The 144,179-nt window shown below is 44.1% G+C and overlaps 5 protein-coding genes across 5 annotated transcripts; 3 read left to right on the top strand and 2 right to left on the bottom strand.

Moving 5' to 3' along the window:
- Window positions 1–41,874: 41,874 nt before the first annotated feature.
- Window positions 41,875–55,786, top strand: slc6a15 (solute carrier family 6 member 15; the record flags this gene model as incomplete). The annotated part of the gene is made up of 11 exons (XM_080841960.1): window positions 41,875–42,175; window positions 44,744–44,901; window positions 45,213–45,339; window positions 45,775–45,956; window positions 50,203–50,313; window positions 51,278–51,519; window positions 51,970–52,162; window positions 53,951–54,143; window positions 54,362–54,521; window positions 55,006–55,168; window positions 55,403–55,786. The coding sequence occupies 11 exons, from the start codon at window positions 41,875–41,877 to the stop codon at window positions 55,784–55,786; spliced, it is 2,214 nt and encodes a 737-aa protein (XP_080698086.1).
- A 2,115-nt stretch (window positions 55,787–57,901) lies between these two features.
- ctsd (cathepsin D) lies at window positions 57,902–64,671 on the bottom strand. Its single transcript, XM_080842215.1, has 9 exons — window positions 64,538–64,671; window positions 63,200–63,356; window positions 61,687–61,810; window positions 61,025–61,143; window positions 60,706–60,905; window positions 60,415–60,537; window positions 59,332–59,476; window positions 58,942–59,040; window positions 57,902–58,471 (listed from the first exon to the last, which is right to left on the bottom strand). The coding sequence occupies exons 1-9, from the start codon at window positions 64,597–64,599 to the stop codon at window positions 58,310–58,312; spliced, it is 1,191 nt and encodes a 396-aa protein (XP_080698341.1). The 5' UTR covers window positions 64,600–64,671; the 3' UTR covers window positions 57,902–58,309.
- Window positions 64,672–67,020: 2,349 nt separating this feature from the next.
- Window positions 67,021–83,099, top strand: rfwd3 (ring finger and WD repeat domain 3). The gene is made up of 13 exons (XM_080841595.1): window positions 67,021–67,105; window positions 67,794–68,118; window positions 69,549–70,024; window positions 70,176–70,240; window positions 74,685–74,897; window positions 76,215–76,306; window positions 76,443–76,557; window positions 76,701–76,899; window positions 80,623–80,773; window positions 81,058–81,234; window positions 81,583–81,797; window positions 82,257–82,453; window positions 82,848–83,099. Exons 2-13 carry the CDS (start codon window positions 67,829–67,831, stop codon window positions 82,989–82,991), a joined length of 2,334 nt encoding a protein of 777 aa, XP_080697721.1. The 5' UTR covers window positions 67,021–67,105; window positions 67,794–67,828; the 3' UTR covers window positions 82,992–83,099.
- A 1,278-nt stretch (window positions 83,100–84,377) lies between these two features.
- On the top strand, window positions 84,378–111,526 carry LOC308368318 (Golgi apparatus protein 1-like; the record flags this gene model as incomplete). The annotated part of the gene is made up of 26 exons (XM_080842468.1): window positions 84,378–84,695; window positions 91,395–91,424; window positions 92,045–92,131; window positions 92,278–92,493; window positions 92,778–92,981; window positions 93,428–93,499; window positions 94,416–94,602; window positions 94,805–95,016; window positions 95,676–95,797; window positions 96,263–96,364; window positions 96,805–96,958; window positions 97,608–97,745; window positions 98,298–98,384; window positions 98,677–98,739; window positions 100,736–100,849; window positions 101,042–101,130; window positions 101,344–101,461; window positions 102,346–102,438; window positions 102,567–102,704; window positions 103,749–103,872; window positions 104,606–104,748; window positions 106,129–106,230; window positions 106,348–106,455; window positions 107,228–107,348; window positions 107,530–107,636; window positions 107,818–111,526. 26 exons carry the CDS (start codon window positions 84,378–84,380, stop codon window positions 107,983–107,985), a joined length of 3,417 nt encoding a protein of 1,138 aa, XP_080698594.1. The 3' UTR covers window positions 107,986–111,526.
- A 2,983-nt stretch (window positions 111,527–114,509) lies between these two features.
- Window positions 114,510–119,929, bottom strand: LOC308367803 (fibulin-7-like; the record flags this gene model as incomplete). Its single annotated transcript, XM_080841792.1, has 6 exons — window positions 114,510–114,870; window positions 115,460–115,595; window positions 116,827–116,964; window positions 117,225–117,401; window positions 119,268–119,438; window positions 119,755–119,929. The coding sequence occupies 6 exons, from the start codon at window positions 119,927–119,929 to the stop codon at window positions 114,510–114,512; spliced, it is 1,158 nt and encodes a 385-aa protein (XP_080697918.1).
- Window positions 119,930–144,179: the final 24,250 nt, after the last annotated feature.

Genomic DNA, 144,179 nt, shown 5'->3' with positions numbered 1-144,179 from the left:
TACGTTAATGACATAAACTCTTAACCATGTTAACTCTCCTTGCACAAAGATGCTCTCACTAGTCTGTATTTCATCATTAGAGGCCAGCTCTCCTCCCATGAGCTCCTGACAGATAGGACCCTCGTCCAACAACACCAGTTCCAGCCCGAGCACCAGGCCAAGGTTATTAAGTGCTTCATGTGACACCTCACACTCTTCAAAAACAGGTTCTGAGTTACTAAATCATTTCCAAGAATGTAATTCCTTTTTTCCCCTCCCGTGCTTCTACAGATGAACTGTTTTACTTCACTGTTCTAACACCCCTTCTCGTCCTCGTCCTCCACCTCCTTCTCCTCCTCCACCTCCTCCTCCACCAGCCCATCCTGGCTCTGTTCACCCCAGCACGCCTGTATCTCTGGTCTGGCCCCGGGGCGGGCTCCCTCCGAGGTCTCCCTCCCAGTGCGTCTGTTAAGAGGGGGAGATTTCTCAAATCTCCCCCATCTCTCTCGCCAGCAGCTGGAGCCCATCAGGACGGGACTACCGGAGATGTGGAGCTAAGCGCTCTCCAAAGAAAAGAGCCGCGGCCGAGGTAACGGAGCCAGGGCCCCGTGTCTGAGCTATCCCATCTGCCCCTGGTGAGGAGCCTACACCTCCCCTACACCTCTCCAAAACTACCCACGCAACCCCCGAAAAAACACACATACACACGCACAAACAGGCTCGCATGGACACCAAAAGGTGATAAATCCGGGTGGTAAAGAGTGGACTGTCCACCGCACCAGCGTGTCCTGCAGACAGAAGGACGGAGCCAGAGCTGTTACCTTTGGCAGAGGGTGCCGCTCACAGAACGCTGACACCGGCACTGCTGCCTCTGTTGGCTCTCGGGGAGGTGAGACGCCATCAAAATGCAGCGCCGTCCAGTCCCTCTCCACAGCTTCCTGTTCGCCATGAAAAAAGGGGATGAGAACAAATCAAGAGACCAACAAATGCAAGCCATGGCACCCGTGAGCAGTGAGTGATTCATCAAAGTCATACGAGTACTCGTGAGGAAAATGAGTTCAGCCCATGCCCGAAACGGAGCCATTGTGTTAGTGATGAAGCGGCTCTCCCCGGGGGAATAGTCCCTTCAAAGAGAGAGAGGCCTGGTGAGGTTACACCCGTGCATCAATGCCTTCTTTTCATCAAAAAAAAAGAAAAAGATGAATATTGAATGTTTGAACCCTAGGCAGATAAACTGGAGCCTTCGTCATTGCATGACTGCTGCGGGGAGTAACGAGCTTACCTGTAAGCGAGTGAGGGAATGAGCAGCACTGTGTCATGTCATTGCATGGCAGATCTGGGTACACATATGTGTGTGTGTGTGTGTGTGTGTGTGTGTGTGTGTGTGTGTGAAGTGTGTGTGTGCAGCAAAAAAAAACAGCAAGTCTAACTGAATACCTATTCTGAATACCTAAATACCTCAATTACATCCAACTATGCTTGCGTGAGGGTTTCAGTCTATCCACACATGGAGATGTGTATGTGTGTCCATGTGTGTTGCTTTGAGAGTGCATACCTGTGCCTGTAACTGAGTGTGTGTCTGGGTCACCTGTGTATCTTTACCCACCTCATCAAAAACAAATTCGTCCATGTCAACCTCCTCGAGGCCCTCGTCTCCCAGGCCGGTGCCCGCCGCAGCAGCCAGGGCCAGAGCCAGTCGAGAGCGCAGCGCGTGGCCCCTCCACACCGCCTGCAGGGGCCCAGCACAAAGGCCCATAAATCAGGCACCAACGTAAATATTGTGTGTTATCCCATTAGGAAGATAAAACATGCTAACCCCCGTTTAATAGCCCAGCGGTCTGCTGTTTGAACTCTCTATGACTCGGGCGCTACAAGACAAATGGAACACCAGGACGTCTCTAAATCTCCCCAAAATTCCCAACGGTACCCCGAAATGCCTGCGCGAGCCGAGCGCACTGGAATCCCAGCGCTCCCACTTTGGCAAAGTTTTGGAATCTGATTAATCTATTTTTATTTTCACCCATGGCCCAACCCTGCAGGGACCCATTAAACATAGAGAAAGTGAGAGAGAGAGAGAGAGAGAGAGAGAGAGTGAGATGAAGAAGAAAAGAAACTTCAGGAGAAGTTAAGCATCCAGGACAGCATGTTTTCCCAAACAGTATCTACCAATTTAACACATCTTAATGCCAGTAAGCTCTGCTGTGGCGACCTCAGCCCTACTCAGACCCAAAAAGGCTGAGGTTTGTATTCTGTTATGGCTCAAAGGAAAAGAAAAACATAGAACAGTTCAAAGACAAACATTGAAACACTTGGATTGCGGGTGATTTAAGGGATACTCACCATTAATATGAAGTATGACTTTGTACAGAGACTACAGAAAAAAGTTTTTTTCCCTCTCACTCACTGGACTGAGATCTAACCATTACAGGATACAAAAGTAGAGAACTTGGAGGATGATTTGAAGACTGTCATACTTAATACTCCCAACCAAATACAGGTCCAGAAATTCAACAAATTCTTTCAACATTACAAACAAGCGCAAAGGTGAGACAGCCATACCTGAATTACAGTGGCAGCATGGTCCCTGTCTGAAGGCTTTGGCAAGGCCATCCCAAACTTGCTCACTCCTGAAGGACTACATCTCCCACGAGCCTCTGGGTTTTCAGATAGGCACTTCCTCATGGGGCGCCGGTGTTCTCGCCAGTGTTTCTGGATGACCAAAGCTGCCATGCTGCACAGACAGGATTAAATCACAGATGACATCATACCTCCTGTGAACCTCTGTAAAAACATCTGGATGACACATTCAGCATGATCTGTCGAGACATGCTTCGACTACAATAAGTTACCAAGATAAATTCCCCACAATAAATACAACCCTGATAAAACACATGTGAACATCCCATCCTCGAACAAGAACGCACCTCAATAATTCTTCATAGAAGCTCTGTAATGATGACAAATATGAGCTGACAGAAAACCAATACAGTGCACGCTGACAACAGAATATGTTCCAGGGGCTCATACCTCCTGAGGTCCAGCTTAGGGTGACGTGAGCCTGGGCTGCGTTGAGGGAGGCTGTGGCTGGGCAACTGCTTAGTCTGGCCCAGGGCTGGATCACCAGAGGCAGCTGGCCGGACAGGTCGGCAGGCTGAGCCGGTACCATGAGGGTCAGTGGGCCGTGGTGCTGGTGGGGAAGGGGTCTGAATGTTGTGCTTCACAACTGGCATCACCTCCCCAGCACCAACTGGCATCACCTCCCCAGCACCAACTGGCATTACCTCCCCAGCACCAACTGGCATCACCTCCCCAGCACCAACGGGCATCACCTCCCCAGCACCAACGGGCGAACATGCCACCGGGGAACAAGCCTCCAGAGGGTATGTCTCGACAGGGTGCGTGTGTGTGATGCTGGTGTCTCCATATTCGTGGGCGTATCTCTGTTCTTCTGCGAGCCGGAAAAGTGCCTCGCTATGGCAACCAGATAGGAGCTGGGCCTCCAAAGGGGAAGGAGCTGAACTGTTTAAGGGAAGAGAGAAGGAGAGAAAGGGAAAACAAAAGACAGAAAGAAAAGGATATTGTTAACGTATTTTTTGCAACTATTAAATACCGCTGTGGAAATGAAACATCACAACTTCTGTAATGGTTTATGCTAAGGCAATCATGGCAATAACCAAGTAATAACTGAAAATGTACAAAAGATCTGGGCTGTGTTTCCCGATAACAGTGTCACTGAGCATTTTCTAAAGATGTGGTATACAACTGACTGAAGCTTAGTGCCCCTAAAAGAAACCTTCATAAAAATACTTTAAGAGGCATTTATGGCATAGATTTTTGTCATTCACGTAGGTATGAGCATGTGTGAGATGAAAATTATTATAATCTCAAATGACAGCCATAGGTGGATGTTGTATTAGAATAATAATGAATTTATACCAATGTATCTTTCTTTTTATATAATGAAGCATAAAATGTAATGCAACACGTATCTTGGTCTTACATCGCAGTCAATGCATGCCTCCATACACTAACTGAAAACTTGTCTGAAAATGATGTTTAGGTATAGCTAAGTGTGGTCCAGACCAACCTTATGAAAGTGTCTCTTACAGTAGGAATACGTAGCTAAGGACGTTTTGGTAAACATCTTGAAATGTGAAGGTACAGCTTAAGGTATAACTTACAAATGACGTAGCATTTAAAAGACTAATGAAAGTGCAGCCCTGTTTATTTTTTCGTGTCAATCAAGAAAACATCACAGAATCAATCATCTCTCTAAGTGAAACTAGTGAGCTGTGTATTTGACATATGTGCTGGTCTCTGACACGCTATGCAGGTTTCTGTCGCACAATGACTCTTTCAACTGGGCAGATAAGGCCCACTACAAAGCCACCTCAATAGCACGCTTATCATGCTATTAGCACCAGCTACTTCTGACCCCCCCTGGAGGCTGACCTCTTGGGCCAATCCTCTTCTAGCCTCAGGTACCCTGGCTGATCCACACAGAGACCTCGCTATTCAGCCACCCCCCAGGAAGGAGCAGAGGGGACCGGATGGGTCCAGACAGACAACAGACCCCCCAGTATCTCTTTACTCTCATACCTTCTGGTTCACCATGGGGTCGTAGTGAAAGTGCTGTCTGAGTGGAGAAAGTAAGGAAAGTAACCATGTTTCTGTCTGTCCATGGCATTACATTTTACAAAAGAAGAGCTACCATTGAGATAACTGTATTGCAGAAGTGAATGAATGAATGATTAGTGCTAATCCAATTTCTTCAAAAAATAAATTAATGTGAAATTGTCTTGGCGAGCTTATATGATCTCTTTAGAAAGCACAACATTATTGCAAGTGAGGGAGAAAGTACTCCAAGACAAACACCAAAAACGTAAACCTTACACAGACTCTCTAGTTAATGACTCAGATTACAAATTACCCTCGGACACCCTTGCTTTGCATTTATGAGTACATGACACACTTACTAGCTCAACTACTAGCATGTCAAAGCGAGTGGTTTATTCTGTAAGTAAAGGCTCGAGAAGTCCATGGTTTTCAAGCAGCTGAGGAAAACTGGAATGAGGCCTGGGCTTGCCATGATGTGATGTGGTGTGATGTAACCAGAGCCCCAGGCCCAGTCTCATGGGGCCCGCGGAGGCGGTTTGATGCCGGGCAATCTGGCCGCCGATCAGACCTGGCCCGCATCACACATTCAGGCAGCAGACTCCTCACCTTACTGAACCCTGGGGTTGACACCGGGTCGGGTCAGAAGTTAAATGGTGATGGTAAGGCGCAGTGCAGCCCCAAAAGACCCATTGTCCACACGGCCAAAGGGTTAGCGGTTGGGAGGGGCACATGTGTGTGAGTGTGAAAGTGAGTGTGTGTGTGTGTGTGTGTGTGTGTGTGTGTGTGTGTGTGTGTGTGTGTGTGTGTGTGTGTGTGTGTGTGTGCGTGCGATCTGTGTTGGGGTGTGACTGGGCTTAGCCTAGCCCTCAGAGCCATGCGAGACCTCCGACTGAACCAGTTGGGGGTTACACTCCCCCGCTGCTTTCATCCAAGACGCAATATCATTTCGCAAGGTCACGCCAACCAATGTCATAACAGGCAGCCATGATGGCTGTTTCATGTGTAGGTGGTCTGCTGGGCGGGGGGGCGCTGTGGAATCTCCATTGTATTGGCTAGAGGTGCAAACGGCCCCGTGGTGCACAGTGTCTCCTCTCAGCAGCAGAGTGTAAACATCTTCGCCTACACACACTCTTGGGTGCACTGGCTCTGTGGCTGACTCGGACTGAACGGAAACACGGGCGGACTGCACACCAATGCAGCAGTAGGTCGTATTACCAAATTACGAAGCTTGCTTTCATTTTTATTTATTCAGACTAAATACTGCTTGCGATGTCCAACAAAACCTTTTTCATTCATGGAGTTCTGCAAATGCAAATACTTGTGACCAATGAGATCTATTACTCTTCAACACATCTTAGCTGAATTTCCCAACAAAAAAACTCACTAGCTCGAAGAACCTTTCCAAACAGGCTCTCAGCTTGAGTGTGCAAGCACTGTGTTGAAGTGGTACTTCAGAGCCACTGTTCATTACGGGGGTGCTGAAATATCAACTGACTTGACTTGATAAAGACAAATGAATGGTTGCTTCATCGTGGGTGTACATTGTGAATGATCCCTTAGTACATTCAACAGACCATATACAATGTAAACACAAAGACAAAAAGACAAATATTATTTTGGCATACAGAAAAGCATAATTTCAAACGATGAAACTTATTTTCATAATTTAAATGTAGGCTACTGTCGTTTAGTAATCGAAAGGTTACTGGTTCGATCCCCCACTCCAACAGTGTAAGTGTCCTTGAGCAAGACGCTGAACCTCTAAAAAAAGAACTGCTCCTGATGTATAAATGCAATTTCCTTGTAAGTCGCTTCGGATAAAAGCGTCTGCTAAATGACTAGATGTAAATGTAAATGTAACATGTGTTAGCTACGACTACTCAGGAGTACTCATTATGTAGAACTGTTTTAAAAAACTACTGAGATATGATGCTTCGGGTAAATCTGTAAATCTGTAAAACTATAAATCTATTTTTTACCACTTAAGGTAAACATGCTTTAGGAAACCATAAACCAGGACAGTAAGTCAATTGTATGTCAATTCATACCATCGAGGTGAAATAATCTCAGTATACTCTGAGTTGTATTACTTGTTCACCTGTGTTTATTTTCCTGTGTTTATTTTCCTTTTGTTTAATTTTACACTCAGACAAATCTGCTCAGACAAGACACCCTGGCATGAATAATACATTAATACATTGATTTTAGGTAATGACATTTTGAGTCATAAAGCCCTGCAAAGCAAAACTATATTTCACCCCTACAGAAGAAATACCAAGAGCACACAAGCAAGAAACTCAGAAACTATACAAAGGGACTCTGTTAAAAGACAACATGGCACAGTGATGAGTGTAGGCCTACTGTGTTGTACTGTGGTATACAGCGCTGTTTAGATCACCTGTCCTGGGTGTGCAGTGTTGTGTTGTGTCACCTGATCACTGTATGCGGTGACTACTGTGTTGTATTGTGATGTGTTGTGTTGTGTTGTGTTGTGTTGCTGCACTGTGCTGTGCTATGAGACTAAACCTGATTTCTGTGTGCTGTGATTACTGTGTTGTGAGCACTGAGTTGTGTTGTGTTGCGTTCTGAGACTCACCTGATCACTGTTTGCTGTGTGTGCTGCAGAGAGAGGAGCTGCTGCTGCTGGGCCTGGCACAGGGCCTGGAAGCTTCCCTCTGGGGGCCGGCTGGCCCGGGCTGACAGCGAGGCTCCAGTCTGCTCTCCATCCACCAGCAGCAGGCCTGGCACAGCTGTCAGGAGAGAGGACCTGAAGGAGAGCACCCACACACAACACATCCCACTGTCATTGTTTTTCAGGTGAGTTTTAACATTTTAAATTAAATTAATTAATGAGTTCAACTTTCCACCTTTCATGGGCGGCAAAACTCTATTCTATTCTATTATTATACATCATACAGGTTATTCATAGCATTTTTGCAGACTGTCTCTGAATTAAGATAATTAAATTATATTGACAGTGAATCGTTCTGTCATAAAATAAATATGGTTAAAATAACAATGTATTTTCTGAGACGTGTGGCCCAGCCATTCCACACATTTGCATCTAGAGCTAAGTGGTTAAACAGTCTGCTCAGGATGGTGGCTAGACAGCGCATGACATGAGTCACACTCTGTCATTCCACATTACTTCAGACGAACAGAAAACAGAAATACAAATAGAAAGTTCTGCTGCCATTTCTATGCATACTTTGTTATGATTAAAAAAAAAATCTTCAACTAAAAACACATAATGGCATTTTTAGCATCATTTTTTAAATAGCAGTAAGGGACATTTTTCAATTACCTTAGTTTAAATTGTTATGAATGCACAACCATTCAATGCTTGAGCCAGAATCACACCAAATCCACATGTGTGAAATATTCCAGCATTCAACAGGGAGCTAAATACACAATTCTTCTCTGTGCTGCTCCAATCACGCAATGCCCTCCTCCAACTATCTATTTCCAGCCCTGGTTCCTTCCTAATGCAGGCTTTCATGGGAGAGGACTGTATTTACATTCAACACATGACATTGGTTAGGAAATGGGAATGAGAAACTATAATGAGTTTGACATTTCGGGCCCAGGAGAGTCAACAAAAAGTGGCTCTGGTCAGGGAGAGAGGGGGTCTGGTCACAGCGCGCTGTTCTCAGGACAGAAGTATGTGATGACACGCCGTTTAGATTGGGAGAGCAAACGGCCCTTTGGGCGCCGCGCCAGAGATGAGGCTGCCAGTCAAGCAGGGGGCCTTTTGATTCTTTATTTAAAATGTTACGACTTCTGACTCAAAGGTCTGGAGCTGGCTGCTGTGTGTGTGTGTGTGTGTGTGTGTGTGTGTGTGTGTGTGTGTGTGTGTGTGTGTTTGTGTGTAAACCATGTAAGTGGGCACTGAGTATGAGTAAGTTTAAATATTTGTGCATTTCTGTGTATATTTTATGTTTTAATGTGTTTGCATGTGGTATTTGCGACTCCACACTCTGAGTGTGTGTGTGTGTGTGTGTTACTGGTCGGCGGTAGGGCATGGAGAGAGGTTACTTGCCTCAGGCTGCGTTAGGGAGGACTAAGGAATGTGAAAAATCTGGCCGGGGAGCTGCTCCCTTACTAAACACTATAAGAGCTGATTCACGGAGATGAGCAAAGTATAAGCATTTCATCACATCGTGTCTAATAATAACAGCCAGCCCAGGATATTATCAACACGTATTCATCCCTATTCATTATACAATTACAAAAGCATTTAATGATGGGCCTAAGAATATAGTAACTTTCACAATAAAATATAAAATCTATATTTTTCTTTAACCACTGCTGGACTGTCAATACAATAGCTGATATAATGTTATATTTCTCAGTGTTTTATTAATTTAAGTAGTTATTGAAAAGTATCATAATAAGCCTAAATATTTTCTTTTTCTAGCTCTGCGAATACAAGTATAAACCACATGACTTTACTAAATGAAAAAAAACTCATGCAGCATACTTATGACGAAAACTGATAGATTTAAAAACTACTATTACTGTAATTACACTAATTTAAAAAAATCCAACAACATCGTTGTAACAAAGAAGGGCATCCACACTGAACCCCTGCACATCAGTTAGACATGTTTGGTTTTATGGCAGTCTTCATTTCCCTTCCTTTTGTATAATACTATCCAGGTACACACACACTGCTTTAGATTTAGCATCAGTAAGTACATGTGCGTGCGGCTAACAGCAGTCCCCGTGCTCTCCACACACAGGGAGGACTGTGCGCTGTGTCCTGTCACACTAATGATGTTTTGATGCGGCCAAACTCCAGGCTGCTCCGTGAGCTGGCATTATATTCCGAGTCAATGGTCGTGTTTTCTGCCCGTCCATCCCCAAAACAAAAGCAAACCCAAATAAAGCCCAGATCAAAGTGGGCGCTTGTTCCATGAGTCCGTTAAACGCAAAGAGATATTTACCATTAAGTTCCAATTAGGAGCATGAGCACAGACCTTGGCAGTGGCGTGGTGAGGAAGTCAAGCCCTTTTTCTTTAGGAAAAATAAATCACAATCCACAGGTTATTTGTGAAATATAATACTTTCCGGTAATTCACAAGACAACCGGGAACTGAACTGTTACTAAAATAAAATAATCTGAGTTTGACTGTGAATGTGGTTGTGTGTGTGTGTGTGTGTGTGTGTGTGTGTGTGTGTGTGTGTGTGTGTGTGTGTGTGTGTCACCTTGTCTATGTGTGTGAGCGTTTGTGTGAGAGTGTGTATGCGTGTGACCTTGTCTGCGTGTGAGTATATGTGTGTGTGTTTGTGTGTGTGTGACCTTGTCTACTTGTGTGAGTGTTTGGTGTGTGTGTGTATATGTGCTGACATTCAGTAGGGTGATTACAGTTTGTCTGCCTGTGCAGAGAGGATGTTCCTCTTGGCCGCAGTGTAGTGGGTCCAGCTGTGTCCCTCCTCCCACCAGTGTAAGACCTGGTTCCATATTTCACTTAGTGAAAACTTCCTTGAAAACACAACTTTTTGGAGGGCTCCGATTAATCAGGCCAAAGCCCTGGCTCTTTCCCCCGAGCTTAGCTGCTCAAACGCAGTGTAATTCTTTCACATACCCTTTGGTGTTTTAATTTAGCTGGTGTTATGTCTGGCCCACGATGAAAGGGCCAGGGGAGAGGGGGAAAAACACTGGGACTAATTCCATTGGTGGCATTAGGGGTTAGACAAAGTTCAGCGGAATATTAAGACTGGGTCTGAGAGCACAGACGCTGCTCTCCTCCCTCCCAAACACCAGACGATGACTTGAGAAAGTCAAAAGAATATCACACAAACACACACACACACACACACACACACACACACACACACACACACACATAAAAGTGAATAAAGACTCACGTGAACCCTCTATAACACGATTATCAGATTCATCAGCAACCTAACAGACGCTGAGCATCTCATGTAAAGGCCACATTTGAAGGCGTTATGTGGGAGTGTAGCAGAGCGTCTTAAATCACGGGTAAGACTGGGAAGTTACTGAGGGGAAACAAAACGAGAGAGAGTCGGCAGAGAGAGAGAGAGAGAGAGAGATAGCCTGGAGCCGTGCCTCAATAGCAGACCTCAGGCCTGTGCTCTTCTCCCTGTTTTCATTCTTCTACGCATTTCTTAGTCTCATCTTTTTCATTCCTCCCTCCTCTCTCCATCTCCTTGGACTCACACACCGCACACCTATACACTGACAGCACTCCACATTGGCTCATTTCAGACAACTGCACATTTTTGGCACTTCTCTGAGAGAGAAAAAATTCACTCCGAAAATATTCCCGACCTACCCACCCCTTCCCATCACATCAATATTTTCGGAATTACGGTCACTTAAGTCCACGTGTGCAAGGATGTCGGCAGCTCATTGGGTAATCCGATCAGGCAGATGGAGGTCTGAACGTTGCGGGGCGATGGGCCCCGGGACTATGCAGCGTAGAGCGGAGCAAAACAGACCGACAAGAGGCAACAGGAAGCCATGCGTTAGAGAGGAATGTTTATTCTGCCTTCCCCGTCTTATCCAACTCCAGCCGCAACGGTCGTCTCCACATCAGTCTCACATTCTGTGACAAGTATGAAATCGTGGTGGCTTTGGCTGGAACGCCCCGGGGCCCGATTCTACCTGGTGAGGCTCCAAAACAAACTGCTCTGGCAGAGTGTCTACGTCAAAATCTCTGTGGAAGTTCGAGATTTCAATTTTTTTATAGAGGGGGCCCTCCGCTTGGCTCACTTCAAATCAGCATTGATTGAATTGAATTTTCTTCCCTGCTGTCTAGTTTCCCACGCATTGAATAAAACACAACATGTGCCAGGAATGAGGTAGAAAGTTACACAGTTCACTGTTGGCTGATTCTAGTAGGATGCTGATGGAGGGAAAGAAGAAGGAAATGTAGCTCAAGACACGTAAATGAATGCCCACTCAGCGGTGGTGACCTGGGCTTTACCTCCAGCTGCTTTCTAGCTGAAGAGGATTTCCAGCCAGGTTGAGTTGCTGGAGATGGGAGCATCGCTGAACACTCTCACAAACACTGTGCAGCTCTGTAACACACACACACAGACCACTGCATTAGGAGCTGACAGCACACACAACAAGACAAACTTATCTGTAAAACATTCTTCTGCATTTCAGATATTGTTAGTGCAGTATTTGGCAGAAATGTAGTCAGCACTAACTGTTAACCCTAGCTGATATGGTCCCTCATCACAAAACATTGTGCATGAAAAAATGACAATGCTGTGATATTAATTATAAAACAACGAATCAGTAGAAGACAAACAAATATATTCACTATAATGAAAAGATATAAAGAAATTATAATTATAATTTATTATAATTATAAATTATAAATATATTATTTAAAACGTAATATAAAATGTTTTTGGGACTAGCTGGGGCTGAAACACAGGGTATCTATTTTATATTGATTTGTTTTACTAAAAACAAGAAGGGAGAAAGAAAGTCCTTTGCTCCACTAGTAAGAATTCCCTCTTCATTTTGATTTATTTGTGATCAGTGAGCCATCAAAAACCCTAAACACACACAGCATTATAACACAGCTTGTCATATGTAGTGTTAATGTGCTGAGCGCAGTCAGTGGAAAGCAAATAAGCTTCTTGAGCGAGGGAGGAAATGAGCCTGGGAGAAGCATGAGGTAAGTACAGCATCACTCCCCACCACTCCATATGAAAATCAGCACACTGGTGGAGGGATGTCTCCTTAAGACAGTCAGGGCATAACTCAGCGCACAGACCACCGCTGTGACAGGCAGGCCAAGGGAGGGAGAGGCTGAGTAAGAGAGGTGGGGGAACCTACCGGTGAGGCAGTTGTGGCCGACGTCCAGAGCCATCAGAGAGATGAAGTCAGAGAGTGGAGGGAGCTGGGTGAGACTAGAACACAGGGAGAGACCATGTGAACACCAATCAGAGCCAGACAGTTCCTGCCCCTTCAGAACACACACCAATAGATACACCCAAGAATCTGGTGTCACCCAAAAAAAACACGGTCCTCCACAAATTTCTAAGCTACAGATTTGAATGGTGACAAATTCACAGGCTTTATGCTTGTTTTCTAAGAAATGATACAGTGCCAAAATGATTGCCTGCACTGAAAGAAAATGCCTTCATGATGCAGCAGAAGGAGCTCAGGTGGAACATGTGAAGGATTCCTTTAATACAGACTGATTAATCCCTCTTAGAAACAACACAGGCTTATACATGCATGCATGACACAGTACGATTCCTCCTGCTCTTTCTACCCAAATCCACCAGGCACTGCTTCCATAAATAAACATCTGGTCACCAAAATAACATAATTGACAAAAGGGTAGTGTACTGGACAATAATACAGTATCAATCCCAAGTATTTTAGGCCGCACTATTTCTCACTCGCGTATTGCCCAAGTCTTTTAAAGAGTGTAGGAAAGGTAAGAATGGGGTTTTGCAGGCCCACCTGTTCTGGGCCACGTTAAGGCTGCGGAGCAGAGGCAGCCAGCAGCTGGTCAGGCCCTCCAGGCAGTAGATGCTGTTGTCCTCCAGGCTCAGCTCTCCCAGCAGCACGTGGTTCCCCAGACAGGGAGCCTACAGGCAGTACCGTAAAGGAAACGTGTGAGGCCCCCCTGCAGAATAACCCTGAGAGCCACCCCCCCCCCTCCCGAACGCAAAAAAAAATTGGTTGGGGGTTATCGATATAAATAGTGTTTAATTAATCAACCTTAAGTATATCAGAAGTGATGGGTATGTACACAATTAACTAAGTGTTGTTTGACTCTTAATGGGAACATTTCTTATAATAATAATAGTGACCCTTTTGTACCCAACTTGTAACCTAGTAATCCTGCCCTACCATAATGATTGTAGGCTATCTTGAAATGTATATCTACCACAATAGCCGTAGGTTTCCTGTTGATTACCGGTTGCTGACACACCACTGAGAGCAGCGATGCTGATTCCAGCTAAACTGCTGCACTGCTGCATTGCTGCTAGTAGTGGGCTGGCGACTAGTTGACAGGCTAGTTAAAAAGCCAAAATAATCTGGCAGCTTTGCCGCCTTCTCATCCTGTTCTTTTTTCTCTTGCCTTTTTCTACTTCCACTCTTATGCTTAAAAGGCATTGTTATGAGTAAAGTTGTGTTTAATGAACTAGGTTGTAGTGACCTTCGAATTGGTTAAACTAGCGTATTGTATTGTCACATGATCAAATAGAGACTTTACAATTGGACAACAACATACATATTACCCAGCAATCATCATTTCTTATCACTAAAATACCAAAGAAAATAAGAACTTATTAACTTCATTGAATAGTTTTTTGATAGTTTCTATAGTGTATGTCGGATAATTATTTTGTTATAAATTGCTACCTTTCCCCAACAGGTTATAAAAACCATGATGGAGATAAGTTTGCCTTTTAAGAGAATAGATAGACACTGCCAATATAATATAAACAGTTTGCTTTCAACACAAGCATATCTGTGAGTCAATAATTTGATGCAATACTGGAGGGGGGCCCGACAAGAGACGTATGTATGTCTTTGGGCACCCCACCGGCCCAGGTGCAGCACCTCCTATAGTTACGCCCCTGCTTCTGACCTATGTTGTCACTCACCTGGCTAAAAAAGAAAGCTCAATTATATATATTTTTCTTTATTTCTATATCAACTCTGGAAACACCGACAAGGCCATAAGACCATAGTGTGCATCCCATGTAATGTAAATTAAAAAAAATAAAAACTTTTTTTTTTTTTTGGTGGGGGCCACGCAAGGCCCCCCAACCCTGCGAGGCCCCCCCCGCGGTGCGGGGGCTGCGGGGGTATTCTCTACGGGCCTGCCTACAGGAGAGACAGGGCCAACACCAGTCAAGAGCAGGTGGGCAAACTAAGAGGGCAATGTTGTGATACTATCACATCATACTATTTCTGTGGTGGCCTGGTAAGACTAGCAATATGCCATGTTTATATATTTGTGATAGACATATTAATCATGACAAGCAGTGTCTGGGCTTCTGATACACTTTGTCAATTACTGCCAACCCCTAGCCACACAGGGCTGCCTGGTCTGTCTCTGAGCAGAGCTGCACCTGTATCTCCAGTCAGAGGTGGTAATTACCATGGTTCTAAGCCCAGGAACAATGAGGAACACTCATAAGAGACTTGTTTGGTTTAATAGGCGTCTGGTGCCTGCACACACATGACTTGACAACTGACAGGACACCCATAATTCAATTAAAATGGCGACAGCCTGCTTATGATGTGGCAGATCATTAGTGTGAGGACAACTCTGTTCAGTGTTGACAAGGAATGTCATCATCGTATTGCAGCCCTCTCCCAGTGCTTGTTACTACAATTACAGTGACAAGGTCTGCCCAGGAAATCTACAGTATCTCTGTCTCTGTAGTGGGCCTAAGCAAAAAAAGAGGGATTTTTCCAGTGGTAACAGGCGCTATTATTACAATGCATTCGCTTTCTTTACAGGACTTGCAGCTCTTGCTAAGTGTCTACACCCCGAAAGTCAATAGTCAGTCAAAACAATAAACGGCTTGAACTGGATTTTTCATGGATAAGTACATTTAATATTGAATCAAAAGGGACGCAGCTAGCTATTAGTACACCACCTATGCAATCTAGCTGAGCACAACACAGTGGGGTGCTTGGTTGGTCTTGCTACCTACGTGATGTTATTCCTACAATGCTGGAACACTGTCCTACCTCGGTCAGATTGTTTCCTGCCAGGCGCAGTGTGCGGAGCAGGGCACAGTTGTCCAGCCCTTCTGCCCTAGTCACGTGGTTGTACGACAGGTCCAGGTGCTGCAGCGTGAACGCCTCCATCAGGCCTCGCGTGCTGGTGAGCTGGTTGTGATCCATCCACAAGCTCTGCAGCTTCTTCAAAGCCTCCAAGCCACCTTCAGGCACAACGACATTTAACAGCATAAGAGGATGGATGTCAAGAAAATGCCAAAGAGGGCCAGTGTGAAAATGACATTCAGCCACGATTTGAATAGGAACTCAAGCTGTAATCGAGTTAGGGCTTGAAGGGTAGGAGACATTTCATTGGGTACAAAGGAGAGTTAATGGCATTTAGACTCATTTAACCTCTTCCTTATGAAATATTTATTCATGACTTAAGATAGATGCCCACTCGCCTTTACTCTAACCCAGTCACATTTCAATAAATATGGAGCATTTTGTTAAACAGCTAAGGGATTGTAGGCTTCAGGAAAAAGGCAAAGGCCTCCCCCAACTGGACACTCTGAGGCTCACACTCCCTCTCCCTGAGTGTCTGAGTGTCTGACACAGTGCTGATAGGCCACTCAGGCCAGAGCTGAGAATCACACACACATGCAAAAATAATCATTTAGTTATTATAAACATATATAATTTAGTTTGAGTATATGATTAAAATTAATAATTTGCGAGCAAATATAAGAAATTCTTTTCATCTCTAAGATAGCATCACTGAGAACTATTGCTAGCAGCTCTGAACCAACAATTATTCCAAAACACATCAACATTGTCATTCTTGTGATCAAATCTCAAGGCTGATACACATTTTGAATGCCAAATTACTCTAAATAGATAATGGAATTACATTATCATGCCATTACCTCAGTCTGAGCCAAAAATCCTCCACACTACAGAAAAGTGCACTGAGGAGCTGCACTGTGCTATAAGTCTCACTGGAATAAAGTGTCGTGTGAGTGTGTTTCAAGGGAAGGTGGCTGGGCTCTCACCGAGTCGGGAGATGCGATTGTGGGAGAGCTGGAGCTCCACCAATGCCACAGCTGCGTCCAGGCCATGGATGGAGGTCAGATGGTTCCTGCCCAGCCTCAACACCTGGAGCCGGGCCAGGTCCCCACAGTCCACGTGCGAGACAGAATTTTCCTGGAAGACAAGTCAAGTCAGCCATCATTTCTATTATTCACAATAAATCACACACACTCAGACAGCCTAGACAAACACAGACACACGTGTTGAAAGGATGTCCATCTATTAGAGGCATTTAGGGGGTAAAGGAGACGACAGCTCAGAGGATCATGCAGATCTGCTGCTGACCTGCACATCGATGTGCCGTAGCTGTGTGCAGGAGTTGAGTCCCTGGAGAGTGGTGAGGCCACAGCGCCGGAGGGTGAGGGACTGCAGTTGAGTGCATGCAGACAGTGTGGACAGGCTGAAGCCGGGCAGGTCCTCCAGTGTTACTGTGGTCACCTGTTATTAGTACAGTACATCCAATGTATAGAATCATTAATAACAGACGACGGTGGTTTATTTTGCCTCACAATGCACTTCTATATCTAAATATTTGGATATACTGTGTAAATCTGAAAGGTTCTTATCTAAAGCAACACCCAGCTGTTCTAAGTGGTTGAATGTCCCCTCTTCCTGCTTACCTGTGTGAGGGAACTCCAGGCCCCTGACTGGAGCACGGTGTCCACAGGCAGAGGCTCCAGGGTGAGTTGTGGAGGCCTCCTGGGCCCCCTCCTCTTGGCCTGTGGGCCTGCTGGTTGCTTTCTCCTGTTCTGCATGGAGAGTTTGGACCAGGGAATGCAGTTAAGCATCCAGGACAGGCGTTTCTGATCTGTAGTGTCAGGAAGACAAACAGACCCCGCCAGATCAACAGCCTCTACGGTGTGGCCATTTTGGGGACCAATAGTCTGATTGCTTTCCTTTGGGTTGGCTTGATCTGGGTGAGCTGAGGTTCCTCTGTAATCCACATCTGAGGCTTCTGGGGGAGTGCTGTGGGACTGCTGGATGCCACTGGTCTGGGTCTGATCAGGCTTCATATCTTTAGAGCCTACTGCTCCTCCCGGGCCAACAGGCTTCACATCTTCAGAGCGTACTGCTCTCGCCTGGCCAACAGGCTTCACATATTCTGTTGCCTTTACATTCCTCTCCTCCTCCCATTTCCTTTCTTCTTCTTTACTTTTCATCTCCTCCTCTAGTTTACTCTTTTTCTTCCAATTAACTCTCTTTCTCTCTACCTCCTCCTCTTCTTTTCTCCTCTGCTCTTCTGCCACTCTTTCTCTTTCTTCCTCCTCCTTTCTTTTCCGCTCCTCTTCTTGTCTCCGTCTCACCTCGTCCTCCTTTTTCTTCTCCTCTTCAACTTTCCACTGTCTCTCTTTTTCCTCATTTCTCTTCCTCTCCTCCTTCTCTTTCTCTCGTTTCTTCTTCTCCTCTGCTTCTTTCCTCTTTCTATCTTCCTCCTCTCTTCTCCTCCTTTCCTCCTCTAGCCTCCTCTCATGTTCCAATCGCAGACGTTCCTCCTTCTTGGCCTTTTCATAAGACACTCTCCTCCTTTCCTGCTCCTCTCTCTGGCATGTCTCCTCCTCCTCTCTCCTCTTTTCCTCCTCTTCTCGCTCCTGCCGAAGTCTCTCTTTCCTTTCTCTCCTCTCCTCATCCATCCTCCTCTCCTCCTCTTTTCTCCTCTCCACCTCTCTCCTCTGGTTCAAAGCAGGCCTGGTCCAGCATCGGGTTAGGAATGCACGGATAGCCGCCTGTATCTTCGTCGCAGCCCCTTGTTCCTTCTCCAATTGCCTCCTTTTCTGCTCCTCCTGTGCCTCCTCAAACAGTCGCCTCTCCTCTTCCAATTGTTCCACCAGCCTACTGATCAGCCCCTTGGGAGATAATTTTAATAATCAGTCAGACCACTGTGGTCATTGAATGGCCTGGATATTCAAATACACTTGTGTGACTGTGAGAGCAACTCACTTGCTGACTGGCTAACTCCAGCTCCATTGTCTCTGCTCTGAGTCCCTCTGTCTCTTCCACTTCTGTGTTCTGATGCTGTTGAAAACCAAACGTGTCACTAATATGTAGTCCCATTATATTTAAATACTATAGCGTATAACTACACTGTCAACAGTGCAATTTATTTACGTATCTTATAAAACATCTTACTTGTAAGACCCACATTTAGAAAATATGTGAGAACAATGTCCAATATGAACTCAACCAAAAACCATCATTCTGAAATGATCTACATATTCTATAGAGATACCTATCATAATTCCTTTGAGACAAATCTATGTGACAGCTAAGCAGTACAACCTGTTGCCATTGTGCTCCCTCTATGGTTGTTTAGGCCTTGGGCTCTGTAAAGCACTTTGAGAAAATGTTATTGTTTTGGCACTATATAAATAAAATTGAATTGAATTGAATTGAACTCTCTCACCCGAGTTTCCTCATCTATCTTCTTCAGTTCCTCCTCAAACTCCTTTTGCCTGAGCCTCCTCCTCTCCTCCTCCTCCTTCTCCGTGAGTAGGTGCTGCTTGCGCTCAGTTTTATGTGCCTCCCTCTTCTTCTCCTCTTCTTCCTTCAGCCTCCTCTCCAGCTCCTGCAGTTCCATCTGGAGGTGCTGCTCAGACTCCAGGTACCCATTGGGCTCAGACGCTAACAATGACGAGAGAATACAGATTGCATTACAAACATAACATGGTTTTGGCTTCAGGTTAGGCTGTTGTCATCGGTAAAGAGTGACTGGACTAATAGTCTAGGGCAATGGTAATGTTTCAGTATTTAGAATAGATTAGGCTCATAGACTAAGGTAATAGGTTCAGAATAGGCTAATAGCATAAGGTAATGGTTATGTTTACAGCTCAGTATTATGGAAAGCTGTCTGCAAGACAAGATGAGGAAAAGGCAAAAGCTAAAATAATCTGACTTTCAGGGGAATTACTAACATCTAAAAAGCTAAATGTATTTCTTCAGCAACAGAGATTAAGAACTACTGTTCATTATGAGCTTCTGCCTTCTCAGTGTGTTTCCTGTTTAAGTAATAACGAATAACCCTTTACTTCAGGAAAAAAGAACAGCTATTGCTTTGTTTTGCAACAGAGATTGTGATTCTGCATACATGTTTAAGTGATATGCCTCACCTGCATGCTCACTGTGTGTCATGTCACTGTCTTTTACTGCCATCTGGTGGTCCAATGCAGCGGGTTCAGCAAATTGTTCCTCCAGATCAGAAATAATCTGAGGTATTTACATTTTACTTATCAGTACCTCCAATATTCCAATGTTTCCATCGATAAAATTCTCAAATTACAAACCCTTTTGTTCTGAATTAAGTCTTTTTCACGATGAGAAACATATATTTATTCTTCTTTTAAATATCTGCATCCAGAGCGGTAACTGAGGTAATTAAGCATCAAAGTAACAAAATAAATCAACAGCATAGCCCTTCAACTTACTCTTTCTTTTAAAGCTATAGGGTCATCATCAGCACTGACTGTCAGATCCTTCACAGGGTCTTTACTTTGACAGGTGCCACTCCAAGATGCATCATCTGAGAAAGCAAACATTCTGGATTCAGGAGGCTGGTCATCTGAACTGCCTGTGTTTCCCGTGTTTGGAAACACTGAATCCCAAGTCTTAATGTTCTCTTCTTGGTCTTCCTGGGTGTGTTTTTCAAGAACACTCATGCGGTCTCTAGCAGCTTCAAAATAAGTCAGCACTGACTCAGGCATGCTATCGGTCTGAAGACAAAAAAAAAAAGCAAGATACAGATACACCCTTTATCATTATTATAATGTCAAAGAAGAATAAGTCATATAGATAAATGACAATACATTGGCAATATATTTTTCATTTTAGTTATAAATGTATATATCTCTTATTCCTCTTAAGCCTCTATAAACCTTAACACCTCACTCATTATTCGTATGTTACGTCCTTTCAAAGGCAATAGTTGACTGCTTTTTTTAACTGTTAACAGTTCAGCTAATGCATAGTATGAAAGTAATTAGCAGGGATTTGCACAGCTAAATAACGAGGATATCATAGCCAGCAGAGGTAATTACTGTTAGCTACACAGAAGTGTACAGCTCTGAATATTTTTAAATCCTAATAAAAAACAGATTAGCTGGAGTAGCCAAACTCACTTCATATTCATGGTCATCCTCTGATAGGTCTAAGGTTAAGTCTTCCTCCTCATAATTGTCCAAATCTTCCTCTGAAATAACCATCTTGTTCAACTGTTCATTAATTATTCTCTCGATTTCATCAGCATCCATTATTGGAATAGTAACGTTGATTTATCTAGCTATCTAGAGGAATTATAATAATCAAATTGTTGTTATCCCAATTGTTACGACCGTTGAATTTACAGCCAGATAGCTGTTTCCATACTTTTTACATGGTATCTAGCATAATGTTTTAGCTAACATTAGCTGTTGCTAAACTCTTTCTTCGTGGACTAACATTACCTGCAACTTAGTAAATTCTAACGTCGAACCAAAGGGGAAAAAAGTGATGGACAGCTACCTTTCGGCAAGGTCAAAGCTTTACCGTCACTTTATTCACCGCAACAAATTAAACATGAGACTGTATGCGAAATTAGCAGGCTGACAGCTTTTCTTGTTTCATTTCTCTGCGTCTGTATGGAGCCATGGTTTCTATAGAAACACAAGCGGACCAGGTGGAACGGCAAGAGGGACAAACTTGGCAAGACTTTAAAACTATCTTTGTCCCAAATGAAAATACTGCTTCGTTTGATGCGGCCTTTCACGTAGACCGGTCTTACTTTTCATATTTAGCAGCCCCTTCACCATAGGTTTACAATACGATTGTTTTAACGTAAAAGCGGACTGATGTATAACGCGAATCTGACCACTAATTGAGACAGTGCGGTCTCTATCGGAAGTAAAGGAAAATGCAGACAGAAATAAACGGGTTGTGCAGCTGCAATGGAGTTCACTGCTGATGCGTACTGCGTGCATGCGTATGCCGTTGCATTTTGGTTTAGTCTAGGCGGGAATATGCATTATTGTTTAAGAAGTCAGCACTCCAAAGTATTTTGCCCACTGTAAAATTGTCTGACTATTTCTATTGGCCAGCTTACCTGTGGGTTCATTAATAGTATTAACAGGACGTGGTTTGGTTATTTCAAGGCGATGCACATATTTTATCATGGCTATGATGACTATGTGTGGCTAGGATATATTTAGCTGCTCTCAGGTACATATCATGTGGTGTCAACGTTCTAGACTGTCTACCAGTGACGGTTTTACATCGAATTACGCCCTGGCGAGACCCCCTCCGAGCGTTGCCTTTTTTTTTTGTTGCCTTGTCATAAGCTGATGACCAACAGGGACATAGGGGTAACGTCTCCTGCACAGCTGCTATCATTCAAGCTGCAGTGGCCCTATTTAACAGGTTGTTATATTTTATTAACAGGTTGCACATAATGTTATATTGTGCAAAATTGTTGGGGCCATGCGCACTAAGGAGAGGGGCCTTTTACATTTCCATGCCCAGGCCAGGGGCCCATGTTTTCATAATCCGTCCATGATTATGGTTAGTTGAGTTAGCTAATCGTGGCTAACGGGTTTTCGCTAACACTTGCTGGTCTAATAATAATAATGAATTTGATTTGTATAGCACACTTTCACATACAAGATGTCTCAAGGTGCTTTTAACAGGGTCACAATAGCAATTTAAAACAAAAACAATACAGAAAAGAAAAAAAAAAAAAAAAACAGAAACCAGGACTTTAGGTGAAGGCAGATATAAAAAGATGGGTTTTGAGGTGGGATTTAAAAGTAGTGATGGAGTCCAAAGCCCTAATGTTTTCCGGGAGCTTGTTCCAGAGTCGTGGCCCCAGCGAGGAGAAGGCACGATCTCCCATTCTGGACATGTGTCCGGGGAACTGCAAGAAGGCTTTGCTTGTCCGGACCTAAGAGTCCTTGGTGTGAGTTGAGGGGTGAGGAGATCCTGGAGATAGGCCGGACCGGTGGTGTTTATGGCCTTGTGAACTAGAAGTAGGACTTTGAAGTTTATTCTCTGGTTGATTGGAAGCCAGTGGAGGGAGTGGAGGACTGGGGTGATGTGTTTGGATCTCCTTATCTTGGTGAGAGCCCGGGCAGCACTGTTTTGAACATACTGCAGCCTCTGGATGGTTTTTGCTGAAAGTCCTGCCAGCAGAGAGTTGCAGTAGTCCAGACGGGAGTTGATGAATGCGTGCACCAGTGTAACAGTGGCCAAGTAACGGGGAGACGGAGGCAAAACTGTTGTGGTTTCTTTCATTTATTTTCCCTTTAGAAAATAACAAACAGATATTGCCTTCAGGCTACGGTCTAAATCTGCATCCGATCAGAATCCTAGACTCTTCTGTGATCGTTATTTCAGTAACGGAACATATAACTTTAGTGCACAGAGTTACAGCACTTCATTAAACATATTCACAATATGGGGCCACATACCTTTAGAAAATAACAAACAGATATTGCCTTCAGGCTACGGTCTAAATCTGCATCTGTACAAGCAAAATAAAAGAATGCATAGCGCAACATATAAACATCTCCGTCAATAGTCCACTGTACACTATCAGCTTGCTAGTCAGCTAGACATCAGATAGAATGTCTGAGCACGTGGAGTGACGTCGAACTCGCCTACATCGTATGAATCTGAATGAATGTTGGAATGAATGTTGGTGGTGGTCGGAGAGGCCGTAGGCGCTGATTGGCTGCCACGCTTCCGTCAGTCTGCCCCAGGGCAGCTGTGGCTACTGTCGTAGCTTACCACCACTGGTATGACTGTCTGAATGAATGGACTTGACCGGACTGATCTGTAAAGCGTCTTTGAGTATACAGAAAAGCGCTATATAAAATTGAAGTTGATTGATTGATACATTCACTGTCGTAACATTAATAATAATAATAATAATATTAATAATACTTGTCACGTAACTATACTTCCAATGCATTTTAAACCAAACAGCCAAATCCATGCATGCTCTATATAACAGTAAATTAAAATGCAACAGCACAACGGTGGCTAGCAGAGTCTATGGCTAGGCGGGGAACATATTAGGTACAGTGCTTTTTACAGTCAACCTACCCGATCAGAATCCTAGACTTTTCTGATCGGGAAGGGAAGCAGCACTGGACTATACACAACAGATGCAGTACACCACATGTCCAAAGATGGCTCCCATTCACAGTTTAATTTTGTAATTTGGCGAACATCATATATACGTACAGTACATTTTTAACTCTGTTACACCAGCTTTTCTGCAGCATTAGTGGGAAGAGAGGGTCTCAGCCTTGAGATGTTTCTCAGGTGGTAGAATGAAGTTTGGCAGATGGATTTGATGTGTGCATCAAAGGACAATGAAGAGTCCAGCTTGACACCAAGGTTTGTGACTAGTGAGGAGAGAGGGGTGGGGTGGCCATTTATGGTGATTTGGGTGATACCGGCCTTTTTTATTTGGTGGGGCGTGTCAATAAGAAAGGCTTCAGACTTGCCACCATTTAGCTGTAGTGAGTTGTTGCTCATCCAGTGCTGGGTGTCATCCAGGCATTTGGTAGTCTGTGATAGTGCCTGTTGTTTGTCGGGTGAAGTTCGGATGTAGATTTGTGTGTCATCTGCATAGGAGTGAAATGGGATGTTATGACCTCTGGTCTAGTGGTGTCAAAAGGAAATCTATTCGCCTTATTCCCCTCGCGGCCATATTGAAAACGAAAACGAGGCTTAGCTGGGTAAACCCGACCAGATGCCATTCTCTATACGAAAAGTAATGATAGATGGAGAATGGACCACAATTCTTCTGTCCTTGCCCCCTATAACCGCGGTATTTATAGATTCTTTTTTGCAACTCACCGTCAGCATCATGTTTATTTACTTGACTATTATGAAATGCACCAAACATGGAATGTGTGTGCCAAAATACTGTAGAAGCTCAGAACGTGAGCAGCCTTTGAACAGCCTCTGAACGTAAGGAACTCTTATACCTTAAAGTAACAGTATTTAGCAATTGTACTTAAGGGTAAGGAATGGCAATCTTACTTTAAAATAACAGCTTAAATGCGCTCCAATGACGTTTAATATGGAGAATGGGCTCTGTGCTATGGCCATACCAGGGTCCGTAGGCATATTACTGCGTTATGTATGTTTGCCTTAAGACTCCCGGTTACTACTGTCTGCTGAAGTAGGTTATTTGCCGTTTTGTGTTACACGTGCTTGATGTTTGACTGTGTTCGGAAAGTCACTAGTTTGTCATAGTGTCAGAGTAAGGGAATTTCAACTGGTTTCGCTAGGCTAGTTTAAGACGCTTATATCTCGTTAGCTATGTAGCAATTCCTCCCATCTGTTGCATCTAACTAAGCTACCTTGACCATGTAGGGGATCTCATTCTTTCTCATGGAGGGAAATGCCCTCGCTCGCACACTTGCCCTGTCACTCTCTGACTGTGTTCCGAATCGACCCCTTGAGCCCTTCGAGCCCCGACTTTCAGGGGTTAGGGGGCCACACTGACAAAATCAGCAGAATGCAGAGCACTGAAAATGCCCGTATCATCCCCTGAAAACGGTCGAAATATGTAGTGTGATGTGATGGTCACTACTCGCCCCAAGGGGCCATCATCTTGGCTACGTACGGAAGAGGAGGAGCCAAAGCTAGCTTTTCATTTTATAACGAAAACAATGGCGGACATGATGGTTAACGGTGGCTAAGGTGGCAGAGGCTGTAGATCACCAGGCTACAGACCGTAAATGTATATATCAGCAGTAATTAAACAAATGTACTGATATTAAATGTATTACTAACATGCAGTTATCAAATTAAAGCCAGCGACATCAGTATTTTGGTTGATTTCACGATGTATAGGCTACCGACAGTTAGCATACCAAGCTAGGTAGCATTACCATTAGAATTGCATGGCAGATATGCTAAGCTATCGGGCTATTCCCCCACCCAGTGCCTGTGGCTAGTCCGAAAAAGGTCCATCTAAGTAAACGACAGATGGCTATGTCAGTCATTGGACAGTGTTTAACAATGGTACTGATATTAAATGTACTACTAACATTAAAGCCAGTGACATCAGTGTTTTGGTTGATTTCACGATGTATAGGCTACCGACAGTTAGCATACCAAGCTAGGTAGCATTACCATTAGAATTGCATGGCAGTTATGCTAGATAGCTGGCTATTTAGTTTTCCCGGGAATCGCGAGCAGATTTGCGTCCGTCACTTCCACCAGGTGTTCTATTTGATAAAGCACCCCCTGAGCGATGGGGAGTGCACTGTAGATGTCAGGACCCTGTACTACAGGACCCTGTATTACAGGGGTTAGGGCATAGGGGTCGGAACGGAACACAGTCTCTCTCTTTCTGACTGCAAAAGCATAGTTATTCACAAGATCATCCGGGTTAGAGAAATGTCAACAGGCTTAGCCGCGAACATCTCGTTAGCGATGTAGCAATTCCTCCCATCTGTTGCATCTAACTTCGCTACCTTGACCATGTAGGGGATCTCATTCTTTCTCATGGAGGGAGATGCCCTCTCTCTCTCTTTCTGACTGCAAAAGCATTGTTATTATGACCGCCGCGCGACAGCGTAGGTGTAGTCCGAGTTTTTTTTTTTCAGTTTGCCGATTTTCTGTCTACGATTCCCGGGACACTGAAACACCGGGGTGAATGAAATTTGGTGGGCATGTAGCTAGATTAGCGTGGAACCACTGATTTTCGTTTTGATCCGTTGCACCCCCGTCGGACTGGACCCCTTTTAAAGAGGGTGGGGCGATTCAGTTTTCTGTGAATAAGTCGAGGGCCTAGGACAGTGTCCCTCATTTGGGGTTGAGGAAGCAAACGTGGAGGGGGGGGGGGGGGGGGGTGGTGGTTATGTTTGGGGCACCAAAATATAAAAGAATGAAAGAGTCAGTGCGTGCACATGATGGCAGTACTCCGATTTCGGCCAAACCCCGATTTCTCTCTCCATGGGGGGTTAACTGCGTTATCTCACGGCACATGGCAGTGACAAATCCAGATCTTGGCCGCGTCAGTTCAAATCAAATGTGGAATGTTTACAAGCGGGCATCTGCTACCGTTGATTATTCAGTAAATAAGTTGTGAAATGAAACAAAAACACACCACAGTTAAAGTTGTATTAGTATTGATTGATTCACATTGATATGAATGGATTACATGACTAACAAGTGGTGGAAAAGTAATATGAAAATATTTGTTCACTGAATTAGCGCGTTCTGTCCAAAACAGTTGCGTTTCAGTTTCAAAGTTTCAGTATTTCAACGTGAATGAGAGGGAGCACAAGAACTGAGCGTCTAGCAGCGATTATCATTTAATAGACATATATGATGCATGTATACTGTATGTCTATGGGCAGGATCTCAAGCACGTGCAAAAGTTGTTGTTGTCCAGTTGAAATCTAGATTCGAGAGACACATGCGCACGTTGTCCGATTTCCAGCGTAATCCGATCACTTATCCGGGGGTGTACATCAGAGTCCAGTCGGACTCCAGTTGGACACAGGAAATCTAGATTTGGGGTGCCACATGAATCGGATCTTCGATTTGAATCGGACTACGTTCGGAGGCTGGACACATGTGTCCGCACTGAATGACATCTCACAGGCTGACCACGAATGACAGTTTGGGGGGCATTCACTCAGCACTCACAGACCCCCACACATCAATGGGGTCTTGGTTTAACTGCGGTTTACGACATCATTCTCCACCAGGGGTCTGTTATCAAACATTCCTCACACCTAGGCCAGCCAGAACCAGGCTATCCAACACTGTTATCACCCCTCAACTGGGCCATTGGGGAGAGGGTAGAGAGCTGTGCTTAACTTAGGACTTGTCAGAACAGGACACCCATTGAAATTGACATGACCACAATTATCAACCAAATAACAAAGTGATTCTCACTGTTATCACATGTCAACTGACTCTGAGGAGGGGTAGAAATCTTGGGTTAGATTTATGGCTTGTCAGAGGACACCCTACATATATCAGAACATGACAACCGATCAGATAGCCACCACACAACAATATGTACATTCATCATATATCACACATTTATCACACATTTATTACTGTAATCGATCAATTTTGACATTAGCCGTAGGTTATTAACTACTCCTATGCACTCTCCTTAATGATAAATAACCAATCAACTAAATCATAAACAGGCGTGTAGATTTAAATATATATATATATTTGGTTTTGAAGGCACAGAGGGCTCAGAACAGGAGGTTGAGGTGCACTTGAGTATTTCTTCGTTGGTCCTACAAAGGTCTCACAAAGGTTTTTTATTGTATTTTATTTGAGTGGTCTTTTCATTTAGTCCCAAACATTGGTTGAGCAAAGTATATTTTCAGGAGAAATAATGACTTTGGTTGTTGCGACATCTCTATCCAGATATGCTCACAGAAAACAGTGTGGGGAACAGTAGGGGCACTTGCCCTCAGGACTGGACTCCTTATGGTACCCGCTGTTTCAAGAACAGCAAGAACTTGGGCCAAAACTGAGGTGTGTCCTATTTCTATCACATGAACACATTCTTGTTTGTCATGAACTTGTATTCACTCTTATTTTATCACAATCATTTATTATAAATCAGAAGGCTGGTGTGACTTGTATATCTTCAGGGGTGTTTCTGATATTTTGTCCATCCATTGCTTATCATGTGCCATAATGTCATCAACAACACTTCATCAGAAACTTGTTCTTTCAGCGTAACTGTGTGCTGATGGGAGGGAACCTGGCCTCGATGCACAGAGCAGATGAGAACAGCGTGTTCTCACCGATACCCCCATTTGGTCTCAAGCCAGCCACCCTAAAGTCCAGAACCTCCACAACCCTGGGTCATTGGGCCCTTCTGCAGAAGTGGGTGTTTTGTGATAAATATGCCCTTTAAAAGTTAGTGTGCTGGGTTTTTGACAGAGCTGCTCCATGGACCACCACTCTTGATTTGAATGAAATGTCTGCAAGATTGAATAAAACTTTTTGCTGCAACACCTGTTTTGACCCTGTTTTCCTGTACACTGGCTGTTCATCGGTTTCTGAATACCCTGGAATAAAAGCAAATGGACTATAAACTTTGTTTCCCTTTTCTTATCGTTTAAATATTTAATTTGGGGAAGTTTGTATGCCTTTATTTGGACAGGACAGTGACGTGTTATTACAGTGAGGCAGAGAGAGGACTGGGAAATGACATCAGGCGTGACTTGAACCCGTGTCCAGTAAATGGGGGGACTTATCGGCCCCTTGATTTTCTTAACTTATTAGGTGAAATATTAGCTCATCATTAGCCTGTATAAAAAAGGAAGAACATCTTTCAGGAGCTTCAGAACGGAACTGTCGCCTTGAGTTCCACAACTCTAGAACCTTTTGGACGTACAGTACACCGACAGGTAAGCGTAGCTCCTGGGTAACAATATTGTCTCTAATTGTGTCTATGCTCAGCACTGCATGAGCACTAAGTGGAGGAGGAGGAGGAGGGAGAGGCGTGGCTGGGGCTTTTGACCCCTGTGGAGCATATCTGGGGAAAATTCTCACAAGAACTCAAATAAATTCCCCGTCAGTAGCAAAACACATTTGGGGGAAATTGATGACAGAGAGTAATTTTTATTCTAAAATATAAATATTGATAAATGAAGAAAAAAGTGGGCTCCAGCAGGAGGGGACGTGCACGTGCCTGTATAGCCTATAATTCGAATGAATATTAGGCAGACCTTAATTCATAAACAATTCATAAATGTGTTTGCTGGAACATTCTATTCAGATTCCGAGGCTTCTTCACGCCTGGTGAAGTTGTGAATCGCGAGCTCATTAGGCATACTACCATGGATGCATTAATCATTGCATCTGGGTTTCAAAGATGGTAAAAAACAAATGAGCATCCTGTCCTTCACCCAAAAAGGCCAGATTAGGCCCAGAGAAGGTCGTAAACACAGGGAGATGGTGGAAGAGGAAGAGACAGTGCAGGTGGAAGAGGGAGAGAGAGTACAGGTGGAAGAGGGAGAGAGAGTACAGGTGGAAGAGGGAGAGACAGTACAGGTGGAAGAGGGAGAGACAGTACAGGTGGAAGATAGCCTGACAATGTCATACTCATAATTCTAGTCAGAATATGAGTCTGATACTGACCCATTGATGCTGACCCTCTTCGCTCAATTGGATACCTACTACAACCAATCAGAGCAACATAGTATGACCATCTGATACATTCAAACTTTTACCGGATCCCGTAGGAAGGACGGCAAAAACATATTTTCGATCGACAAATGCCTTGATCGCGTTTCTCTGTTCCTCTTTCAAAATTAATGCGCTGTCAATATCTGTGAGATATGCCTGCTCACGTACTTATTAGCAGCAAGGCTAGCTAGCTACTGTGTGTTGCAATGGATTTTTTTGCCTAAGCGTTAGCAATAACCTATCAATAATGGTCTAGAGCGCTTCAGTTAAGACCTACAATCCTCGGCAACATTCGTGTTGCACATACACAACTAACCGAGTCAATGTAGACATAAAAAAGTCGTGTAGATAGCTTAAATCACATCAAATATGTCCCACTTAGCTCCCGAGACGCCGTCATCTTGGTATGATTTCTAATCTATCTAATCAACTCAAGCGTTGGTTGGTCATCTGTCCATCATCCTATAAAGCCCGCCCTGACAATTTGATTCTTACGACAGAATCCTGACTTCTGATACCCTCTCCCCAACTGCACAAAGCCAGACCGAACTTCCCTGACCAAAAATGTTGTGGGCGGGGTTCGGGCTGGTATCCAGGCTAGGTGGAAGAGGGAGAGACAGTGCAGGTGGAGGAGGAGGAGACGGTGGAAGAGATGGTGGAAGAAACAGTGGAGGAGATGGCTAGAACAAAAGGGAGAAAAGTCCCAGAAGCAGCCACCTACAAGACCTATTTTAATAGTGAATGGACCTCTAAATGGCCATCTATTACTGTAGGAAGCACCAGCTCATATTACTGGTGCTCAATCGGCAGCCAAGAGAACTCCTGTGCCCATCAAGGTGTGCGGGATGTGACAAGGCACATAGGCAGTAAGGGGCATCAGGCCAAACAGCAGGCACTGAAGTCAACCAGCAGAGTCAAAAACTTGTACTTGCCAGTGACTACAGAGATGAGTGTGCAAGAGGTCAAGGTTTAAATGCATAAGGTTGACTACAATGTTCATGAATACCATTTTTCCTAATGGGGGGGTGGCTGGTCGTTGGCATACGGCAGGGGCGGGGCAGGCGGAATGGGGGCGTGGCCAGGAGGATATGTCACTCTTGCCTGTCTTCAAAACTTGAGAGCCCTGCTTGAAGGATTGAGGTCATGCATCCAGAATAACTTTCGAGAAACATAACTCACAACAGTGCTAACCACAATGCGCTTTAAGCCAAGGTCATTCTGGGTGGTTGCCCCACTTCACTCGCTGAGCTGTGGCCTACTGGATATAGGGTGGGGAGGGTCTGGCTTTTCAGCGGAGCCTGTTGTTGAAGTCAAACAGACTGACCATGTTTCATTAGACCCCTAAGAAGCATTCACCAAGTTCAATTGCTCAAAAAGGCCCCATCAGCAAGCCTTGTCCACTCCAATTAGGGGAGAGCAGTGTGCTACCCTTTGTCAGTGGGCAAGGAGTCCAGTGTTTTTTTGTCTGTGCCCACAGAAGCCAGACAGGGACCAGACGAGCCGAGGCTGCAGATTTACACAGCAGATTATAGCCGTCAAAGGCGGCTGGGCTCCCAACGGAGCTCCGGTTTGGATAGTGTTCCCGTGTTTGTACAGTCTACGGTTTTTCTGTTACTCGACTGTAGCCGTTATCGGGCCCGCGTCCTAGGTCTTCTCCTCTCTTACTGGGTTTGCCTGAGGATGCTTGGTGGAAGCAGAAATGGTGTCACCTGGACTCTGAGGTTATTTGACACTTCCAAGGTGTCTGACATTAACTGTGCTGTCTGACGTTACAAGAAATACAAAATATTGAAGGGGTTAATACAGGTTCATTCCAATTCCTATTTCCATTAATTTCTAATAGAAACCTGAATATGTGAGTTAGTCAGGTGTTTCTTAAAGTGCTAAAAGTTAGTGACTGTCAACGCTGCTTAGATTCTGGCCAGTCTTCCCGCCATACAAGACATTTATTTCTAAAATGTTGCACCACATGGGAAAAAAATTATTGGGGTCCCTGCTACACCACTGTTCTTCTTCTTCTTGCAACCTATAGCTTGCATACAGCCACAAAGCAGTAGGCTATCATCACAGAGCTCTTTTGAATGACCTTTCGTGGGACTCTGAAAACTCATGATGGGATTTTAAGTAATGGGTAATAGGCTCATCCAGGTTGCAATGCAGTAATAGAAGTTAAAGTTGCAAACTCACGTGAGGAGCAAATACCCAGTTAATCCTTGGCATAAGACCTCAGCGTTAGTTATATATTTGAAATATAATCTGCTCTAAACTGCATTCTTGAGATTAAAGGCTGCCATATTATAATGGTTAACTCACTCACACCAAATTCTTAACTAAACAGTTTAAGCAAATATGTGAGTAAAACTCAGGAAGCAAAAACTACTGTATTCATCATTTTTGAAGTCCAAAGTACTGACATATAGTCTCCTGCAAAATAATTGGATCACGTACAAGTTCAAGTACGACTGCATCAAATCATGACCTTTTAAAAACCTGCAACCCATTATTTCAGGATTACCAGAGATTCTCCACTACCCGCCATAGGCATGAAGTTGAGTGGAGCGGTTCATCGAGGAGCTACATTTTATTGACTGGTGGGCATTGACAATTCTCCATTTAAAACACAGTAGGCCTAATAAAGTAAAGACTGCATGCTCTGCATCAATAATGAACAATTAACTAAAGACATGATATGTGTACATCATTCTATTTAGTTTCTACAGTAAACATCAGTGACATCAGTGCTTAAGGTTCAGGAACCCAGGGGGGCTGATGACTCGAAGGGCATGACTGGTGCTGATGAGAAATATTAAAACATGTATCCCACCTCTCACAAGGCTTCCTGGAAACCAACATGGTCTCCCAGAGGAAATTCCAGTAAATACTCGTCAGACCCATCTCCACTCTGCCTGTGGTGCCCACTGTTTATGTGTTTTCACTACCAGCACTGAACCCTAAAAAACCCATCTGTGATCTACACTATGTAATATTGTCAATAACCATAATATTAAATGTAATATGAATGATGACATTAATGCTTATAAATTATAAACATAAAATGAAATCAAATGTGTTGACAGTGGAATTTATCTAATAAAAGAGAGAGAGAGAGAGTATTATATTTTTTACATCATATTGAATATGTTGGAATTCACAACTGTTCTAAAAGTGGTCCGTTGTGCTGAGTCATGCTGTAGCTTGCTTGTAGCTTTTTTGTAGAGTTCACAGGACCTGACTCATCAGTGCACCTGGAGGCATGACCTTCATCCGCTATTTGTTGATGAGAGAGAACAGATATCCCCCTTCTGGCCCTCCATTAGATGCTGGAATCCCCTCACCAAACTGTCTGAAGAACTGGAGGAATCCCTGTGGCCTGTATTCTCATGATCCCATGACTGAGAGGAGCCCCGTGACACTGGACCAGCCACAGAGAAAAGCAGGCTTTAGGCCCACACTGTACTTAATCCTCTCTTTGTCAAGCATCTCCAGCCAGAGCTTGAGAGGGTACCGACGTCCCTTTTCTAAATCCTCACATTAGTTCCATTATCTCTTTAGAGATCAGAGATTTCAAAAGGGGATGGACACCGAGCTGGCTGGAAATAACATTTTCAAAGACAGAGAGAGCGAGAGCGAGAGAGAGCGAGAGAAAGAAGTGTAAGGTTTGGGACTCCGTTACTTGCATGGCTCTTTTATGCCAATGTTCACAAGCGAAGGGCCGGGTGAAGCCATGGGTGTCGCTGACCAAGCAGGTCATTGCTGGAGACTGGGGATGTCAAGTCAAATTAAACACTGAGTCATTCCCATCTCTGGGTGCGTGAGGGCATATCCGGACTACTGCTGCGTCTATCCTAGATCAGGCTGGGTCAATAAACTCAGATATTAATGCAGAGCATGGTGTGACCACAGGCTGATCATTTAGTGCTGTCAAGATATTGTTAGTGAGGATGCTATGTATGGAATGAATGGATAAAAGTCACAATGATAGTGATTAGAAGAACAGATTGTATAATGTGAAGGAGAGGGACAAATCGGGGTTGCATTGGTAAACATGAACTCTTATTGTGTCAGACAGAATCCAGATAGCATATCTTTTCCTGGAGGAACAAACTGTTTTTAAATTACATTTTAACAAAATAATGTGATTGCTGTAAGGTTTTACGTGGGCACACAGTTTCAGGAACAGTTTCTTTTATCTTTGTCTCACAACAATCATCTTCATAAGTAAGCTTATCAGCCACCCTTAGTGCAAATGTTTAGTCTATTCTGGGGGGAAAATTCTGGAAAATGCAACACTACTGTCTGGGTAAAGTTGACATGGAGGCTAAACGAGGCCAAGGAACTATAATCTACAATGGCGACCTAGCAGTATTACTGCAATTTTTCCATGTAAACTTTGATTAAAAAAGATTGCAACTTCACTTTTTTGCACTACTGCCATGACCTATATAAATAGTATTATTATCCAGGAAAATCAAGCAACAACCACAATCTTAATTCTCAAGTTGTTTTCTGACACTCTAGATGTAAACTCGTGACAGACTCATAGCTTCATGTTACCAGTGTCAAGATCATGTTAGCACATTAAGTATTCAACATGTAGGCAACGCAGTCTTCCAACTGTGACCAGATCCATTTGTCATCAAACTCTCACAACACAACTCAATGGAGACTACTGTTCTCAGTGAGTGAGAATTAAGCAGCCAAACAAATACAAATAAATTTGACATGATACCCTCACCATTGAGGATACATCATTAACCCTTGTCCCTTCTCACTCCACTGGCCCACCCTCTTATTACACACAGAGACAAGCCACTATCACTATCCTTAGTCCCCTGAAGCTATATTGGCCCTTATGTTCATGAGATCATCATGTGTCTAAACTGACGTCCTCAGTGGAGCAACCATCCCATTTGTGCAATGGTTAAGTCAATCTCTGAGAGATAATGCTTCAAGGTCCTGAGATTTGTACCCATCTCACTTAACTTCCAGGAATCTGGGGCGTATCTGACGTCATGAGCACTGCCTCTTGCCTTCCAGCCATCAGTTCAGACTGATGTCACATGTTTCCTTCACGTCACAGAGGGGGGCACGTCCTGGCCTTTCTCCTCTGTAGATACGCATGTCGAGTCATAATAACACACCCGTGTCCTCTAGGAATATTTTAGTCTTTTTCAGAGCAATTTCAATTCCTCTTCCTCCATCCTCTCACCTCTGTAAAACATGAGAGCAATATGGAAACTTAGCTGTCAATAAAATTAGGGACATCTTGTTCAGACATACTGTATGTATGTGTTGCCATATTATGTAGTGCAAGTTAATAATTACGATAATAATAATAAATATTATTATCATTATAAAAAACTAATAATTCTGTAAATGAATAACAGTTAACAGTGATGTGTCTATTATAAGTCTGGTGTTTTCTGAATGAGCTATCAGGTAATGTTATTCTGATTTTCTTACTGTAAAAGGATTTGTACACAACACGTACCTTTCCAAAAGGATTGTAAACCACAAACATCGCTTTACCTTCTGTTTAGTTATGTCATTCCCCTGTAGCTTTCTATCAAGTATTTTTTACCTTGGGGTCGGGGAGACAGAGATGAGTGGACCGACAGGCTGACAGCAGGAATGTGGCTGGCGACGGCGCTGTGGTGGCCCCTCAGGCAGAGCATACTGTAGCTGGCTGTGGTGACGTGGAGGACCCTCCGGCGGGTGGAGGTGATGCAGAAGACCCTCTCCTTGTGGGGACATAGCATACCCTCTTGCTAGCAGCCAGCTCTGCCACCAATAATAATAATAACTAGAAAATGCATTTCCTGAAGGAAATACCAGTGCATGAAATGCAAAAGTAAAGAAAGGAAGAATAAAAGAAAGAAGAGTGAAAGAAGGAAAGAAGAGTAGAAGAAGGAAAGAAGAAAGGATAGAAGAGTGAAGAAAGGAGAGAAGAGAGGATGAAGGAAAGAAGAGTGAAAGAAGGAAAGAAGAAAAGAAAGAAGAGTGAAGAAAGGAAAGAAGAGTGGAAGAAGAAAAGAAAGAAGAGTGAAAGAAGGAAATAATAGTTGAAGAAGGAAAGAAGAAAAGGAAAGAAGAGTGAAAGAAGGAAAGAAGAAAGGAGATGAAGAAAGGAAAGAAAAGTGAAAGAAGGAAAAAAGAGTGGAAGAAGGAAAGATGAGTCAAAGAAGGAAAGAAGAGTGAAAGAGAAAAAGAGAGTGAAAATATTGAAAAAAGGAGATAAAAATGGAGTGAAGAAGAGAGATTGAGTATGAGAGAAAGTAGACTGAGAGAGAAAGATGGAGAGAGAAAAAAATTGAGAATGGATGGTGTCTTAATGTTCCTAGTTACAGTTAAATTGAGAGGGACAGAGAGAGAAGTGGTTCCTTTGATTTGGCGCAGCTGTCAGTAAAGCACAGGTGCAAGCCAGTTTAAAGACCCTATTATGATGTCATAATGGCCCAATGTAAGTCAATGGGAGAAATGTATATTCGTTTTTGTTTAATATCTTAAAAAGTATAAAGTTTAGAAAAGTGAAAAATACATAGCATAAGTGTCGTTTACAAGACCTACGCGACAAAGTTTGAATGAAGTTTCTACGTTAAGCGGTTCGGGCTGAATTAATCGCAGAAAAAGGTAACAAGAATAAGAAGAAGAAGAAGAAGAAGAAGAAGAAGAAGAAGAAGAAGCCTAGGAATAACAATACAGGGCATTTCATGCACTGTAATAATAATAATTAATCTAATTTGTAGTGCACTCTACATTCAAACAGAATCTCAGAGTGCTACATAGTTAAAAACAGCCCATAACAAAAGCATAGTTTAAAGAATAATACGTTTTTTTAAAGTAGGAAATAAAAAGGTTTTTAGGCCAGTCTTAAAACAGTCTAGTGTCTGTGTTGCCCTTAAGTGTTCCGGGAGGCTGTTCCACAGGCGCGGCGCTGCAGAGGAGAAGGCCCGGTCGCCCATGGTGCGTAGCCTGGTGTTTGGGACCTGCAGGAGCGAACTGTTTTTGGATCTGAGGGTGCGGTTTGATGTTTGGGGAGTGATGAGTTCTTGCAGGTAGGGGGTGCATGACCGTTTATGCATTGATGTGTGAGTAGGAGGACTTTGTAGTCAATGCGGGATGAGACAGGGAGCCAGTGTAGTGAGTGTAAAATAGGTGTTATGTGGTTGTATTTCCTGACTCTCATCAGGATCCTGGCAGCGCTTTTCTGGATGTACTGCAGCTTTTGGATGTTCCTGCCAGTGATTCCAGTGAACAGTGAATTGCAGTAGTCCAGTCTTGAGGAGATGAAGGCGTAGTCGAGCTTCTCAGCATCTGGCAGGGTTAAAGTGGGGCGGAGCTTGGAGATGTTTTTGAGATGATAGAAGGAGATTTTGCACAGATGCTTTATATGATCATTGAAGGTCAGGTGAGGGTCAAACCTGTCTCCTAGATTAGTGACTGTGGAGGAGAGGGGTATGACCTGACTGTCGAAGGTGAGATGAGTTATGGAGGATGACTGAACCTGGTGTGGAGTGCCAACAAGAAGGGCTTCGGTTTTGCTGCTGTTTAACTGGAGAAAGTTGTTTCTCATCCATACCTTTATCTGCCCAAGAGCAGCAAGCAGCAGAGGGGCTTGGGGCAGTTTTGATGTACAGCTGTGTGTCATCGGCATAACAGTGGAAGGACATCCCATGTCTGCTGAAGACACGGGCGAGGGGGGGCATGTAGATAATGAAGAGGATGGGGCCGAGGACCGACCCTTGTGGAACACCACAGGACACAGGGAGCAGTCTGGACTTGCATCTTCCCAGTGAGACATATTCAGTCCTGCCAGACAGGTAGGACTGGAACCACTTGAGTGCAGAGCCTGACAGTCCAATGGTGGTGTGGAGGCGCTCTAGGAGGATGAGGAGTGAGGGTGATCGTGCATCGGCTGTCATCAGCAGGTAATTCGTCACCCTGAGCAAGGCGGTTTCAGTGCTGTGGGCTGAATGAAATCCTGACTGAAATATTTCAAACAGGTTGTTGTGTTTGAGGTGGTCCTGAAGTTGAGAAGCAACTACCTTCTCTAGCACTTTGGACAGGAAGGCAAGGTTGGGGATAGGCCTGTAGTTGGCTAGGAGCTCCGGGTCCAGGGTGGGCTTCTTGAGAAGAGGACGGATGACAGCGACCTTGAGAGCCGGTGAGACACAGCCTGACTGAAGGGAAAGGTTGACAATTTTGGTGATGAGAGGACTGAGAGTGGGGATGTGTGACTTGAGCGGAGAAGTGGAAATGGGGTCCAGGGTACAGGTACAGGATTTCATTATTCTGATGATTTCCTCAACATGGCTCTCCTGAACCTCAGCAAGATGAATGGGAGACAGCACACTTGCAGATAAGGTGTTGGTGTCAAGGCTTCAGCACTCTGATAGAGCATGGCTCTGTGCATATCCACCGTATTATGTTTGCCAACCAGAATGGATGGTGAACAATGTGGCCGGCAACAGTTACAGGTGTAAAAGGCCATAGTATACCCCCAGTCCGAACTTTACCTGGGGTTAAAGGGGCCTAGGCTAGATTATACCCCGGGTTTGTCAGGTAAGTTGTGAGAAAGCTAACTGACTTAAATCTTAAAACTCTAAAACATAGACTTTTATTACTTTAACCAGAAAAACTGAAAAAATATTAGAACTCCATAAAGATCAAAGATTACTATGTCCTGAAACTTCAACCTCTAAGACTATCAAGTCTTCGCTACAATATAAATGTTCAAAGTTAAACACTGATAACAACATCAAAACATCCACAAAGATCGAAGATTTCTACCTCACTTCTAAGTAGTGTTCCACATTAAAATACAAGCACATACCCAAAACATAATGTGATTGTAACATAATATAAAAAAACTTCAACTTCTAAGACTAGCAAGTCCTCACTACAATATAAATGTTCAAATTTAAGCACTAATAACAACATCAAAAGCATCATGCTTGTTTTCAAGATAAAGTGCATGTTCTGTTGATAACTGCAGATTGAAGCTTGCGGGATAGGTCAACCAATCCATGGAGTCACGACTTTTGTGTGGATGATGATGTCGCAACTCAACAGTTTCGCTGTGGCCATGATCTCTGTACAGTTGCCCAGACTCCATCACCAACCTGGGGGTCCCTCATATGGTTCACATACTGGGGACACCTCTAATGGCCTCACGGCAAGTCATCCCACTTCTGACACCATTCGTGGCAAAGAGAGAGCGCAGTCACTCACCCGTCCTTGAACCCTACGGGGTCTTTTGGGGAACCAACTTGCACCTTGACCGCGATGCCAAAGGGCCACGCTCGTTGGTATCGCAGTCAGAGCACATCCTCAACCATAGTGATGCCACTCACAGAAGAGTTGCATCATTTCAGTTCTCACATGTGACTGTATAGTCTACTAACTGCCACCTAATGCAGACTGCACCGGTTCAGATGCCGTAATATCCATGTTACAAATGGACATCCATTCAATCTGATGCCAGGTCCATCTGTCAGGATTATCCAAACCTATGAGCCCACTGAAGGCATGCTGTCCTAGATAGAGCGTATGACACAGCTCTTTGGGCCTATTAGGGGCGATCAATAAAGTATGTCTGCTCATGCCTATTCAGCTCCAGCAGCAAGGGCGGTAGTCTACTGCAGTACCACATTACTGCAGAGAGATTTTGTTTTACGTTGATGAGGAGACTTGAATAACATAAGAACACTCAAAGACATGTCTTGGGTCACGAACTGTGTATTAGAAACCCCACCTTCACATCCTTCATATCACATGTCCCAAACACAAACATTACACACACACATAACTCACACACATTATAACACACAAGAACATGTGCTAGTTGACAGGTCTCGTGCATGATCTCTGGACCATTGGAGGTGTAGAAAACAATGCAGCCGTTGCACAGAAACATAACTTATCCCCGTTTTACTCACAGCCATCACGAGTTCCCTTTTCTGGCCGACACAGACAACAGGCTACGCTGTTAACAGCTTTATTCACGTCCTGTTAAACTAGAATGGAAAGCAGACATCCTCTTTCAAGAGAAATCGTGAACTACCGAGTATCTCGGCAAACGATGCTGGTTTCAGGTGGTTAGATATCAGTATATTCGGTTTTTGTCATGTGAAATAGGCTTATAAAAATGAAGGAAATGTACAATGTTAAGGAAGCCACATCAGCCAACCCAGACCTTATGACCCATGCACACAGTAAAACCGCTGTAAAGATAATTGCTTTGTCGAATTTTAGTTACAAAAAATTGTAAGGTGGATTCATATCAGTTCATCTTATACATTTCAGTACTGCAAGGAGCGCAAGCGGACCCCCTCCGGAGTAGGGTAGTACCAACTACAGTAGTAAGGACAAAACCACTTTTTTTTAAATAGAGGGGGATTGGAAGCCTCTAAAATATAATTGGCAAAGCTTCAATGAGTATCTCGTACTTTTATGCGCCACATTTTAAGCGCTATTGTCAAATTAAATTAATTTTAGATCAACTAATGTTTCTGGAGGCTTTTGATACGCTCTATGCGTATTTGTAATACTGAGGCATCGGAAAATACCCCCGCACCAAGCAAAGACGGAGAGGAGCAGGCGTCTCCGCATAGCACCGGCTCTTCTGAATCATATGAAGTGATGATGTTTAGTGTATAGGGTTTGGCACATGTGCTCTTGACGCTGTAATAACCAGGAAATTAAATCCTAGCAAAGAAATAGAAATTAAAATTAGTATTGGGAAACAAAATCGACCCAATTATTTTGGCAAAGCAGGTAATGTACCATTCTTTTTAATTGATGGGTAATCCTTTCTCTTATTGTACTCTGAGTCTTGAGGGCTGCGGTGTCTGATGAAATAGTGCACATGGATGGCATAGACGCGGGGCGAGGGAAATGGTTGAATCTTAATTCAGGTGACAAGCCGTTTTGGAGGAATAGATTTGTATGTACCCCACATAACACAATTTCGCCTGATAAATATAAATAAATATAAAGCATTTTGATGAATCTCAAAAATTACGTAGACTCATACCCTATTTGGTGTAACATAGGGGCATCATGTGTTCATGTAGGCTACTGGTTTAAATGAGGTAAAATGGCCTGAATTCATATTTAGTTAGGCCACCGGTACCCACCATTGATTGTACAATCTAGTTTATTATTGGACAAAGGAACAGACCAGCCCACGCTATTTCATTAAACAGCCCTATTATTGTTTCAAAAACTTGTTAAGCGATTTATAATGGGCTATTCATACAGGCCTGTGCTTTTTTTGATGAGCTTTTTTGGGGAAATTAGGGGAATCTAATCCTAGAGGTGTAAAGAAAATCTATTAATCACTATAGCTGCGCAGGGGAGCGCCGATAGGCTGTCGCCGTCGCTCTGCAGAACCAGAACATTGTTTTGGGAACTGACTGTGGCTTGATTTATGAACCTTTTTCATGTATGTGCATGTGAATTATATATATATGTGTCTTGCTTATGCCTGGACAAACCAAACAGAGATGGCGTCTTAGTTTTGATTGAGGTCTCGTGGTCGTGTGGAAAACGAATGTTTGGGTTCGTATGCAAATCGCCTCGTGCACTGCGTCGGGGATCAATTATTTAGGCGCGCGGATACGCGATAGTCTTCCAGAGCACACCCACTATTCTTGAGGATTTTCCACCTGTCACTGCACTTGGCCATTTTAATATTCTAGGTGGATGTAAGGTTAATTTAAATCTCTGAACTTCAATAGCAGGCTTCACAATCTGCCATGGAGGGTCTGTGTGGTGGGGCTTGGAAATGTCACCTATTTGTCTAGTGATTGTCAGTTTTGACTGAGTTATCGGCGACATTTAAAAATGTAGCTGTGCCCTCTTTTGCTTCGATCGGCTGCGGTCTTTAGAGGCATTGGTTGTAGGCCTACTGTACACCGAGAATAGATTGAGATAGGCAACTTGGTCCTACAAATTGTCTTCATAATTAAATTGTTTTTCTGCCTTCATGTTCAGTTGTAAGATATATCTAATGACAGTCTTTCTTTCTTTTTCACAAGAAAGCAGATGTGAAAGAGCATTGTTTGTTGGATTAATTCGTTCATTGCCATATTCACTTAATCCCATATTGACCTAATCACATATTCAATTTCTTTTCTCATTTTTTTCTGTAGACATCTGGTGAAAATGAGGAATTAAACCAAGGCACCAACACTTCATCTTTTCGTTGAAACTTCGCTTTGTTTAAAACATTGCCTTACTTTGACTGGAATCCTGCATCTATCAAGTGACCATTGCACTCCACACCTTCAACCACAAAAAAGACATTACGCCTCCCACCCCTGCCGTGGTTTGTTTATCAAATGCCCAAAAACAGCAAGGCCGTCAAGAGAGAGCTTGGCGATGATGTTACTGAGTCAGTCAAAGACCTGCTTTCCAACGAGGACTCTTGTGACGACTCCTTCAAGAAGAGCTCACTGATTGTCAATGATGTCTCTGAGGACAAGGACAAGGACAAAGATGTTGAAGAGGCCTCAGATGATGCTGATGAGGTGAGGCCTGCTTGGAACAGCAAGCTTCAGTACATCCTGGCTCAGGTTGGCTTCTCTGTTGGTCTGGGAAATGTGTGGAGGTTCCCCTACCTGTGTCAGAAGAATGGTGGAGGTGAGTCTTGTCATGTGCTACACAATTTCTGTCAATATATGGAGCTTGATGTATATTTTTTAATGCAATGACAAGGATATCATTTATTTGGCTGTGAACCGCCTGACTTTGGGATGTTAGAGATTTAGATTTTGAGTACCAGAAATTCAGCTATTCTTTACATGCTGGTGGCTATTTTCACTCGTGCTGTTCCTCCCACAAGGTCTGCTTCCTCTCTTAAATTGATCGTTGAATGTTACTGGATTTGTTAGATGGATGTCTTCTATGCCCCCACTGTTATTTATGTGCTATCAATGAAGAATATGTGTCTGGGGGGAAATCCTGAGTCTGATGAAATCTCACAACATGGTTTCAAATAGGAAACAGAGTCTGTGAGCGTCTGAGCAGAAGGTGTCATGTGTGATGTGGGTGTCTGTGTTTCAGACCTCTCTGGGCAATCATGTGTAGTGTGGCATGTTTACTTTATAGACCCTTCTGTAATTAATCATTCTCTACGCGTGTCTGGAAGATAATAGCAGGGCATATTTCCATCTGAGATTACACAAAGCCATTGCGTGGCAACTGAAAGCTGATTACAGAGCAATACTCCAGGGTGTAATGGTGGCAATGACAGGTGTATATTTAGTAGTAATTCCACCACTCTGTGGATGTGCTTTAACCCTTTCAAGAGGACAGTGTGTGTGTGAGCCAGGAGAGTTTTTGAGATTGTGTCTGTGTGTGTTCCACCACCGTAGCAGTGACAGCGGGTGAGTGGCAGCCGGGCCTTGTCATGTGCTCCAGGTCTTTTGAAGTGATGCTGGCTGCCCTGCTGGGCTCTTCTGTAATTAGATTAAAAGAGGCTGGCCTCTTGCGACTCTGCTTCGCTGGCAGTGCTTTGGCCACGTCTGTCTCTCTGTGTGCCTGCACACTGTCTGTGTGTTGACCTCTGACTCACTTACACACTGAATTGGGGTCAGCTAAACACTGCCACACCCCGCTCCTTCACTCAGGTAGTCCTGGGTGAGTCCCTGACTGAGGGCATCGGGTTTCAGAGGGAGAGCTACCACTGCTAGGCTAATGCTGTATATCACAGCTAGATAACCTAAATCACATGAATAAAATGGTCTCATATACAACATGGTCATGGTCAAGTCATGGGGTTCATGGGAGTCATGGTTTTTTTTACAGTCTGGTAGTACATAGTTCTCCAATATAGGGAACTGTTTTTGATATATTATATTTGTGAATAGATTGTTGTATAGCTGGCACATGATATCTGGATAGCAGTCATCAATTCATGGCCATACATCACAGTGCATGATAGAGGTTTCCCCCCTCATGAACAACGTTGTGGTACAATGAGGCCAAAAGAATAGTTGTAACTCGAAATGAAATCAGAGGCTGGACTTCAGATGCCAGTGTTGTGAAATGTGACAAGACCAGATAAACTGGAAGTATGGTAGTAAGGAAGTCATTCAACCCTAGAGTGAAACAGCTGACCTGACAGGAAATAATTCGAAATTTGAGTTTCATTCAGATCCCCACACTTATTATGGTGGTTTTAGCGTTTGAATGGGTAAACCCACAGCCTGAATAGGTCTGACCAAAACCCTATGGGGATAAATCTTCCCCAAGGTTATGACATGTGCTTGTGAGAGCTCAATCATAGGAGCTCATTCTAATACACTAACAGAGTTGTGATCTGAATAGCGTCACACTGCACACCTGTGAATCACAGCCTTGTTTGTGAATGGAATGTTGTCTGTTGTTTCATGGTGCGTTCTTTTGCCTTTTTTTAAAACCACATTCCCATATAAAGGCTACATATGTGTGTAAGGGTGTAGTGTGTGGGGCTGTGTGGGTGTGTGGTGGGAGGGATAGAAAGAGATTGACTATGTGAGGTGTACATTTGTGTTAACTTTTGTGTGTGTGTGTGTGTGTTTATCTTCAGCTATGAGACAAAATGTGCTGGATGCTGTGATGTTAAATCTTTGCATGACATGTTCACAAGTCTTGGAATTGTTAAAAAGACAACCAATAATGAATGACCATTGCGTACACACAAAACAGAGTTCTTCTGACTTAAATCTCCAGAAGACACACACACACACACACACACACACACACACACACACACACACACACACACACACACACACACACACACACACACACACACACACACACACAGAGAGCATAGTTAAACCGCCAACCCATAATGGCCTCAAGCACAAGCAACACTTCTCTGACATGTTCTGTTTCTCTTTCCCTCTTTCTCTCTATCCTCTTTCTCTGTCTCACACTCCCGACGCAGCTTTCATGCATCAGCTGCGTGTGGTGCCTGAAGCCACAAGATATAAATGCCTTTCGACCATACATGGACAACAGTGTCTGCATTTCCTGTGTTAAACAGTGTTCTGCCACAACACCAGTGCAGACCATAAAACATATCTGTGTGTATGTGGAGGGAATAGACTGTGAGCATACTCGTAGATGTGTTGTAGCTCTTGCGGATGTGTGTGTGTATGTACTGTATGTGTGTGTGTCCGTGTGTGTGTGGCCTTCCTGTAACTCTCATCTCCTCCTCAGGGGCCTACCTGGTACCGTATTTCATCCTGCTGGTACTGATTGGGATCCCGCTGTTCTTTCTGGAGCTGGCCGTGGGTCAGCGCATCCGCCGTGGCAGCATCGGAGTCTGGAACTACATCAGTCCCCGCCTGGGTGGCATCGGCTTCGCCAGCTGTGTGGTCAGTCTGCACCTCTTATTGCAAATTATATGTATACACACGCTCACACATACATACACAGGGTGTTATAGACACACATTAAACAATGTGATGCATGCATCCGCGTATCCCTTATCATATATATGTATAGCGCTCGGGTGTATCATATATTCTAAAGTACAGACTATTCTCTCACAGAAAAAGGGTGCTTTAAATATGTAGCCCTTTAACTTTTCCCCTAGCTAAGAGCGCCAGTGTAAAACAGAAGCTGGCTAACTGGGTCACTGCGAGAGAGCTGACACATCTAACCAAATATCCGCCTCCCTCGGCAGGTGTGCTTCTTCGTGGCCCTCTACTACAATGTCATCATTGGCTGGAGCCTGTTCTACTTCTCACAGTCCTTCCAGCAGCCTCTGCCCTGGAACGAGTGCCCGCTGGTGAAGACCAGGAACACCACCTGTAAGCCCAGATATCTGGATGCTCTTATTGTTGTTACAGATAATACCACCCGTGCATCTAAAATGTGCTTTAATTAAGTGCTTTTGCCTTGACAGTTACGTTTAATGTTGTGCTGCATAGTAAAGGGTCAAGATTTAGTTTAAAGTTTAAGGCTGTGTTACAGTTTATGTTTCAGATGTTTGATAAACCTCACAAAAGCCAGCTATATTAAGAATATATATATATGAGAGATAAATATGAAAGTTACCCTCATGGACTGTACCATAGAAGTCTAATAACTTTGCAAGCTATGAAATGATGTAGCTATCCAAAGAAATAATACTTAAAACATGGGGATAAGCTGACAGACCCAGCCCATAGAGCATTAGCATTTCACTGAAACCCCTCGTCCTCCCGTTTGCCTCTCCTGCCTGTGGTCTTCATGTCTGTGCTCAGATGTGGTGCCCGAGTGTGAGAAGAGCTCAGCCACCACCTACTATTGGTACCGGGAGGCCCTCGACATCTCTAACAACATTTCGGAGAGTGGCGGTCTCAACTGGAAGATGACAGTGTGCTTGCTGGCTGCCTGGACCATGGTGTGCCTGGCTATGATAAAGGGCATTCAATCTTCTGGGAAGGTGAGGAGAGTCTGCATCCTTCTGGCTTGTGATGAGCGAGACCTCGTCTGCAGGGTCTGCAATGCAGGGAACAGAGCTGTTTCATATGGTCCCAAAAGAGGCCAGGTTATACATCAGGTTACTGATCCTGGCTATTACAACACAGTGATAGAGGTTTTTTTTAAAGTATAAACGGGATAGAAGATTTTGTATAGCCATTTGTGGGAGCAGATTAGACCTCCAGCAGCAAAGAGACCTCACTGTCCATCCACCTGCCAGACTGAGTGGCCCCTGCTCTGGGGCCCTTACCCAAATGGTCTCCCAGATCCCTTCCATCACGAGATAGGTATTAGTGGCCCCTCAGATCCAGGTCACAGAGCTTCCGTGATGCTGGAGATGATTCCTGGAAGTTAGAGCCATTGCCTTTCAAACATAGTTTTCATTTTGGACTCAGGAAAATTAAATGTCTGAAGATGGGAGGATTATCCTTCTCACCCTCTCCTCCTGCCGTGCCATATCCTTATTTGTCTACTGGCCATACACAACCCATTTGTGGCTGGTTTGCCTTGCCTTGCCTTGTCTTGCCTTGCCTTGCCTTTCCAATCCCCCCCCCCCACCATCACATTCCACAAACAGTGCATGTTTCGGTCAGAGCTTTAAATGAAACATTGTTGACCTTTCAATGTGCCTTTTGGTGTCTTTTTTTTCAATACTACTGTTTAAGAAAGGAATGAGGTATCCTGTGTGTAAGGCCCCTTAATCTAAGGTAAACCACAGTAAGGGCCCTGCTACCTTTGGCTGCCCCTTAGCTTGCAGGACCTGGGCTGGGTTGCACCGTTGGCTGTGTTACAGTGGACATAGTAGGCCTGTGCAGCTGAGATAAGATGGTTCATTTGGTCCAGCCTTTGTCCTGCTCCCTGCATCACTCTCTCTGTCTGTCATTCACTATCTCTCTGTCACTCTCTGCCTCTTTCTCACTCTTAGGATGTGCCACTCTTCTGACTGCCTCATTCTTCTCAGCTCGTTCCCGTCGTGTTGGCTCTGTGTGTTGCCTTCACCAAGATAAAAATATGTTCTGGTGTGACTGTGGTGGAAGTAGCAGGCTTTGTACACATCCTGTTCCATTTACAGAAACCCTTTACTGAGGTGTTTATGTTATTTAATCTGGCTATATATCGCTGTGAAGGTGTGTGGTGGGAGGTTAGAGAGAGAGAGAGAGAGAGAGAGAGAGAGAGAGAGAGAGGTAGGGTTAGGTCAACAGACAGAGACAATACATTTTTTCATGTCCCATTAGGATTACAAATTTCACCAAGAAAAGTTTGTTTTGGCATTTCAGATCACATTGCCACAAGCTAAACAAAAATGCAATATATGCTGATGGCCAAGAATGGATGGAAAATTGTGTGTGTATGAGAGAGAATAAGCAAGTATGGCAAGAGGGACAGGAGAGAGCAGGTTGACGAGAGTCAGAGTGAGAGATAGAGAGAGAGAGAGAGAGAGAGAGAGAGAGAGAGAGTGGGGCTCCCTGCTGAAGGGGGTAAAGCAGGTCTTTGAAGCCCGATCAGGGATTTGCTACACAAAAGAATATTAATGTCCCATTCACTGTTTCCACAAAGCTTATGTTCTAGGAATATCCCCGCAGTGACCTGCATTTTTTGCCATCTGAGCTGGTGTGTGTGAGTGTGTGTGAATGTGCGTGTGTGTGTGTGTGTGTGTGTGTGTGTGTGTGTGTGTGTGTGTGTGTGTGTGTGTGTGTGTGTGTGTGTGTGTGTGTGTGTGTGTGTGTGTGTGCACGTGCATCATCGGGTGTGAGTGTGCTTGTGCATGAATGGAGGCGAGAAATTCATTGTGGTTGCCATGGTTATTCGCGCACTTCTTTCCAGCCTGGCAAAAATGGAGGGGGGAATGTGACTCAGTTCTCTATCTGTCCACTAGGCTCAGTTATGCTAATCAAACATACCACATAACCCAGGAGATAGTCCAACTCCCTGAAATCCTTACAGCACTGGGGCATATGGTGGAGATGCTTATTTCAGTCCCCTTAGAAAAGGTACATTCAATTGAAGTTTGTTTCATCACCCTAGAAGTGCCATATTGTGAAGAAACTACTACACAGAGGTAAAAAGGATGACTGGTTAGATATTTCTCAAACCCCATAATATAGTTCAGCAGAGACTGCCATTTCAAATTGGATTCACTTTTGTTTAAATTCATTAGACAGAAAACAGAACACAACAGATGCAAAACAGATAGAGGTGGCATGATATCAGTTGGACACATACAGTCAGTCGGTGTGAAGCTGAGTGTGTGTCTGAGGAGACTGTGTGTGTGTGTGGCTGAAGAGACTGTGTGTGTGTCTGAGGAGACTGTGTGTGTGTGTGGCTGAAGAGACTGTGTGTGTGTCTGAGGAGACTGTGTGTGTGTGTGGCTGAAGAGACAGTGTGTATGTGTGTCTGAAGAGACTGTGTGTGTGTGTGTGTGTGTGTGTGTGTGTGTGTGTGTGTGTGTGTGTGTGTGTGTGTGTGTGTTTGTGTGTGGCTGAAGAGACTGTGTGTGTGTGTGTGTCTGAAGAGACTGTGTGTGTGTGTGTGTGTGTGTGTGTGTGTGTGTGTGTGTGTGTGTGTGTGGCTGAAGAGACTGTGTGTGTGTGTGTGTGTGTGTGTGTGTGTGTGTGTGTGTGTGTGTTTGTGTGTGGCTGAAGAGACTGTGTGTGTGTGTGTGTGTCTGAAGAGACTGTGTGTGTGTGTGTGTGTGTGTGTGTGTGTGTGTGTGTGTGTGTGTGGCTGAAGAGACTGTGTGTGTGTGTGTGTGTGTGTGTGTGTGTGGCTGAAGGGACTGTGTGTGTGTGTGTGTGTGTGTGTGTGGCTGAAGGGACTGTGTGTGTGTGTGTGTGTGTGTGTGTGGCTGAAGGGACTGTGTGTGTGTGTGGCTGAAGGGACTGTGTGTGTGTCTGAGGGGACTGTGTCACTCTGTTTTTGAGCTGGTGAGTGCATCAGGCACACTGACTCATCACAAGTTTACACCATCATTAATATTACTCATTCGAACAATAAACACACACGCATGCACAAACACACGCGTGCACCCACCCACACACACTGCATTACCTCCTCTGTGACCAGTCCTTTCTCCATTATCCCTTTCTGGACTCATCTGGGGATAACCACAAACATGGATTCCACTCCAGTCCACTTGCGCTGAGTCAGCCAAGCCCAGCTAAGCCTAGCCCATCTGGGTACACCTCAGCTGAGCACTGCCCATCACTAGGAACAGAGTTTAAAGTCAGTTCCATGAACGCCTCTAAAACAACCGGCTTAGACAAATGCCTTAATAGTATGTTTTACTTTTAAGCTAATATAAGGGCATATGGGTATTTGAAAGCTCTTCAAAATATACTGTATACAGCTCGGACTGAAATCAATTACCAAGAGAATTACATGCAATCGAGTTTCACAGTTTAGTGGGATAGTTTTTTCTTGCATTTTGAGTGTGGTCAGGATGTCTTTGTACCAAGTGTTTTTGTGTGGCCTCCAGGGTCATTCTGAAGTGACTGTGAGAGGAACACAAATGCAGCAACTTACTAGCAGTATTAACTAGTAGTATGCAAGACAGGATTCTAACCCTTACTAGCAGTTATAACTAGTAGTATCCCCGACAGAATTCTAGAGCTTTGGGGGGAACTGTGGCATCACATTTTCCTGCTTATGGTTGTAGTTCAAGGCTCTGCCCACAAGGGCCAGACCCACAGGATGCCTGCTGCCACCAGTAGGCAGATGAGGGTAGTTACTATGGTCACACCTTCAGCTGCTGCCACCAGTAGGCAGATGAGGGTAGTTACTATGGTCACACCTTCAGCTGCTGCCACCAGTAGGCAGATGAGGGTAGTTACTATGGTCACACCTTTAGAGCAGCGTTGCACAATTGTTCCAAGTTTCCGGGTTGGCAGAGTGTCCTCAACCATCTAGTTTGGGCTCTCTGTCTGATCTTGATGCTTGCCAAACAAAGCATTATTCAAGATCCTTGGCTTTTGTATAGGACATATTTAAGACTTGTTGACTTGCGACACGTAATACTGTATACTACAATACTATGAAAATAAATAGTATTGTTAGTATGTTACATAGAAAGTGAAGTATTGAAAGTTGTCTCAAAGATGCACATTAGTGTAACCCAGAGGATGGTTTTCCTCTCAGTGGTTTACTGTGTTTTCATATGTATTGATAATGTGGCCACATAGTAATACATATTCCACTTTGATTGGCTGCAGATCATGTACTTCAGCTCCCTGTTTCCTTACGTTGTCCTGATCTGCTTCCTGGTGAGAGCCCTCCTCCTTGAAGGATCAGTCGATGGCATCCGTCACATGTTCACACCCAAGGTAAGTCTGTGTGTGTGTGTGTGTGTATGTGTGTGTGTGTGTGTGTGTGTGTGTGTGTGTGTGTGTTTAGGAACGTGGGTTAATGTGAGGGCGGTATTAGGGTAAATGGTTCACTAGAGTTAATTTGTTATCACTAGTATCTATATCTCAGAGAATATATTCTCCTTCCTTCAAATTTGCTACTGTGCCTGCCAGACCATTTGTGCCCCTCTAAGTACATCATGAATGGAAACCATTGATGTTGGAACCAAACAGCGTACACTCCCATCACCCAGAATGCATGAGTGCCAGTACTATGGCAGGGTGTGGAGATAAATGAGTCACACAGACACACGTCACAGAGAACTCAAATCCTCTCCACTTTGGAGATGACTCACCTAACACAGTTTCACCCTACAGTCACACTGGTATGGGCATGGCTTTGTGTGTGTGTGTCTGAGTGTGTGTGTGTGTGTGTGTGTGTGTGTGTGGGGGGGGGGGGTTCTGCATGCTTGAGTGTGAGAGACTTTGATGTCACGGAGAGATAAAACTGGCAGGATGTTGTAGTGTTAGCACATGTGACAGTGCAGATCATGATGACATTCAGAGATCTTTGTAAACCAGAGGTGGAAACACACAAACAAACACACTTACACCCACAGACAACTTGAGATGCATGCATACATATATATGTGTACATTTGTACAAGTAGGCTTTCACTGTCCCTTGCATATGTAATGTTCCACTACATATTTCTGCTTGTATTGTAGTTTTCCAGATTACCAAAACAATAGACCAATCTGCATGGCATTGGAGGATTTTATTGTAAATGATCTATTAATGGAGGCTTATATAGCTGTTTTATACTTAAAAGCATTTTATATGCATAGACATAAGCTACACGTTACCTCATCCCATAGTAGATCCCCATCAGCTGAAGATAGTTTGTGTGTTGAGTGAGCCCACTCTGTGTTTTTTTCCCCAGTTAGAGATCATGCTGGAGCCCAAGGTGTGGCGTGAGGCAGCCACGCAGGTCTTCTTCGCCCTGGGCTTGGGCTTCGGCGGGGTCATCGCCTTCTCCAGCTACAACAAGCGCGACAACAACTGCCATCTCGACGCCGTGCTGGTATCCTTCATCAACTTCTTCACCTCCGTGCTGGCCACGCTGGTGGTGTTCGCCGTGCTCGGCTTCAAGGCCAACGTCATGAACGCCAAGTGTGTTGCCGAGTGAGTGTTTCTCCCCCCAAAAGCAAAAACAAACCGACCACAAGCAAAGCTCTGGACCAAGCCAAGACTATAAAAGATAAGACCCACAGAGACCCACAAACCTTCAATTTGCACATCTTTATACTGGCGTATCTATAATCTCAACTATCTATAATCACCCATCTACAATCTTCTGTGTCATTTTTCAGATGAGAATAGATATAATAGCTATTTTCACTCAGCTAGAAATAGAAAAATAGCAGCCAATTATAGGAAATCCAAGCCAAAATTATGATCACACTTATGCAACACCTCACTTATACAACAAAATGTCCTTTTGCAGGAAATAGCGATCAATAGAAATGTCATCTTTTGCATTGTGTTCAAAGAACACAATAATGCATTGCTTTCATAACTGCTATTTGACCCTGAAGAAAAGCTAACAGTGAAGTTGCTCTCACTCCCTGTTAGAAACACCAAGAAGATTGAGGGTTTCCTGGGTAACGGGATCAGTCGTGACCTGATCCCTCATCACATCAACTTCAGCAGCAGTGTGAGCACCCAGGACTACCACCAGATGACCGAGATCCTGCGGGGGGTGATGGAGAACGACTACTCCAGCCTGGGCCTGGACACCTGTAGCATTGAGGACGAGCTCAACAAGGTACACAGCGCGCTCAGCTCACAGTCTAGAACAGAGACCTTCACCAGCTGCTGATCAGGAATCAATACGCTCTTCATGCTCTTCATGCAGCCATTGTTTCTAATGACAGCATACATGACATAAGGGTGTAGCCTGTAGGCCTGTCACAACAGGCAGGGGTAATTGCCTCTCAGGAGGAAAAATGCGTCCCTTCAGTTTTTCTGTTGCTTGTTTGATCTTACAGGCAGTGTTCTATTTATATTTGAATCCTCATGCAAGTGGCAAGTTTGCAGTGGCCGCCCGTTACAACATTATTGTTGAGATGACTTGCACTTAGCTTAGACCTTTTTCATGATGACAAGGCTATGGAAGTGCATAATTTTTAGGCCATTCTTAGGCCCTATACCAGGAGAGTTGGGGGTTCATTAAGGATTAGGATAAAAGATCAGTAAAGCAAACCATTAACCAACAAGAATGGGAGCATTCAGAGAATGCAAACCTCCGCCTTGTGACCTTGACCATTGACCTTGACATCTGAAAATCTAATCAATTATTGCCATTATATTACCCAATCTCCCCACAAAGTTGGATGGAAATCGGTCCATGCGTTTCTGCGTAATCCTGCTAACAAACAAACATACAAGGGCGAAAACATAACCTCCTTGGCGGAGGTAATAACCCTCAGTTATTTCTTATGCACCCTTGAATATTGAATACAGCAGCTTTGTCTGATAATCTCAGAACTCAAGTGTTGCCTGTTTTGAAATAACGGAATGGTTTGGTTTGTAGAGCTGTAGGAGAGACTTGTGCTTGCAGACAAAACAAATGTAATCCATTCAGTTGAAACAAATGGAAGGACAGTGCGTCACATGGTGAAGTGTTTACGACTCTCAAGGAACAGCACCCATTCAGCTGCCCTCCAGTGCTTTGTTTTTCCATCTGACTTTCTATCTGAAGATCTATATTTGGTCCGTTTCTCTTCGTGGGTTCAGTGCATTGGCCGTGCTAGTGCTAAAGTGCTGTGAATAATGAATGGCAGAGATACTTAGAGGGAGATACACACAGGCCACACCATGTCTTTCCTCAAAAGAATGGAGGGGCCGCAGAGAGGTTTGGTTGTGTTTGATATAGTCAGCACTGAAAAGAAGACCCAAAAATCCCCTGTTCTAGAGTTCCCTCTGTCCATATTGAGGTCACATAGGTACAGTATGCGTGATGAAAAGCCGGACGATTTTTCATTCAAGGCCATTATTTTCTCTATCTGAAGGATCTGTCTGTATGCGAGGCCAAACCCATGTGACTGGTCCCATGTTCTTGGTAAGGAATGTGATTTTGTGTTTAGGAGACAGTGTGTCCAGGGCTTCCCTAGAGACACTAGTAAGGACAGGTGCAGTTTTAACACTCAGCAGTGGGGGTGGACCACATCTGTTGGCCCTCTTCTCTCTATTATGACACAGTACCTATGTCCCCTGAGAAAGGCTGGGATCATTTTTGTTGAGGCACGTGCTCTTCATGTGAATGTGCATGAAAAAGTGTATGTGTGTGTGTGTATTTTTGTACTGAGCAATGTCACCAACTTGCCATGGACTACAAAACATTTGTGTGCCCAGAGACAAAGGTTAGCTGAAATCCATCTGTTTATGTACCTTTGAACAATAAACACATTCTCATCTTGTAATAAGCAATAAATACAAATTGTTAGCAATTTGAACTTAAATCTTTCTTTGTGTGTCTCTCTCTCTCTCTCTCTCTCTCTTACTCTCTCTCTCTGTATCTCTCTCTTTCCCTCCTCCTCCTCCTCCTCCTCAGGCAGTGCAGGGAACAGGGCTGGCCTTTATTGCCTTTACGGAGGCCATGACTCATTTCCCAGCCTCTCCCTTCTGGTCGGTCATGTTCTTCCTCATGCTGGTGAACCTGGGTCTGGGCAGCATGTTTGGCACCATCGAGGGCATCATCACACCCATCGTGGACACCTTCAAAGTGCGCAAGGAGTTCCTCACAGGTGGGACAGCAGGACGCGCTAGAGGGCATTGCCATGAATGAAAACAAAGGCACCAGAAGCAAGCTTTGTGTTTCCTGATGCTGGTGATGGAGTATCTGTCTTACACAAAATCTCTCCGTCTCTCTGTCTGTATGTCTGTCTGTCTATATCTCTCTGTATTTCGCTCTCTCTATCTCTCTCTCTCTCTCTATCTCTCTATCTCTTTCTCTGTCTCTCAGTGGGCTGTTGTCTGCTGGCATTCAGCTTTGGCCTGCTTTTCGTCCAGCGCTCAGGAAACTACTTTGTGGCCATGTTTGATGACTACTCAGCCACACTGCCCCTTCTCATAGTTGTCATCCTGGAGAATATTGCTGTGGCCTGGGTCTATGGCACAGACAAGTGAGTCACACACACACACACACACACACACACACACACACACATACACACACACACACACACACACACACACACACACACACACACACACACACACACACACACACACACACAGGGAATAAACAGAGGGCATAAACAGATGGAATGCTACACACTGTGAAACACAGGCCCTCTGCATCTGTGTTAGTTATATCCCCTTCTGTCACAGGCCCACTCTAAAGTCTAGACATTTGTGCTAGATCTCATTTCAAAGTGGAGCGCTGACCTCTAGTGGTGAATACTAGCTAGTGAATTAGGCTGAACAACAGTTCTCATTAGCATCACAGACCATACACATGCCAATAAAAAAACGTCAAAATGACTTAATATGTTATTATTATATAATATTATTACTATAACGTGCTCATCTCCTGATCAGCCAAGCCACCACCCATTAGCTCCAGAGGGCTGCTGGTTCCTGACCTTTGTTGTCTTTCTCTAAAAGGTTCTTTGAGGACCTGAAGGACATGCTGGGGTTCTCGCCCTCGCGGTACTACTACTACATGTGGAAGTATGTGACCCCAGTGCTGCTGCTCACGCTGCTGGGCACCAGCATCATCCAGCTGGGCATGACACCCCCTAGCTACAGCGCCTGGATCAAAGAGGAGGTGAGGACACCCCCTGTCAATGGACCTCCATTCTTTCTGTTTTTATAGAGGAGGATGAAGGCTGTATATGCAATAGTTTAAAATAAAAATGATTACAATGCTGATCATTTTCTAAACGTTATATAGCTATTGAGCATTCACAATACATTTATAGGGAGATTAAACAAGGGACTGTCATGTGTCATGTTGAATCACTAGCATTTCCTCATTTCCTTGTGTGTTTGTCTGTCTCAGGCTAAAGAGGTGTCCCTGAGCTACCCTCCATGGGGTCTGGCCGTGTGTGTCTCTCTTGTGGTGATGGCTGTGCTTCCGGTGCCGGTGATATTCCTGCTGCGCTACTTCAACATCATGGACGACAGCGCCGCGGGCCTGTCTGCCGTTTCCTACCGCAAGGCCCGCATCATCAAGGAGAGCGTCTGCCGCGAGGAGGACGACGACGACGCCAGCCTCCTCAACGCCAAGACCCCCAGCCAAGCGCCCTCGCCGATGCCCCCTAACAGCATCTACCGCAAGCAGAGCGGATGCCCGCTGCCCGATGTCAACACGGCCCCTAATGGACGCTACGGCATCGGCTACCTCATGGCCGACATGCCTGACATGCCTGAGTCTGACCTGTAGAGGGCGTTAGTGTTTCACCTTAACCTGTGGATCATGCCCCACCCAAGTTACCTTATCACAACATTCCTTTGCAAAGTTCCACACATCCTGATACATTTCAAAAAAAGAACATCGTCTTACATAATACCGTTTATTCATGTCCACATACAACCCAACACACACCTCTGTCCATATAATACTACCTGTAGACACATGCACCCCCCCCCCCCCCCCCCCACACACACACACACACGCACTACACAGGCTTAACAGCACCAAAACTCATCCCTCCTCCTACACCTCCCACAACCCAGAGTCCCCCATCTCTCAAACACACATCACCCTCTCCCCATTCTCAGCATCTAGATTTGGCAACTCCCTCAGCAATACAGCCCAAACCACCTACATTAAACGTCAGCAAAGGTACTCTTGACCTTGACTCTTCACCTGCGTCAGCTTCTGACATCACCTTTACTTGGCATCTCCACTGGCTGTGCATTTCATTGCGTTTGGGGGGGGGGGGAACATCTGGTCTGTGTATTTCAATTTGTATATATTCTATGTGCGTATGGCTGTAGATAGGTAAGCGCCCCACTTTCTGATATGACTGTAGGGGTTTGCCATAGAATGGCAGGACATGTACCGATCATGTCACAGGTCAGTGCAGTAACTGTCCATCAACCCATGATTGTTAGAAGCAGCATAGCCGCTTTTTCTCCAGTGAGCCTAGAAAGTACTGATTTATGTTTAAGGCACAATTACAGACTTTTTTCGCATGAGAATGAGACTAAAAACAACCAGCTTCATTTTCAAGTTAAAGGACAAAGAAAGGGACAAGGAAATGAAGATTTGTTGCTGGTAGTGTCAAATCCTAGTGACATTTAGTAAGACTACCAACCTGTCAAGCAAGTAAACGGCCAAGTCTGCTGTCCTACACGTCCCTTGGGTCTCTTTGGGTATTGAGTATTGCCACACCAGTATTTGTTTTCTTTATCTGCACTTCCTTTTTTTTGCAACTCCAGTCCGTGATGAGAATTGGCTCCAAACCACTTTGAAGTTGATTGAATCAGCTTGTAGACTCAGAGGGGAAATCTGAGCTTGCACTCTTTGACTCGGCAGTGTGAGGCTGAAGTAGAGGAAGTGAATTCTTCTCTCTTCATGCATCTCATGATGAGAAGGATCCATCGGTACATATCTGCTTCGGCCCCTTCAACAGACGCCATGCTATAGCGTGACCTTAAATGAGTCCTTCCTCCTCATCTTCACAAACTCCTCCCCATAGCTTGCTGATTAGATCATCATAAAAATGGCTGACAATACTGTTCTAAAAGGAGCTTCTACACCATAATCCCAACAGTAAGAGTTCAGATGAAGCCTGGCAGCATAAGATTCACAGTGCCTGGCATTTAGACAAACTTCTCAAATTGAAAGAGTTGGTTTATTTGAGTCACTTGACAGATTTCTGTTTCTCTCATGAATTAAGTTACCCGTTGTGCTTTTAAACACGTAATCTGACTTGTCTCTAGTGGGTTCCCCACGTAGCACGGCAGTGAATGGAGGCATAAACACCACAAATGATTGTTCTAAGCAAAATGTGTGCCTAATTTCTGATATTTCTTAATAGACTACAAGGTGGATGTTGTATATTTACAGTACTCTGTAAATAATATATATGTATATTATAAATATATTTGACTTAAGTTTCGATATCAGAACATGTTTTTGGTAATAAGTGCTGAAAATCCAAAACGCTGGTCTCTTTTTTGTCCCATCTGTCTTTTGTGTCCACTGATGTGCAATCATCAGAAGTTCCAGAAATCTTTTTCTTTTGTACATAATGTATTTTTCCATGAAACTGCTTTGAAAACGCAATGTTTTTCTTTCTCCTTGCATTGAGATTAAAAATTCCATAACTGATCCATAATGGCCTCTATTTCTTCATCATTAATATCCAAACATACTCTTTCCTTGCCGTTATACACAGGGAGTTTTACACAGGGAGTTTTTCTGGACGACATATGAATACATATATAGAGAAGGACACCCTTCAAATATGCTTCTTTAGTGTTTGTTACATGAGAACATTTTTTAAATGTCAGCAATATCACTTGACAACAGTAATGACTATTCACCCACTAGAATTTAAGAAGTTTATTTCATCATCAGTTTCACACCACTCTTGAGGTCCTTTCCAAAAAATCAACAGCAGTGACTAAAAATCAAGATCCTTTCCCATTTGGCATAATAAAGAAAAGAAATAAAACAAAACCATAAACCATAGTGTTGATGCCAGTTAGCACAGGCTCTGATAACGTTCTCAAAAATGCTTCATTTTCTGTCTTGCCACATTAAAATTCCACAAGCTTTATTTGCCTTAAAATAGATTTTAAAACAATTGGTAAGCTAGGTTAAGATCAGTGCAAATAGACAACAATATAGTAATGCTACTCCCCACTCCCACCATGACAACTTTTCACTGAGATTTGTACCGCCATTCACACCTCACTACCCTTTGATTGACACGCGGCTCGCGTCAAAATGGACTTAAGTGGACTTGGCAAAGCCCACTCTATTGTTATCTCGGTCAAACACGGTGTAGTACTGGCCAATGAAAACATCTCCCAGAATCCACAGGGGCCCAGCAGGAGGGGGAATCTCCAAGCCCATGAATCCGCTCAGACAGATGGTCTTCCCGCCTTGGGCCACCTGCGTGCACAAGAACAAAAGCTACATGGGAGTGCACGCTTCCAGTGCCACACGACAGATGAACACGCTGAAGTAGCACACAGCGACGCAACCTTCCCGATGGTTGCATCAGCCAGAAAAAATGCCCAGAAATAATCATACATCATGAGGCCAGATCTATTCCAGTCAACTGCTATCTTGATGAGGGATTAATCTCCATTTGCCGTTCTTTGTTCACCTTACAACCATTAACACTAGAGAATACATTTACATTTAGCAGACGCTTTTGTCCAAAGCGACTACAAGGGAGAGAATAGGTCACATGCTGACATCTAGTGGACAAAAGCACCCATGGCAACATACTGGTCATACACACATGCACTCACATGCCTGCCACATGTCCTTTGGAAAAGACTAGCAGGGAACAAACACGGTAGTGGCAGGGAAACAAACAAGAACAAACACAAAAGGGAAGTCAAGGCAGGACCAACCTTCATGACGTACTGCTCTCCAGTGAGCGAGTATGTCTTTCCACCGACGTTGAACGAGATGATGGGGAGATCAGGCACTTTCTTGCAGTCGATCATGTACTGTTAAAACAAAGAGTAAAAACTGCTCAGAGTTGGGTAGGCATCCATGTTCCTAATACAGAGAATTCCTCTTGCAACTGGTACAATACCTCAAGAGGTGGAAAAAGGCTTTCATTCTTAACTTTTCACCTGGCATGACTATAAGGACGTTTCTGAGGATACTTTAACTTGTGTCGGTTAGGTCGAGGTAAACATTAATGAATTCATTAAGCGGGTTAAGGATAGAGGATGTATGATTTTTTTTCCACCAGTGCATGAAATGTACTTGGATTAACATGAGCAAGTGTGTACCTCTCCCTGGATGAGGGGGATGGCTCCGATGGCCTTCTGCAGGGCCTTGACCTCAGCTGGGGGGCCGGTGATGAGGGAGGTGCCCGTGTCCACAATGGCCTCACATCCATCCTTACACAAGGTCAGCTGGCTGCCAATGTTCATTCTGGATTCGTCAACAAGGACAGAAATCAAACACAGGTCTCATATCGACACCATTTGATGGAAAGAGACTCTAGGGGAACAGTAATGGGCTATTCCAAGGGCCCACCTGTGTGAGATCTATTGTGTCAGACTGACGAATAAGCACAACCTTTTGGAGCAGTGAATGTAGATGAGGTTTCAAGCACCTTTGTGACTGAAGCGCAAGTACACTTTCCATGGATAACACTAGGGTATTGCCACTGGTAAAGAGGCCAGGCTGTGCGGTCAGAGAATGTTAATGCTCCTGGCTGTGTAAATGTCAGCCAAGAGCTCTGTGTCCTTGGAAGGGGGATTCCAGGCCTGGACACTGCCTCGTGTTTGGAAAGGGCACTTCACCTCTGTGGACAGAGCACAGTGCTGGGAACGAACACTGACCCAAAGTCTCAGGTCTTCTCAGCACTGGGGTGGATTGGATTGGATTTCTGAAGGGGACTGCTAAAGGCGTCTACCTCATAAGGGCTCAAATACATATAAGCGTTTTTTTTTAAACGGGACGCGAGCAAATGCATCGATTCCTATGGCACGGCGCGTTTACCGTGTGCGCCCCTTCTCCACCACGCGTTGCGTCTTTGAAGCATTTTTTAGGTGCGCTTAAAAGTTGAACTATTTTCAACTTTCCAGCGCAAGGCAGGGAAGCGCACCGCTTCTGTTTCGGCCGCCGCACTTTGCCAAGGCGTTACTGAAGCGTTTCTGCCTGAAAAAAGACGCGTATGTGTATTTGAGCCCTTACTGTGTAGGCTTTTACTGGCTAAGAGGGAGGCTAATGTTTGTTGGATGTTGTGGCCGAAAAAACAATCATCTGAAATGCCAAACGCACGGATTACATTTCTCAAAACCTCAACACAAATCCCTTCAATGAGCCTTGCGTCACTGGAAGCTTCTAAAAGTTTCTGTGCTCACCCATCCATGTGAATCTGCCAGTAGGCCTGGCGGGTGACGGGCACGTAGTTGAAGTCTCCAGTGTAGTACTTTGGGTCGGTTCCCCCGAGGAGCAGCTCACCACCTGGTTCAGTGTCGGGATTCCTGAGAAGATGCAAGAAAGTGAGAAAACACTGATAAGGACTGCAGGTAGGTAACTCAATCCAACCAAAATGAAGGCAGTGTATTACTAAAACAAAGAAAGCAACACTGACCACTTTTATATTCATTCCCTTGCACACATAGATAGCCATGTTTAGAACCTTCACACACCTGTTGAGGTAGAAGGAGAAGACATTCTGCTCCACCTTCTTCTGGCTCATCATCATATCAAACACAGGTGGTACTCCATCCACGGAGATTCTTGGGTATGCCATGCCCAGAATGCCATCGAACTTGGCAGCAATAAAGGCCACCCCAGGCTGTTTGATTGCTTCTCCAAACAACTGGTTCTCTACAACGATGTCTCCAATCTGACAATAGAGCAAGAGGGACACACAGAAAGACAATGAGACCTTCGAAACGCAACTCCTTGCAAAAAAGCTTGTATGTTTGCAAAATGTTACCATGACCAGAGCATTTAAATGCCTACCGTGCAGCTGTCCTGACTCAAATAGCCAGAAAGGCTCCCAGACCCATACTGGATTGCAAACTCCGTGCCATTCTTCACATATGTGCTGGACTTGGCTCCATTGTACTTATGATGAAGCACTGCAAAAGAAGACCTTAACCCTCAATATGTCATCTAATCCACCAATTTACAGGGACTGTTATAGTTGTTAATACAGTTTGTTACATCTAAAATAAGGAACTACTTCTGCAGTTGAAAAGAAAAACACAAATCAGTCTTGGAGCATTTATTGACTGTTCCATCGTTCCACTAGCAAACCCCAAACACAAGTTTTTTCTCCTCACTGGTATATTTCAGGGAGCAGATGGTGATCCCCGACTAGGGATTAGGCCCGTGCCTGGACAAACACTTCACTCTGTTGATGCCACTCAATGAACTTGGTCCAACTACATTAACTCACTCTGACCTTTGTACAGGGACTTAATCCTGAACATGATATTATGCATTGAAGAGGACTTCATAAACAACCCAGATAGGTGGGGTAACTCACAATACACAAGTAAGGCAAAGGTGTATACGTTTCTGACCGTCACTGATCCTTGCGGTTATTATAAATAATATATAAATAATAACAAATGTCACAGAGTACAGGACCTTTGTCCAAATGGAGCAGAAACACTTACAGCAGGCGATGTCTGTGAAAGAGCAGTGGATGGATGGCACCCAGAGGTTGGAGGACCCAGTGTCAAAAACCACAGTGAATGTCTGGACAGGAGAGCCCAGTCCAATCTCCCCATAGTATTGAGCCTGTGGACAGACACATTTAAACACATTAAATCACACTGCTGTCTTACAGAACTGCAAGTGTCGTCTTAATCATTACATCACTTTGCATTTAGCACTTTGAGTACTAAATAAACAATAATCTGCTTTACTTGCTGTTGAAAGCCTGAGAGAAAAACACCACAGCAGTTGGCCTTACTAATGAAAATACTGAGACCGATGTGTGCAAGTATTAAATGAATCTACAGTTCCACTTTAGTACACACCCCAGTGACTCAGCATATTCTTGCCCCCCTGATAGAAGGTTAGCAACAAACTAGCTGGTGTCTTTTGGCAATATAGCTGAAATTTTTGCTGGGTATTCCAGCCGTATACACAGAACAACATAGGGCATATTCTGGATGGCTAGTGGGAAAGAAACAGGTGTTTATCTGTCCTTCACATGACCATATGCCATCAAAATGAGTTTGAGGATGGTACCATAACTAATTGCTTTTAAAACCATACCTCCGAAAGTGTCCAATTGTTACATAGTGTTACTTTAAGCTCAAGTTTGGCTGTCAAATGACAACTGAATATTTAGACATCCAAAAATGTATAATCAAATACAGCATATGTTCAGCAAATCATTTTTCTCTTCTGTCCCCATTTTTCCAAGAGACGGGCTCAAGGCTGATATTAGACAAAGAAGAAAGGGACTGGGAGGTGCAGTAGAAAGAGAGATAAATGTTTAAAAAAAAAAAATAATAATAATGTTTTAGTGACTGAGACTAAAGCCACTCCAGAGATGAAGCTGACACTTAGACGACCTCAGCACTAATGGTCATTGCGAAATCGTCACAATGAAAATCACATTGTTGAAAGTAGTGTGACCACTCTTAAGCTGATGTAGACATCCAAAACCTCATGACAATGCCTCTTTCAACATCTTAGTCATGCACGTCGCATGACAAAGTGTGCAACTAGTCAATTTCTATTTCTTCTGATACAATGACAGGGCAATTTTCTCTTCCACAATACACCAAATGATTAATGTTTGAACGGTCAGTCCCATGGAATATGACTGGGGGAAGAGTTTGATAAAAGGCTACAGCCCTTCAACTAAGCAACGCTGCTGCATCTCAAAGGAAACCACATAAGTCACCCAGACCATGTGATTTCCTTAGAGAGTCAAGATCTTACCATTATAGGCAACATCCTGGTTGCTTCATCTGTGTTCCAGCACACAAATACAACAAATAGGGCAAGCGCTGAGCACCTGTTAAACATTACTAGGCCAAACCTGCTTTCCCACCAGCCATTCTCACAGTGACCATGAGATTAGCGAGCACAGTAGAACACAACAAACAACAAGGCACTGGCATCTAATCAAGACAGATCTACTTAAAGAGTTTAAGGGAAAGGGGCCCTCACATCCATGTAGTTCTTGAGAGTCTCTGGTGTGGGGGCATTGCTGGAGGGGAAGCCTTGGTTGTGTTGGAGGGAGTTTGTTCCAGCCAGCAGCTGCTCCACGTTAAGCCCCGAGTCAGAGAGGGTGCGTCTTATGGAGCGGAACTTCTTCAATGGAATCCTGTGGACAGAGACAGCATTCATTGTTGATGAGCATCTAAAAGCTATTATTTAAATTCTGCCCAGTCCTCATTTAAGAACTTGTGCTTTAACTAACCCAGATGATGCTATGCCAATGGTAAAATACCAAAGATAACATAGCTAAGAAACTGCTTGTCTTCCCTATTTCTTAGGCAGTAATGAAGGTTGCGGAAGGGCATTGCATTTTACCCCAAAGGTATGACAAATGAACACATCCGATGCCTTAGAAAAACGTTGTTAGTAGTCTCATTTTATTGTGTAATATTCAAGGTGGGTAGCATGTATTTTCGAAGATTTCAGAAAACATTTTGCAGATTTAAAATTACATATGACATGTTGATTGAATTATAAATCAGAAAAGAATATCGGAGGCAGACATTCCATGTTTTAAAACTACACACCGCTCTGACTACCAAATGCTATTTGTCTGATGTTTAAACAGAGCACGTCTAGAAACAAACGATTCAGTGTCTGCATGAAGTGTCACTGGTCCCCGTCGGAGGTGCTGTGTGAAATAAATTGGTGGAAACACTCTATGGAACTAATTCGATACATTATGTTATACAAAATGTCATTCAGACATTTGATTTATTTATTTGTTTGTTGTTGTTGTGGCTGCTGTCGTTAGTATAAAATAGCGATAGTAGTGTTACGCAGTGGTTGACGCTATTCTGAAATTACAGCACTATAGTACATTACTTGATACATTGTATTGATAGGCTTTGGTAGTGTTTTTAAGACTAGCGGCGTTGTCCCTTAAGTAGATTGTGTTATCCACTTATTATCACTATTTAAATAGCATGCTAGGGCAATGTGTCAAATCATTCATGAGCTAACATTAGTTGGGGTAGAGGGCTAGCCTGAAACGTTACCGCGCGAACAATCCTTATCAAGAATACCAAAACAGAAAAGCAGATGCTGCTAGCTATACAATTTCATTTGGACATCGACCATGCTCGCTCTGCGGTTATTGTGATTACAGCCCAGAATGTCTATTAGTCTGCTATATTGACTATGGCATCAGCTAGCAGGCTAGCCATCCCACGTTAACGCTGCCTTTAAACGCCAAAGAGTAACAAGCAAGCGAAGTGGCATGCTACAAAAGTCAGTTCGTTAACTAACATTAGTAATTTCCGAGGCCATTTAAACGTTCTTTCTTACCGCACGATCGCATCGGAGGTCCATGCAAAAACTGCAAACAAAAAGAGATACAGGAACTTCATTATTCTGACTTCTATTCGAAGCAGACTATGTACGTTTCTGAACTGTGAATAGTGCAGTCGAAGATTACTAATAAAAGCTCTTCGGTCAGGTGATGAGAATGACTCACGTGTCATGTGACTACATTTTCAGGAAGTGTTCAAGACTATCAAGGGAATGTTTTTTTGTAATCAAAATCTTTATTTATTTTCCCCAATTAGTAAGACTGTAATTAAATATAATAAATCCTGTGAATCAGATATATTAAGTGGGATAGCTACTTTTAAAATGCAAGAGCAACAACAAGATTAATTCACGGATTCCCAAACCAAAAATAGATACAATAAACGTACTCAAACGTATTTGTTGTATTCGACTTTCCCTTCTTTTATATAAAAAAACAAAACTTGTCAAATGAAGGGTAGATCACAAGATGGTGCGTGCGTACGTGTGTGTGTGTGTGTGTGTGTGTGTGTGTGTGTGTGTGTGTGTGTGTGCGTAACCTATAAAGACCTTCCACCATAAGTACTCACCATAAGTACTGACAACATAGTCACAAAATGCGGTACACTACTACACTGCCCTTCAAAAACAAGGGTTTGCCAAGTTGACAACATAGTCACCAACTACAGTCCTGGCCAAAAGTTTTGAGAATGACACGAATATGCATTTTCACAAAGTTTGCTGCTTCAGTGTCTTTAGATATTTTTGTCAGATGTTACTATGGAAGGCTGAAGTTTAATTAAATATATTTAATAAGTGTCACTGGCTTTTATTGGCAATTACATGAAGTTAATGCAAAAAGTCAATATGTGCAGTTTTTACCCTTTTTTTCCAAGACCTCTGCAATCCGCCCTGGCATGCTGTCAGTAAACTTCTGGGCCACATCCTGACTGATGGCAGCCCATTCTTGCATAATCAATGCTTGGAGTTTGTCAGAAATAGTTTTTTTTTGTTTGTCCACCCGCCTCTTGAGGATTGACCACAAGTTCTCAATGGGATTAAGGTCTGTGGAGTTTCCTGGCCAATGGACCCAAAATATCAATGTTTTGTTCCCCAAGTCACTTAGTTATCACTTTTGCCTTATGGCAAGGTGCTCCATCATGCTGGGAAAGGCATTGTTCATCACCAAACTGTTCCTGGATGGTTGGGAGAAGTGGCTCTCAGAGGATGTTTTGGTACCATTCTTTATTCATGGCTGTGTTCTTAGGCAAAATTATGAGCGAGCCCACTCCCTTGGCTGAGGAGCAACCCCACACATGAAGGGTCTAAGGATGCTTTACTGTTGGCTTGACACAGGACTGATGGTAGCTCTCACCATGTCTTCTCCGGATAAGCTTATTTGCAGATACCCCAAACAATCGGAAAGGGGATTCATCAGTGAAAATGACTTTACCCCAGTCCTCAGCAGTTCAATCCCTGTACCTTTTGCAGAATATGAGTCTGTCCCTGATGTTTTTCCTGGAGAGAATGGATTCTTTGCTGCCCTTCTTGACACCAGGCCATCCTCCAAAAGTCTTTGCCTCACTGGGCGCGCAGATAAACTCACACCTGCCTGCTGCCATTCCTGAGCAAGCTCTGTGCTGGAGGTGACCCGATCCCGCAGCTGAATCATGTTTAGGAGACGGTCCTGGCGCTTGCTGGACCAAAACATCCTCTGAGAGCCACTTCTCCCAACCATCCAGGAACAGTTTGGTGATGAACAATGCCTTTCCCAGCATGATGGAGCACCTTGCCATAAGGCAAAAGTGATAACTAAGTGGCTCGGGGAACAAAACATTGATATTTTGGGTCCATTGGCCAGGAAACTCCCCAGACCTTAATCCCATTGAGAATTTGTGGTCAATCCTCAAGAGGTGGGTGGACAAACAAAAAAAACTATTTCTGACAAACTCCAAGCATTGATTATGCAAGAATGGGCTGCCATCAGTCAGGATGTGGCCCAGAAGTCAATTGACAGCATGCCAGGGCGGATTGCAGAGGTCTTGAAAAAGAAGGGTCAAAACTGCACATATTGACTTTTTGCATTAACTTCATGTAATTGCCAATAAAAGCAAGTGACACTTATTAAATATTTTTAATTATACTTCAGCCTTCCATAGTAACATCTGACAAAAATTTCTAAAGACACTGAAGCAGCAAACTTTGTGAAAATGCATATTTGTGTCATTCTCAAAACTTTTGGCCACGGCTGTACACTACTACTGTACTACACTACCCTTCAAAAACAAGGGCTTGCCTAATGGACGATTGCACTCCGTGCCTAGAGGTGGCGCAGATGAGTCAATATTACGAGTCTACATCTTACAGAAAGTACAACATTTTCTCAAGAAGAAAGAATACACTGGCGGGGAGATTCGATCCGCTTGTTGTGCTAGCTAGTTGATTGCTTTGGGAGATCATTTCTAAATAGGTGTACACGGCTTTTTTCCCCTCCTTGTGAAGAACTGTTGAGTTTTCGGTAATGAGTGACCATTCCTATTATGTAACGTTAGGATTTACTGGCAGATCCGTCGTTAGTTGGTACAGGTAAGTGCACTGCTTTCTAATATTTTAAGTCCGTAACGTTATCCTAGCTGCTTAAATAGACACAACGACAACCGTCAAACAATTCAACTTTTTGTAACTCCGCTGCTGAATGAGACCAGGCACAGAATAGATTATGTTTTGTGTGTGACTTATTTGCCTGGTTCGGACAGTGTGTTAGAGAGGTTAAAAAAGATAGCGGCTTAACCGACAGTCACAGAGTAACATGTTGTTTAACTTGATCGCAAGTTAGCTAACGTGACTAGCCAGCCACCCCACCGGGGTAAATGCGGTTCTACATAAGCCACACAGCCACAATTGCATTCAAAGATATTCATGTACCATTTCTAGACATGCCTCTCACAGAATGTTCCGTGGTGCTGAGCTTGGCTGTTTTGTTCGAAAACAGTTAAAACTAGCTTACACTTCAGCCTCCTAAAGTTAATGCTGTCCTTGTACATTGATGCCGACATCATACAATCATCATCCACTGACAAGATATTTTCTTGAGACACTAAAACTTAACATTGTTTCTCGGGTAAGAAAGGTATTGGGGAAAAAAGGTTAAGTGACCGCTTTTTACGCAGGTTGACATTGGCCTAATCCTACTCTCCTTGCCTGGAGAATGTAATGTTCATTTGTCACCAGAAATAAATGATTGTCTAACATTTGTCTTTATTGCTTTTCTCAGGTTTCATCTGTTTCTTAATCGTCTTCATATTTAATATGGATGAGGCGATGGATGTCGACATCCATTTGGGAGGACATGTCAACGCATCCGCAAGTTGGTATTCCCAACGGGTACTGGGCACAACCCAGGGGATTCATTCTCCAGTTATCATCGAGGATTCCGGGAGTAGCACGGAGGTGGAAGAGGAAGAAGAAGAATCCAGAGACCGGGCAGCTCCATTGTCTACAGCACCAAGTCAGTTACCAGGTAGCTGGCTTCTTAACCGCAGAGGTGAAGCCGTGTCCCAGAGGCCTACGCTAACGCTTAGGCGGAGACGCATGGCTAGGTGAGTATTGCGGTTAGAATGAGCACTAATTGGCCTTCCTAGCATTATTATGATGTCATTGCATATGTAATGACAATCAAATAAGTATCTCTGTATGCGCTATATTTAGCAAAACTGTCCTTCTGTGGATGGCAATATCTTGTAAATGTACATTCAAATTGTCTTATAGTAGCCAAAAGGGGTAACTATCATCTAGAACACAGAGCATTCGGCTACTTACATCATCAGCAACTCCTACACATTTGGTGCAATCAATCACACCACTAGCCAGTCATCTGGTTAACTTAGGGTGTAATTCCTGCATGGCATTTGGATATTCATGTTTGGTCTTGAATTGACCCTTGTCGTGTGGGCAGCATAAATCCAGCCGACCTGTGCATAGTTCCACACTTTGACCAGTCTTGCCAAAGATCTGTATGCAGATCAGCCCCCTTGACACCACTATATACGAGCATCTCCAGAAGGTTGTTTGGGGAAGTGTGTTGTCTTTAGGGTGGAATGTTTCCTCATGGTGGATAAGGAGAGTGGGAGTTATTGAGTGACTTATCCATTTCCAAACAAATGTTGTGGCATGTTCTCCTACATTTTGCTCTCTGTCGCCCCATCGTATTTACCACTGTAGTGCATTCCTGAGAGAAGGTGAATTCCCTCCCTTCTCACCGTGGCAAGAAAAGGGATGTTGCCCCTTTAAAAGACTGTGACTCCCCCACCACAGTGGTTTGGTCCAGGCTTCCCCAAGACAGTGGTAGGCTCCAGAGGGAACTCATTTGACTAATTAAGCCAAAGGGTGCCTCATTTTCATGAGGAGAGACTTTTTGAGAGAGGCACTGTGAGAGAGAAATATGGAGAGGCGTGAAGGTTTGACTCACCTGCTGATGTGAGGTTAAGTGTAAATCTGTGTCTAGCTTGGGTTAGCTTAGCCTTGGGTTATGCCTTGTGCTTTGTTGGTGTACCTTGTTTTCTCTGCTTTGTTATTGTACCTAGTTTCGTGCATACTTTGGGGCCCGGCTTGGGCCTAGAAGGCGTTGGTATTTGGCCCTAAATAGGCCAAGCAGGTGCCCGGGATGCAGGTTACTGTGGGTACGGTTTGTATTTATGATATGTTTGTTTTGTGGGCACACGTTTTGGGGTGGATATAGAGCCCCCCCCGTAAATAAATATATTTTTGGAAACTCCACCATCCCCTGCACCTTTTTCCCCATCTTCACTAAGTCCAGTTGCTACATCCCTGAATAAAGTGGGGGGTGACCGCCTCGGCCCCTCACAATATTGCTGTCCTATAAAGATCTCATTGACATAACCCTTCCAGTTGGGTGCTTTCCATCATTGGTTAAATGTTGATTGCCCTGCAAGACATCTGAATAAATGCCCTTTGAAAACACCTGTTTAACTTTTCTCCACCTCTCCTTCTCCTCTTTGTCACACCCCAGGCGTCTGCTGTCTAACACTCAGTTAGCGCCCTCCCACAGGGGTCCACTGGATACCCTCCTGCGAGCGCCTGCAGCCAGTGACCCCGAACAGCACCCAGACACCACAGAGGTTGTCAGTGATTCTGAGGAGGAGGAGCAACAGGAGGGGGCAATTGCAGCCACCACAGCAGCACCAGGGCCTCCCCCTGAGCACCACAGGCACCCTCTGCTTCCCCCTGAGCACCACAGGCACCCTCTGCTTCCCCCTACGCACCACAGGCACAGTCGGCTGTCTAACTCTCAGTTAGCGCTCTCCCACAGAAGTCAACTGGATACCCTCCTAAGGCAGGGCATCCTCTGGGACCCTCTGGCCGCCCCTGAGCACCACAGGCCCCCTCCGGTTCCCCCTGGGCCCCAAGCACACCCTGGGCCGCTGCAAAGCTCCAGTCAAGGCTCTGCAACCCAGTCAGCCCCACTGCAGGAAGTGACCCTCTCTGGTAGGTAATTTGTGGTGATAACACAATGAGGACTTAACAGCCACAAGATGTTTTGATCTGTGGTCAGTTTATGTGAAGTTTGTTGTTATTCCAATGCCTGTGTGTTGGTGGTCATTGAGGAGTGTGGGATGTGCTTGTGTCTTGCATGCAGAGCCAGCAGAGCCAGTTGCTGAAGCTCCAACTGACCCACTGGAGGCGCATCAAATGGCAGCAGAGGTAAAACAGTCTTGTCTTTCACATTTGGACTACATGTCCCATTATCACAAAATCTCTTATATCTTCATATTTGTTGTGAACTATGTGGGGGTTATCTGCTGTATGTATGGTTTGCCGTTTGGGGGGGGGGGGGGAGAAAGAGTTTGAGGTGGTATGTGTGTCTGGGGGTCAAGGTGTTATTGTGGGGGCCTGAGAGGAGAAGTCAAGCAGAGGGGTCCAGTTGAAAACCTAATATGTCTGTCTCCAACCATCTGGTGTGGCTGAAGCTAACAGCATGGGGGATTTATTAATATGTCTGATATGTAATGAAATACACCATAATCTAACAGTTGTTACATCGGGGAAAAAGTGTCTCCTTGTCAAATATATTTAAATATTGCTGGAACATAGGGAAGGCAAGACAACTTTATCTATATAGCGCATTTCATGCACATGTGCATCGTACAAAGGCAGTTCTGGAGAAGTACATAATCAAATTTGACAATAAGAACATCCATCCTCGCCTTGCTGTGCAAACAGTGACGGAGACCCCAACACAACTCCATGGTGGCATGTTTGCATTTATTACCCCCTTTATTAGTCCATAGTACCTTATCAGCCCCTCCTCTAGTGGAAAAAAGGTCACCTTTTTATGTTGATTGTTGTGATGCTCTGAACAGAAACAATTTGTTGCAATTTAGCTTTGTGTCCAGTAAATAGTCTCATTTGGTATTTGTTTATTTTTTTCAAGACTGATGTGAAGTTATAGGCTGTGTTGTTCACTAAACATTTTACATGTGTCAACATTTACAAATGGAAGGGAATTTGCCGTCCTTACGTCTGATCATAGTTAAAGTTGTATACATCTACCTAACATATCCACCAACAGAAGCAGATTTCAAATGACTGTAGGTTTTTAGTAAATGGTTTCCCCAGAACTGACAATGCTTTTAAAGCTGTCTCTGTAATAGAATCAGAATCAGCTTTTATTGGCCAAGTTAGTTTGCAAAAACAAGGAATTTGTCTTGGTGCATGGCTCTCAGTTATGGAATCAGATCAATGCCATAAATATTTTGTAATCTGTAATATAGATTTTGTATCTGTAATATAGATTGAGTATCTGTGAAACCTTCTACACTTTCAAAACCTATCTACAGATACGGATTTCAAATACGAAATGTATCTACATGAATTACAAAATCTTTTTGGCACTGTTTTTACAGCCTTTCTAAAAAGCCAATCAGCGCTTTTGGCAGATTTTCTAAAGCGCCAATCAACACATTGTATCCTTTACTGACTAGCCAATCAGCGCTAGCTTGCTGGCAACTGCTGGCCCGCTCATTATTCAATAATTATACCCTAAATCTGCCACCGCTCTGCCTAGGGAGAGATCTGGGGTCTCTCCCGCATGGTTTGAATAAAATTCGGTGTACGAACGCCGTGGGGGAAGTTAAACAAGTATGCCTTATGTCTGGCCCAAAGGGCTGATGAACACCTGTACTATTAAGTTAATCTTAGGCTCTGGCGATTCAGAGATCGCTTGGCTGCAGAACGCATTGTAACTCAGAAATTGGTCTCAACCACATCTAACAAATACACTGTGTGCATAATTATTAGGCAAGTGAGTATTTTGACCATATCATAAATTTTATGCAAATGTTCCAACTCCAAGCTGTATAAACTTGAATGCTTATTGGATTTAAGCATATCAGGTGTTATGTATCTGTGAAATGAGGGAGGGTGTGGCCTAAGGAGATCAACACCCTATATCAAGGTGTGCATAATTATTAGGCAGCTTCTTTTCCTCAGGCAAAATGGGCCAAAAGAGAGATTTAACTGACTCTGAAAAGACAAAAATTGTATAAAGTCTTTCAGAGGGATGCAGCACTCTTGAAATTATTAAGATATTGGAGCGATCACAGAACCGTCAAAGGTTTTGTTGCAAATAGTCGACAGGGTCACAAGAAACGTGTTGAGAAAAAAAGACGCAAATTACCTCCCAAAGAGTTGAGAAGAATCAAACGTGAAGCTACCAGGAACCCATTATCATCGGCCATAGGTTAAGTGCTGTCATATTCCAGACCTGCAACCTACCTGGAGTGCCCAGAAGTACAAGGTGTTCAGTGCTCAGAGACATGGCCAGGGTAAGGGAGGCTTAAACCCGACCACCACTGAATGAGACACATAAGACGTCAAGACTAGGCCAAGAACTATCTGAAGACAGATTTTTCAAAGGTGATATGGACTGATGAGATGAGAGCGTCTCTTGACGCACCAGATGGATGGGCCCGTGGCTGGATCAGTAACGGGCAGAGTTCCACTTCGACTCAGACGCCAGGAAGTCGGAGGTGGGGTACTGGTATTATTAAAGATGAGCTAATTGGACCTTTTTGGGTTGAAATGAGTGAAATGGACTCAAACTCAACTCTCAAACCTACTGCAAGATTTTAGAAGACACTTTCCTCAAGCAGTGGTACAAGAAAAAGTCTGCATAAAAGACCATGATTTTTATGCAGGACAATGCTCCAGCGCGTGCATCGAAGTACTCCACTGCGTGGCTAGCCAGTAAAGGCCTTAGAGATGAAAGAATAATACATGGCCCCCTTCCTCACCTGACCTAAACCCTATTGAGAGCTTGTGGAGCCTGCTTAAACAGGAGATTTACAGTGCAGGAAAACAGTACACCACTCTGAACAGTGTCTGGGAGGCTGTGGTTGCTGCTGCACAAAACGTTGATCGTCAACAGATCAAGAAACTGACAGACTCCATGAATGGAAGGCTTATTACTGTCAAGCTTATTACTGAAAAGAAGGGTGACTTTATTGGTCACTGACTTCTTTTTTTAATGTCAGAAATGTTTATTTGTATGTTTTGAGCTGTTTGTTTATTATTCCTAAATAGACAAGTGAGATAGGAAATTTTTTCGTTTTTCATTTAGTTGCATAATAATTCTGCACACTCATAGTTGCCCAATAATTGTGCAGACATAGATATTCTCCTAAGAAAGCCAAAACCTCACTTTTACCTCCTTAAATATTCAGGTTTGAGGTTATTGACATTTTGGATTGACCGAGAGCACTGTAGTTGTTCAATAATAAAATTAATCCTCAAAAATACAACTTGCCTAATAATTGTGCACACAGTGTATAATCTAATGAAATTGTGGCGAGAACTCCAGCTTGCTGCCTCATATATCTCTTTCACTGAGACGCTAGAAAACTCGCTTCCACAAAAAATACACAATAAAGCGTTTTCAAGGACTTCAGAAAATGGTTACAAATAGGCTACCCCAAAGTGCCATGAAATGAAAATGACATTGCAAGGTGGTTTTGAAATCAGGCTGGTCATTATCCAGTTGTTGAGGATGAATATGCACTTAACGGTATACCCCCACCATCACTTAGCATGTGTCTGGAGAACAAGACAATAGCAGTCTGTCTGCTAAATGTTCTCATCGTGATAATGAGTCATATGAATGCTGTGAATAGGAGATCTGTCAAGAAAATGCTAACGTTAGCTTTCGTTAGCTACCAAAGCAGATCATAATATCTTCCATACAACGACAAGGATCTTTGAAACAGGTGGAACGAAGTGTGGAGTGAAAACCACTGACTTTGATTGTACGTTTTACAATGACTTTATTAACAACTCCAAATATAGGACTTCTTACTTGTGCCATTTCTCGGTCTCTGATCCATGACTGCTGCATACACCGTTTCACTCAACTTTCCCAGTTACCAGCAAGCTAGCGCTGATTTGCTAGTCAGTACAGGATACAATGTGTTGATTGTCGATTTAGAAAATCTGCCAAAAGCGCTGATTGGCTCTTTAGAAAGGAAGTAAAGACGGTGCCAAAAAGATTTTGTAATTCGTAACAGAAATCCGTAATGCGTAACTGAAATCCGTATCTGCAGATTTTGAAAGTGTAGATAGTTTTTGAAAGTGTAGATACATTTTGTATTTGAAATCCGTATCTGTAAATAGATTTTGAAAGTGTAGATGGTTTCACTATACAAAATCTATATTACAGATACAAAATCTATTTTACAGATTACAAAATATTTATGGCATTGATCTGATTCCATACTCAGTGTGCTTACACATATTAGACATATATACATCACAACACAAAACAATACAACAGTGCAAATCAGTGCAACACAATACAATACAACAGTGCAAAACAATACAATACAACAGTACAATACAACAGTGCAATGGAAAAACAATAGTGCAAAATGAAGAGTCCAGGAAGAGCAGGTATAAATAAATACTACATGGCATGGGTTATACAGGAAGGGTGAAATAAATAGATATGGTTACAGGGGTAATTTTACATTGGTTATTTGTAGAAAGGGAAGAAACTGTTCTTGTTTCTGGAGGTCTTGGCGAACAGATATCTGTTCTTCTGTAGAGAATGTTGTGTTAGTTGGAGATGTACTGATATAGATACATGGATCTTCAGTGTGTTCTAGCCCCTGCTTTGCCTCCTGCTGCTCTGCCATGTCCCCCAGCTGAGCCCAAAGATGAGGAGGGGGAGGGGGAGACCTGCCCCATCTGCTTTGAGCCCTGGACCACGTCTGGCGATCACCGCCTTGCTGCCTTGCGCTGTGGCCACCTGTTTGGCTACACCTGCATTGACCGCTGGCTGCGGGGGGAGGGATCCAAGTGCCCACAGGTCAGCAGTGTGACAGGGCCAGGGCTTTGAACCATAATTTTTTCCCAATTTGTTTCGTTCCGAACAGAAACAGTATTTTAACGTTTCCGGTTTTCGTTCCAACCCTAAAATTGACGTTCCTGAACCGGTTAGAACAAAAAAATAAAGTTCCTGCACCGGTTAATAGTGTTCCATGTCAGCTGCGGGACATACAAATAAGTAGGCTGATCATTAGGACTTTAAAATAATCTTATATGTCTCTATCTTGTCATTAAACATTAAAAAAGCACTATAGGCTACATTATGTAAGTGGCAACTGTAATTCTGACATTTTGTAAGTATTATACATGAGTTAAGACAAGGAAAATGTATGCCATGTTGTTAATTGGGCAAACAAAACATAACAGCATTTGGCCAAACCTCGTCAGGGCCCAATCAGTGCATTTTTGTCAACAGAGACAATACAAATATTACAAAACTACAATGGTATCTACATACATCCATCAATGTTGTATTTGGATTTGTTAGTCACGGGGTCAAATGAATAATGCTGCCGCATAGGATTCTCGCAATGTCATCCCATCTGAACAAAAAAGTTAAAATTCCAAATATGAGAACTACTGTATTAGCCTACGTTTTAAATAAAGACTTAACAAACTAGGGTAGGTTATGCTGGGCAATAGCCAGGTAGTCTACTGCCAATGTTAACTGTCCAACTTAGCTATAATTTCATTAACTTGACCCTGCAGATTTTTACAACAATGCATTAGAAATTCGTAGCCTATCTTATAGAATTCCTATTTAAAAACAAACATGTGTGAGATACTTGGTACAACATTTACTTCTTAAGAATGAGTTTGAGAGACTGGTGGCTATAGATTTGATCCGATAAGGCTACTAGCTGGCGGCGCGTGGCAAGGTTCTCTAAGTGAACGACCGGAAGAGAACATCACCAATCATATTGCATTTAGGAATCTTGTGAAAGAGCGAAAAAATAACGTTATTAACCGGTTACCATTATTTTAGGGAAACGATTCTGATCCGGAACATAATTTTTTTTAAAGTTTCTGGTTTCGTTTCTGTTCCTAGCAAAACATCAAAAGTTTCTGGTTTTCGTTTTCGTTCCGTGAACCGGTTCAAAGCCTTGGACAGGGCTGACACTCACATCCCAGCCCCACGTCTATTGTACACATGCACACAAATACATGCACGCACGCATGCATGCATGCATACATACAAACATACATACATGCATTCATTCACAGATTCCTTCAATCACACAGGTCAGAAGCTACCTTGCAACCAAGGTCTGATATTTGTGAACCCATGTCTCCGCAGTGCAACAAAAAATCCAAGCGAACCGATATAGTGCTGCTTTATGCCCGGAAAATCAGAGCTGTAGACAACACGGAACAGGAAACACTAAAGAGGTAAAAAAAAACCTTCTCTACTCTTTTCTCTCAGAATTTTAACTATCATGTCCAGGAGACTGTTTCTTGGCATTTGTTCATTGTGTGTGTCTGTCTGTCTGTCTGTCTGTCTGTCTGTCTGTGTCTGTCTACTTAGATCTCTGGAACAGGAGCACGCCCTGCGCAGGAAGGCTGAGCTGGAGTGTGCCCAGTGTCGGTTGAATCTGCAGGTGTCAAATGAGGAGTGCAGTAAACTGCGTAAAGAAGTGCAGGCATGCTTAGTTCATCACTTATGTTCCCTCACTCTATCCCTGTTATATAATACCAATAGATTCACTAAGTCAGGTTATGACTTAGGCTTGAAGAACTGACTAAATAATGACTTTTGGATTCTCTCCCTCCTCTACTCCTCCAGAATCTGAGGAGAATGAAAGCTCAGTTTGGCCTAAGCTCCAGTCAGTCTCAGAGCTCGTCTCGGGTCTCCAATGGCTCCTACACCTATTCCACGGGGGTGATGGTGTCCCAGGCGGGCGGCTGCAGGGTGATGGCGTTCTGCGAGCCCCTGGGCTGCGTGCTGGCCTCCCAGCCCTCTGCCCACTCCTCACTGGTTCCCGGTGAGACTCCCTACGCCCTCTGTATACTCTTGTGTTGTACAGTTGTATGCAAAAGTTTAGGCACCCCTGATAATCTTTATTACTTTCATTTATGAATTGTTGGGCGTTTGGATCAGGAACTTCTTTGTCACATATATAATACTACATGGACACAGTGATATTTTAGAAGTGAAATAAGGTTAATTAGATAAACAGAGAATATTCCAAATGTATAATAACAGAATTAGACAGGTGCATAAATTTGGGCACCCCAACAGAAAAATCACAATAATATTTACGAGAGCCTCCTTTTGCCAAAATAACAGCCTCTAGACGCTTCTTATAGCCTCTGATGAGTGTCCGGATTCTGGATGAAGGTATTTTGGACCATTCTTTCTTACAATACAGCTCCAGCTCTGTAAGGTTTGATGGGTGCCTAGCATTCTAGAACATTGTAGTTGTCCCTCTGCATAAATGGCTTAGTGGATTTGGAGCAATATTTCATGTTATTGTCCTGCTGGAACACCCAACTCCGCCGTAACTTCAGCTTTGTTACAGATTCTTGAACATTAATGTCAAGAATTTGCTAGTACTGAGTTGAATCCATGCGACCATCAACTTTAAATAGATTTCCAGTTCCTGTTCTAGCCACACAGTCCCACAGCATGATGGACCCCCCACCTAATTTTACTGTGGGCAGCAAGTGTTTTTCTAGGAATGCTGTATTAATTTGCCTCCATGCGTAACGCCTCTTGTTGTGACCAAATATCTCTATCTTTGTTCCAAAATGAGCCTGGCTTGTTCAAATGTAGTTTGGCAAACCTCAAGCGAGCTTGTTTGTGGCGTGTGTGCGGAAAAGGCTTCTTCTGCATCACTCTCCCATACAGCTGTTTTCTGTGCAATGTGCGCTGAATGGTTGAGCAATGCACAGTGACACCATCTGCAGCAAGATGACCTTGCAGATCTTTGGAGGTGATCTGAGGGTTATTCTTGACCATTCTGACCATTATTCGCCTTTGCCTCTTTGTTATTTTTCTTGGCCTGCCACTTCTAGCCTTAGCAAGAACTGTGCCTGTTGCCTTCCACTTCATAATAAAATTCATCACAGTGGAAACTGATAGCTGAAACCTCCAGGATAACTTTTTGTAGCCTTCCCCTAAACAAAACTGCTGAACAATCTTTGTTTTCAGATCATTTGATAGCTGTTTTGATGCCCCAATGTTGCCACTGTTCAGAGGAGAATCAAAGAGAAGCACAACTTGCAATTGGCTACCTTAAATACCTTTTTTAATGGTTGGATGCACCTTTCTATGGAATTGAAGGCTTGACGAGCTAACCAGACTAATTCTGTGTTGCATTTTATCAGCATAGAGTAGGTACAGGTATTCAAATCAACACAATTATCAGGGTGCCCAAACTTTTGCTCAGCCTATTTTTCACATTTGATTTAATTTCACACCAATAAATACTGCTACTCTAAATATCTTTGTCTGAAAAACACCCTAGCACTCAGTGATAACTACAAAATAAATATTTGACCACTGTGATTTTTTTTGGTGAAGACAGAGTAAATTATCATGCAGCATTAGAGGGGTGCCTAAACTTTTGCATACGACTGTATCTCTACAGCTCTCCTTGAGATCAGCATGTCCCTGGAAATCACTTATAGACTTATGATGATGATAATTTTAACTTAATAATGAAAGAGTGTGCTGTTCTTGGCGAATTTCTTGATGAAAACGCCTAAGTCGGTTCTTTGTTTCAAGTTAGCTTGTTCAGAGTAAGAGATTTGTGGAAGCGGCTTAGTGAAATAATACGTATAAATATAGCTGCAAGCAGCGATGGCGGTTTCCTCCTCCAAACATTGCGAACCAGGGAAAAATTTATTTTTATGACAATTTGTCACTGTATAGAAAAATTCTTACTGCTGACTTACCAATGGGATATTACATTTCAAATGCAATACAGTGAAGATCCACAAAGGTCTTGGCTTCAAAGTAAGAGTGAGTGGGGGTTTGGTCATCAGACAATGTCCTTAAATGAGGTGTGTGCGTCTTGGCCACATCGCACGTGTGTCAAGAGAGAGACTGAGTGTGTGAGAGACGAGCAGAGAGGCAGACCTTCTATTGAAAATCACCCTAGAAACTAGCCAAGCATGCATGTTCACCAAAAATCTACTTTTTATCTTACAGTCAACTTTTTTTCAGATTTGTGTACTAAACATTCTCAAGTGTCTTCACATGAACTTGTGATTGAATCAGAGTATCACTTTTTGACCTGTGGATGTGTAAAGCATTCTTTTAGTGTTAACAATGTATCCAATTTGCTTTATATCAATCATTTTTCAAGATATGAAGTTGCCTTTTCACATGGGAACATGTTGTAGTGTCTTCCAGTGATATATCAAGTTTGGTGTTGATTTCTCAAAGATATGCTAAGATATGACTTCACTTCCTGTGGCGTAACTTTTGTGAGGCTAGGTCTGAAGATCATCTCTGGTGATTTTGAAGAAGATTTGCCAAAAATTGTAGGAGGAGTAGGCTTTCAAAGGTTTTTGATAAAACCGGAAATAGCGGGAAATCTATATAACCGGAAATTGACGCCATGGGGTGGGTTTAATTCGTCTTGATCCAGGGAATCCAATGGTACCTCATTTTTGAAAATCGGTCATACGGTTCAAAAGTTGCGTGTGTTACAAAAGTCCAACTTTGACCTGTTGGTGGCGCTAGAGTGGTGTAATGAGAGCCATGAAACTTTTTTTCACAAAAAGTTACCATACGGTTCTGGGGCTGCCATTGACTCCCATGGCACCAACATAATAATAATACCTACGATAACAATAGGTTACCGGAGGAAACCTAATAAGCCAGGATTAGTTAGGCATTGGAAGTGCAGTAGATATTAAGTAACATTATGCCACAATTTTACCTTATAATATTAAATCTTCAAAATAATTTTGGTGGTACACTGACTTGTAATACAATGAATGGGTTTTGGTCTACTACCACAGCACACCTGGTGTGCCTGATATTGCACTAGGTAACTTTGGGGTACTTTAATGTAATGCTTTATGGCACCACCTTATACAAAAACAACTCTACCCATGCGCGTCTGTAAGAGGAAGTTATTGCAGTATTCTCTGTATGGATATGGCAGAGGCGACGAAGAAGCTGAGGAAAACGTTGGAGGATAGGAAGAGAAAAAGAGAGACTAGCCAAGCAAGAGTCTCGGACTGGATTTTACTTGTTGGCTTACGTTTAGATTCGACCCATTTTCAGTACACTAGCATCACGTGATTAATTAGTTATTGATGTTAATGTACTAAATTAGGCAAGACCGAGAGTGATTTTCATTCATAAATAATTTTCTTCTTTGCTGTATGTGCTGAGACCAGCCCTGAGTACTTGAGTTTTTCTGGAAATGATTCCTCGATTTAAAAAATGATGTACTCGTACAACCCCTATTGCTCAGTATGAAAAGGATATTAATGATGGTTGTCAAAGAACCTTTCTGGGCCACATTTATATTTCCTACAACAGCTCGTAGATCTTCTACAAGTGTAGAAACTCCATGTGGACATTGGACACCAAAAGCTGAGCAGTTCAGCTTAAACTCCATTCAGCCAGAATAGGACCGCCTATGCTCGTCTGAATACTTAGTTTGCATCTGTTGAACTAGATGGTATCTTCCCTCTAGCATGACCTGACTACATGCTTTACGTGCTCATTGTGTCTCTTGCTGCAGGCTTTGGGGTGAAGAAGATCAGCACAGCCACCATGAAGGCCTGCCAGTACATCCCTATCCACAGCAAGCCCATCCGCGGCCTGGCCTTCAGCCGCCAGCAGGACAGTCTGCTGCTCTCCGGCTCTCTGGACAACACCATCAAGCTCACCAGGTCAGACCCACAGACCCCACCATGCCCCTTTAACGCGTGACTAGGTGGTTTTGGTGCATAGGCGCCAGTGCAGGCTTGTTATGGTAATGTGCAAATGGGCCTGCAGAGCTAAGCAGGTTTGCAAATTTGTAGTTTATGTGACTTGGCACTTTCTAATTTTGATCCTAGAATAAGAGAATCGGTGTAACTAGTTGGTACAAGACACAATGCTAAGGCCCAATGGGGTGCAAAGGAGGACTTCAAATTATTGATGGTATTGGAATTCTGTTTTCATTTTACTGTAGCTTGTTGACAAACACGGTGGTCCAGACCTACAACACTGGCGTGCCGGTGTGGAGCTGCTGCTGGTGCCATGACAACAACAACTTTGTCTACGCAGGCCTCACTAATGGCTCTGTGCGGGTGTACGACATGCGGGACACCAGCACACACGTGCATGAGCTGCTCCCACTTGGTACCAGGTCAGAATCACATCATCTTTCAACCCCCACATGTGCACTTAAGCAATGTCACACAATTGCAAATTAAACTATGATTTGTAAATAAAACATTTAAGTGAAATCAATAATAACTGAAATAAACAGTCAGTACATCACAACCAGCAAGATTAGTATAATGGTGCTTTTCCAGATTCTGCTGAATCATCATTTTCTATAATAAATTATTTCATACCAACCTTATCAATTGACCATGAATCATAAGTTGTGTTTATTGCCATATATATATCGATACTTTTAGCTCCAAAGAATGATTTACTTTATTCCACCCCTGGGATACTCAGACCATGTTCTCCCCTGACCTCTCCTCAGGTGCCCGGTGGCGTCTCTGAAGTACCTACCTCGCGCAGCTTCCAGTGCGTTCCCAATGGGCGGCCTGTTGGCGGGTTCCCTAGCCGGCGGATGCTTCTGGGAGTTGCAGGAAGGCACCACCCACCAGCCCCATGCGCTGCCTCTGGAAGCTGGAAGCTGCACAGACATCCAGCTGGAGCCCCTGAGTCGCCACTGCCTGGTCACATACAGGCCGGGTGAGTGGATGGCCAGATTGGTCTCTCTTCCACCTGCACCTACTTACTCACTTCACTTCTGACTAATGTAGAGCAGAATGCTCTCTCATTAGATGTGAGTTTGCAGTGTCGGACTGTGTTAGTAAACTGGACAGCATTTTGTTATAATTATGCTTTTAATTTAGACCCGGTAGTGTCCATTTTCTACTTTTCAGATATGACATCAGATAGGACATTTTTACCTGACTTTGTTGTGTAGTTTATTCAGACCAGACTGAAGTGCTGGGCTTTCAGTAGAATCTTGTTTGTTGACGTCTTCAGCTTTCCCACACTGTTAAGTCAGACCAAGACAGACACAGAAAAAATGGTTGAAGAGGACCAGTGTTAAACATTACAATAGAGCATGCATTCTATTCTTATAAATGGTAATGGTATATCAAAATGTCTTGTTGCTGAGCGCTGTCTATTTCTCTGCTGTAGGGCGCTCTAACCCAGCTCTGCGCTGTGTCCTAATGGAGATGAACCGCACGGCTGAGACGTGCTCCTGTTCGCCAGTGCAGACCTTCACTGCTGGAGGCTCCTCCAAGATGCTCACAAAGAACTCCATCTTCAAGAACCCAGCCAAAGACGACTCAATGCTGGTGTGCGCAGGGGATGAAGCCTCTCAAACGACCATGGTTGGACACTTATTTTTGTATTATAATTTTTTTTTAAGCCATAACATAGGTCTACACCTTCTCATTGCTCTGCAGTGTTTTTGTAGGGTTATATGGAGCTTGGACACTAACAATTCATGTATTCTCTCAGGCTCTCGCACTCCATGTTAAGCAATGCTCCTGTTGTGACTTGTAATTAAAACCTCAGACTACACTGGACAAAAATACCACTTCATTTTGAAACACAGTTTTTGGGAGGAGAAATCAAGAAGTACATTTCAGTGTGTCTTTAGATCAGATATGGCCTTCTACTCAACATGGTTTTAAACACATGATAAGGAGTACCTACCCATGTGTGATGCTGATATCATGCCTGTAGCAGACGGACTCAGTCCTTTTTTTCTTCCCTCTGCAGGTGTGGGATGCTGGCAGTGGGGCTCTGCTGCAGAAACTCCCCTCTGACCTCCCAGTCCTGGACATCTGCCCGTTCCAGGTGAACCAGGGTCACTACCTCGCTTCACTGACAGAGAAGATGGTGAAGATCTACAAGTGGGAATGACATGTGGCAGCAGCAGAAGAAAGCTTCAGAAAGCTCAGGTGTTGTAGATAAAGGGATCATGCATTATTTTATATGCACAACTGTGCCACATTTTCTAGAGGTTTTATATTGTTGATTCATACCAAATAAAAATGTATTTGTATATACTGTATGTAAATGTTTTTTGTTTTCGAAAATAAATGTTTTATAATATTATGGCTCTTTTGAATGAGAACTTGCAGACAAACCCAAACCAGAAACAGTTAAAAACCTTAAAATATCAGTCAGCAAAGACTGGGCATTCAAAGCTAGTCTTTTCGAAGTCAGCCCTAAAGCTGAGGTGGCAGCCACATAAACTAGCAGGAAGCATGGAGGTGGGAGTGTCTAAAAAGCTCAACCCATTTAGATGTCTATATTCTGCCTTTTTTCCCCTCTCTAAGATGCCTTTAAATCGTCGTGTTCTGGCAGATGTACTACACCAATATCTTCTCCCCTTTCACAACTGTAACACCAACCCCGTCTTGAATCTCTGTTACATGCAACCCACTTATTAGTTTGTAGAGTGACGTATCATTGGTTGTATAACAAGTTATGGATATGAGCAGTGACATTTTATATGCAGAGGTGATACGGAGATGAGCAATGACATTTTATATGCAGAGAGATAAATGACCAGCACTGCTGTGCTGGGTGATCACTGATAACAGGCCTGTACTTGCTGGTGCAAGAAGCGAGATTTTATCTTTGAAAACCTAAATGTTAACAAAAATGGTGTCCTGGGGAAGAAAACAGAAGTGTAACCTACACTACGCTGTATGTTTATCCTTTCTTCCCTTAGAATAGACCGTTTGTCTGAACTAAGTTTAGAGAATCTATAACCTGATTATGCACTCCAGTAAAGAGACCTCACACGTATAAGTCTGATCTTATGGTTCATGCATTCCTACTATATTAGAAAGCTGCCAATTAAACAGCTGATCTGTTGATGACGTATTTATTTGTTTCCGAGATACTATCAGACATTTATATACAAATATAGCCTTTCTGAAGCTGAACAAAAAAACTCACTTAAGGCCTCTATGTTTATATTCTGTGGCATTTAAATTCACGTGGTTACACAAATTTCACGCAGTCAAACTACAGAGCTTTTTTCAGTTTGTCTCATTGAATTAAGTACTTGTGTACAGTAGGCTCATTGAAATTCCAATTTTGTTTTTATTTTAAGTTATTAAATTGTCCGATATGAAATGATATCAGACATGGCAAATGTAGGCTACAACATAACCCGTGATATTCAGGGGCTATTCAGTGTACATCAATGCGCATGGCAACGTACACGCAAAAAAAAAAAAAAAGCTAGCTAGCCTCTCTTTAGTCGCCACCGCGTCGCCAGCTAATTTGCCGAAGATGGCGGCTTGTAGACGTGTTCATCCTCTCCGGCTTGTGTTATCCCTATGTATATGCGTGTACTTTGTTCAAGCAGGAAAAACACAGGTTGGTGCCAACGAAAATGTCGATAATATTGTTAGTCCACAGAATACAGGAGCTTTACCCGCTGCAGCGAATGCAGCTCCCGGGGCTGTGGCAGCGCAGCCCCGTCGCTCCACCGGCTGGAAACTGGCTGAAGAGGAGGCCTGTCGGGAAGATCTGTTAAGGCTTTGTCCAAATAAGCATTCTTGGTCTAACAACTTAGCCACGCTGGAATGTCTGCAGGATCATAAGGAGGTAAGAACCATAGGAAACGTTTATGTGAAACCTTAAGCTTTGTGTATGTGGCAACTGCATAGCTTGCCAGCGTAGCTATTTGGTTAGATGTAGAGTGGGTGTCGATTGATTGTGGGTCAGCAGATCACATCTGGGCTAAACACCCAGGACTTGATCTCGTTGGCAGTGGCAGTTGTGTGATTGTTAGCCTGCTAACGCTATTTCAATCAGAATTGAATGAAGGGTAGGGGTGCAATTTGTCAGCATAGCTAGCTAGCAAGCTAGCGAATATGAGCTGGGTCTATATTTTAGCCCTCCCGCTTCTGAACTTAAAGCTAACTAACCTTATCCGGCAAGAAAAAGTACTTATTTTACCTTAATAGCTTGTAGGCAGAAAGCTGTCGTTTCTCACCTCATTGGACAGAATAAGCTTTTTCTATGACTTAACCTTTGATATTGAGCAACAGCTTGTCAGTGAAGTCAACAGTGGCTAACACTGTCCAAGAACTTTTGTAGTCTGGTTATCTGGTTTATGTGGATACATAATTTCAGCTGCGGTTGTCATTACCAGACGATACAGTTTATCCAAGGTTACTTTTCTTCAGCTTGGTTATCTTTTTCCTAGCATGTCTATTTGCCCGTTATCTGAGTGTCATCCCACCCTACATTGTGCCTAATGCAAATATACTTATAGACAACATAAATACTATAGTCCTCATAGTTGTTTTATATATTATTATGACCTGTGTAACCTGCATCACTCAATGGAGGTCTACCACCCTTTGACTTAAAGCAAATAACTTCGTAAAATACATGACAAGCACCTAGAATACTATGTCCTGCACACTGTGTTATACACACACACGTGCACACACACACACACACACACACACACACCATTCACATAGCAAGCAGTACAATCTGTTTAATAATTTCGCTTATCTCCTCCTGGGAAATCACTCTGTGTCAGTGTTGAGCCATTTAAATCCATTTTCAGCGTCTCCATCTGTCATCATTACAGTTGGCTAGTGGGAGAGTCCTTTGATTACTGAGGAAGCTTGTGTCTCTGCCCTGCAGCCAAACCTAAGGCCCCACACCTCCATGGGCTGCCTTTCTCTATAGGCCAGTTAGACACATCAGAGTGGTGATGGAAGGAACAGTACTTCCCTCGGTGTGGCAGGCTCAGTCGGGGTGGTGTTCCATCAGTTGTCCCTACCCAGTCCTTACACTCAATTATTACGTGAGCAGAGCATAAGGTTAGATTTGAAATCAAACACACTCTTGATGTCTGAAGAACTCCACTCAGCAGCCAGTAAACTGTAAGAAAAGTTCACCAATCCAGGTCTCTCCAGGTAGAATCCAGTTATACTCAAGCCTCAACTCAGTGTGGACACGTGTCCAATTTCCGATTTCAGTCCGATTTAAATCAGAGATCCGATTCATGTGTCTGCCCAAATCTAGATTTCTTGTGTCCGACTTGAGTCCGACTGGACTCCGATGTAAACCCCTGGATACACGATTTGATTCCGCTTGGAATCGGACTGGGCGCGCATGTGTCTCTCGAATCTAGATTCCAATTGGACAACAACAACTTTTGCACGTGCTTGAGATCCTGCCCACAGACATATATATGCATCATATATGTCTATGATATGATAATCGCTGCTAGATGCTCAGTTCTTGTGCTCCCTCTCATTCACGTTGAAATACTGAAACCGAAACTGAAACTTTGAAACTGGAACGCAACTGTTTTGGACAGAACGCTCTAATTCAGTGAACAAATATTTTCATATTACTTTTCCACCAGTTGTTAGTCATGTAATCCATTCATATCGATGTGAATCAATCAATACTAATACAACTTTAACTGTGGTGTGTTTTTGTTTCATTTCACAACGTAGGCTATTTACTGTATAATCAACGGTAGCAGATGTAAACATTCCGCATTTGATTTGAACTGACGCGGCCAAGATCTGGATTTGTCACTGGCATGTGCGTTGAGATAAAGCAGTTAACCCCCCATGGAGACCCCATTGAGAGAATCAGATCGGATCGGAGTACTGCCATCATGTGCACGCACTGACTGTGCTGAGAGCGCTAGCTTAGAGACGGATCCCTTGGAAGAATGATCAGATCCCTTCCCAAATAATTTATCCGATATTAGGTCAGCAGTAAAGTTGTGGTCCCGACTTGTCCTGGGGTCCCGTCACCAAACATCCCACTTATAGAGGCACTCTGAGACTTTTGCAGTCACATCCCGCCCTCGCTCCCAACCTCTGACAGGGGTAAAATTATTTGTCAGAGCTGTCCTGCCCAAACACAGGGCTGAGTGCCAATTCTATAATAAGGCCTGGCTGTGGGCAAAGTGAAGGCATGCAGCCATGCAGTGCAATGCCGGAAGCAGCCGCTGTCTCTGGCCCAGGTGTCTGATGTGGGTAGGCTGTGGGGCTCCTGATCATGGGTGTTGTGTTTCGCCCTTTCCTCCCCTACCTGCTGTCTGAGCTAGTCTGTGGCTTTGTGGTCCAAAGCAGGGAAAAGTCTTTCACTGCATCCTTTTTCAGTGTCTGAATTTGTGCCAGTCCTAACTTGACATACCTAACACTCTCTGCAAAGTCTGCCAGGAAAAAAAGCATTGCGCTCTCTTTTTCTTATGCTGTGAGAAACTCAACTGACTGGCTGCTTTCTGCCCATCTTGTAATGTTTTACAAGTGCCTCCTTTGCACTGTTGGATGTGTATGGTAAGCCGACAAGGCAATGGGTATACAATGCAGTCTATTCTTTTGCACAGATGACTTTAAGACCTGCTACAGGAGGAGTTTAAAAGGCTTTGCAGCAAATCGGGGTCACAGCAGGTTGTGCTGTCAGTTTGATTGGATTTGAGAGCCTGTTTTTAGATCATTGCTGCTCTCATCAAGGCTTCTCTTTGGAATGTGAATCATAATGGACTGATTTTGTTAGGCCTAGCCATAGTCACTCCTATGATCCTATGGCCATATGAACATAGCACAGCTCACAGGTAAGGTGGCCTAGGCAATAGGTGCTGCCTTCTGTTTTCTATAGCATTAGCTCCAAAACAGTTTATTATGGGTGAGATGAAGGATCTTTGCTGCATCTGGGAACCCTGCCAAAACACCATAGCCAGATGCTTACATTTGTCTTCTACTCCTTTTTTAGAGTAATGTACCCAATAGGTTAGGGCTGAGTAGATTTTGGAATGGGATGCAGTCTTGTCCCTTGTCAATCTTCTGTGTTGTGAAGTTTAACTTGTGATATAGGCTATTTCTAAAAAGATGTGTGACAGTGGCCAAGCTCTGTCTAATTCATATGCCTTGCTGTATTCAGCCCTGGGTTTTACGTGCTAATAATGGCTCAGGGTGTAAGATGTGTCAAAGGGGGAAAAATACACAGGCCACGTTTCTTTAAGTGATTTGAATAAAGTGAAATTGGGAGTTGTAGCACGTAGTTGAAATGAGGTTGATCTCTGTGTTGAAAGCAAATGAGATTCTGAGGGATGAAACTCACTAATATCTTGGCTGCTTTGGCAAAAGGAAATGAGCCGACTGGATTTTGTGGAAGAGATTTGAGCAGATTCTCCCTGCTCTGAGAGGCTGCGCCGGGGCTTTGGGCTTGCAGGCTCCATGGGATTTGGCGTCTGCCCCTCTGGAGGCTGTGGTGTTTGGGCCGGATACGTGTTTAGCTCCCTTTGAGCCCCGCCACTTGCTAATCCGCACATCCCACCATCTTCCAGGCCTTCAGGAAGCCACGATGTGCTATGCCCCTGCCCCACTACCACCCCTCCTAATCTAACCCTACCCAGGTGAACCAGCTCAACCAGTTTGTCTTCTGCTGCCTGCCTGCCCTTTGGAGTCTTTTGGGGAGACATTCCCCAAGTGGTCTGAAGGTTGCAAAATGTTAGGGCTTGTACCAGTTCACATTTCTATTCAACCCGTCATGTGTTTAGTCTTTTTCCTATTACTTCAAATTCAGCTCACATGAGAAAAGTATTCTTCAAGTTCTCTCATCAAGTGTACAAGCTCTCATTTTGCAATTTCTTTTACCTTCAGAGCGGTCAGGATTCAGATTTAGGGTGGGTGTACATAAACCATCTCCCAAATTGTTGAATACCACAGAGAAAGGGTGTGCCCTTGCACACCTTTACAAGACAGCGGGTGACAGTCCTTTGAAGACTTTGAAGCAGTCTTTCAGGAGCATTTAAAATTGTATGGTGATTCCATCTTGAATTAGGAAAACTATTTCATAACTGGTTCATAAATGGGGCTGCTACAGTCTGAGCTTATGTTTGCTTGCAGAGCAGATGGGACATGTGGGGATCATTTAGAAGAGCTGGGGGGCTGATGAAGAGATAATGGCAGAAATGTTGCACCATAAACCTGGGAGTATATGACTCTGTGTGTGGATACTATTTTCCTGAATTGCTTGTTTGTGTCCTGCACCTGACCCCATTCCCTATTCACTCTACCTTCCCTTTATTTTCTGCTTGTATTCATTCTGGCGTCAGTTCAGAACACGCCTGTGCTTTTATGAAGCTGTAGAGAAGAAAAGTTGTCTGTTGTGCTTATTTGTGCAGTGGCTTATGTTGGCTTCACTTGGATCCTGGAATGGATTTCATGGCCTATTTTTTAATTCGGCTAAAACATCTGAATATGACCTAAGACTTTTCTAAAGTTCTGATTTTGGGGCAGAAACTGCTCTGTCAGTGAAATAGGCTCAGTATTTTCTGCAGAACTGAGGTTAGAGATTTTTCTGTCATCACATACTTTTCTTGCTCTGCAGTGGTTGGCAGACAGCCACAGGGCTTATTGTGGTCCTCAGTAATTGTTTGGTTAATGCATTTGATACTCATCAACTACTGATCATTGTTGATTAAAAGAGGCTGGCCCAACAGTGTTTGATGTGGCAACAGTGGTCACCATTCACAAGAAGATTTTTAGGACTCTCTGTATGCGTTTGTTGTGCACTAGACAACAACATGGAAGACGTGAGAGTATGTGGTATCTCATACTGCGAGAGCTGTGTTTCATTGATTGAAGAACACCAAATGAAGGTTTTTAGCACTAAATTGGATGAAAGAAGCTATCAGTCAGACTGACAGGGATGATGGGCTGGGAGTCTGTCCTGCCTGCTAGCCAAAACAAACGTAGAGGTGTCGGTGGGTGTGTTGTTTATGTTTAGTCTGCGTTTGATTAAGCTGATGCTGCTGTAATGTTGGTTGGCTTTGAGTTAACATCTGTTTTTTAATGATCAGGGATCCCCGTGTGTTTGGGGTTAGTCTTATGTGGTGTTTTGGAGTTTAAAATAAGCCTCTGATGTCTGTTTTTTTGGCATTACAACCAGTTTGCTTTTGAATTAGGAATGGAGCAATACTCAGTTTCCCACATATTTGTGTGTGTGGCGCCGTGTGACTAAAGACCACTTATTAGAATCCTCCTGACCACCTTCAGGGAGTGGAGCTACACTGACCGCAAGCCACGCCCCTACCCGTCTGCCTAATCCTAACCCATGTGCCCAGGTGAACATAAAAAGAGTTGAATCGGCCTGGTTCCAGCTGATGCCCCCTGACCTGTGGAGAGAGAGAACCTGCCATCTGGTGGGACATTAGACCTCCATCAGGCCTGAGCCTATGACTGTGCAGGCCAGGTGGAACATGAACCCATGTGGTTCAGTTCCCCTCAAGGCTTTGTGTTTTCAAGTCAGCCATTTATGATCCAGAGTGAGTAAGAGGGCTGAAAGGAGCCACTCCTGTAGCTCTGGCTCCTACGCGTCTCCCTATCAACGCTCTGCGTAGCGCAGCGGTTAACACGGCAACAAGCTCCATCCCCTGTCATAGTGGGTGTAGACTGTCGCTATGGTGATGACTAAGTGAAAGTGCGTTGATGAAATCATGTCCCCTCTGGGGAGGAAGCTGTCTAGCCATCCCTGGCTGAGACACTGATAACACACTCATGTTCACACTTACACACACACACTGGAATCAAGATAACTGTGATAAGATAAGAGTGTTGTCCCCTCTTTGTATGCATGATTGTGCCTGTGCTTTTTGTGTGCCCCTACCTGATAGTAGTTATATTTAGCTGGGTGTGAGGAGACCGGCCATAGGCCAATGTCTGTAGGTCTGAACTGTGACTGTTGCCCTTAAGGTTTAGACATGTGCTCAGACATGCTCTCAGATACCCAGCCCCCAGACAGTGTCAGCAGTCTATCTGTAAAACCTGACTTATTGGTGGACAGACAGCCCCCTCATTCTCTGGATGTGTTTGTGTGGCTTGGGTAGCTTCAGGCTTTGTGTGATTGGAAAAGGCTGGGGTGGTAAATGGCCTGTGTGTGGGGTTGTGTCTAAATAGCCACCATCATCTCTGCCATCATACAATTCATTTAGCTGACTCATTTAACACACTGATTGCTCTGTATAGTTTTAAAGGACAGCAAACTGTGTGTGTGTGTGTGTGTGTGTGTGTGTGTGTGTGTGTGTGTGTGTGTGTGTGTGTGTGTGTGTGTGTGTGTGTGTGTGTGTGTGTGTGTGTGTGTGTGTGTGTTTTAGGATCATGCTTACATGTGAGGCTGTGTCAGTCAGTCAGAGGTTTGACTATTTAAGAAGAATAGCCTCTGCTTCTCATGGGGGAAAAGCCTAAGGCATGTAGGAAGACATCTGTTTTTGTTCCTCACTCTAACCTCTCTCTCTCTCTCTCCAATTCCCCACAGGACACAGAGCTGGCTCCGGACTGTAATCATGTAAGTCATTCTCTTTTCAGCAGGTTCTCCTTAATGGTTTCCATCTTTTCTAATGTGTCATAGTGCATAGAGTCTAGCCTCCTCCTCTGGATTGTGGAAGTTAAATAAAATAAATCGCCCATCTACATTTACTGCAATTATCTGTTAAATGTTGAATAGACACAAATTAAATCTTCTAGATTGAACACCACCATAGTTCTGATTCTCGCAGGCAGACTTATCGAGAATGTCTACCCCTCACCACCACAACCCCATCAAACTGTAGTTCCCCTCTGGTGTATGTATAGCTGCAGGGGGCTTAATCAATATTGCAGAGGAAGTGGAGCTGTCCTGTCCATATTCCGATTAAATAACATCTGGCATGTGTTGTAATTACATGTAATATGATTACTTCCTCCACTCAAGTGGTACAGTGGCTTAGCTTACTAAAGCAAGCGGATGTCAGTAAGCAAGAAAGTGGTGTCACATGTGTCTGCAAAGCATGATGGCTAAGCAGTTTTTGCCTTCAGTTTTTTTATGGAAGTCTGCTAGTTGAAAATTAAGTGCTATTATTGTACTGATGGGAAGCTGAAAACTCTTGTGGGGAAGTGTATTTTTAACATGTCACAATCATCTTCCAGCTATTATGGAACTACAAGCTGAACTTGACGACTGACGCTAAGTTTGAGTCCGTGGCCATGGAGGTGTGCAAGAGCACCATCAGTGAAGTGAGTGACTAGTAATTCATCACCAGTAATTCAGAATTGGCCATTGTTTTGTGTGCTTATGTCTAGTTCTTTTCAGGTAACTTCATACTGTCAATCCCTCTAAACTTGTGCCTAATAAAAGCATGTCGGGCGACTATCTTGCACAGATAAAAGAATGTGCCCAGGAGGAGAAGGGGAAGGGCTACCTCGTGTCCTGTCTGGTGGATCACCGTGGCAACATCAGTGAGCACCACTGCAGTCAGTACATCACCAAGATGACCAGCATCATCTTCAGTGACTACCGGCTCATCTGCGGATTTATGGACAAATGTCGGGATGACATCAATACACTGCACTGTGGGAGTATCAACACGGGAGAGAAGGTGAGTCTCTCAGTCTTCTTCGCTCTCCTGCTTTCTCCCTTCGTCTCTCAGTCTTCTTTCCTCTGTCATTTTTGTCAGCTGAATTATGAATTAGAGATATCTTGCTGATAACTATAGCTTGAACAGATTGAATACTGTACCACTGTAACTATGTTACTTATTTTAAATGGTATTCCACTTGGCACATTACTTGGTCCCACCTTACTTTTAAATGTACACAAATAATATTAAAAAGCTTTAACCAAATACTGATTTTTATTCCCCTCTCTCCCTCTCCCTTCCAGGATGTGCATTCTCAGGGGGAGGTGATTGCCTGTCTGGAGAAAGGGCTGGTGACTGAGGCAGAGCAGGCGGCTGGCCAGACGGGCATCAAGGAGGAGTGCAAGAAGGCCATCATGCGAGTGGCAGAGCTCTCATCTGATGACTTTCACCTGGATCGCCACCTCTACTTCGCCTGCCGTGACGATCGTGAACATTTCTGCGAAAATGTAAGTTGCACTTAGCACTGTTTTCTGTCTTCTCAGAAGGTGGTGTAATGCCCACTGCAACTTGTGAAAAGAGTGAGTGTGTTAGTGTGTGTTTAGAGAGAGAAAGAGGTGGTTAAGCTGGTATAAATATGCATGGTGAGAAGAAATGCAATGTTTGTGAGTGCAGAGAGACGAGGTATGTGTTTGTGTACAGAGCCACGAGGTGAGGTGTGGAAAACTAATTTTGAAACTGTAGTGGCAGTGTTAATTTATAGAGTAGGCAAGGACGTTTGGCACAGATTCATTGAATTACACTGCATGCCCGCATAAGTAAACATACTGCACATAGTCCTAATCCTGCCTGTATGAACCCTATTGTAAGCTCTACACAGTGTTTTGTTTTTAATGCTGGTTATGAATGTGATCACTTTGATAGTGGAATGAGAACATCATCTGTTGTGTTCCAGACTGCAGCAGGGGAGGGACGTGTCTACAAGTGTCTCTTCAACCACAAATTTGAGGATGGCATGTCAGAAAAGGTAAAACCACTGAAATGTCACCTTCTCAAATCCACAGCTGCAAGAGCTGTTTCACTGAACGAACCAGTGGTTGAATTTGGAAACTCCCTTGCATGCTGTATATTCCCATTCAGTTAATTCCTGTGTTTTCAAGAGTCACTTTAGTAACAAACATTTTCCCTTCCTCTGTTGGTGAAGTTATAATGATCATTGTTGAGTGTTTGGAAAGATAAATGATGTCACTCAGCCAAGGCCATGGTTGGCCATTATCAGCAGCCTATCTCCCTTATGCTCTTACTGTATTATGATTAAAGGTCGACTAAGCTGTGAAAACCAGACACACTTCTGCTATCCGCAGGAGGCTTTGTAGCAGTACAAATGGCGGTGGCTTAGCATGGCAGCTAGCATTTAAAACCAGTCAAAGAGTGTTTTTAACCGTGCTCAGCAGGGGGTTAGTGGCCATTGTGCTCCCTGAGAATGGATCTGAACCTGGGCACGGTGCCATCCTCAGGGTACTGACCAAATGGAGCGGTAAAAGTGTTAAGCGCTTGTGCAGATCCATGCTCTATTGGGCTATCAGCTCTAGGGCAGATCCATGCTCTATTGGCCTATCAGCTCTTCTGCAGATCCATGGTCTATTGGCCTATCTAATCGTATCCACCAGGAGCTGGTGACATGGCTGTTCTGTTCTGACCTTGCGAGAGCACTTCTGATAAAAACAAAGCAATGTGAAGGCTGAAGTCAGTTCTTTAAAATAAGCTAAATGATCTTTACTCCCTCTCAGTTAAAATGGAAACCCATGGCCTAGTATGTCCTTTCTGGAAAAGATTGAGCAATTGAAGAAGCAATTGACAGAAGTGGTTCTGGTAGTTATTTATGAAAGAGATTGTTTTTGTGTGTGTGTGTGTGTGTGTGTGTGTGTTCTGTGGGGGTGCAGTGCAGGGATTCCCTGTCCACACGTCAGAAGCTGATCGCTCAAGACTACAAGGTGAGCTACTCGCTGGCCAAGGCCTGCCGCGCAGACCTGCGGAAGAACCGCTGTAACCAGGACACCAACATGCCTCGCGCCCGCGAAGCCAAGCTCTCCTACCTCCTCCTCTGTCTCGAGTCGGTTCTGCACAGAGGTGTGTATGTGTGTTCACTCATCAAAGTTTGACATGTTCTTTCAAGTCCATAGATTTCCTTTTGACACAGTCTGAATTTTCTTTCCTGCTTTGTTTCCTCCATTTCTCCCTCTCTCTCTCATTGATCATCCTACCCTCTCCCTCCCTCCATTCCCCACCCCATTTTCTCTCTCTCTCTCTCCCTCTGTCTCTCTCTCTCTAGGTCGTCCTGTCAGTGGGGATTGTCAGGGGGAGATGCTGGACTACAGGAGGATGCTGATGGAGGATTACTCGCTGAGCCCAGAGATTGTGCTGCACTGCCGGGGCGAGATTGACTCGCACTGTGGCTTGCATCACAAAGGACGCACACTGCACTGTCTTATGAGGGTGGTCCGAGGGGACAAGGCTCCGGTGGACAGCCTCTGCCAGAAGGCTGTGAGTGCACGCACGCACGCACGCACGCACGCACCCACGCACGCACCCTTCTGAGACAGTTCCAGGACAGTGCAAAAGACATTGGTAACGAGGAACATTTCACACATCCTTAAACAACTCAGATGATCTATTCTTATTTACAAAGCTTTTTGAACCAACCTGACTATGTAGTGGTCACAGGATCACTGGTGTTGGGGTATTATCAATCATATGGCACTGTTGAGATTAGATTAGTGGCACCATCTTGACAGCTTCTGTGCTTGTGATGAAAGAATGTTCTCTAGCTCATGGAATTGCTGCATTAACGGCACGTCTTAGACCTTGAAGGCAGGCACCCAATGTGATGCTGAGGATGTGTGTAGCTGAGGATGGACAAAAGAGCAGGAGGGAAGGCAGAGCAAAGATAATGCATTAACAAGGCCAGGCCACAATCAATACGGCCCAAATGCTTCCAGGCACATATCAAACCAATAACAAATGAATGGAAATGTATCCATAGCATCAAATAATCATTTTTGATGCATGGACTGTATTTAAATTTGTTCAGCAGAATGAACATGTAAAACATGCATTTTGTGTGTAAGGAATGATACAGACAGCCAAGCCAGCCTAACCTGGTTTAATGTTGGTTGTTCATGAAGTTCTGTATTGTGTAACAGCTCCAGAGTCTGGTGCAGGAGGCAGACCCGGGGGCAGACTACCGCATCGACCGGGCCCTCAACGAAGCCTGTGAGTCAGTCATCCAGACCGCCTGCAAACACATCCGCAATGGAGACCCCATGTGAGTTACACACACACACAGACACACACACACACACACACAGACACCATCAATGTTTCATACTCCATCATAAAAGATCAACTGGCCTCTCTACAACATTGCATCTGTTTCTATGATTGCTGTGGTCAAGGCAGGTTGTTCATCCGAGTGTCTTTCAGAATTTGTCTTTCCGTTGTGATGTTGCATATTTCAGGAAAGGAATTCACACAGGTTTTGTGGTATGTTTTCATGTATATGTGTCCTACATTCAGATATGGATCACTAGCTTAGAGTCAAATCAAAGGTGGATGTTGGTTTGTTGTTGTGTTTTTTTTTATAAGCTACAGCACTTTCTTCTGGGATGTGTAACCCATATAATAGTCTGTGAATGCTAGTGTTTTGAGAAGACTATGTGTTGATCCGTCTGTGTGTTTGTTTGCGTGTATACGTGTATGTTCTTGAATCGATATGTTGTCTTTTCTCCAGGGTGCTGTCGTGTCTGATGGAGCACCTGTACACGGAGAAGATGGTGGAGGACTGTGAGGTGCGGCTGCTTGAGCTGCAGTACTTCATCTCCAGGGACTGGAAGTGAGTATACGCCCTCCACTCTGACAGGACACCTCCAGACACTAAATAATGAGAGAGAGAGAGAGAGGACTGAATAATGAAGGAAGTTGAATATTTCTCTTTGGGCTATTTCTCAGCTGATATAATCTTATTAGCCTCTGAGCCTTCAGGGACACCCAGAGAGCTCGGAAGCTTTTTTCTTTTCGTCTGAACTATAAGCACATGTTCAGCACTGACGCAAGTCTCCAAGGGTAGTCAAATATACATGACTCTTTTTTTGTGTGCGTGTTTTAAAGTATGCCTCTGGAGACTCGTCCTTCCCCTTGAGAGTGACAGAACTAGACACTTTCTTAGGATTATCTTTTAGTGTGTCTTCACATGTCCTTTGCCGATCTAGAGTGTGTGTGTGTGTGCGTGTGCATGTGTATGTCATTGTGTGTGTGTGTGTGTTTCCTTGGCAGGCTGGACCCACTTCTGTACAGGAAGTGCCAGAACGATGCAGCACGGATCTGCCACACTCACGGCTGGAACGACACCAGCGAGCCGATGCCCCCTGGTGCCGTCTTCTCCTGCCTGTACCGCCATGCCTACCGCACCGAGGAGCAGGGCAGACGGGTACGTGTGGCCCACTGCTGAACAGTAGTCATCTCCATATGGTCACTGTCATCAGTGTAACTCATAATGCCATTAATGCGTGATGTTCAACAGAGATACCCTCAGGGAACACCTGCATTTAAGATCCCAGAGACACCTGGATGGCTGATAAGGGTCTAAAGATAAATGGAGTGCTTTTTAAAGAATTGGCTGCTATTGGTTTGAAAGTGATAGAGGTCTGTTATTTAACACTGCTTTGACTACAGCCCTGAAGATGATGGCGGTCAAGGCAAAGGAGTGAGTAGTGTGGAAGCAGTACGTGTGTGTTTGTGTAATTGTGTGCGTGGCATGGATGCACGTGACTACGATGATCAGAGGATGGTGATTTTATCCCTCAGGGACAATGACAAATTGGGAGTACATCACACTGAGAAATGACAAGAAGTTAATCCAGAGGCGAATTCTCTTAATTAAGGATGTGTTGTGTTTGTGGTGGGAGTGGTCATTTACATGGAAAGGTGGCTGGTGTGACATAATTGTCGCAATTTTCTGTAAGATGTGAGTGCTGGAAGGTAATGACAATGACAAAGAAAATGTTTATACTATCAGGTTCTTACTGTGTGTGTGTGTGTGTGTGTGTGTGTGTGTGGGTGTGGGTGTGGGTGTCTAGCTCTCACGAGATTGTCGAACAGAGGTGCAGAGGATTCTACACCAGAGGGCTCTGGACGTGAAGCTGGACCCTGATATGCAGAGGCGCTGCATGACCGACCTGGGCAAGTGGTGCAGTGAAAGGACCGAGTCTGGACAGGTACACACACACACACACACACACACACACACACACACACACACACACACACAAAATGTAAAAGATGTCATAGGGCCCTAACTCACACTCATTAGGGCTGTAAGAAGATGTCGATACACTTGAGTATGACAATATTAGGTTTTTGTGATCCTGTATAGTAGATTCTCTAAAACACAGCATGTAAACTATTCATTAAAATTCAGTTCACAGATTTGTGGCAGACAGTGGTTTATTCTGTGTTGTGGGACTGTGATGAATGCAAATGCAAATACCACTGCTCTGATTATATAAAAAGTGAAACTTTTTAAAACTCCGATTGTATGCATATGGTGATGTATTCTATGCCTGTTTTCTTAAAGATAGAAGAAAGAAGATAGAAGAAAATAAAAAAACACACAATATATATCCTGGTTTACTATGTTGCAATATATTTAATGGGAATCCCTGTATCAGTATCCACATTCTTGCCAGATTCTTACCATTGCATAGCCCAAACTCTCACACGCATATGCACATGGTAGAGCTGTATCTGCTCTGTGTTGTCCGCTGCAGGAGCTGGTGTGTCTGCAGGACCATCTGGATGATTTGGGCGCTGACTGTAAGGATGTGGTGGGGAACCTGACAGAGCTGGAGTCTGAGGTGAGAGAGAGAGAAAGAGAGAGAGAGAGAGAGAGAGGGAGAGAGTGCATGTGTAAACTAAAGGTGTGCCTCAGCAAACACGCACTTGTGTGATGAAATGTCTGTTTTACACTTAATCGAGCGCTCCCAAAGTAATCCCTGAATAATCCCTGAGTAGAAAGGACAAATGTGCATCTGAGCAGTCTGTCATCACTTAAATCCTAATTTTATTCTCACACACACTTTGGCGCTCTTTCATTTTCTCTCTCTCTCCCCCTCTCCCTCTCCCTCCCTCCCTCTCTCTCTCGCACAGGACATTCAGATTGATGCTCTGCTGATCCGTGCCTGTGAGCCCGTCATCCAGTCTCATTGCCATGTGAGTCTGGAATCAATACAAAGTCACTAATGTGTCATTATTCACCTCTCGCTCCCCTCCTTTAGCTGTTGACTGTCTCTCTTTCCTGTTCTTCGCTGGATCTCTCTCTCTCTCTGTCTGTGTCACTGTCCCTGCCAATGGCAATGTAAACGTCATCATGTGGTTCCTGGTTTTATTCTACTGTACCCGTAGCACCCCCTTCTGTCTGAAATCAGATACTGTGTCCTAAAGGTCAGACCCTCACATCACATCTGCCTCATCTCCTCCCTTTCTCTCTCTCTATAACTCTCCTTCTCTCAATTCAAAGGCTTTATTCGCATGACTGCATTCAATACAACGTTGCCAAAGCATGTTTACATAAAATGTACAATCACAATTAATACAAATAAATAATAATGATAAAAAAAATAAAAATAATTTTTAAAAATAAAAGTCGTAGGTTGTAACAATGTGGTATATAAACATATAGCAGGTTAATTGTCAATTATTAAAAAAATAAATATGGGTTATGTGGGACAGGGGGTTCACATTACTGTGGAGCTCATGACAGGCTGATACATATTTTGCTGCCAGTCTACAGCAGTCCTCCCTCTCTCCCAGTAGAACTGAGAGTCTGTCCAGACCATTTAGATGGTAGAATTCTGGGAATATTTGTGTTATTTTGTTAAAATAATGGTCTCTAAGACTTTGGTTATTGTTGCACTGGATCAGGAAATGTAGCTCTGTCTCTACTGTTCCCTGGTTACAGAGGGAGCACAGCCTCTCCTCTCCGGGCCGCCAGGTCTGTCTGTGCCGGCCGACTTCTACTGCCAGGTTGTGTTCACTCAGTCTGTATTTAGTTAGAGTTTTCCTCAGTTTTTTGTCATACACTGTGGTCAGGTAGTTTGCCACGGGGGACTGTCTGTTTAGTGATACATATGTTTCTAATTTGTTCTGTGATTTTGTTAGTTTTTCCCAGTGATCTCTATATTTTTCTTTTTCTTTCATAATGATTTGATTGGGTCTGATTATCAGAGATACTGAGTTTTGAGGCTGAGGTTGACGTTGTGTAATGACCTGGGTGGTTGATGACCGAGCCTCAGGACAAGTAAGCAGAGGGGACTCCTTTGCGGGTTCAACTCCTGGCAGCATAGGGCTTTGTAGGAATAGGAGAGTGGGTCACTTGTTTTAATATGATTCCAGAAATGTAGGGCTCGTTTTTGGATATTTATTATCAGAGGGTATTGGCCTAATTCAGCTCTACATGCAGTTGGGAGCTTTTCTTTACACTTGGAGGATACTCTTGCAGAACTGTGTATGTAAGATTTCAATTGCATGTTTGTCCCATTTTGTCCAATCATGTTGAATTTGTGGACCCCACACCTCGCTGCCATTTAGTGCAGTTGGTTCAATGATAGATTGAAAAATTTGGAGCCATGTTTTTACTGGTAGTTCAACTTGTACAGATTTTTTGATGGCATAGAAAGCCCTTTCTGCTTTGTCTCTCAGTTCGTTCACAGCCAAGTTAAAATTACCTGTGTTTGAAATTTTGAGTCCTAAATATGTATAATTTGTTGTTTCTTTAATAGGGTTGTCACCAATTGTGAAAATAGTGTTGTCTCTCTGTGGCCTGGATCTTTTTTGAAAAATGAGTACTTTTTTTTTTGGTTTGATTTACTGTCAGGGCCCAGGTTTGACAGTATTTGTCTAATTCTGACAGGTGTTGCTGTAATCCCTCTTTAGTGGGAGACAGTAGGACCAGGTCATCCGCATAAAATAGACATTTTATTTCAGTGTCTTGTAGTTTCAGGCCAGGTCCAGTGGAGTTCTCTATTTGTTTTGACAATTCATTTATGTATATATTGAATAATGTGGGGCTAAGGTTACAGCCCTGCCTTACTCCACGTCTCTGAAAAAAAGATTCTGTTTTCTTTGTTCCAATTTTAATTGTGCACCTCCCGTTAGTGTACATTAAGTCTCTCTCTATCTCTCTCTTCCTCTCATCTCCTGCTCTCAGGATGTGGCGGATAACCAGATCGAGACAGGAGAGCTGATGGAGTGCCTGGTGCTCAACAAGCACCAGAAGGAGATGAACGAGAAGTGTACCGTAGGGGTCACTCACTTCCAGCTGGTAAGCAGCAGGTCCTCACATCCACACCAAATGACCACTCACACTCCACCAAGGCATAGGGTGTTCAGTCGAGAAGGAAACCTATGATGACCTACGTTTTTCAAGTGTCACCATCTGCTCTCTCTAATCTCCTGAGGGGGCAAATAAGAGCTCTATCTAATCATCTCTTCCATGTTCTCCTCTGCCCTTCAGATCCAGATGAAGGACTTCCGTTTTTCCTACAAGTTCAAGATGGCCTGCAAGGAGGACGTGCTCAAGCTCTGCCCCAACATCAAGAAGAAGTGAGAACCGCCCGTGTTTAACAAACTCATCTATGAGGCACCCAATGCCAGACTTATAAAATCAAACTAATTTGTCCCATCTCTCTCTATCTCTCTCTCTGCTCTCTATCTCTCTCACTGTCTCTCTCTATCTCTATCTCTCTCCTCTCTCTTTAACTTGATCTCCCTCTCCTCTCTCTATCTCTCTCTCTTCTCTCGCTCTCTCTCTCTCAGGGTGGATGTGGTGATCTGCTTGAGTACTACAGTGAGAAATGACACGCTGCAGGATGTGAAGGAGCAGCGTGTGTCTGTGAAGTGCCGCAGACAGCTCAAAGTGGAGGAGCTGGAGATGGTGAGATATTGTCACATTGCCTGCATTCTGTAAACAATGGCTTTCACCTCCTCTTAAAGGGCATCACTGTTTGAATAGAATACTTCACTTAAGCTCTACAATAGATGTCGGCTCCGAACTGCCGACGGCTCAGTAAGAATGTCTTTGGTCAGTCTATCAGGGATTACACAACTGCTATTGTCAGGTTTTCTGATAACACTGCCATCTTGGGACTTATACAGACACTGCCGTTTCTGACCATAGTTTGGAGGTTAACAAGTTTTTCTGCAATGGTGTGAGACCGCATCCTATAGGTAGTGGCAGGACGGGGAGACAGTGGGGTAAGGGGGTTCACCTGTGTGGTTAGGGGGTGAGAAAAAAGGACAAAGGCTGATGGCAGGAAGTAGGCTATCTGGGGGCAAGGGGTTCAGATGCTAATCGTTCAGATCTCAGTGAAACGGAGGCATGCTACAGAATGGTACAATCCTGGGGTATGTTACAGAATAAGAGGATGCAAATAACGGTAGAATAGTTACATGCGGTTCTATCAATCCACCATATTAGCATTTCTATGCTCACACAAGAACCACCATGCAACAACAAATCAGAGCAGGAAAACATCAATATACGGTTCCATCAACTTCTTTGCACTACTATAGAGAGGCTGTCCACTCACCGCTCATCCAGAGATCATGTGCTGTGCTGTGCTGTGCTGTGCTGTGCTGTGCTGTGCTGTGCTGTGCTGTGCTGTGCTGTGCTGTGCTGTGCTGTGCTGTGCTGTGCTGTGCTGTGCTGTGCTGTGCTGTGCTGTGCTGTGCTGTGCTGTCAGTTACTAGCAATAGCAGTTACTGAGCGCTGTTTTGCTCTGACTGGATCTGCTGTTTCTCTGTTGTGTTGTCCTGCAGTCAGAGGATATCCGTCTGGAGCCGGACCTGTTTGACAACTGCAAGAACGACATCAGGAAAATGTGTCAGAACGTGCCATATGGGAATGCTCAGGTAAGCCCACAAAACACATAAACCTGACCACACACATCTACGACTGGTGGATCACTTCTCATATTAATATCACTTACAGAACAGATGATTTCATGCTGTGTGTGTGTGTGTGTGTGTGTGTGTGTTAGGTGATTGAGTGTCTGAAGGAGAATAAGAAACAGCTGTCCCAACGCTGCCATCAGAAGGTGTTCAAGCTGCAGGAGACGGAGATGATGGACCCCGAGCTGGACTTTCAGCTCATGAGGGTCTGCAAGCAGATGATCCGGGTGAGCAGCCAGAAGCATCACACTCACTCACACACACACACACACACACACACACACACACACACCCCCCTCAGGCCAAAGCCACTTCAAACACCATGCCGGCTGTTCCCAGGGCAAAGGATAAAAGGAAAGGTCAAATGCCCCAGGTCACTGGTCAGAGAAGATTGTTTGTGCCACCCCTAAACGAGGTGTGTTGGTTGTGTTCAAAAAGCAGTTGACCTCTGACCTCAGAAGAAAAGAAACACCACAGGGGACACCCTTTCACTTTCTGCCCCTCCCCACCGTGCTGTGAAAATGAAGTTTATAGTTTTGAAGAGTTCCTAAGGTACTAACTTGCTTACTTTTGTACTAACTAAGGTTATAAAGAGAATGCATGTCTGACATATAAACAGAACTTCTGAATTGCTGGGTGTAACTTTATTAAGAGGGAGAGAAGGGACCCTCAGGTGAGGTCTGTGGGGAGCTGCCATGCTCCGGACAGTGGACTATGGACTGGACTGAAACCTGTTAACATTTGTGAGCTCTGAGCACTGTGGAGTGTAGATGCGTGAGAGCAACCCATCTGTGTCACACTAAATTGTGGATGTTGACCCACTTTGATGGAAAGTATTGGACGGGTGACCTAATTTTGATATTTGTCCAGCAGCCTAGTCTTTGACAGGGCCAGTGGATGAGTCACGGTGCGGTTTGTTTACCATGCACCTGTAGTCAGACTGATTTAACAGCTGGCACACCTGTGCTCGTCCACGGGTCCTCCTTTGCAGAGAGCTCACCTGAAATGCATCATTCATTTTGAATGTCCTTTTTCATGCATGTATGAATGTACATTAACCCATGAAACTGACATCCACATTTGCCCATTTATAATACAGACATTATCTGAACACACCTCCCAAAACAGCTGATTAGGGTGGTGTTTGTATACCTATTGTCCTCTACTGTTATCGAGCCCATCTTAGGGTATGTTCACTTGCTGCTTTTGTAGCAAGGTTAATCCTGTTTTGGCCAATGTGTAACTGTTCTGTGCCCGGTCTGTTTCCGCAGCGGTTCTGTGCTGAGTCGGATGCTAAGAACATGCTGCAGTGCCTGATACAGAACAAGAACGGCGAGCTGATGGACCCCAAGTGCAAACAGATGATCACGAAGCGCCAGATCACCCAGAACACAGGTACACAGACTCTCAGATCACCGAGAACACAGGTACACAGACACTCAGATCACCAGATCACAGGTACACAGACTCCCAGAACTAGGGCTGGGCGGTATGACGGTATATACCGTGCAACGGTAGAAATGTGTCTACCGGGAGAGATTTGGCTATACCGTTTCAACCGCGGTATACTCTTATTTTGAAATCCAATCAATTTATTTTTAGATAATGACCTCCAAACTATACTTCAACCGGCTTATTATACAGTTAATCGCCAAAACGATAGAAGACATTCCTCCAAAATACCTCTTTAACGATTTTGTTGCCGTTTCGTGATTTCCGCTTAGAAAAAATAGTTATTCAGGCAAAGAGACCTTTTAAGTTTCAGGTGTTATGTAGCAATCCATTACCCAGAACACAGGTACACAGACTCTCAGATCACCCAGAACACAGGTACACAGACTCTCAGATCACCCAGAACACAGGTACACATACTCTCTTGAGTCCTGACAGACACACAGACACTCAGCATGGAGGTGAAGCATGTCTCAGATGACACTGTCTCAGGTGATGTCTTATGAATCCCATACAGTCAAGATACACAGATGCTCACATAGCCCAGATAGATACTCGTCCATGCAGAAGTCAAGGTGAGGCTAAGCTGCCTTATGATATGGTGAATTACTGGTCAATTCTTTGGTTCAGTTTCTATGTTAAATCATGGGTGTGTGTTTGTACATACAATATTTAGATTACCGGCTGAACCCAGTGTTGAGAAAGGCGTGTAAAGCCGACATCCCCAAGTTCTGCCAGAACATCCTGAACAAAGCCAAGGATGACAACGAGCTGGAGGGCCAGGTCATCTCCTGCCTCAAACTCAAATATGCAGACCAGGTCAGTTTATGCACGCCCACATACAGTCACATGCATACATACACACCCACACACACACGCCCACATACACACACACACACACATACACACACACACACACACACCCACCCACATACACTTTCACATGCACACACACACGCCCACATACAAGCCCACATACACTTTCACATGCACACACACACGCCCACATGCACGCACACACACACACACACACACACACACACACACACACACACACACACACACACATGCCCACATACATGCCCACACACACACCTACATACACTTTCACACGCACACATACCCCCCCATCTGCACGTGAGCATGCATGGACCAAACTCCTATACCTGAAAACACATACAGGGTCTTTTCTCCACCTTCTCAGAATCCTATTTGCTTACTCTCAATCTCACACTCACCCTTAAATGTCCACACCCGTTACTATACACGTCCTTACCTACATTTTCAATATTTATACTTTCACAAACAAAGATAAGGGATTTGCAGTAGCTGGCGACCAAGCCAGGTCCTGAAAGAGAATAGATCCCACGGACTCTTCGGGCCTTTTTGGCTGAATTTGTTTTTGCCTTATCTTGGCATTCATGTCTATTTATTTGATCTCTTGATGGCTTCAGTTATCATTTCCCACGGCTTCCTCTCTGACAGAGCAGCTCCAGCTGTGTCTGTGTGCAGCCCGATGCTCCCAGGCGTCATGGTCCATTTCCTCAGCTGGGTTGTTTGGGCCAGGCTTGTTGTGGTTTCCTCTGATCGTGGAGGCCTTTCATTGGGCTGTCTCTGGTTGCCTTCCCTGTGTGCAAATAAAACCAGGAGCACGGCTTCACTGCTCCTTCATGCCTGAGACGTGATCTGCCCAGTGTAACCGCTGCTGCGAGCCTGACTCCGGGGTTGGAATCTGAGCTTTGTGTAGGGCAACAGGGGGGCCATGTTGTTCTGTCATTGAATACTCACAGTGGAACACACACGCACAAACACAGTGTTGTTTGATGTTGTCCACACATCTGAAAACATACACAGCACCATTGTGCATCACTACTAGCAAGACGTTTTACAATTGTGTTTGGTTTTCTGTGTGCCTGTGCGCGTGTGTGTGTGCGTGTGTGTGCGTGTGTGCGTGTGTGTGTGTGTGTGTGTGTGTGTGTGTGTGTGTGTGTGTGTGTGTGTGTGTGTGTGTGTGTGTGTGTGTGTGTGTGTGTGAGTGTGTGTGAGTGTGTGTGTGTGTGTGTGTGTGTGTGTGTGTGTGTGTGTGTGTGTGTGTGTGTGTGTGTGTGTGTGTGTGTGTGTGTGTGTGTGTGTGTGTGTGTGTGTGTGTGTGTGTGTGTGTGTGTGTGTGTGTGTGTGTGTGTGTGTGTGTGTACACAGCGTCTCTCCCCTGACTGTGAGGACCAGATCAGGGTGATCCTGCAGGAGTCTGCTCTGGATTACAGGCTAGACCCTCAGCTTCAGGTTCAGTGCACTGAGGAGGTCAGTATGCTCTCTTGCTCTCCTACAGGTCTGTGTGTGCATACCCTCTTCTGAATGGCACCCTAACAGTGTGTGTGTGTGTGTGTGTCTGTGTGTGTGTGTCTGTGTGTGTCTCAGATCTCCAGGCTCTGTGCTGAGGAGGTGGCGGCCCAGGAGCAGACGGGTCAGGTGGAGGAGTGTCTGAAGAGCAACCTGCTGAAGATCAAACACGATGGCTGCAAAAAGGCATGTGTCCCTCACACTGAAGCAGCTACCGCCTAAATACACACAGCGGGCTTATACCAGTAAAGAGGATCATTGGAACCAGTTTGTGCTATGGTTTCTATCATTTTACAGTGTTATTTTATAGCATTTTGTGTGTCTATATCTGTAAATGTCCACTGAGCACAGTGAACAGATACTCTATTAATCTTATTAATATCCTCCATCTAAGGGTGAGCTCGAGGTTTTAGGTCACATTGTCTCTTGGGTCTGTTCTCACTGTCTCCCCCGCTCCCAGTGTTCTCCCTGTCTCACCCTCTCCCAGTCTTCTCCCTGTCTCACCCTCTCCCAGTGTTCTCCCTGTCTCACCCTCTCCCAGTGTTCTCACTGTCTCACCCTCTCCCAGTGATCTCCCTGTCTCACCCTCTCCCAGTGTTCTCACTGTCTCACCCTCTCCCAGTCTTCTCCCTGTCTCACCCTCTCCCAGTGTTCTCCCTGTCTCACCCTCTCCCAGTGTTCTCCCTGTCTCACCCTCTCCCAGTGTTCTCCCTGTCTCACCCTCTCCCAGTGTTCTCCCTGTCTCACCCTCTCCCAGTGTTCTCACTGTCTCACCCTCTCCCAGTCTTCTCCCTGTCTCACCCTCTCCCAGTGTTCTCACTGTCTCACCCTCTCCCAGTGATCTCGCTGTCTCACCCTCTCCCAGTGATCTCGCTGTCTCAACCTCTCCCAGTGTTCTCCCTGTCTCACCCTCTCCCAGTGATCTCGCTGTCTCACACGCTGTCCTCTCGTCCCGCAGGAGGTGTTGAACATCCTGAAGGAGAGTAAGGCTGACATCTTTGTGGACCCCGTGCTGCACACGGCCTGTGCTCTGGACATCAAGCACCAGTGCGCTTCCATTCCGCCAGGCAGAGGGCGCCGTAAGTCCACCTTCTCTCCTCTCCACTCTCTCACTGGAGAGATCCACTGGAAGATGCATGATTCAGGGATATGGAACAGGGCCAAGGGAGAATGTTGATCTGTGTGTGTGTGTGTGTGTGTGTGTGTGTGTGTGTGTGTGTGTGTGTGTGTGTGTGTGTGTGTGTGTGTGTGTCCTCTCAGAGATGTCTTGTCTGATGGAGGCACTGCAGGATAAGCGAGTGCGTCTACAGCCCGAGTGCAAGAAGAGACTGCAGGATCGCATCGACATGTGGAGCTACGCCGCTAAGGTTCACACATTTATATTTCAGAAGCACACACACATACACATGTACACACATACTGCCACACTCACACCCCCACTCACACTGGTACTCATGCAAGAGGTATGCAGAGGCAAACAGCACAGACATTCAGTCTCACTCACTCTCGTTTCCTCCCGTCTCTCTCTTCCCCTGGCTTCTCTCACAGGCGGCTCCGGCGGAGGGCTTTGCAGACCTGGCGGGCGAGGTGTTGTCCTCCCCGGCCAAGAACTACCTCCTGTCCATGCTGGGCATGGCCTTCACCCTGCTCTTCCTCATGGGGCTGCTGTGCGGCCGCATCACCAAGCGCGTCACCCAGCAGCTCAAGGACAGGTAGAGGGCAGCCCAGCCCAGCCCAGAGCATCTCCCCTACTCCCACATCCACATCCACCCCCTACCCCTACCCACTCCCCCCCCCAATCACTGCCCCATCTCCCTCTCCTGTCCTCCCCCCTGCCCTCTCCACACACCTTCACGCCTAGGACGCCCTCACTCACTCCCATCCACTCCCAGACGCTACCCTGGTTTTGGGGGGCGTCTGGAGGAGGAGAAGGGCAGGGGAGTTGATGGAGGAGGAGGAGGAGGAGGCAGAGACTGCTGTACTGGTGGTGTTGCCGTGTGACTATTGGACCACACTGGGACCCGAGGATGTTGCTCCGCCACCACCTGCTCCCCACTGGGCTTCGCCTGGATCTGCCACACAGAAGAGGAGGGACAGGCCCACCCCACCCCACCCCCACCCCCACCTCCTCCAGATGGACAGACTGTGTACCCCCCCCCCCCCCCCCATGTCCTATATGTTCTGTCTTAATGGTTGTCTCTCTGTCTCCATCTCTGAGTTTCTCTGTGTGTTAAGGAGGTCATTATTTATTTCCATAAAATATCATGACTCCAAAACACTACTGACATACTCGATACTCTCCGACACACTACTGACATACTCAGATACACTTCGACACACTACTGACATACTCAGATACACTTCGACACACTACTGACATACTCAGATACACTTTTCCGTTGTTTGTTATTTATGCACTCCAAGCTTCCTGTCCCCAGGCCCCTCGCCTGCGCCGGCTTTCTCCTGCTGCTTGATCTAATGCCATGGTTCCTTATTGATTATTTGCAGAGGGTTTTATGTTTTGATTTTATGATTTTGAGATATGCAAGTTAAGAAGAACTCAAGCTGTTTTTGGAAAGGCTGCAGTTTGCAGCATGGCCTATTGTCTGTGTGTGTGTGTGTGTGTGTGTGTGTGTGTGTGTGTGTGTGTGTGTGTGTGTGTGCGCGCGTGTGTGTGCATATGCATAAGCATAAGAGGAGTGGCTTGTTTTGTTGTTTGAAATGACCTTTGTGTGTGTGTGTGTGTGTGTGTGAGTGCTGGTTTGAAGTAAGCTGTGGTGGTCATTGGCTCGTCCTAGGAGCGTTAATCTCATTTGTTGCCCTGAAACTGTTGGCAGAGGAGAGGAGTGGAGAGAAGTGTTGTCTACTTGCCCTCTCTGAGTCATAAGCAGCCACTGGAGTCAGCCAGGGCCACCCCCCACTGTGCTTTACTTTCAGTCATGGTGATCATAACAACCATAACCTTACCAGAATAGCTACAAATGATGACCATTATAATGTATTTACTTATATTTGACTGATGTTTTGTTTGTTTCTTTGTTTTTAAGTCAGCAAAGTCTCAAATCCGCACACGCAGTGCTTTATGTGGTACAAAGAATATCCTCGAAGAATAATATATACAACTTTTACAACAGTATTGTTAATAATGATAGTTCTACATTTCTTCTAAAGCTATTAGTTGTCAAGATCTGGATGCACTGGGGCTGGTATATAAGGCACTGGAGTTCTGTAACCTTACAGCCAATGGGTCTAAGAGTCCAGTGCAGGACAGGACGGGTATGTGTGTGAGGCACTGGTTCATGCAGATGAAGTTTACAGGGTACTGTGGGCAGCTTCCAAAGTCACGTCTGTGTGTGTCTGTGTGTGTGTGTATGTATGTGTATGCTTTGGGTATCAGAGCAGTGAAGAAGTTTCTGGAATGATCCCCACACCATAGCCACATGATTTTGACATAATCTCACAATATATGCATATGGCTGCTCTCCTAGACCTCTTTGAACCTCTGAGACTCTGGTCACATGGTTGCCATGATAACATGACCATAAACCGAGACCACCTACAGCCCCTTGTGGTTCTGTTTCTCCGTTTTTCAGCTTGCGACTCTGTGGATAGGTCTTCTGTTGACCAGAGTGGCACTGTGCATGGGCGTCACATTAGTATAGAGGGCATGAACTCAGTGCACAATACTGGAAGTGAATTCTCATTTATTAGCATTTAACTGTGCACAATTTATCCTCCTTATTGGGTGGGGTTGGTCTTAGCCTTGGCTGGTTTGAGATATGCTTAGCTGATTTTATGTGTGGAACGCTCAGACTTTCTTAGCTAATTTGGGGTTGACATTCTGAGCCGCTTTGGGGGTGAGATGTTTTGGCCTGATTTTAAATGTTCTCATGAAGCCTCCTGGACACATCGGCTGGCTGCCCGCCCAGGCTCTGCTCCTCGTCAGTGGAGGGCGCTTGGGTTGAGAGACAGTGGGATCAGGCAGAGGGACAGAAGACCATGTAGGCCGTAACTAAACATTACGCTCTGGCCCTCTAAATTCCAAGCTCTGTTTGTTTACGTGGCTGTACTATAGCCTTTCCACACACAGAGAGGCCGCCGTCTACCCTATCTGCTTTACACCTCATCCTGTAGAGTGACCCCAAGCCTGTCTCTTACACCATCCTCTCTTTCCTGAGGTCCAGAGAGTCTGACCTCCTCCCCTTCTCCCCAGTCTGTGCGTGCCTGCTGTAGCCCCTCCAGCGCCTTCATTTCCCCTCGCCATGCCAGCCTGCCCCACTTGCCACTGTCCAGGGTCCTATTCGCTGTCGTAGTATGTTGACCATTACTGCGACCAGTGGGCTGTCTCCTCTGAGTGCCCTGTTCATACCCTCTTACACCTGTGCTGAATTGGCCTCGTCATTCGGCTGGAACGTGGACTTATACTGTACGAGCGTAAAAGTGGGCCGTGCAGATTTATATTTCACTTTTAATGTGCTTTCTAACTCCTGCTTGACGTCACAAGGTAGGGAAGCCGTTGTAAATAGCTCTGAACATTTGCATCAGGAGAAAAAGAAAAGGAGTGAAAGCGTTATTAAAGCAGCCCAATCGTCCAGGTGTCGTGGCAGTCCAACAATCCTCCTTAATGTGAAGAATGTGTTCAGTCACGCTTAGCATTTGGCGTTGTGAGGATGAATGAATCGTTCCTTCGCCCCGTCGACCCCAGAAGTTTTGGACTTTCTCTGTTTAACGCTCCGACTTTGATGGTGTTAGTGCGTTTTTCTATGCATTTGTCATCAAAGTGATCAGAAAGCCCTCTCACTCGACCCACCCACCCACCCACCCATGGGCCTCAGTGCCTTGTGAATGCCCCGGAGTACAGTGGGTGAGAGTGAGTCCCATCCCCGGTCTGCGCCGGCCCTCAGCAGATGTCAGCTACTGTAAATCCACACCAGGCAAAGCGGTACATTACTCACACTGTACAAATACAAAAATATATGGTAAACTGGAAGTTTTCAGACCTTGAATTTTCTTGGTAATGTTCTGGACAAAACGGCTGTCTCACACGCTTACATGTGCAGGTGTGAAAAAGGCAGTCATTTTTTCTACTGATACTGTCTGTGTATGTACAAAGTGAGAGTTCCTTGAAGTCCTGCTCAGATATATAATGACTTTACTGATCAAGTGGTAAATTGTTCTAAAATATTTGTTTTTGTATTTTTATTTTGACTTTTTTTCCTCTCTCAAAGATGATGATGACATGTACTATTGAGATGTAACAGAGTAACATTGTGCATTTCTTTATGTTGTATTTTTTTCTGTACAGGTCAAATTCAAAAGTTGTTAATAAAATCAGTCTACTGCTTTTTAAATTCTGCTCCATGTCAGTCATTGCAGGATTGTTTTGTTTACCTAGAGAGCTCTAATGATTGTAGGCTATTCTGAGAGTAGTAATTTCGAGTAATTGACCAACAGTTTATTTTTAATGTTTTTATTTCTTCTCGGAACACATCCCATTAATTCAGTATTTATTTCTGAACCCCCAATAAAGGGCCCTTAAGTCAAACATCGCCACACAAAAGCTCAAAACAGTGCTCATGTGTGTGTTTCTTGTTGTTCTCAAGTTTACAGTTACATTCGGAATTGAATCTCAAGAACCTTTTCATCTTGAATCAGCATCCTCAATTCATCTGAGCCCTTGGATGCTTTCAACTGATCCTACAGATTTCCATTAGTGTTAAGCAAGAACTTTTGCCTCACAGAATTTTCTTAGTCTGCGTTAATCAAAGTCCTATAGTCGAGGAAATAGTTCTGCATGCATTCATGATATAAAAAACTGTTAAATTAATAGACCAAAGTCATATTGTCTGCCACGGCCTTAAATGTCTGGGTTTTGTCTATTAAATGAGTAGTGTCCTCAAAACACGGCATACAGCCAAATATTCACTCCCAAGATACTCAAAGTTTTAGGAATCATGAGTTGGCTGTTTTTGAGTGGCCCATACGGACCTTACTAAAGAGTCTATACAGTTGATCATTTGAATATCTTCCTACCAGGTATGAAGTTGTAGGCTTTTAACACTTTTTATTCTGGACTTCTTTAAAATAAATAGGCTATGATCCAGTGGCGGTCCGTGCATTTCACGACTAGGCCTTCAGCGATGTCCTACACGATGTTAAACTGAGTGAATCCACCTCCTAATACCATCATTATGACGCCATGGCTCTCGAACCAGTATATTTTATACAGAAAGGCAGTATAAGTGAGCATTGCATCACCTTAACATAGTCGAGTACAACAGACTTTATTAATATTTCCGGAGCATTTCAAATCAATACACCCGTATTAACAATACATTAAGAGTAGTAAACTCTAAGTTATATGATCGCTTGGATATTACTGTCACAACTTAAAAATAAAAGGCGATTTTCAGGGATTAGTCTACAAAGTTTTATTAAGTCCACCAAAAGTAGCCTATGTGACTCAATGTGAGGTTTAACAAGTTTAACAAGTAACATCGCATTGTCCCACCTGCAAAGCAGTTTCATTAAACTTCCCATCCTCACGATATCCAGTTTTTCTTGAAAGTTCCGTCTTGAAAATGGCGTTGTAATTGTATCAAAAACTGGAATTATCAAGTTTGTGTAAACTAATTTATTTGAGTTGGTTAATGTAATTATATTTAGTCTTACCAATTGAAACAACTAGAAGAATAAGCATTGAAACCGATGTACGTCGTTTTAGCCAGCTAAACTGAGCACTGAAGCACTGCACCGGTCTGCCTCAGTATCCAATCAAAGGACGTTTACGTGTCACGTTCAACACGAGGAAAGAAATCTTCCGGGCCTTCTAGAAGGCCCAGTGTCGCCAACTCGAAATCTGATTGGTTGTCACAACTGTCTGTTTCAGTTCATTCAACTTAAATGAACTGAAACAGCAAGTTGTGATAGCCAATCAGATGTACACGGGCCTTCAATGTGAATTCTGAAGGGCTCAGGGAAGATTTCTGTTCTCTGGGAAGATTTAAAGGAGCGTGGCAACACATGATAGCGGAAATATGATTGGATGAAAGCTCTAACATAAATGAACAACGCTGGAAGCATGAAATGAAGATAATGGACTATGGGGAATCATTTAATACATATTTATGAAAAGAAAATATTAAAATTAAATGTATTTTATTACATTTATTTTCTGATGATGTTTAGGCCAGCAGAGAAGGCCTTGAAGGCCCTGACGGACCGCCACTGCTATGATCACCTAATAAATGAAGCATTTCTATAAGCACACATACAGCTATAAAATGAGTAATTAAGGGGGGTAAAATGGTAGGAAACAAAAGTTTAACAGCAGAGGTCAGACAAAGTTTAAGTTTAGTTAAGAAACCAAAAACTGCTCCCTCTGAAACAAATTTTAAAACGATTTTAATGGAATTTAAGATTAATGCAAGTGTCTGACAGTAGGCGTTATTTGACTGTTGACTGCAGTTAAACTCACTCTCCTCTCACTGTGAGACCGAGAGCTTCCTGTCACAAAGGTGAAACATATTTGTGAGAGTACGTACCCCATGCTCTCCTTTCTGTTTGCTGACCCTCCATGTTCTTTACACATGCTTGAAAACACATTCTGTACAGGCAGAGTGCCCATTGCTATAGCTTGCTAAAAACTACTTTAAAAGTTGCTGTAGTTGTGGTGTTGTGTCCCCCTTTCAGTTTTATGTTGAGATGAAATAGAATGTTTTTCAACAACCTACCAAAACAATGAGTCACACCTCAGTCCTGTGTTGATTACTTTAATACATTTAGGGTGTTTCTCGCATGTCTATAAATATACCAGCTTCTGGATAATTGGAACATAATGACAAACACCAAAGCAGATAAGACATTGTAATAATAAATCAGGGGAAAAAAACAAGATTTAAAATATTCAAATGAAACAAAATTGTATGATGCTTCAAACCTTTCTAAATGTATCTATCAAAAATATAGATAAATAGCAGTAAGATCCAGACAGTCTCTTTAAAGAAATATTTGTATAGATTTTCTCAAAACTGAATCTCATATAGTCTATAGGTTTTGACAAGGGTGTTTCCCTTGAACTGTGGCACCACACAGTTAAGTAATGCTATCATCGTAGCCCTGAAACAGGGCAAACTCAACCCACTCGTGTTGATCCCCAATGGCCCCGGAGTTCTCAGTCTCTCCTTCCATCTCTTATATCTCTCTCTCTCCCTCTCTCTGTCTTTCTCTCTCTTCCTCCTCTAGAAGGTATACGGTGACACAAACAGGGTGACCTTGGTGACATAGCGACCCAGCAACTTGCGTTTCTCCAGCTCGCTCATCTCCACCTCCGCCTGCAGTGTGTCCGGGCCCTGCGGGGGGCTGACCAGCAGCAGCTGGCCCGTGGTCTGGCCCGAGCGCTGCACCGTGAAGTGGCGCTGGCCGCGGTTCCCCAGGAGCCCGAAGCGCAGCGTGTCCCCCAGCAGACGGGCGGCAGCCACGCGGAACAGCACACGTGGGGTGGACATGTTGGACACCACCGCCATGTAGTGGAAGGACACGGAGTTGGGCGCCTGCATGCAAGCCTTGTCCCACACCATACAGGGGTTTCGCTCGCACCGCCTGGGGACAGAGTGAACACTTAAAAGTGGAACTGCACCTCCAGAAGTTTCCCTCTTCCACGTACTTAGGGAAATTAATTCAGTTGCAAATTCTGTGAACCCCTTTAAATTAAGCAGTGCTAGGAAGAGAACGTTTTTTCATGTGTCAACCGTTAATCTCCTTAAGTGCTGTGATTTACGACGTCAAGTAGCAGGTCAAACACTTTAGTATTTTTTTCTGAGAGTTACTGTGAAAGTATGCTACCCAAAAAGATCACAAAGGTGAAATTGCAATTTGACGCCTGCTTGAACGAAGGAAAAACAACAACCACTCTCAGTCTGCTGCTCGTAAACATGCAATTTTACTCTTCAAAAAACAGAATGATGGCTTTGTAGCGGTGAGTCATCTTCTGTCTGCCAGAGACCTATTGTGATTATCCAGTGAGTTATCCAGTCTTGGATTCGGAGACTGCAACAACACCACTCTGTGTCAACAGCATTCAATGCATAGTTTTGCAGGTTCCATTCATAGGACCAAGGACAAAACAGATATGTGCCACTACTTGACCCTGTGAAAGCAGTAGTGGAGAAAAGAGCATGACACTACTCACAGAGCCGAGGTCTTCACGTAGGTGGCGTTTCTGAAGTGCGGGCACTCTGCGTCCACACACTCATACCCTCCATATGTGTTCACACACACCTTGCCTCGAGTGCAGTTCTGTTGGCCAGTTTTACACTCATCAATATCTGCAATGAGAATATTGACAAAAAGCTAAAAGGTACACAAAAAAAAATGAAGTACACTACTGCACCTTCACAATTCCTACAATGGAACAAATTGCTTAACTTACTGCATTAAGGCCTGTTTTTTCTCCCCCAAGAATAACCGTTTTATCGCACAGAAAGTAACAACTACTAAAAGGAACTGTACTGTACTCTGTCCCACAGTGAGAGCATTTTATTATGGGCCATTTGCTGTTATATTTCCTCGTCCCATTAAGCTCTGGTTCCAGTGAGAGTCCAGAGAAGCACCTCCCTTCTGCATTGAGCCTGAATCTGGCTCTCTCAACCCTGTTCAACTGTGGTCTTGCAGAGGGTAGATGCTGGCTGATTGTGGCAGTATCATAAGGCACCATTCCAGGACCAGCTCAGTCTAACTAGCCAACAACTACTCTGTGTGGAAGTGGAAGACTAAAGATGAAACTCCCAAAGACTAGATCAAGTGTGGTGGAAAACATGTGAATGCAAACTCAACAATCTGTGTGTGAATACATTTAACAATCAGTATAACCACTATGACAGTCAAGACAGACAGATGACAAACTACTAAAAATGATTTGCACTATTAATATGAATTAGATTGTGTATTCTATGTCTTAATGTGTACCAAGGATAGCTAACATACTGATGTGTGAGGTGTGATCTGAGGTGTAGCTGGGGAGCTGTTTGCATGCTGGCTGAGTTCTACCCACTGTCTCCCACAGGCTATTCAGTCTTATGGGATCAGCCCATATTCTCCCACATGGCTTACCTTCTAGTATACCAGGAGCTATCTGTTGGGCCTCTGTCTTTAAGGCAAGATGGTGGCTGACCAAATATGACATGAATATTATATTTCAGGGCTCAATAGATCCTACCATTCAAAAATAACCCATGGGGAAGGGCCAAGGAAGATTTAGTAAAACAACATAGGTTCATCAGATGTATAAGAACAGAATGCAAAACTTTGTAAAATCAGTATTGCCTCTAGACTTGCTCAGGTTTATGCTGTTGGTATTGTACTGGCAAAATAACCTTTTTTAAATCAAATTTTTGCTCCACACTCTGCCTGACTTTGAAGATTTTTCCTGAACGGCAAGAACAAAGAGATTTCTCCAGATCTTAAAAGAGGAGATTTCACTTTATCACAAATCAGCCACGACAAAAGCCCTTTCAGAAGACAAGCTACTGGCTGGGGGGGGGGGGGGGCTTCACTGACCTTGACAGCTGTGGTTGTCTCGGCCGAGGTTGTAGCCGGGAGGGCAGACACAGAGATAACTTCCTGCTGTGTTTACACAGTTGTGCACACACAGCCGTGCTGACTGAGTCCTGCGATAGAGCTCGCATTCATCAATGTCTGCAACACACACACACACACACACACACACACACACACACACACACACACACACACACACACAAAACACTTAGAAATGCTTTTGTGCTCGTTTCTTAACACAGGCAAACACTGAAACTTTAATTAACTGAATCAAAGTGACACACATATATACACATACTTGAATGACTGCTAAGTAGTGTCTGATGTTAAAAGGATCTTCTCATATTTCCTTAGTAACTTGTGAGCATGGGTGCAGTAGTAAGGTCAGGGGGCCCCACCTGTGCACATGCTGTTCTCAGTGCCGGTCAGAGCGAACCCCACGTCACAGGTGCAGTGGGTGGAGCCCTGCAGGTGGATGCACCGGGACGCTCGCACAAAGTCTGATAGGGTGGCACGAGAGGCGACGGGAGCCGAGGTGGTTGGCAAGGTAACGGAGCCGTTAGCCTGCCCAGCCGCTGAGAAGAGCCAGAAATGTTCCCTTGTTGTTATAGTTAGAATATTTAGCAGATGCTTTGTCTAGACTAAAAAACAGTCAAAAGAATAAGCATAATGAAAATAATACACGAAAGAATTAAAAAAATCAATTAAAGTAAAAAAAAAAACAATCAATTACTGATAATAATAATAATAATACAATACAAATCTATGATTATATTCATAAAGTATGCCTTTATATAAGCAAGATGTTATTAGACCGATGATTTTAAAAGATGAGTTTTTAAACGCTTTTTCACTGTACCAAGGCTGTCACTGGAACAGACAGCACTAGGTAGGTCATTCCAGGTACCACGAGTGAAAAGAGTCTTGAGTGCAATCTCTGCTGAGAGAAGGCAAAGACAACAGATGCTCATCAGAGGACCACAGTGGTCGAGAGGGGGAACAGAGCTGAATCATGGGATTTAAATAGTCTGGTTCCGATCCGATGGTTGTCCTCTGGGCGAGAGAAAGGGATTTCAAATTAATTCTAGCAGCTACAGGGAGCCAGTGAACGAGTTACACGTGTCCTCTTTGGCGGATCAAACACCAAATGTGCCGCTGCTTTCTAAAGAATCAGCAACGGTCTCTGTTCATGCAGGCAGTTCCTCTAAAATCGCATTGCAATAGTCTAGTTAAGAAATTGCCAGGGCCTGCACAGGAAGTTGTGGAGCATATTGTGTGAAATCTGGTCTGATCTTCCATATATATTGTGTGAATGTGAACCGACAAGACCTCGATAAAGAATCTCAGAGAACACCAAGGTTTTTTGCAGTTTTAGTTGGGTTCAATGAAGATAAACCAAGCTGGATGTTGATATCTTGTGGGATAGCTGGATTGGCTGGGAATACTAGGTGGTCAGGGAAGGACAAGTACAGTTGAGGATCATTTGCATATCAGTGAAAGGAGAACTCACAGGAAGGGATTATCTCAGAGGCACAGAGACTTCTTCCTCATTGATAAGGAGGAAGAATGATTTCAACAATGTTCAGATGTCCCCTGTTCAGGAGGAGAGGACCATTGTGCATTAATGGAAGCAACCTTTTGAAGTCATCAGCAGAGAGGGAGGTAACTGATAGTGGAGGTGGAAGGTTAAGAAGATTCTTGAAAATAGAAAATAGTACTGTCTGTGGCATTGTCAACCTTTTTCTTGGTAGAATGCCTTTTTAGATGCTGTGACTGAGGAAGAAAGGGCAGATAACAGAGACTGATCACCCAGATCATTTGGCATCTCTGGAAAAAGCCACTGTTTCCTCAGCAGCTCTAAGGCCTGTGAAGGTCTTGTAGATAGAGGACATATATTATCCAGGCAGGCGCTAAATGTAGAGCAAAAAGTGTCTGTGGCATCATTAACCTCACTGTGGCAATGAACACAGAGTAGGTAGATAAGATGCAGCCAAGGAGAACTCATTGCTTGAGAGACCTCTGAGGTTAAGATTAGACAAAGCCACAGGAGGAGGAATTGTAGGATGTTCTAGGAGAGGCACAGAACCTCTAATACATTTATGGTCAGATACATGTAATGGAGAAACCATTAGCTCCTCTGTAGTCCAATTACACAACAGTATGAGACCTAGATCCTTACCAGCTTTATGAGGAGGAGGGCTGTGAGCACATTTGAGATAAAACAATTAAGTATGCACAAGAAATCTACTCAATGAGAATGGTCCATATGAATATGTATATCACCAAGGATTAGTAATAGACCATTATCCATTGGAAATGCAGGTTATCATTAGAGACTAAGGGCCTGTTCCACTGCCTTTTGTATTTATTTATACTTCTTTTATGCTGTGTTTCTAAGCATGTAATAGAAGGGTTATTATTGTCCCTGGCGTGTTTCTTACACTTGCAATAGGGCTGCTGTCCACTCCACCTGAGAGACTCTTGGCACACCCTGGTCTCGGAGCCAAGCAGCTGATACCCAGGACTGCACAGGAAGTGCACCTCGTGTCCCACAGCGAGGACTCCACCCAATCTCCGGCCGTTCTCCAGTGATTCTGGGACAGGGCATGTGGCTGACAACAGAGAATGGACAGAGAACAGTTCAGGTTATAAGGACCTGCATCCAGTTGGTGTGTAGGTTTGGGCAGTCTACATGAGAAAGACAGGGCATATGTGTGTACATTTAAGGCTGGTTTAGGAAGTCTACGAGAGAACAGCTGAATACCCTGGCTAATGCACAATATATTCTGACTGCCTGTCTTATATTTATTTTACCCACAGAAACACACCTCTTGTAAGATAATTGATTATTACAGATCTAGATAGCTCAGTGAGAATATAAACCAACGTAGCATTGAGGAAAAAATACATGTATTACAGGTATCTCACCAGTGCTGCTGCTGCTGCCGCTCTTGATGCTGGCTTTGGTTGTGTTGTTCTTCAACATGTTCAGTTTCTTCCTCAAGTTGCGGAGGCTTTGTATGTACGATGTCTCGTGGGCCGTGAGCAGCTTGTGGACCTGACGCAGTGCCCCCTGGAGCTCCAGACCGGAGGGACAGTCCATCTGCATCAGACACAGTCACTCAGACACTGGACTATCTTTCGCCTAGGGTGGAGTCCATTAAAGCATGTAGTGCAACAATGCTCTTGTCAAGCCAATTAAGATGTAGCCTGTGGGTGGAGTTGTGTAAGGGACAGATTCCTGTATGATCCAGTGACAGCATTTTCATTTTCATTTAATTTTCAGTTGTTTCCGGATGATTCATTTCACAATGAATTTCCAAAGTCATCTTTAAGACTGGTCACTGAAGACTCAGCAGTAATATTTAACATTAAATATTGCATGGTGACACAGTGCCTCGATAATCATACTGCTCAGCTCCATGCAATTTTAGAAACTCCATAGAAACATCTGTGGTGAACCTGTGTAAAACGCTCATTAGTGTGTGACAAGTGAGGTTGTACAACAGCACAGAAGACGCTTGCCACCTTAGTCTTAGCTCTGTTTAAACAGAGCACGTGTTTAAGGTGTTAGGTCTATTTACAGAGCTCCCAAGTTGACATACCTACCTGTGAAATTCTGTGGCCCAATTTTCTTGGGTGTCAGTGGTGTGCTAGCTGACTAAAGGTCATCACCCTGACCGTTCATTTACAAGGCATAATGAGCCAACTTGCTGTCAACAAGTGAGAATGCTGCCTTCGGTTCATCTTCAGTGTAAATACATACTCAAGTGTAAATACATACACAAACACACACACACAACACACACACACACACACACACATACATACATAGATCTATTCTATCGTCAGCTGATTACTTACTACTGGTTTACACATATAGAAATATTGGTCCAAGAACATCTTCAATTGATTCCAAGATGAACAATTTCGTAAAGGGAAATGTGTATTTAATTTCATTCGGACACTCACCTGAGCGTAGCATAAGCTGAGCTGACACACACAGAAAGCAACTATAAAAAAAACATACTCCTTCATCTTGAAAACAACGACGTTGCCCCTAGAAACACAACAAATCTTAAAGCTAACAGAAAATTACTTTTGGCTCCACTTTAAAATGTGAAATTATGGATAAGTTCAGTTAGAGTGAAGTCTCGACCGTTTCCTTGTACAGTAAATAAGTCATTGAGTGAGACCATCGCACGCGGAGCGCCAGTGGTCACTGGGCTGCCTCCTAGCTCCCTTCCTTTCTTCCAATCTCATGCCAAGATCCTTTCCCCTCGCCTTGGCCGCCCAGTTGTGGTATTTTTACGCGCAGAAAAGGAACTCAGCGGTAAAGCAAGCAACGGTTCTCACATCTGTGAGGAGGTCCGCTGGGCTGCGACCACTGCAGCAGCACTTCACGCAATACGCCTAAAATAGGCATGCGGCCTACCGCTTGCCTGTAATACTCCACATGGGAAGAAAGTACCGCACTGACGTATCCAATGAAAGGTCTAACCCTGGCCAGAAAATTGAAATCTCGGAATAATGTTTTTCGTGCAAAATGTTTTGAAACTTGTAGTCGTATTATCTGCATGGTTTTGGATTAAATGTGGGAAGTTGTTTCATCCTTTCAGTTGCCTTTGCTCGATTTACTTGGGTCAGCGAAGAAGACTGATAGTCAAAATGCTTAAAAACAACAGATTGATGGATTGCTGCGTGCTGATATGACTGTGAGAGGCTTTCCTAGCTTAAAAACCCGGCCTGCATGTTGCGTATTTCACAACCACTGCAAGTGGGCTACAACGACTGCCTTTCAAGCGAACAGTGTAATTATCTAAGACAGTTTCGGTTGGGAAATAAATAGCTTTGACTAAACCACGCAAGCAATGTTTGTTTTTAAAGGGATCGTCAAAACAAACATGCATCTTGATTAAACGAGGTAAATTAATCCAGGGTCATAAGTGCACTGCAGGCCACATGTTTAACATAAAAATGAGGCACCCTGGTATATATAAGTGAACCACAAGAAGTGGACGCACAGGAAAGACTTATTTCAAAAAGATCTTGTCGCTTCTGGAATACGTTTTGCCCTTTTCATCTGTAATCAATATAGCAAAATAATATAGCTCTCCTGTCCATCACATTTCCCCAACAAACCAATCGACTGCATATCCTGGCAGTGTCCAAGAATAAGGCAGCATGGTGTGAAAGCCTTGCTAAATCAACCCATTCTATCTGAGCCTGTCCTTAAACAATGCCACAATAAAAAAGTACAGACGTAGTCTGTATGGTCAGTGTATGCTTTAATTTTTTCTGGAAAATTATGGCTATTTGCTGGGAGACCAATCCAAGTTGGTTAAAAAAAAACAAAGACCAGCACACTACACTTTAGTTCAGCATTTCCATAAAAATATAAGAAGAGTCCAACAGAGATAGCCTATGTATTTATATTTGTCTGCGCTTTACTGTGAAGTGTAATGTGTTAGATATCCACAGGGTGGCAATAACACATCTCCGCAGAGAATTCCATATGGGCCCTGTTGTCAGTTTCAGCAGTACAGAAAAATTAATCAGTAAGAACTAAATATTAGTCTTACATTATATAAATTCCGTTATTTTATGTCATCCATTAGTCTTTAGGGCCATGTAGGATTTATATGTTGGCTGTGGTGCTGTGGCTATTAAGAGACAGTCTACATTTTACAAACTGGAAGTTTCTGACCTTTCTGTTATCTTTCACTTTAACCGGGACAAATATTTGTTTTAATTTCCTATTACATGTAGAATATTAACTGCTGCTGTCTTTTGGCATTCAGAAATTACAAACATTGTCACCCCAGTTCCCTCCTCTTCACAGCAAAGTTTGTTTTTACTTCATAGCTTCTCTGCGATAGAGCTCTTTATATGAGGCTGAGAGCCCTCCCGCATCCCTGGGCAGATATTTATGGGACACATTTTTTGCTTTATTGAGACTTTTTAACAATGTGCCTCAACGTTTTTCGAAACCCTTTGTTTCACTTGCTTCATAAACAATGATGTAAGAACAAGGCAACTTCTCTGCAGCTCGTTAATGCTTAGACGATCGCATCGACCGCGAAAACAATGTGTTGATTGTGTTTAACCCTTTACCACCCGGAGTGCCTCCAGTGGAACTCCTTAGTATTCCATCCCCCCACACAAGCAAATGAGGGAGGGTGAAATATACTGATGACCTCGTTTGTGCAGTTAACCTGCAAATGGAGTATTGATTGTACTGTGTTTGGTGGAAAATGGAAGTCAGATAGAGGCTTGGGCATAGGAGGACTGCGTGTTTGTTGGCATGGCTGTCTGTGTGTTAGCTTCAGAGGTGGTGTAGCTGTCCCTGAAATATATGCATATTTTCTTTCTTTATTTATTAAAATATGTTTGTTTGTTTATTTGTTTGTGTGCTTGTGCATACTTAATTGTATTTTGCTGATGTGGAATTTTGATATTACATGGTAAGGACACATGTACTGTACTGTTGAATACGTTAATTGAGTCAAATAGGCTACCATAGTCATGTGATCCACTTAACTAATAGCAGGGTCAATTTAAGTTTAGTTCTTTTGAATCTACAACGTGCAATGCATGGAGAAGGATGTGTGTGAATACGAACTGCTAGTGATACCGCAGCCAGCAGAAAACGCATAGACAAAAAAAAATCGTGACCGAGGGAGAAGAACATGCTGGGTGCGCTCTCGGTGGAGAACATCGCAATCCAAGGCCACGAAGGACGTGGTGGAGACCGTCGCCATCCATTGCGGTGAACAACGCAGCCAACATCGGGAGTGAACAAGCCTACCGACGTTCGCCAGCGTTCCGGGAACATCATCCAGCCCGCTTGAAGATTACATCGCTACTTTACGCTTCACGGAAGATCTACCTGCTCGTCCTGGGTTTCCATCAACGTGACTCAGCAACGTGACTCAGCAACAAGGCTTTAACGGCCCCGCGTGAAATGAAACCAGCTTGAGAAGACTACCTCAGCTGCCAAGAACAAGACACAAGGGAGCAACAACGCAACACTATGGACAATTCAGTGAGTGAAGTTAAGCCCACGGATGTAAGGTCTGATTAAGATATTTCCTATGCTAATTTGAGATGAATATCTCTTGCATCAATATAATGAAGAGAGAAATGTACATTGCAATTACAACATGTGTAATTTAGTTTGACAGTTTAATTCATTTACTATTTTGGTTTCCTGTAATATAAGTTTGCATTCAAAGAATTTATATTTCAATAGTATTGTTTCCAGGGCCGGAGTGGGGCCACTTTTCAGCCTGGGAATTTCAGGCCCATGACCAGCCCACTTTTTCCATGGTAGCGGAAATTGGATAAATGAAGCAACAGTTCAGCTCTTACTATTCTGATTTTTTTTAAATTAATACCATGGTTCAACAAATAATGTAAAGGTTAAATAATAATCCACTTAAACTGAGAAGTCAACAAAAAATATTCCGCTATTCCACAAGGATAGGTTGATAATTAACAAAAGCAGAAATAAATAAATAAAGCATTTGAAACCTATTCCACTCTTCAACAACGAGGATATTGATCTAATGTTTACAGTTCAACTCACAGTACAGTAAACAGTTACATTGGGAATAGCACCAACAGCATCTACAGCATCAGTAACCGCCTAAGCATTGCACTGGTTTCAGCCACTTTATCTATAACTGTGTCACTGCTTCTAGACATGAGGATTTCCTTTTCTGTGCACATTAACATGAAATCCTTCAAGTTCTCCTGACTCAATGAGCTCTGAAGCCTATTCTTCACAAATGTTAGAGGCTTCTCTCACATGCAACCTGTGTGATGGACAAAGTCAACCCAAACTTATATGCTTACCTAATGACATGATAAGCATCTGTGAGGAGGTTGTACAGTGAGAGTATTAAATGGGCACAAATGGCACAGTTTTTGCAGGAGGAACAGGTCCTGCTTTCAAGCTCCATCTCTGGTTCTTCCATATAGTCCGCCACTATCCTCCTGACCTTCCTGTGCCATCTCACTAGCCTACATGCCCTGACAGTACAACCTTCAAGAGAGGACTTTTTCAGTCTCTCCCACTGGTATGCCTGGCTAGACAGCTCAGTTTGTAATGTGCTAACAGTAGCTCTGTAATCAAACGTAAGCAGACATTTGCTGATTTCCTGGAGTGCTGAGTTAGGGAGCCCATCTATCTTTATTTCAGGAATGTTTTTAGGGTCAAGACAAGCTAAATCTGAGGCAAGTTTTGCATTTGCTGAAAACCTCCTATCCATGCTACCTGCCACAGTGTCCAGAATAACATTAGACATTCACTTCAAAAGCAACATCAGATGAGACAACTGGTTCATCATCTAAATTCTCCCCTGGCATTCTTTTCTTTCATCAAGCACGGTCATATACTGCTCTTTCTTACATTAAATAACTTTAATTCATATTGTTTATTTGGTTAACCTCTCTACCTGTCCCTGTAGTCATGGCCTCCTCATTGCACATTTCGTGCTCATCATTTTCAGCAGGAATCATTTTAACATATATTGGGTGATATAAAAAGGCTAATATTTCAATTAAATGTAATATTTTGCTTGCGAATAGGTTTACAACGCTACAACGATATTAACCAACGCTACAATGCTAGCCGAATATTTACGTTGCTAATCATTAGGCCTATGTCTCTCTTTAACAGTTGCCACTTGTGTTTTTACCTCTTGAAAATAAATCGGTAAACTTGGCACATTTGGCAGCATCCTCCTCCAATGCCTTGCTTTATTTCAAACTGGCTTTTTCAGCCCCTCCTGGCCTTTCCTCCAATCCATCCTCCCTGCCTCGTATCGTTGCGTTTGGGCCGGCCCAGCAGCAGTCTAATGAGAAAACTTTTTGGAAAAGACGGGCTGTGGACCCAACCAACTCTATTTGGGAGCGGAGAACTTCCTCGCATGGTACAACCCATGCAGAGGCTGCGGTGTCAGAATGTGAAACGTGCTTAGCCTACTTTAAGAGAAGATGAACGAACGTGACAAATGTCAAAACATTTTATTCTCGACCAGCCCAGAAGTGAAGCGGCCCACCGGGAAAGCTCCCGATTCTCCCTATTACCCACCCCGGGCCTGATTGTTTCTAATTAGGCCATAGTTGATACAATGGATCCACTTGTATTAAGTGCTGTTTATACGAAGTCTAGTTTGTTTGCGTCCGATCTGTTCACAATACAGATAGCCCTATCATAAAGACGAACACTCTCTATCCGCACACGGTATCCGCAACGATCGAAGTCTGGGGTAGAAAGTGAGTAGATTTGAATCGGTACGGGGGCTGGTGTTCGTCTGCACGGTTTCACGCAACCTGATGACGTCATTGCCCCACGTGATCGATTCGCGATCTCCAACCACTACATATATAACTTGTTCTCCCTCAAAATCTCACTCGTGGTGGGCCTCGAATTCACTAACATTTACCCAGCCTTCTGATTAGCCTCCTATCTTGATCTAATTCTTCTAATTCAGAGTCAGACGTAACATAACTTTCATGACCACAAATATAAATTGGCCAGCGATTTAATTTGCTTTTTTATTCATAAATGTATGTAAAATGGACGGAGCAAAGCATCATGGGAAATGGGATGACAGACATGTCATGTTGTACTGTTCCAAACTCTTTATTATCAATAGAAAAAATAATACATTTTCGCATATCCTTTAGTCTAACCACTGATTTTATTAACCATCATAATGTAATGTTGTTAATTGGAGCTTGAATGTCTTGTGTAATGTGTTTATCCTCGTGCTTTTTAGTCTCTTCTAGGTTTTACACGTTTTTTCAGTTGTGTAAATAAAGCGCTAAAGCGCCACCCACAGGCGTGAGGTATGTACTACAGCCCGTTCAACACAATCTAGTGGCTCCGTTTTTACGCAAATCTCTCGTTACCAGGCTCTGTCTTTACAAAATTAAAAGATTCGATAGGTGTGAAAAATGAACCAGATTCAGTGAAACTAGGCTCCGTGTGCATATAGCCTTAGAGGGAGTAATGCAGGCTCTTGAAGATGAGAAAACTGAATTAGAGACAAAGCTAGAAACTGAAATAGAAGAATCTGAAAGAGAACAAGTTGAACAACGCATAGCTGATATTAATGAAGATTTAAAAATACATAAAAGAGCCAAAAGCCAGCTTCTGAAACTGAACAAGTAGTGAGGCGATCGGAAAGAGAGCAACATCCAACAGAAAAGAGGCTTGAGTACATAAAAGAACAAAGTGCTAAAAAGGAAAGAAAGTTTATGCTCATGTATGTAACCTTTAAGGCTGAGGTTCAGTTTGTTAGGACTAAACTAAAGGAACAATGTTGCAAATCAGACCTAGGGAGCATGATAACAGCATTGTACAAATATGAGTCAAACTTAAAGCAAGAATATGAGAGCTTACGTGCACTGACTACACCATGTCAAGATATAAGAAGGAAAATGGATAGCTGTACCGCAGTAACTACGTTACACAGAAGTTGAAAAAGAGTTTGATCCAGATGCAGTTAAAGAAACTGTTAGGTTCCACAGGAATAGAGACCCAGTCGCAGATCAAAAATGGAGCAAAGAATGTAGGATTTATTCAGAACAGATCAACAAGATTCCAAAAGGCAAAAACACAAAAGATCCCGAAAATGCAAATTCACAAAAATCCCAAAATACCGAGCAGGCAGAGCAGAGGGAACAAACACAAAAAAGCAAAAGACTTATCTTCCAACAGGCAGAACGGTTACACTCCAGATAACAGGTCAAACTGGCAGAGTCTTTCTCACAGATTTAAGCTGACGATCAGACAAGAAACAATGGGAAGACTGAACTTAAATACAGGGGAGGAGACATGTAATTGGTGGGGAGCAAACAAGTGGCAGGAGAAACTAATCAAGACCATGAGTACTGAACTGATTAACGGACAGGTGTGGTAATAGGTGACAGGGAAATCCAGGAAGTGACAGAGGGCAGGTGGGGGCGGAGTCTTAGACAAAACAGAAACACATGGCATAACAAACACAGTACACATGAGAGCCAGAGTCCCTTGAACGGCAGGGAGGATACTAACAGTACCCCCCCCCCCTAATGAACGCCTCTAGGCGCTTTCTTGGGTGAGACGGGATGCTGGCGATGGAAGTCCTTGCGGAGCGAGGGGTCCATGATGAACCGGGTCGGAACCCAGCACCTTTCTTCAGGACCGTAGCCCTCCCAGTCAACGAGGTACTGGAGACCTCGGCCCCGGCGGCGAACATCCAGTAGTTTGCGTACAGTGTACACCTCTGATCCGTCAATGAGACGTGGGGGTGGGGGGGGTTTGGGGGCAGGATGTAACGGGCTGCAGATGAAGGGTTTAATCTTAGAAACATGAAAGGTAGGGTGGATACATCGCAGGGGACCGAGGAGGTTGAGACGGACTGCAGTAGGGCTGATGACCTTGGTGATGGGGAAGGGTCCGATGAAGCGGGGAGTGAGCTTGCGGGACTCAGTCTTTAGAGGAAGGTCTTTGGTGGAGAGCCACACGCGCTGTCCCTCTCGATATGGGGGAGGTCGGGAGCGACGTTTGTCGGCTTGCACCTTCATCGCAGCAGAGGAGCGGAGAAGAGCTGAGCGTGTGCGCTTCCACGTCCGGCGGCAGCGGCGGATGAGTGCCTCTGCAGAGGGTACCCCCACCTCTGTCTCTTGGTCTGAAAAAAGAGGTGGCTGATAGCCCAGGGAACACTCAAAGGGGGACAGACCAGTGGAAGACGAAATGTGGGAGTTGATGGCATACTCAGCCCATGGTAACTGCTGGCTCCAAGAAGTGGGGTTCTGGGAGGCCATACAGCGCAGCACCGTCTCCAGCTGTTGGTTCGCCCTCTCGCATTGGCCATTGGACTGCGGATGAAACCCAGAAGTTAGACAAACAGAAGCACCAATCAATTTACAGAACGCCTTCCAAAAACTAGAGGTAAATTGCGGCCCCCTGTCTGAAACTACTTCACTAGGTAGCCCATGGAACTTAAAACATGTTGGACCATCAACATCGCTGTCTCCTTGGCAGAAGGAAGCTTAAAAAGAGGCATGAAGTGGACCGACTTGGAAAAACGATCCACAACAGTGAGGATCGTCGTGTTACCCTCCGATGGGGGTAGTCCAGTGACAAAGTCGAGGGAAATATGGGACCAAGGTCTTCTCGGAACAGGCAGGGGCTGCAGCAGGCCAGCAGGCGGTAGGGTGGAAGTCTTGTTGCGGGCACAAACTGGGCAGGCTTGGACAAACCTATGGACCTCCTCTTTCATGGAAGGCCACCAGAACCTTCGGGCGATGAAGGTTTGAGTCCGTCTGGATCCCGGGTGGCCGGACAGCTGGGTAGAATGGCCCCACCGCAAAACCTGTGGGCGGACAGCACTAGGGACATAAAGACGGTTATTAGGACATTGACTGGGCCCTGCTTCATTACCCTGGGCTGCAGTCACAATGGACTCAATATCAAACTGTGCTGCCCCTACAACACAATGCGGCGGAAGGATGGTGTTGGGTTCTTGGAGTCTCTCATCAGGGCTGAACCTTCGGGACAGTGCATCAGGCTTCACGTTCTTGTGGCCAGGGCGGTAGGACAATGTGAAGTTGAACCTGGAGAAAAACAGGGACCAGCGGGCTTGGCGGGGGTTGAGTCTCTTGGCGGTGCGGATGTATTCGAGGTTCTTATGGTCTGTCCAGACCAGAAATGGCACAGATGTATTCAATTCAATTCAATTCAATTTTATTTGTATAGCGCCATAGCAATACAATTGCCTCTCGGCGCTTAACAGAGCCCAGAGCCTGAACCCCCTTAGTGCATGCACAACGGCAACAGGGGCAAGAAAAAAACTCCCTGTTAGGCAGGAAGAAACCTTGAGCAGAACCACGGCACATAAGGGGGGACCCATCTGCTTGAGGTCGGCCGGGTGGAGACAGGAAGGTGGGACGGGGGGAAGGGGGGAAGGGGAAGGGTAGTGTGGCAGAAGGGGAAAGGAAGCAACAGGGGCAATACACATCCAGCATTTGGTCACTCGACATATGTGTACATACATCTGGTGGTAAATACATGATACAGACAAGACCAGATTACTGTGGCAATAGGGTTACTGTTACAGGGGTAGGGGATGTAGGGACAGAGAAACATTTCGGTGGAGGCAATAATGTATATTGTACATAAATGCTAGCATAGGGTATTGGTATTCGAGGTTGTTATGGTCTGTCCAGACCAGAAATGGCACATAGGAACCTTCCAGCCAGTGTCTCCACTCCTCCAAGGCCATCTTTACTGCTAGCAGTTCCCTATTGCCAACATCATAATTGCGTTCAGTGGGGGTGAGACGGTGGGAAAGGAAAGCACAAGGATGGACCTTGTCATCCTTTGCCGAACGTTGGGAAAGCACCGCTCCAATGCCAATGTCCGAGGCATCAACCTCCACAATGAACTGCTGGTCAGGATCAGGTTGGATCAGGATCGGGGCGGAGGTGAACCGTTGCTTGAGTGCGCAGAACGCTCCTGTTGCTGATGAGGACCAGGTGAACTTGACAGCCGGCGAAGTCAGAGCCGTGAGGGGGGCTGCCAATGTACCATAATTACGGATAAACCGACGGTAAAAGTTAGCAAAACCAAGGAAGCTTTGAAGCTCCTTGCGGCTAGAAGGAGCTGGCCACTCCAGTACGCTCAATGGTGTTTTGAGCCCTCAACTTCGACTGCCAGGCAGCGGCTGCCTGGAAGGTGGTTCCGCCCCCAAAACTCTTATCCAATCAATGTGCTTCCCACCTCCAAACCTCTGGTTTTGCCCCCAAAACTCTGAACCAATCAATGCGCTCTGGTCCAATCCAAACACTTGGAGCCCAAATTCAAACTTTCTGTATAGTGCTCTCATTCCAGCTCCAACTTCATTCCACCTCTCAGCAACGAGTGAAAGCTCCAACTTTACAAAGGTATGTAGCTAATATAATTCTGTTTTAAACATAAAATGGCTAATTGTGTTTGCTTTAGGGCTGTACATGTAAGATGGGCCGGCTAATGTTATCTTACCATGCAATATGTTTATGATTATGCTAATCTTAGCTGTGGTTATGTCCTTTCAACCTGCTAGCTAGCTAAATCTGGTTAAAACATTAGGTAACAGTAAGCCTACAAAGTAAGATTTATTACTGTAGATTAATCACTGTATAAAATGGGCCGGCTAATGTTATCTTTACCATGCAATATGTTAACATGAAGATAGATTATGCTAATCTTAGCTGTGGTAATGTCATTTCAACCTGCTAGCTGGCTGAATCTAATTTTAGCTGTGGTAATGTTATTTCAACCTGCTAGCTAGCTAAATCTGGTTAAAACATTAGGTAACAGTAAGCCTACAAAGTAAGATTAATTACTGTAGATATGTATTTAAGTGATTAATTACTGTAGATATGTATTTAAGTGATTGTTAATGGTTATTGGTTAACTTTCAAATGACGTTGAGACTGGTTGACTTCCAGGCTGCTTACTAACACTGGGTAACTCTAAAGCAGCCAATTGGCTTTGGGTGCCTGTGAGGCACTCGATGTTGAGACTGGTTGACTTCCAGGCTGCTTTGGAATAAGGGTAACTCTCAGGCAGCCAATTGGCTTTGGGTGCCTGTGAGGCACTTGATATTGAGACTGGTTGACTTCCAGGCTGCTTACTAACACTGGGTAACTCTCAGGCAGCCAATTGGCTTTGGGTGCCTGTGAGGCACTCGATGTTGATACTGGTTGACTTCCAGGCTGCTTTGGAATAAGGGTAACTCTCAGGCAGCCAATTGGCTTTGGGTGCCTGTGAGGCACTTGATGTTGAGACTGGTTGACTTCCAGGCTGCTTACTAACACTGGGTAACTCTCAGGCAGCCAATTGGCTTTGGGTGCCTGTGAGGCACTCGATGTTGAGACTGGTTGACTTCCAGGCTGCTTTGGAATAAGGGTAACTCTCAGGCAGCCAATTGGTTTTAGATACCTGTGAGGCACTTGATGTTCAGACTGGTTGACTTCCAGGCTGCTTACTAACACTGGGTAACTCTCAGGCAGTCAATTGGCTTTGGGTGCCTGTGAGGCACTCGATGGTGATACTGGTTGACTTCCAGGCTGCTTTGGAATAAGGGTAACTCTCAGGCAGCCATTTGGTTTTAGATACCTGTGAGGCATTTGATGTTGAGACTGGTTGACTTCCAGGCTGCTTACTAACACTGGGTAACTCTCAGGCAGCCAGTTGGCTTTGGGTGCCTGTGAGGCACTCGATGTTGAGACTGGTTGACTTCCAGGCTGCTTTGGAATAAGGATAACTCTGAGGCAGCCACCAGTTTTTGTAATAGGCTTTTTAATAGACTTCATAATAGACTACAGGTGACTTTGTGACAGCCAGCGGAGAGGAATCTAGGCATGGGGGATTAACGTCGTGCTCCAGACTGCTTAACACTGACCATGCAGCCTACAGTTCAGGTCATCACAAGATAAAATTGTTTAGTATGTGTGTCTCAGGCTTATGTTTTCATACTTTTTCCCCGTTTCAGGCAATGGAGAAGAATTGGTGAAGTCAATCGAAGATGGCTTAAAGAAGGAAAGGGATCCTAGAATCAAGCAATCCTTTGATATTCTTGAAGGGAATATTCCTGAGGATGTTTTCATGAGGAAATTTGATTTTTACCATTTTCACATTATTCTGTATCAACTTAGTTACTGTGTGTATGAGGGTTGTACTTGGCCTTTATTTTCAATAAAGAATACGTCACACCCCATCGGTCATGTCTCTCCTCCATCATGTGTGTCCTCTGATGATACATTTTTTTTTAAATAATGAATGTAAGTTGGGGTTTCATTAACTTGTAACACTCTACTGGAATAAACCCTTATGTGAAGCTGTAGAAATAAGTGTTGAAATTAATTAATTTAATTTCAGGCCCAGCTAGCTAAATTATCAGACTAGTTAAATCAAGATGCCAAGTTCAATACACTTCCAATTCAATACACATACACAGTGATGTAGAACATCTAGTTATTTTATTAATTAACAACAAACAACAGATTTTTTTTTTTTAATTGTTAATGTTTGCGATGTGTGTGTCAACACACTTTTTAAAAACGTCAACTACCACCTCTACCATTCCTGGCCCCAAGGTGTGTGTAAGGAGTCCAAAATCCTCATTTGAGCACACCTGGTTGACGAGGTCCTGGAGCTGTTGTCTGGAGGAAAAGATAAAAACATAAATTCAGGATAAATAATGTCTATTATACCTGTCAGAGCCCAGATATAGGATGTGGAATATTGCAAATTACTTGAACTCCGTGGCTCTCCCTTTGGCCACAGTGGGGTCTAGAGCAGGCAGCATGGCCACTTCTTTAAAATAAATGCTCCCGGCAGCCAGAGCACCGACAGAGGAGCACAGGTCCTTGGCTTCGCCTTAACAAAAATGGGAAAGACATATCATGACACGAACACAGTATTAAATTCAGATTTGATGCACATACCAATTTGACAGTGAAACACTTATTGACACTCAAATCAAATCAAATCAAACTTTATTTGTACGGCGCATTTCATACACAAAGGTAACACAATGCGCCTCACAGTAGGAAAGAAGGGAAATAAAGGGGGGGGGGTTACAAATACTTGTAAAGAGACATAGATAGATAAATAAGTAAACGTTCCATAAATGTAAAATAGATACATTTTACATGATAACAGGGCATCACATAGCAACAGGGCATCACATAACGCATGTCAACAGGGCATCACATGTCAACAGGCGACACATGTCAACAGGGCATCACATGACAACAGAGCATCACATGACAACAGGGCACCACATTTCTGTTGTGTTCTGTTTGCCGGGGCCGTACATGCATCCACTCGGCAAACAGGAAACACATTTGATGTAGCGGTACTTAATTGGGGGTTACAAATACTTGTAAAGAGACATAGATAAATAAATAAGTAAACGTTCCATAAATGTAAAATAGATACATTTTACATGATAACGGGGCATCACATAGCAACAGGGCATCACATAACGCATGTCAACAGGGCATCACATGTCAACAGGCGACACATGTCAACAGGGCATCACATGACAACAGGGCACCACATCTCTGTTGTGTTCTGTTTGCCGGGGCCGTACATGCATCCACTCGGCAAACAGGAAACACATTTGATGTAGCGGTACTTAATTGGGGGTTACAAACACTTGTAAAGAGGCACGGAGTCGTAAATAAATAAATGTTTCAAATATGTTAAATTAATACATTTTTACAGTGAGTGATAAGCCAGATAAAAGAGGTATGTCTTGAGTGTATGTTTAAATGTATCAACCGTTTCAGCCATTCTTAGGTATTCTGGCAGAGTATTCCAAAGGCTGGGGGCATAGAAGCTAAAAGCTGCTCTCCCATGTCTCTTAGTCCTAACTTTTGGTACTATTAGGAGATCAGTGCCGGAGGACCTCAGGGTTCTACTGGGTGTGTACCTTGAGAGCATGTCTGTTATATATTCAGGTGCTTGACTATGGAGTGATTTATAGACTAGTAGGAGAATCTTGAAATCTATTCTAGAACTAACAGGTAACCAGTGCAGGGATTTTAATACTGGTGTGATGTGCGCTCTCCTTCTTGTTTTAGTGAGGACTCGCGCTGCTGCATTCTGTATTATTTGTAGTTGACTAATGGCTTTTTTTGGTAGACCAGACAAAAGAGAGTTACAGTAGTCTAGCCTGCTTGTGATAAACGCGTGCATCAGTCTTTCGGTGTCAGCCTGAGCGAGAAACGGTTGCACCTTAGCAATGTTTCTTAAGTGATAAAAAGATGTTTTAATTATATTTTTGATGTGGGTTTCAAAATTGAGATCTGAGTCTAATATGACACCTAGGTTTTTGGCTTGGTGCTTGGTGTTAAGTGCTACTGTTTTTAAATGTGCAGATAGTTTATCTCTTTCATTTCTTTCACCAATGACTAATACCTCTGTTTTATCCTGGTTGAGCTGGAGAAAGTTTTTTTTGTTACAGAAATATAGAGCTGGGTGTCATCCGCGTAACTATGATAGTCGATGTTGTGCCTCCTTATTACACTACCAAGGGGTAGCATGTAAAGACTGAAAAGTAAGGGCCCTAAAATGGATCCTTGAGGGACCCCACAGGTCATAGAAATGTTTTTGGAGCTGTGGTCTCCGAGGGCAACAAAGTATTCCCTGCCTGTTAGATAGGTCCTAAACCAGTTTAGGACTGGACCAGCGAGGCCAACCCACTTTTCAAGTCTGTCAATAAGGATATCATGATCAACAGTATCAAAGGCTGCACTAAGATCCAGAAGGGCCAGGACAGATAGCTTTTTAGAGTCAGCATTAATCCTGAGATCATTTACAACCTTGACTAATGCCGTTTCTGTGCTATGATTGGATCGAAAACCAGATTGAAAAGTGTCAAAGACACAATTAGCATCTAGGAAAATATTTAACTGTTTAAAGACAATTTTTTCTAGGATTTTGCTAAGAAAAGGAAGGTTGGAGATTGGTCTATAGTTGTTTAGAACAGAAGAGTCTAAACTGCTTTTTTTCAACAGTGGTCTCACCAAGGCGGTTTTAAGTTCTGATGGGAAAACACCTGTAAGCAAGGAACAGTTAATAATGGCTAGAATGTCCTTAGATACAGAGTCAGAGATGGTCTTAAAAAATTTGGTGGGAATGGGATCAAGAGGGCATGTAGACGGCTTCATTTGTGATACTACTTTGTTCAGCGTTTCTATATCAGTCAGTGCAAAAAAGCTAATACTGGTACAGCATGGTGGAGGGGGATCGGAAAACAAAACATTTGGAATTTCTTGAGCAATATTATTTCTAATGTTTGTTATCTTATCTCTGAAAAATGCTGCAAATTCCTCACATTTGGAGGTGGAAAAAAGACTATCATCTACTTTGGGTGCAGGGTTTATAAGGCTATCTATTGTTGAAAAGAGGACTCTGGAATTGTTAGAGTTTATAGATATCAACTTAGAGAAATGATCCTTCCTAGCATTTCTTATTGCTTTATTAAAAACTGAGAGTTGATCCTTAAAAATATCAAGGTGGACCTGTAGCTTGGTCTTTCTCCATGTACGCTCAGACCTTCTGCAGGATCTCTTAAGTTTAATAATTTCCTCATTTCTCCATGGAGCTTTTTGTTTGGCTAAAACCTTTTTTTGTTTCAATGGTGCTACAGAGTCAAGTGCTGTCCTTAATTTTGTATTTAGAGTAGTTACTAGATCATTAACACATGATGGCCCCGCCTCTGGTGTTTTTTTATTAGTTATGTCTTGTCTAGTTATCATTATTTTGAAATTCTCAGCTGCTGCAGAGTTAAGATAGCGTTTCTTAATAAAACTTTCGGCACTATTTTTAACTTTAGGTACCAGTGCTGTAAAGAAAATACAAAAGTGGTCAGAAAGAGCAAGGTCACAGATAGACGATATAACAGTCGTAAGACCCTTTGTAATAACTAGATCAAGGGTGTGGCCACGGTTGTGAGTGGGTTCAGTGATGTGTTGGGTAAAGTCCATGGAATTTAAGAGATTCATAAAATCCCGGGCCTTTGAGTCGTTCCCATTATCAATATGTATGTTAAAATCGCCAGTGATAATAATCTTATCATAGTTTGTGTGGATAATGGAGAGTAGTTCTGAAAAGTCTGTTAGAAAAGTGGGACATTGCTTGGGTGGCCTATACACAGTTACTGACAGAACAGTAGGCTGGCACTTAAGAACTATGGCATGATATTCAAATGAGCCAAACTCATCGAAGGAGATGCTCCTGCAGCACAGGGCATCCGTGGCTATGGTGGCTGTCCCGCCCCCTTTTTTACCATTTCTAAAGGACTGAAAAAAGCTATAATTGGGAGGGGACGCTTCAATAAGAGCTGCAGACCCATTTATGTTTAGCCAGGTTTCTGTTAAAAACATACAGTCTAATTTACGTTCACATATAAGATCATTAATGAGAAATGTTTTGCCTGATAGTGACCTAATATTTAGTATTGCCATTGAAATATTTTCTGGATATAGTGGGTCACAGGAAGGAGGAATATGCCGGGGTATAGATAGAATATTTGCTGGGCTTCTATTTTTAGTATTGTAACTATGGCCTTTGTTTTTAATTAGGCGTCGAGTAGAGATTAAAACTGGAATAGGATTATAGGTGCATGCCATAAAATTATATGAAGCAGCCTGTTCTGAGGTAGTGGAATCATATAGGCCTAATGCACTGTAGAAAACATTGACAGATTCAGAAGCATTTTCATAGAAAGTGTTAGAGTTACTACCTGGGGGGCATGAGTCTGTGATGTTTTCTACAGGATGTCAGTTCTTTAGGGTGGTCCTCATGTTGTCTGACAGCACACTGGCTCCGCTCCGGTTCGGGTGGAGGCCATCATGCTTCAGCAGGCTGGGCCTCTCCCAGAACAAGTCAAAGTTATTAACAAAGCTAGTGTCTGATGAGGCGCAGGTTTTTTGCAGCCAGGTGTGGAGTTCGAACAGTCTGGACCATCTCTCCACACCTCTCTGGTAGGTCGGGAGAGGCCCAGAGATGACGATCCGTCTTCCTGTGTCTGCGAGGGTGGTGAGGAGTGCTTTGAAGTCTGCCCTCAGGGCTTCTGACTGTCTTGCCCTGATGTCGTTTGTACCTACATGTACAACTATGGTGCTAACCTTGGTGTAGCCAGCGAGGATGCTGGGGAGTCTACGCTGAATGTCACGGACCCTGGCTCCGGGGAAGCAGTGGACCTTGCAGGGGCCGCTTGTCGAAGGGGGGATGTGGACATCTCGGACCATGGAGCTGCCGATGACCAGAGTGGTGGTTGTCACATCCAGCGGGAGAAGTCGTCGAGGGGATGATGATGATGACTGTGTTGAGGGCCCAGGATGGGGAGCAGGGCGGCGTGGGCGATGCTGGTGTTGCTCTGGAGCTGGTCTGCAGGGGCGTTTCGGGGCGGGCTGAGGAGGGGAGTCATCAGGCCCAGGAGGCTCCTCCTGATCCATCAGACACTGGGGTTTAATAGTTTGGAACTGGCTTTCTGAAGTTCTTTCTTGATATCAATTTATGTAAAAAGTGCCGTTACAAGAATAGTGTGTATAATTGAACTGTACCCTCTGACAGCTTTGAGCAAAGTGAGGTGACTCTGGTCACTGGGGACGGAGTCACCCCGACCTCCTGCAGCTGCTTCCTGAGGTCCCTCTTCTAATTCTTATCAATCCTCAGGAGAGCAGTGAGGGTGTTAATGAACGTAAAGGAACAGTCCTCCTCCTGATCTCCTCCACCGTTATCTGGTATCTTTGTAAATATAATTTCTGAGATTCACACTCAAAGAAGGTTTCAATGTTTCAACAATATAATTTGAAACAATCATATTAAGATTTCATCTTCTTTACATATGTGACTGGTTTTCCCAGATTCCATCACAAATGGTCTCAGCACTGTTACTACCACACTACCACTAAAAATATAAACCTGTCTTGAAGAAACCTATGCCAAGCTGTGCACTTCACCTTTTGCTTTGATGCCCAGAGCATGTCCTCAATAGGCTGTGGACCTTTTGAAAAGCCGGCTGGGATGGGGCAGCAGGGCTGGGTGGGGAAGGAGGGCTTCGTGGAGCAGCAGGGCTGGATGGGGCAGTAGGGCTGGATGGGGCAGCAGGGCTTGGTGGAGCAGCAGGGCTGGATGGGGCAGGAGGGGTTGATGGGGCAGCAGGGCTGGATGGGGCAGTAGGGCTTGGTGGAGCAGCAGGGCTGGGTGGGGCAGCAGAGCTAGATGGGGTTGGGGCTGGGGCGGACATTGCAATTAACAAAGTATTTTTGGGGGAATTATTGTAGTCATTGTTAAATGTCAGTGTGTGAGAGAGAGCTTTTTTTAGTCATTAAAGTAGGTCTAGGTTGAACCTTACCCTTCCTGGGCGCCATTTCTTCATAAACTGAAAGAGAAAGGCAATATGAGTGTGATTAGTATTATCACATAATGTTAGGCATATGCAATGTTAAAAATAATCTGGCAGATTTATTCAGTAGGCCTATCTGTATGAGGAGGATTGAGGACAATTTAACTTCATCACTAAGGGATATCATGAACAATGCAGGTATCTAAAGCCAATTGGCTGCCTGACAGTTACCCTTAATCAAAAGCAGCCTGGAAGTCAACCAGTCTCAACATCGAGTGCCTCACCGGCACCCAAAGCCAATTGGCTGCCTGAGAGTTACCCTTATTCCAAAGCAGCCTGGAAGTCAACCAGTCTCAACATCGAGTGCCTCACAGGCACCCAAAGCCAATTGGCTGCCTGAGAGTTACCCAGTGTTAGTAAGCAGCCTTGAAGTCAACCAGTCTCAACATCAAGTGCCTCACAGGCATCCAAAGCCAATTGGCTGCCTGAGAGTTACCCTTATTCCAAAGCAGCCTGGAAGTCAACCAGTCTCAACATCGAGTGCTTCACAGGCACCCAAAGTCAATTGGCTGCCTGAGAGTTACCCTTATTCCAAAGCAGCCTGGAAGTCAACCAGTCTCAACATCGAGTGCCTCACAGGCACCCAAAGCCAATTGGCTGCTTTAGAGTTACCCAGTGTTAGTAAGCAGCCTGGAAGTCAACCAGTCTCAACGTCATTTGAAAGTTAACCAATAACCATTAACAATCACTAAAATACATATCTACAGTAATTAATCACTTAAATACATATCTACAGTAATTAATCTTACTTTGTAGGCTTACTGTTACCTAATGTTTTAACCAGATTTAGCTAGCTAGCAGGTTGAAATAACATTACCACAGCTAAAATTAGATTCAGCTAGCTAGCAGGTTGAAATGACATTACCACAGCTAAGATTAGCATAATCTATCTTTATGTTAACATATTGCATGGTAAAGATAACATTAGCCGACCCATTTTATACAGTGATTAATCTACAGTAATAAATCTTACTTTGTAGGCTTACCTAATGTTTTAACCAGATTTAGCTAGCTAGCAGGTTGAAAGGACATTACCACAGCTAAGATTAGCATAATCTATCTTTAAATATGGTTAACATATTGCATGGTAAAGATAACATTAGCCGGCCCATCTTACATGTACAGCCCTAAAGCAAACACAATTAGCCATTTCATGTTTAAAATAGAAGTATATTAGCTACATACCTTTGTAAAGTTGGAGCTTTCACTCGTTGCTGAGAGGTGGAATGAAGTTGGAGCTGGAATGAGAGCACTATACAGAAAGTTTGAATTTGGGCTCCAAGTGTTTGGATTGGACCAGAGCGCATTGATTGGTTCAGAGTTTTGGGGGCAAAACCAGAGGTTTGGAGGTGGGAAGCACATTGATTGGATAAGAGTTTTGGGGGCGGAACCACCTTCCAGGCAGCCGCTGCCTGGCAGTCGAAGTTGAGGGCTCAAAACACCATTGAGCCTCCAGTACTGCTCTGAACTTCTGTTGGTCCATCTGGATGGCTCCGGGTGATATGACATACCCCAGAAAGGCAACAGTGTCCTGATGGAACTCGCACTTTTCAGCCTTAACAAACAATTGGTTCTCGAGGAGACGTTGCAAGACCCTACGGACATGAAGAACATGGTCAGATAAAGATTTGGAAAAAATTAAAATATCATCGAGGTACACGAAAACAAACTGATTCAGCATATCTCTGAGTACATCATTTATCAATGCCTGAAACACAGCTGGGGCATTAGTGAGACCAAAGGGTAACACGAGGTATTCATAGTGGCCGGACGAGGTATTGAACGCTGTCTTCCATTCATCCCCCTCACGAATGCGGACGAGATGGTAGGCATTCCTTAGGTCCAGCTTGGTAAAAACAGAGGCCCCTTGAAGCAACTCAAAGGCAGAAGACATAAGGGGTAAAGGGTAACGGTTCTTGACTTATGTTATTGAGCCCACGATAGTCAATACACGGGCGTAAGGAACCATCCTTCTTGCCAACAAAAAAGAATCCTGCCCCTGCAGGAGAGGAGGACGGGCGGATTATGCCTGCTGCCAGAGACTCCTGGACATACTTGTCCATGGCTTCAGTTTCGGGTCGGGACAAGGAATAAAGCCGACCTCTAGGGGGAGACGTGCCGGGTAGGAGGTCAATACAGCAGTCGTAGGGGCGATGAGGGGGTAGAGAAGAAGCTCTGGATTTGCTGAAGACCGTCTTGAGGTCCAAGTACTCTTGGGGAACAGCTGTCAGATCCGGGAACTCCTCTGAAGTCCCTGGCACTAGAGACAGTGGGGTTTGGGCACAAAGGAGACAGTGGGAAAGACAGAACGGGCTCCAACCCACAACTCTCCTACTCACCCAGTCAATGTGTGGGTTGTGTTTGGCAAGCCAGGGGTGGCCAAGAACCATGGGTGCATGCGGAGAATCAATAATAAAAAAAAAAAAACTCACTTGCTCATGATGGTTGCCCGAAAGGCACAGGTCCACAGGAACGCTTGCTTGCGTGATTTTCGCCAACCTCTGGCCATTCAATGCATTGGCCATCATTGGAGTCCTGAGCTCAACAGTTGGTAATCCCCACTGAGCCACAAAGGAGGAGTCAATGAAATTCTCCTCCGCACCAGAGTCGATCAGTGCCACCACCTCCTGTTGTTGGTCCTTCCACCTCAAGATGGCAGGAAGGAGAGTTCGTTGCTTTGAGGAGGGTTGTACGGGGGTCACGCTCACCAGTACCCCTCCTACTGGTGAGCATTGGCTTTTACTGGGCAGGTGGAATTGAAGTGCCCAGGCTGGCCGCAGTACAGGCCGGAGCGAGAGTTGAGTCTTCTTTGTCGCTCTGCCGTGGTCAGGCGGGTGCGGCCAATTTGCATGGGTTCTGACCCAGACGAGTCAGAGGCAGACAGGAATGTTGGCTGGGCAGCAAGAGTGGGAAAAATGGCCTGAGAGGGACCCCTAAGGGCTCTTGCCCATCGGCGCTGTTGTAGCCGTGTGTCGATGCGGATGGCAAGGTCCACTAGGCCCTCACAGGTGTCAGGCAGGGAATGGGCGACGAGCTCGTCTTTGATCTCTTCCGACAGCCCGTTCAGGAATGTGTCAAACAGAGCCTCACGATTCCACCCCGAAGATGTTGCGAGGGTTTGAAAATCGATTGCAAAGTCAGACACTGACCTGCGTCCCTGGTGGATGTGTAGCAACTCTCGTGCAGCCTCATGCCCATGTTTAGAGCGGTCAAAAACTCTCCTCATCTCAGCTGCAAATCCCTCGAAATCACCACAGGAGGAAGCTCTGGCCTCCCAGAGCGCGGTTCCCCATTCTCTGGCCCGCCCGGACAGCTGGGTGATCACATAGGCCACCTTGGCACGCTCAGAGGGAAAGGTGGTTGGTTGTAGTTCAAAAATGAGGGAACATTGAGACAGGAAGGAACGGCAGGTACCAGGTTAGCCAGAGTATTTCTCAGGAGGAGGCAGTCTGGGTTCTTGAGCAGGCCGTGACGACGAGGTGCCAGGAGCAGCCGCAGACGACTGAGAGAGTTGAATCGGCTGGATCTGGGCGACCAGGTCTCTGATGCTTGAAGCGACGGCCTCCAGCTGAGTCTGTTGCCACCCCAGGACAATGCCTTGTTGCTCCAGGACAGCCTTCACCTGGTTTGGATCTGCTGGGTCCATCTTGGTCTGATCGTACTGTTAGGTTCCACAGGAAAAGAGACCCAGTCGCAGATCAAAAATGGAGCAAAGAATGTAGGATTTATTCAGAACAGATCAACAATATTCCAAAAGGCAAAAACACAAAAGATCCCGAAAATGCAAATTCACAAAAATCCAAAAATACCGAGCAGGCAGAGCAGAGGGAACAAACACAAAAAAGCAAAAGACTTATCTTCCAACAGGCAGAACGGTTACACTCCAGATAACAGGTCAAACTGGCAGAGTCTTTCTCACAGATTTAAGCTGACGATCAGACAAGAAACAATGGGAAGACTGAACTTAAATACAGGGGAGGAGACATGTAATTGGTGGGGAGCAAACAAGTGGCAGGAGAAACTAATCAAGACCATGAGTACTGAACTGATTAACGGACAGGTGTGGTAATAGGTGACAGGGAAATCCAGGAAGTGACAGAGGGCAGGTGGGGGCGGAGTCTTAGACAAAACAGAAACACATGGCATAACAAACACACAAACACATGTCAAAACAAACACAGTACACATGAGAGCCAGAGTCCCTTGAACGGCAGGGAGGATACTAACAGAAACACTCTTGAAATTGCTCCAGAGAGAAGATGCCAGGTCAATTTATGGGTCAACTGTATCAAGAGCTGGCATGGATAGCTTACCAGGTAGTCCGGTGTCAATAAAGAAGGCAGAAGCTCCGGCACGCTTGGCATCTAAACGTGCTGAAATAAGCAGAGAAACAGATATAGCCCTACAAAGGAAAGAAGTGCTAGCCCAGCAAGAGAAACTTAAAGCGATGGAAAATGAAAGGGATCTTGAAGCTATGGAGGCTGCATACAATGTTTATGCTGAAGAGGAATCAAAATTGAATGCTGAAATAGGAGAAAATAGAGAAAAAACGACTCTGCCTCCTCAGCAGCTTCCAATATCGCATATAAAAGCTCCGTATGCCCATGTCCCGACAGCCATTTCACCTTCTGAAAAAATTAATGAAGTTTTGCTGGTTCAAGCCGTAAAAGAATCTTTGGTAATGACAAGACTTCCTGCACCAGAGCCGTTCATATTCACAGGAGACCCACTCAAATTCACTGAGTGGCGCACCTGCTTCAAGGCCTTGATAGAAACAAGTTGCTCAGACCCAGCACATAGACTGTTTTACTTGAAAAAATATATAAGTGGAGAAGCACTGTCTGTGCTGGAAGGAACATTTTATAGGAGTGATGCTGAAGCATACACACAGGCGTGGGATGCTCTGAACAAGCGCTATGGTCACCCCTTCATAGTTCAAAGAGCCTTTAGAGGTAAACTGAGCAACTGGCCCAAGATTGGACCGAAAGAGGCTCTGAAATTAAGAGAGTTCAGTGATTTCCTTATCTCCTGCAAGAATGCCATGCCTCACATACAAGGTCTGAGGGTTTTAGACATTGGGAGGAAAATCACAAATTGCTTCAGAAACGTCCTGACTGGGCAACGACCCGCTGGAACTGGCATGCAATCCGGTGTCTTCTCTTCTTGCATTAAAACAGAATGACAGAACTGATGAGAGATTTGGCAAGGAACAGAGACGTGTCAAAGCAAGCACACTAGCGACATCAACAAGGGTGAGTACAAGACCAACTTATAAGGACTCAAGAATATCAGATGGTTCTACATCTAATCCTGCCACTCAAACCAAAAGACAAGTAGAATGCATTTGCTGTCAACAGAATCACTTAATTTATAGATGCAAAAATGTAC

Source organism: Sprattus sprattus (genome assembly GCF_963457725.1).
Source record: "Sprattus sprattus genome assembly, chromosome: 7".
Lineage (NCBI taxonomy): Eukaryota > Metazoa > Chordata > Actinopteri > Clupeiformes > Clupeidae > Sprattus > Sprattus sprattus.
This window is presented reverse-complemented; position numbering and strand designations above follow the sequence as displayed.

Bases quoted from the DNA above. Each gene is read 5' to 3' on its own strand.
- ctsd (XM_080842215.1), bottom strand. From the start codon at position 64,599: ATGAAGTTCCTGTATCTCTTTTTGTTTGCAGTTTTTGCATGGACCTCC. The intron at 61,144-61,686 runs GTAAGTGTTTCT...CTTCTTTTGCAG, and splicing joins TTTCACAGACATCGCCTGCT to TGCTTCATCATAAGTACAAT. The intron at 59,041-59,331 runs GTACACACTTGC...TTGTTTTAACAG, and splicing joins TCCCCCTCATCCAGGGAGAG to TACATGATCGACTGCAAGAA.
- rfwd3 (XM_080841595.1), top strand. From the start codon at position 67,829: ATGGATGAGGCGATGGATGTCGACATCCATTTGGGAGGACATGTCAAC. The intron at 70,025-70,175 runs GTAGGTAATTTG...TCTTGCATGCAG, and splicing joins GCAGGAAGTGACCCTCTCTG to AGCCAGCAGAGCCAGTTGCT. The intron at 82,454-82,847 runs GTTGGACACTTA...TTCCCTCTGCAG, and splicing joins AAGCCTCTCAAACGACCATG to GTGTGGGATGCTGGCAGTGG.